Genomic DNA, 144,179 nt, shown 5'->3' with positions numbered 1-144,179 from the left:
TTCTTAGAATGATATGTATAAATACGCAATCGCGAAGAACTGTATCAAAACGAGTGGATGATATTAAAATAAAATTTACATTTAAAATTCTACATTTTAAGTAGATGTAAATAAGAACATAAAACTGTTCATATAACACGGGTCACATTTTGTCCGACCTTGCGCTGGATATACGCCTGTTAAAAGTAAAATCACAAAAAAACTGAACTCCGAGGAAAATTCAAAACGGAAAGTCCCTATTCAAATGGTAAAAACAAACGAATGGACAACGACTGTCATATTCCTGACTCGGTACAGGCATTTTCGTATGTAGATAATGGTTGATTGAACCTGGTTTTATAGCGCTTAAACTCTTACTTGTATGACAGTCGCAGTAAATATTCTTAAATTGACAACGATGCGTGAACAAAACAGACAAATTGTCAAAATATGGGTACAGCAGTTCTGACCTTGTCACAATCTAAATCAGAACAAAATATATTGAATGTAACAACCACGGTCATTGCTTACTAATTTTTGTATTTTTTTTTATATGTATGTTAAATCAGCCCATTATTAAAGGATTGAAATATGTCAAGTCCTGTGACAGAATGGTAAGATTAACATCTACGGTGGTGTAGAATTGCGTATTTGACGACATAATGTAGACGTCACGCAGGTAGAGATATAAATTAATTTTGTCGTTCAAAATATGCAAAACATTAGAATAGAACAATAACAATGGCGGGATGTTTAAAAGTACAGAGCTCCGTCACACGTATAAAAAACACAAAACGTCACACGGTCAAAGCACACTTAAAAAAAAAATGAAAGATAATACAAGCAACACATTAACGGGGTACATAAGTACTGCGCTACTTAAAATGGATATCGCCACAAACAGATACATTTTGTTAATGGAGGCTTGTTATTCAATATTCTTATGACAACATGTTTCATCTCAGTTACGTACACAAAAACAAGCGTGCTTTTTTTTTTGACGTGGTGAAAGATAACCAGGAGCAACTCATGGATCAACTCGATGCGTTTTAACTAATTCGTTGAGGGTGTAGGCATATGTCACGAATGCTTTACAATTGGTAAATATAATACAACAAAATTCGGTTTCAATTGAAAAAAACAGGGACGTCTGTTTGGATGTGTGGGTTGTAATATTACGCAGCATCGTAATGTCAGAATAGGATTTCAAGAGAGTGCATTTATTCGTGTATGGAGGATGTCTATTTCATTTGCTCTATGTCGCCATACATTTTTAGAGGCCTATTGGGTGTGTTATTACAAAAATATCTGTCCCTTTCACAATTTTGTTCAGTTACCATACACATTCGAACCTCTCATGCCGGTCTACCAACTTTGCTGAACCAACATTTTTTAATCAAATGGTAAATGACCTGAATATTTATGAAATATTTCGCCACTATTTGTTAAGCAGAAATGGTAATCAATCAATTTGAGTGTACGTATAAAACAATGACAATTAAAAAACGGGAACAAAAGAATAACTCTCCCAACAAAATACTTGGAAAATACTTTTAAATTACCCTCATGTTAAAAGGGAAGCTGTCGTTACTGAAAACATTGATAATAACCAGATAGTTAGTTTCTTCTGCTCAATGATTAGGAAACGATGCTGTTTTTTTTTTATTGAAATAATATAAATCAACCTTTAATTGCCAATTCTTTCCTTTTCTCGCCTGTCACTGCTCCTTTTTTATGTGCATGCGCGTTGTGACTATAATATACACCGGATGAATTTTAAACGGACTGATCATTTCCATTTATTTTTTTGAAGATCCTCCTTTATCAGACAAGTTTGTTTGTAAAAGTCATTTTTCGGAAAATTGCATAATAAAATTGAGAATGGAAGTTTCCGATTTTGAATGTAGATGGGTCACAAATGAAAATGAACCGTTTTTGTTGCAAATATGGGCATCCTACTCTTACACTATTTCAAGACGACCCTCTCCTAGAAACTATTGTCGTCTTTTATAGATGTGTTATGTAAACCTGCAGAAATTTGTTAATTTGAAGGTCAAGGTGATCTGTTAAACTTAACTACAGCTGCAATTATAAATAAAGTGTAAATAGGAGTAAGGAGTAAGTTGTTTGGAGAGTTATTAGCGAAAGTAATGTACGTCAGAGAAACATCTTCCCCATCAAGACAATTAAATTTAACACATCTTCAGATCAAGATACGATTCTAAAGGAAAGAAACTTGGATTATTAAATGAGAGGTAAAGCTACCAAAAACGGACATTCAAACTCATAAAAAATAACTGAAAAAGCAAAGACAAGAAAAATCATCAATGAAACCATAATTGTTAAAAAAAGAAAATTTGAAAGATAAAATCTGTTTGATTGTTTCTCTTGTTCTCGTTCTTTCTAACCAAACTAGAACACACCCGAAGTTTTGAATCCATTATTTTATCTCGTTTATGGTCATGCAGTATTTTTCGTGTTTCGGTGATCATATGCAATGACAGAATGTATATAGTACATCAATAATATTTAGTGGAATTTTATTTTTTTGATAACCAAATCAATATTTATTACGAATACAACATTATTTAAAGATCTAATTGCATTGTTCAATTTGTAACGTGTAACGAATACGTTTTTTTTAAAGGTCTATAAGTTTATCTGTAACGTATCTTAATTCGTGGGCTCGATACAAAAAAATAAGGACAGCATATCCCGTTTGTAATACGTTTTAAACTGGTAAAGCCATTTCGTATGATATTTAATAGTGTGTCTTTCTATGTTGTGATGTTAGACTATTGTTTTAAGTAAGGGTAAAGGTGGTCACGCATTTTAAAACGTTAAAACCGGATGCATTTGTTTTCACCTATTTGAATGGTGCCGTTTGAATATTTTAAACTAGTCTACCACACTATTTGTGGGGCCCTTTATAGATTGCTGTTCGATGTGAGCTACCGCTCCGTGTTGAAGACACTATTTTGACCTATAATGGTTTACCTAAACAAACTGTGACTGAATGGAGAGTTGTCTCATTCGCGCTCATATCACAACTTCTTATATCTACATATGATTAAAACCGTATCCGCGTTTTCCTTTCTCCCTATTTCAAATATCTATCACATTTTGGACTATCGTAACTAGTCAAAACGCGCGTCAAGTACGTTAGATTTCATTTCGTAATGAGTGTTCTACACTTTATATGTCTGGTTCTTTAGCAACTGTCCTGACTAATTTCTTAGAACAGATTTAATTTTTGATAAGGCACATGCAAACAGTGGAAATAGATGTATTTTTGATGGCAAATGTTGTTCTTTGTTAAGACTTTTCCACACTATACACTAACCTTGCAGCAACTTATCAAACAGAACTTTTCATGTTTTTATTAAACTTATGTTTGATGTATTTGCTGCTACTAATATACAGTTTTCGTCTGAAATAATTTATCTATAAGAATTAATAAATAAAAAAACAAACAAAAACAAAAACGATTGAACTAGAAGCTTTAAAGACCAGGCGGCAACCTAGTTGAAATTTATCAAAAAAAATTGAACTTTTTGTAAGAGAAGGCAAACAAGGCGAAGTTAGTTAATTGAATTGTTTATTTCGTTTCTTTCGGTTATAAAAGTTTGATGAATGTGTCTTATTTCGGATTTTACACATCTTTTATATGCGGTTTTACTTAAATAATTGAATTGAGCTTCGAGATATTTGTAAACTTTAAAATTATAGAATTGTTTGAATGTATGTGAAGTTAGCATGCAGCCGGTTCGTTATTCGATATTCGATATTCAATATCCAACCGGCTGCTAACTGTCGGTAGGATATTCAAAATTTAGTTGAAAATCATAAAAAAATAAATACCTAATAACATAAAAAGCATGATTTTTTTAGTTAAGCTATCGCAAATTCTCGTTTTTCTCGAATATAAACCCTTTTCTAACTTGCATATTTGTCTTTATGTAATATAGATTTTTGTCAATAAAAAAAGCTCCAAAGATGTACTTTTATACATGATATTTCTTAAACAAAAAGAAAAACCGAGAACTTTGAAAACAGTTAGGAATATAAATAGAAATATTTATGGAAAGCCACAAAAAGAAATATATACTAGTGAAAACCTACCTGAGACCTAAATGAAGGTGATACCCCCTGGTCTTTCAATGTCCATAAAATTCAACTAACTCATAGACTCCGTATATTTAAAGGTTGTATTAGAACATGTAGAAGGATTTTCAAGAATAATGTCATATTCGATTTCTACGGAGGGCTTAGATTGTCACTTTGCTCTCACCATTGCCCTATGCCCCTTGTCCTGAAATTTTGACCATGTTTTAGCTGAAAAGTGACAATCTAAGCCCTCAGTAGATATCGAAGATGACAATATTCTCAAAAATCGTTTTGATACAATCTTTATATATATTCAGAGTCTATGAATTCGTCCAATTTATGTACATTGAAGGAACAGGGGGGTCTGACCGTCATTTAAGCGGTCTCAGGTAGGTTTTCGCTAGATATTTTGAATATCCAACAGGCACTTTGGAACCTCCGCAAAGATAGAAGACAGGAAGTGTACGCAAATATCTTTTAGTCTCGTTTTTATCTACATATAAACTTACTGTCTGCTTAATATTAGACAGATTGAGAGATCAGGGGGCTCTCTCCATTGCCCTGTGCCCTTATAAAGTCATTTTAAAACAATCATTATATATACAGAGTCTATGAATTTGTCCAATTGTTTGACCGTCATTTAAGCGGTCTAAGTTAGGTTTACTCTATATATTTCTGTTTTTGGAGCTTTCTATATTTATTTCTATTTCTTTTTCTCAATGTTTCTAAAGTCATCGGTTTTTGTTTTTGTTATGAGAAATATTAGATATAAATCAACATTTTTTAAGTCGTTTAATTGATAAAAACCTATATATCATAAAGACAAATATGTAATTTACATAAACATTTATAAGTGTTTATATTTGTGGACAACGAGAGTGTAAGACTACTTGATGGAGTCATAAAACGATTTCCTACGTATATTTTCGCTCCTTTCAACTATAAAATTATCATGCTTTTAATGTTATGAAATATTACATTTTTTTTATGATTTTCAAATAAATTTGAATATCCAACCGACTGCTAGCAGCCGGTTTTAAATTGAATATCCAATATCGAAAAACGAACCGGCTACTAACTTCACATCCATAAAAGAATTCACATAACAGTTAACTGTGGTAGGTGTAAATTCACGAGGAACTATTATTGTGCTTAAGCATAAATTCTTCCGACTAAAAAATCCAAAGAAAGATAATCGATTGTTCTTCTTCAAGCATCTATAGGGGTAAATTCAGTAAATAATATACGTCATCAGGGACCGCCCATTTAGGGGAGAGCTTTCAGTATAGAATTGAAGACCTGTGCTGCAATGATTGGTAGATAAAGTTTTCAATAATATTTTTTTCATTAGATGGATCAAATCTGAGGTTAAAAAAAAAAATTAAATAATGCTGAATGCATTTATTTTTTTTAAAAACAGGATTGAAAAGTGATGGGGTCATTGTAGGAATTAAGTGCGAAACTACAGTGTTTGTAAACAAAGCCATGTGGAAGGCCCGAAAATGCCGCATGACCCTATGTTTTGATGGTTGCAAAAAATGGGGCTATATTTGTACTTTAATGAATGAAATATGAAAGCTTCTAATTTGTAAAGGTAAAAAAGTTATGAATTTAATTGAACATGTAGGTTTACATTGAAGTTAATGGGAGATTTTTTACTGAATTTACCCCTATAGGGAGAATTTGCACCCTGCCACTGTACTTTTTCAAGGACACCTGAGAACCCCAAAGTTCTTTTCTTGTAAATAATAATGCAATGGAAGTCTTTTGGAATCAAATAGCACTATCTTTAATGCAAAAGTCTATTTTTAATTGCGGTCGGCATGGGTGTACTGAGTGGACTGGTGGTAGAGAGCATGGGGTCTATGGGAAGAAGTCAGTTGTATGGCCTGATGGAAAGAAAAAAATAGAAAGGGTTCACAGGCTCTCCTACATGCATGCACATCATATTTTGAGGGATGAAATGCCAAATAAAAATTCACAGGGAGAGCGGTTAGATGTCTCGCACATATGCCATAACCCCATCTGTCTTAAGCCGGAACATTTAATTCTTGAGCCACACTCTCTCAATATGGATAGAATGGGGTGTAGAATGAAAAATTTATGTACAAAGGATCACCATCCACATTGTTTATTATAGATTAAGGTGAATATTATTTATTTGAAAGCCTAGTAGACTTGCGGAGTCTGCCATATGAGTGGTCTTTTGGGTACATAGGACTGTTTTTAGTGACCGGTAAAAGTTTATTTTTCGTATAATCTTTTTCCTCCTGATGCCGTGCATGTATATCATACAGAGCATGCTTTCTTGCATTTCTGTGATTGATACTGTTTTCTGAGTATTTACAATTTCTCATTTGATCACTATGGTCCTCTAATTTTTTTAGAGATTTTGCCACTTTTGTACCTGGTTGTATTGGACTTCCAGCAGCCTCACACAAGATGACGATAGAATTGCCTGTACCATGATTGACTTTGTGACATGCCGTATGTACCCGGCCGGTAAAGTTTCTAGCATAGGTAACATTAACTGGTACAGTGCTACGTATGGATCTATTTAGGGCTTCAACTTTTTGTGTATTTGCACTTTTAGCTGTTTTAGCAAGCATGCCTGGACCCAGACGGTAATTGACACATTGGCGCAGAATGTTTTCACTGTTTTCATTTAGCTCAATTTCAAAATTATGCCTCTTTAAATATGCACTTTTGTCAATCCATGATTGAGATTTTCTAGATATAGAACAAACAAATGAATATAGGGAACAATCTGTGTGATCTCCACAGTAACAGCCCACTATGGCATCTGAAACATATGAAAGTTTGGATTTCATTACATCAGGGGATTTGTGATATCTAATATTAGCCTGTACGAATTCTGCCTGACAGCGGGCTTCCATGTCAGAAGCAAACAAACTTTGTAGTCGGGTTCTTTGCACCTTTAACCGAGCTGGCATGATGTCACAAACTGTGGATAAATTATTTACAAATTTTCTATGGTTAGATGCTACATGTCTCGTGTCAAGAAAATGGATGGGGGTTGTTGATGTTAGTCCCTCCTGATATAAACACTCTGCCGCCCTGTACGCACTGCTGTCTGGGTCAGTTGTAACTTCATTTATTTCTAATCCATCCTCTTTTAGCTCCTCAAAACACTCTCTTGCCCACCGCTCTTCATTTCCTATACTGTCTTGCATGTTGATATTTGCCGTGCACGGACCAGCATGTTCGCCTACATTTGTACTAACTATATGCTTTCTCTTGGAACAAAGTTTAGACTTTGGTAATGTATTTATAATGCTATGTTTATAAGTTTCATTTTCAGCAACTGTATACGTGCACTGGGTTGCTGGTTGAAAAGGGGTCTTCCCAATTCCAGAATAAATAGCATTATTGTATACACAGTCAGATTGAATGTTAACAACATCAGGATTTTCCCCCCGTATCTTTTTTATCCTTTTAATTTTCTCCCTTTGTCGTTGTAAATCTCTCATGTTTTCTTCTTCTATCTTTTCAGATATTGCATTAGCAGTGTGTTGCATACCAGATACAGATGGAGGAGGAATATTTGACGCCATACAGATTTTACGGTAACTTACTGTACTAATTGGAGTATGGTGTAGACCAACTTGTAATCCAAGATTTATTTTTGCTGCGCGTCGTCCCCTTTTTACACTGGCAACCTCTTCGTACAAGTTAAACATTTTTGATTTGTATGCGCATTGTGTACATTTTGCACACTCTCTCCAAGCTGATCCCCACTTCTCTTCCATTGACAAGTCCCATTCAAGGTTGCCATTACAGTGTGGGGATAGATTCTGATGTTCCCTGAATACCTCATTCCACATTTCTGTATTTTTACTTATTGTTACTGTTCTGTTGGTGTATTTTTCAGATCTGGAGGTAAAAAATTAATGAAAGACATTAACTAACTCCCTATCTTGCATCACTGTGAAGCAAATGTAGCTTATTTGTCTTTTTTATATTATGTAGTATCAAGATTTAAATTAGAATTATCTCCCTTTGAGCCAGTATTTTTCAGAGCAGTGTTATTAAGGCTGTGATGCAGATAATGTTGTAAATAAGCACTTTTCAAGTATTTTTACATTCGAATAATTATTTGGTATGTAGAAATAATATATTTATTTCATCATTCAATGCGTTTCTTCAATTCAAAAATATTCTGTATAACTTTTCAGTATTACATACCCTGCATCTATAAACTGTTGATAAAATGTTTGTTTCTCTAATGTGATGTTTGAAATTTTCTAGTAAATACTGTAAATAGTTGCTTTATCAATTGTAATGCAATATATGATCTTACCCAGTCTTATTTTCATTTTCTGCACATTTTTGTACTTCAGTCTTGGATGCCTGTTTTGGACGCAGAAGCCGCCCTGATGTTGGGTGTATAGGAATTTCAGCATAGTGTTTGATATTAACAGATTTTGTCACAAGATCAAAGTCATCCTTGGATAGTCTTTCAAATTTAATCACAGGGAATACAGGTATTTTAGAATTTTTCAATTTAAGTCCTCTGTTATGTGGAATATTTCCCTTCTTAAATCTGTGGTTTTTTTTAAGTGTACAGCATAACGTCCCATTTTTTAGTTAAAATTTTTATGAAATAATTATTCTTATAACAATATTTGTCGCTCTCTGATTTCATTTAACAAAAGTAAGAAGAAGGAAAGTGCAGAAACAGGACAAATTTTATTGCTAAGATATAATTTTTATGGTTGACAGTTGAAGAAAAGTCTGTTTTTTCTCTGACTCTACCAGTATGATAAGACATTCTCATCTTTGATAGAGAATGACCCTATAGCTTATCTGTGTGCACTTAAATGATCTATACTAGATATGAAAACACAGATTCAGTGTAGGGAAATATTAATGTTGATTTTTTTTTGTATGACACTCATTTAAAAGACTTGGAAACAACTTTTTGTGGTATTTTCATGGTATACTCATTAAAACTTCCATATATGGAGATATTAATCTCAGAATATAATATGACTGATGTTTCTAAGATTAACTGGTACTATTTGTTCAAACAAACACAAAAAACAGTTCATATTTATTAAATAATATATTTTACATCATTTTTTATACAACATTCAATTTACAACATTTTGTACAAAATATACATTGGCCGCAATATGGGCTATAGTACAAATTTTCCTTAAACTTTGACAATTTAGCCACTACAGATCTTGTATTGAATCTGGAACTTTAGAATAGGCTAAATTACATAATTAATATAAAAAAAGTATGATTTGAGGAAGAATTGTCTCTTATAGGGGTAAATTCAGTAAATAATATACGTCATCAGGGACCGCCCATTTAGGGGAGAGCTTTCAGTATAGAATTGAAGACCTGTGCTGCAATGATTGGTAGATAAAGTTTTCAATAATATTTTTTTCATTAGATGGATCAAATCTGAGGTTAAAAAAAATAATTAAATAATGCTGAATGCATTTATTTTTTTTAAAAACAGGATTGAAAAGTGATGGGGTCATTGTAGGAATTTAGTGCGAAACTACAGTGTTTGTAAACAAAGCCATGTGGAAGGCCCGAAAATGCCGCATGACCCTATGTTTTGATGGTTGCAAAAAATGGGGCTATATTTGTACTTTAATGAATGAAATATGAAAGCTTCTAATTTGTAAAGGTAAAAAAGTTATGAATTTAATTGAACATGTAGGTTTACATTGAAGTTAATGGGAGATTTTTTACTGAATTTACCCCTATATGATGTCCCGGTTATAAAAATGGCTAATTAGTTGAAGGTATGCCTGTTTTTTTTTAAAGAACATGGTGCTTTTTTTATATAAAACATTTCTAAGACAAACGTATGAGTTTTATATACTTTAAAATAATCTTCCAAAAAAATTATAAACAGCGTCTACAACAGCTCCTATAGCCTTCCCTGCTGCCATTAGAGCCTGCTCAAAAAAGCCAGAATCAGATCTGTAATCCTCTCGAAACGTCATTTCTTTATCAATCACTTTTCTTTCAGCTTCTTCTCGCAACCTTATTTCAACGTCTCTTTCCGCTTCTATACGACGAATTGTTAATGCCATTTCTCTTTGTTCTATTTCTCTCCGCATTTCTTCAAGGTCCTGCTTATTTTTGTTTTTTATCTTCTCAATATCAGATTCTTGTTCGTTGAATTTAGCATTCAATTTTTTCATATTATTTTCATGTTCAATCTTCTGGTTTTCAAAATCTTTCTCAAGTTCCTTTTGTTTTTCTTCGAACTCGTTTTGAGCAGATTTCTTAGCTGATTGTATTTCCTTTTCAAGTTTTTCTGTTTCTTTCCGTTTTTCTTCTTCCCATCGTTCTTTTAACAATTTCTCATTTCTTTTATACATGTCATTTGTATAATAGCTCCCTTCGTTTTCCTTGACAAGGTTGTCGATCATTTCAAGAAGTTCTATAACTTCTGCCTCACGATCAGCACGACCACCGCCATAGCCAAACGCTGTATATCGGTATTCGGTCCGATTCAACAACCACATAAGAGCCGACTCATCTTTTAAATTGGAAACAAACTGCTTAATTGTAAGTTTTTTATGATCTAGTTTGTCTTTACCAGTGATAACTACAATCATATAATCAATTACTTCTTTTCCAAGATGCGTGAGAAAAAAGTCAAATGTATCTTTTTCTTCTTTGGTGAATCGTCCAGTCGTAGTAACAAAAATGATAGCATGTAAACCCGGAGCTGTTTGGCTGTAACATTGTGCAATTTCTTTCATAGTTTCATTATTAGGTATACTTGTATCAAACAATCCCGGAGTGTCGACAACTAAAAGATTTCTCCCGTAGCGCAGTGAGCGCGCATATTCTGTCTTTCTCGTGACTGCCTCGCCCGAAGTGTCTGTATGAAAAACGTCCCTCCCCAGTATTGTGTTTCCAGTAGTACTTTTACCGACTCCAGTCCGGCCTATTAGCAATATTCTGCGTTCATTTTCGGTTATACCTAAAAACGAAGAATAATATCAAAAATATTACACAGAAGAAACCGGCGAAGGTACTGAACGTCTGTTTACGTTTTATGATATGGCAAGCATGCAACACTTTACTTATGAACCTGCAAGATATATATTCGCCATAATTTTAACTAAAAAATAATGTATACATAAGGCAACTGGGAAATCAGGGTTGTAGAACTATATAAAAATAAAGAGATGTGGTATTATTGCCAAATATACAAGTGCAGGTCATCAAATAGCCTTCACCAATGAACAAATCCTATACTGAATATTGTAGTTACTTAGAATATCCCGGCATTGTAAACAAGAATCAATTAAAAAAAGAAGCTTCTTGGTTTAATGAAATATGATGAGAACATTGAAACCGTATTTTTTTTAAAAGTAGATATATTTGCAATTTATCATTTAAACATATTATTGTAAAATGTAAATCTATTGCACCTTAAATTGTATGCCGTTTTTGTAAGAACCCTAATTTGTGTTATGCTTTTAGTTTTCATATTTTCGTATTGACATATTCAGAATATAATTATACTATTTAGATTGAAGTCTCTAACGCAAAAGTTTGCCTAAGATGTTATGTTTTGTTTTATTATAAGGTTCTGTTTTGTTTTCTGTATTCTGCAAATGTCATAATTATTTGTTTTTGTTTCGAGCGAATCAGAACGAGGTCCTCTATTCCAAATGTGTTTGTTTTGCCTGATATATATTTGAAATTTAAAGGAAATTTAACTTGTATGTTTTCAATACATACCTATATCTTCACTCTCCTTTTGTGAACAGTGACGGATATCTCTATCTGCAACCGTTTCTATAAAAAAGGAATCGTTTGAATTAAATTATGAAAGAGAAACAGTGTGGCATTAAATAGAATTGTCCGGAGTCCACATTCCCGTTTATATTTTTTGGAGGGAAGGTCAATGTAAGTCTGTTTTGAATTAAACTATGGTTCTACTGTTACTGCCTTGACTGAAACGGCTCATTTTGTTTAACCAATAACTGCTACACGGTAAATATCAGAACTCTCGAAAATTAGATTTTCAATATAGAAAATTAAAAATGTCTTACATTATTTGTTGCAGGCTAAAACAACTGATTTTTAATTTGAAAGAGGCTTTTTTTTTCGAACGCTTGTACGATTTTCTTTTGCGAGGTTTTCCAGTGAAAATATACATATTCACTTTTAAACACGATATATTCATAGAACATCTTACCCGGGGTATGTTATCTTTTTCAGTCCTTACAAAGCAATAACATTAATTTCATGGAGTCATTGAATATATATACGGTATATAAAAACATCCTACATTTACAAATCTAAAGATATTTTAATTCGAACATTTCAATTGTTATTGTGAACAAGTATGATTACATTACATGAATTAAACAGTTTTAATTTCATTCATGTGTAAAAGAATTGTAGGACTAAACTATTTGATTTCAATGATTAATATAATCATACAGAACCACGAACCTTTTCTTTCAATTAAACAATTTGGTTTTACTTAATTTTTGTTTTCGCTTTCGATGCAAATAGTTTCAATTATTCATTTTGCTAATACTATTTATAACTGTTACAGACGGAAAATCCCATAATTTAGACTATTTATAACCGGGAAAAACCCACATTAATTTAATACATTTAAATTGTAACATTTAGCGAACGTTGTTGTACATTGGAAAGAGGTCGCCATCACTGATTTTACTAAAATGTATATATTCTTGCCGACCATTTGTTTGTGTCCCATTACTAACACTCACTCGACATTTGACCAATTCATTCAGACAGCTATAAAATAAACACGTAGTGAAAAAAAGGGGGGAGAGCTCTGTTTTTGGTTTTTTTTTTATGTAAAAGAATATTCTGATTCTCAGCTTTGATGAAAACCAAACTGTAATCTAAGAAAAGGAAAACATATTTTTGGTGCATTTCCAATAAACATTAAATTTACTGTTAAGTTTAAAAAAAAACTATACTTGCATGTAACAAATCAGCAATTGGACTTTCAACTAAATTCGTTTTTTCTATTTAATCAAGCCGTTAGTTTTCTCGTTTGAATTCTGTTATATTTGTCTTTTTATGACCTCTTTAAGCTTTCTATGTAGTTTCGACTTTGCTCATAGTTGAAGGAAGTTTGTCGACTAATAGTTGTTAAATGGCCACTGGGGAGAATTGTCACATTGACAACCATTGGCGACCGTATCAAGCTGTGTTAATTATGAATACATCCTGCATAGTCTAAAAATATCTCAATGTAACAAAGGTTTTACTAGCGGACGAGAGAAGCCTTAATATTCTCAAGTCAACCCTTTGGGTGCACTTTTTGTGGATCATGCATATTTCTATATTCGTTTAATGTGTTTTAGCATTTAACTTTGCCATTTGATATAGGACTTTCCGTATTTTGAATTTTCCTTGGAGCTCAGTTATTTTGTATTTACTTTTCTCTCCTATACAGTTGGTCAAGTGCTTTACTATAAATATATACATATATATATGTATATCATATAGACGGAATAATTCAAAAGCGTGTAAAAATGATACATACTATATGTTCTCTTTTTTTAAATTAAATATTTGAATGTCTTACCTGACTGTGAACTACAGCTCTCCTCTGCGGAACATGAAGATAGTAAAATTATAACCCACAAAATAAGTGAGATTTGTAGTACCTTCATGGTTGTGTATAGTGACGAGTTCGTGTTTTGTAATGACGTTTAATTACAATTTGTTGGCTGAAAATACCGAATCAATATATATTTACGGAAAATCGAAATCGAAACTAAAACTGAGAATTTCCACACACTCATGTGAATATAGCGTATGCAATATACATTGATTATAGCTATTATCTGATATATACTAAGGAGGTCTTAGGTTGTTGACTTTTTGCATGGTAGGTCATCGTTTTACATTATAAGTTTGGTTTTTTTTCTCCAAAATTTTAGACTCTCAATGTATCGTTTAAATAGTTGACTTTTGTATTTGGTCACCGCTAAATAGAATAATACAGTTTTTCATGTTTAAAGTCAGAATATTTGTCCGATGAAATTAAAATATAAATAAACGTACGACACCTGTACTCATATCTCATTTTATCTGCAGCCCTATACGACGAGGCCATCATAAGACATATGTAACAGAATGTATACGAGAAAATTAACGGCTTGATTAAGTTATAAACGAAAAAGAAATAATATATTTATCAATAGACGAGGTTAAATCTACCCAAATTACATGTAGGTTGAATGTCCAATTGTCAGATCGATTCATTCTACATATTTTTTTTCAGATTTTACAGTGAATTTAATGATACAAAATCTTAATAAGAAATTCAGAATATTTTTTTTCTCTAAGATGTAATGTTTTCGTCAAAGTTAAGTATCAGAATATGCGTTTTAAAAACACATATTAACATACCGGGCCCTTTTTCGACTATTCAGATTGACTCAGTTCGAATAATTGTACATTTCAGCCAATATGAAAATAAGAAATATTTGTAAAAAAATTTGTGAAAAAATAAAAACAAAATTTATAAACAAAGTTTGTTGTTCTCGCCGTAAAAGAGGGGCGAAAGATTCCAAAGGAACTCATTAATTGAAAATAAACTGACAACGTCATGGCTAAAAAGGAAAAAAGACAAACAGACAAATAATAGTAGACAAGACATAACATAGGAAATAAAAGACCAAAAATGGGGGTGATCACAGGTACTACGGAAGGGTAAACAGATTCTGCTCAAGATGTGTCATCCGTCGTGTTGCTCATGTAACAACAAACTAGGCCATCAATCCAATTCGGTAGATCCCATTCGTGAAAAGGGAAGGTGATTATGATTCCGACATAAAGAACATATCCGATATCATCTGTGTAACTGCTATTCCATAACAATTAATCAAATGTAAAATCTACGAATGTATGATTTCAACTTCATCATTAGGAAATATTGGTTCGGGAGCAGCAACCTTCTATCAAATAAATTATTATAGTAAAAACAAGCATGGGAATAGCATATCGATTGAAAAATATATACTCCTTAAGCCGATGCTCCTGGAATGTAGCAACAAAGTGTGAAAAAGCACAATAGGGAAGCTGAAATCATCTCTTTTGTCGTAAAATGTTGTTGTTACCCCACCCGCATTGCCAATTTCTAGATGTAAGTTAATATATATACTATGTGCAATAACAATATTGTAGAAGATGAATACCATGTTGTTCTAGAATGTAATAGATATAGTGATGTAAGAAAACTATACATTAAGAAATATTATTGGCAATCATCCACTTTTAAACTTATACAGTTGTTATCAGTTCACAATGTGAAAGAACTTAATGATTTAGGTAAATTTTTGTTTAATATTGAAAAAATTCGTAATATGTAGTTGTATTAATTATTTATCATATGAATTTATTTTCATTATCCGCCATACATGTATTGTGTATAATTATTGTATTTATATTTCACTGATACAAAATATTGTAAAATTGTATATTCTATAAGCTGTATTGCTTCTGAATAAAGTATTATTATTATTATATGAGGCAGACTTAACTGTATGAATTGTATCCTTTATCTCTAGTGCAATGAGATATATGACTTCACTATAGTCATAAAATTTGGATTTATTTAGTGATAGAACATCATTTATATAGCTGAAAGTAAAGTTAAGGGATATTGGTTACCTAAGTAATTGACAAAGTTTTTTGATGGATCAAATAAGAGAAAAATAGTTTATGTCCCTCGAACAAAACCACACAGCCCTCCCTAAATATATAATGGTGCCTAATTCTTAAAGGTGATTAATTCATAAAGTTTTATATATTATAAGGTTTTCATGGGGATCATATTAATTTTAATAATACTTATTCTTACCCGTGTTACATAACAATTCTAACAATAATTATAATTAACAATCGACTATATGCACAGTTTTTTTCTTTTGGATTTTAGATGTTTTATATTGGAAAACAAGTATTCCTAGCTGTTTTGTTTACTATGTATTTTTCAGATGGTATGTAGCTGTTATTTAAATTCTTTGATTACAAAGTTTAAGTACAGTATTTGTCGAACAATCTAATATTTATTTGCACGAGCTTTACAAACAGAACGAGAAACGACGCTAGCCAATATTTTCTCATTTTTCTTAATTAACGAGTACAAATATATTTTTTTTTAAAATTACAAATGATTTGTTTTATTCTGCAATTTATCCTACATGTACACTTTAAAAAATCACGGACTGCGAAGCAGACACCAATATGAACTATATATTTTTGTAAAAAAAAACATCTCGTTAGCTAGGCGGTAGCAGAATACTTTTTATATAATAAAAGAAGAGCAAAATGTGTTAGAATAGTAACTTGTTATTTGTACAAAAGATGGCTGATTGCAGGATAAATACAATTTCATTTATGTTGAAAAGTGAGATCGGAAATGATGAATACAAGATAAAACAAGAGATTTTTATCTAATTTGAACAAGAAATTTTTATCTGATTTGCACAAGAGATTTTCATTTACACGAACGACTTAATGCTTACGACTGCCACTATCGTGAGAACTAAATTTACTTTATTTCAAGGTATATACGCTATACGAACAGTGAGATAAAGAATGGCATTTCAACACTTGAGTTTTTAATTCATGTAATCATATTCCTACAACTAAATTAAACACAGCATTTGGAAAGAATTAATATCTAAAATTCGAAGAACAATTTCAAGACTCTAACCATACCTCTATCTGTCCGGGTGTTTTGAATAATAATTATGATTTTTTTATATATACGTACGTGCACAACTTTCATTTAAATCATTCCAGATGTAGCCATTGAAAATGAATTTCGCATTTTATTGATTGGAAAAACAGGAGCAGGAAAAAGTACTACCGGAAATAGTCTTTTAGGAAGAGAAGAATTCACTGCGGATGTATCTGACGAATCCGTTACCAAATATACCAAGTCTGCAAGGGGAACTTGCAATGGTCGCCATATTGTTGTTTTTGACACGCCGGGTTTCTTTGATACGGAAGACGATAATGCAGTTATACTACAGGAAATATCTAAAGCATTGACATTTCCCGGCATGCATTCCATCATATTTATTCTTCAAATAGGACGAATGACTGCAGAAGAACAAAATACGATAGATATTTTCATGAACTACTTCGGAGATGAAGTTAGCGATTTTGTAAGCGTTGTCTTTACAAATAAGGATAGACTCCAAAATGCCAATACAAATATAAAAGATTTTGTCGAAAACAAAGTAAAAAAAGACTCTCCTTTGGGTGCACTTCTACAGAAAATAGACAACCGTTACATTTCACTCGGACTACAAAACACTGAACAAGACGTTCACATGATAATCGAAAATGTATATAATACTGTTAGAAATAATGGAGGGAGGTTTTATACACATGAAATGTACACCGATGCTGGAAACAGACAACACAAAAGAGAACAGATGGACCAGGACAGAAACGAGAAAGAGAGAAACAAAGAAAAGCAAAACATAATTGCTAAGGAATATAGAATCCAAAAACAAAAACTAAAAGAACTTGAGACGAATCAAGAGATTGAGGCACTCGGGTATGTATATTATGTAATATGCATCATGTAGACACCAACCATTCATCTTTTGTGAGAAGGGGGAGGAGCATGTTTTTTTTAATATTGGATAAATTTAAATAGTTTGTTTATACATGTTTGTTTATGATCTATGGCAATAGTACTAAACAAGAATTATCTTTAAATCAGATAATACATCATTCAGTTTCAAGTCACTTTTGGGTCGTTATAATGGTATGTTTTTAAAACATAAAACAAACATGTAAACTAGGGTATACAGAAATAATCCATGCTCTGTTTCTATGCTCGGTTTATTTAATTCGTGTTTTAACATTTAATACGAGTATAAAAAAAGAGTAATCAGCAGACAGTTATACATTTTGCTAATTTAGCTTTTTTTAAGATTGTCATCCTATCTCGACACGTTATTGCGATTCTGATCTGACCAGCCCTAGCCTTTACGACTTATCTACATGCGAGGCATTGAGCAACATACGCCACTGGTGTTAAATTGATCACAGTGATTCTAACATGGCGGCCCCCAAAACAGGTAAAATCGTATTTTTGTAATTTCTCCGTGTACACGCGTTGTTTTAAAGAATTACTAAGCGACTAGGTTGATGTGTATGGTATTGGTGTATGTGTGTGTTCTTAATATCATAGGTTCCCTTATTCCCCCCAAAAAAGCTATTGAAAATTTTCGGAAGATCACCGTAACTCTAAAAGACGATAGCCGTAACTTGTGGACAAATAACTTGAAAGATAATCGTAACTGTTAAAAATATGTCCATGATCATAGTTACTAATTTTGTCAGAACCCTCCGCCTACGAAATATTCAAATAAAAAAAGTTGTTTATAGATAACAACAAACGCGTAAACAACATTCGTGATTGACATATTTTTCAACATACAAACACCATTTGCATAAGTTTACAATATATCTTTTGCATAATTTAGCAGAACAATCAGATATCAAGTCGACACCATGTGTGTCTTTTTAGTTGTATCTAAAAAATGCATAAACTTTGGTTTAAAAAAAAATTGCAACTGACGGAAATCATGTCAATATAGATGTTTCTTAATTTTCGTTTCTAACCTTCAATAAATATAATAAACAAATCAGCAAAAATTGCATCGAGAAAAAAGAGTGCACCTTTTTATGTGAGGGCATGTTTGAGATGAATACTTGCTCTTGAAAACGTAAAAAGTAAAGGTATTTGATACATCATCTCGCTTCAGATTGTATCATTTTTATATATCAAGTTTACAGGTTGACTTTATAACATATATATAAAGTAGGTGTGTTCGATAAGGAAATTTTCACCAACAGTACTTGACGACAAATTATTCATTCGTTCAAGCCACACTACTAAACATTCAAACACGATTTATATATAGTCGCCTATCAGCACACAGAGAAAGTTACGATCACCACTATCAAGTTACTATGATGATGGCCAAGTAAGGACTATCTTATAAACAAGTTACGACTATCATAACATACAAAATTCGTTGGAGGTACGGTGATCTTCCGTAAATTTTTAATGGCTATTATTTCGGTAACAAGGTCACATATGAGATTATGAACACACACATACAACAATACCATACAGATCAACCTAGCGGCGGGGTAATTCTTTACAACATCACGTGTACAAGGAGAAATTAGAAAAAGACGATTTTACCTGTTTTGGGCTCCGCCATATTGGGATTACTGTAACTGCATTTACGGTTATCATGTAGATGCCACTGATACACTTGTATTAACGACTTTGATTTGACCCGGTTGGGAATCAAACCAACGACCAACTAAAACGATCCAGGCAAGTAAGATAGCACAAACCCGCTACAGCAGTTTTATGAAAAAAATCAAGTATTAAAGGTAAAAAAAAAAAACCAAAACAAAACCCTAAATTGTAAGGAAAATTCAAAACGGAAATTTTCTGATCATGCATGTGCCAAAATTAAAAACTCATATACAACAAACAAATTGAAAATAACGGTCATAATCCTTACAAGGTATATTCAAGAATCAAAATTAATTTTGGGAAAAATCTTTTTGAGGAAGACAAGAACGTGAGAGATTGGATGATAAACGCAGACAGTTGGAAGTGAAACGACAAGAAGAAATAGATCGATTCAAAGAAGAGAAAAGGAAATTAAATGAAAAGTTAGACGAGAAAATGTTGGCCCTATTTGAAGGTAAATTAGGAATTTCTATAATTGTTCAATGATTTAAGGCTACAGTTGTTTACGAAACTGTTTATTGTTAAAACTGTTTCGGTATAAAAGTGTATTTTCTTAATCGTCGAAGATTAAATTGATAGTAAGCTCTGATCTGAACGTGCTCGGAATACATTTGAAATAAAGCAGAAAGAATGAAATGAAAATGTTTCCGGTTATATTATCCACTTTTTATGGTGACTATGATTATAGTGTTCAAGTACTATATAACAAAAGTTAATTAACAGTTCAGAACTCAATTCAAAATGGAAGTCCCTAATCAAATACAAAATTTAAAGCTCTAACACATTAAACCAATGGATAACAACTATCATATAAAAGGCATATATATATTCAAAGCACATAAGCAAAGACAAAAGACAAGAATACACAAAATTACCATTGCACAAAAACACAATGACGGGATGTTCAAGAAACGAGACACGTCTCATCCATATTACCAAAGCATACTAAATGGTAAAAGTAATAATTTATAAGGACAATAAAAAGAATACAAAAAGACTTAATTAATATTATAAAAAAACGTTAGTACCTAACGGAATATTTATCAGCAAGATCTTAATATCGTCCGATCATTTTTTTTAGGAAAAGGACGAGAAATATTTTATTCAAAACATAAATAAAAGCAACAGTAGTATACCGCTGTTCAAAATTCATAAAACGATAGAGAAAAAACAAATCCGGGTAACAAACTAAAACTGACTTGGTACAGGGCATTTTATGAAAAAATGGTGAGTTGATCCTGGTTTTGTGGCATGTTTAACCTCCCGCCTTAATGGCAGTGTTAATTATAACATTAGAATGACAATATTACACGACAGGGCTACAATAAAATAAATGTGCGAAAATATAGGATAGAGAAACAAACGAATAATAGCCATCATAAGGTAACAAGTTAAAAAATATTTGTATACGCCAGACGCGTGCTACGTCTTCTCAAAACTAGGTAAAAGACTGGTTTTGATAACAATATATTTTATTTTCGATAGGATACCAGATGGGATGTTTATTTGGAAGTAAATGTGACAGAGCTGATGCAACTATTGGTAATCGCGGTAAAATATGGCACAACGACATACCCAGTGATGTAGTATTTGTTTGTTGTCGAAGAGGTAAAATAATGTCACTTGATGGAAGAAGGTGTATCTGTAACTAAGGGAACGACTTGGACATAGACATAGACTGCGATTTTGTTTTTGGTACATTTAAAGGTCATTATAACTATGTTGATTACTGCATATGGACTGTTGAAGGCCGTACCTTGACATATATTGGTTTACTTTTACACGGGTTTTTACATTCACAAAATCACCAATCACAAAGTCACGTCGAAATTTTACCTTTACAAAACCACCAATCATAAAGTCACGTCGGATTTTTACCTACACAAAACCACCTATCACCAAGTCACGTCGGTTTTTCACATTGACAAAGCCTTTATCACAAAGTCACCTCTGGTTTTCACCTCTACAAAGCCATTATCACAAAGTCACGTCGATTTTCACCTTGACAAAGACATCTTCACAAAGTCACGTATGTTTTTCATCTCTACAAAAATTATCATAAAGTCATGTCGGGTTTTCACCTTGACAAAGCCATCAACACAAAGTCACGTCAGGTTTCCACCATGACACAGCAATCATCACAAAGTCAAGGTTCACAGTTCCAGGTCTGATTAGCAGTTTATGTTAGATGACGAAACAAATATGTGACAGACATACAGGCAGACTTCTAACTGACAATGTGGTACGGGTTTTATTCATTGCTTAACGCACAACAACGCAACACAACTATGCAATGGACAATGCTATGTCTTTAAATTAAATAATGAGGTACATTACACACAAAAAGAAGCAACTCTTTTAGTCTTTTAGTAGATAATTCCCATTCTGCAATGTTGTGGTGTGTGCTAACAACATGTTATCAAGGAAGGTTGGAGCATGTTATCTTATTTTTTATTTCATTGTTTAAACTTTTATCACTGATACTGTAATGACATTCAATACAAATTAAAGTGTTTTGATTTGTTAATATTTGTTCGATTGAAGACTGAAAGAATTGGTGTAGATTAACGACTTTTATGGTGACTGTAAATTAGTCATTTCGATTAAGTTCCGACGCATTTACATCACTTAAATATTTTAAGTAGATATTAAAAAAGATATTATGCAGCAATCACTAAAGCATGAGAATGCAAAAGATAAAATAGCCATTCTGCTTGAACTCATTTGTTTGGAATCAACCTGGTAATTCCAAACATCTTCTTATTTTATAAGATTTGCACATACATTTGTCTTATTCCTCGCCTACACGGCCAGTTTGATACTTCTTTTGTGAAGAAAATCACAGCATTAAAATATTGCAATTGGTTGATGTTTCACGACTTGTTGTTGATAATCCTGTACTTTGTGTTTATGTAAGGCTGACCATGTATTATCATATAGTAAATAAATCAGTCATAACCTTTATTTAGGTTTAGTTAATGGTAGTAAGTCTATTGCAGAAAAATCCAAGAAATATGATGCATTTAATAAAAGTCAAAGTTATTGATAAGTACAACATGTAAAAAGTATAAAGTTATATTAAAACAATTGGCTTTATTTTCCATGGCGTTGTAAAGTTGTTTTTGACGGTGGTGTGTGTTGTAGTTCAAGGTCTTCAATGTTAAACCGCTCATCAAAATCAATCCCAATACTCTCTTCCCTCTTTCTGTAGCCGAGGTGTTGTACTTAGACGATGGCAGGCCTTTTGAGGTTTGTTTGGGCTGGTGGCTATATCCGTATTGATGATAACACCCACTGAATTACCTTTGTACTTGGTGTGAATGTTTTACACTGATTGCATACTTGGTGTGAATGTTTTACACTGATTGCATACTTGGTGTGAATGTTTTACATTCATTGCATACTTGGCTTCCTTCTGACTATTGAAGTAAACTCTAGCCTTGATCTTTTGGTTTTGGGCAGTAGCGGGAACGATGAAATTGAGAATAAAAATGGGGAATGTGTGATAGAGACAACAATCCGACCAAAGAAGAGATAACAGACGAAGGCCACCAATGGGTCTTTAATGCAGCAATAAATTCCCGCACCAGGAGGCGTGCTTCAGCTTGGCCCGAAACAAAAATGTATACTAGTTCAGTGATAATGGACGTCATACTAGATTCCAAAACATATGACAGAAACTAAAATTAAAAATCATACAACATGTACAATACCATTAAAGCCCAGAGGCTTCTGACTTTGGATGCGCAAACCTGCACTGTTTTGATGTTCGTCCATTGGGCAAAACGCTTAGCATTGTGTCGTCTGGTAGATGGTGTCTTTTTCTTGTTTTTTTGGGGCCTGTTTATGTTTTCTGGATGACATGTATGGTTCCTTGCTCTAGGTGAGCTGAACTGAAACGTAGTTAAAACTGTCGAAAAATTTCCATTCCGGTTTCTTTCCATCTATTTTCATGGTTGAGAGACAGGCTTTTAATGTATTAGGACGCTCCATAACGACTGTCCACGTAGTGACCGATTCAAAGTTCAATTCAAAAATGTGTAGAGCCCTTCAAAGATAAGTTATATAAGGGTCTTGGCTGATTGTCAAATTAAAAAAATAAAAAAATAACTATGTAATAATTTTTAGAATAGTTTTAACACCTTTGTTGTTTGACTCATTAATAGATTACCTTTGAGGAAAACATTTGGAATTGTGGAATCCCAATGCTCTTTTAATTTGTACTTTATTTGGTTTTTCAAATTTTTTCATCATTTTTGATTCGAGCGTCAATAATGAGTCTTTATAGAAGAGGGACAAAAGATACCAAAAGGACAGTCAAACTCATAAATCGAAAATAAACTGACAACGCACTGGCTAAAATTGAAAAAGACAAACAGACATTTAAAAGTACACATGAAAAACCATAGAAAACTAAAGACAAAGCAACACGAACCCAACCAAAAATTAGGGGTGATGTCAGGTGCTCCAGAAGGGTAAGCAGATCCTGCTCCACATGTGGCACACGTCGCGTTGCTCATGTTATCACAAATCCGGTAAATAGTCTAATTCGGTAGGTCACATTCATGAAACGAAAGGGATTGTAGTTACGACGTAAGGAAAATATCCGATATCAGCTGTGAAACGGTTATTCCATAACTGTGAACCAACTCGTGATGGCGTCCGTAAAATTTACGAAGGGATGATTTCAACTTCACCATTTGGAACTCTTGGTTTAATAGCTTCCTTGTGAGCAGCAACCCTTTATCAAGAAAATCATGATAGGAAATACAAGCATTGAATACATACGTCTTAAGTATACATTTTTAATCCTGGTATCTATGTTCCGATTATTTATACTTTTAAAACAGGTTTACACTATGTTTTCGTTGGGATATAACTGATCGTTCGACTATCAAGTACATGATATGTGTGATTACATTATCACAGACTAATGTTCTTCAATACACACCCTGTGAATGCAAAACGGAAACACAGTTTCAGTGTTAAAAACTTAGTTTTTTCCATGAAGACAAATTGCTGAAATATATCGCAAAACTGTTGTTTTGCAATTTAGAAAATAATTTTGATATATATGCTGTGCTGAACAAATATGAGCACATTGAAAGTTAACAAATTAGAAAGGTCAAGGCCACATCTGTATTTTCTTTGTAATAAATGGAAGAAAAATCAGAAGATTCATGAAAGGGGGACAAAAGATACCGGAGTGACATTTAAACTCTGTATGCAACCTATATTTGATTCTTTCTAAAGGAATTGATGCCGAAACACTCAATTATAAATATTAAAACAATGAATAATAAACACAAGAGTGCACACGCTAAAATGTCTCGCCTTCTTTACTAATCATTGATATTATGTTGATAGACCTAAATATAAAGCTTTATTACAACTGTCACATAAACTCAACATTAACCAAGAAAACGAAACATTGATCAATGAACCATGAAAATGAGGTCAAGGTCAGATGAACCATGTCAGGCAGACATGTACAGCTAACAATTCTTCAATACAACAAATATAGTTGACTTATTGCTTATAAAATAAGAAAAAGAGACTAAAACACAAACACTTAACACTTAGCAATGGACCGTGAAAATGAGGTCAAGCTCAAATAAAACCTGCGTAACAGACATATAGATCATAAAATATTTCCATACACCAAATATAGTTGACCTAATGCATAAAGTATTAGAAAAATAGACCAAAACTCGAAAACGTAACTTTGACCACTAAACCATGCATGAAAATGAGGTCAAGGTCAGATGACACCTGTCAGCAAGACATGAACACCTTACAATCATTCCATACACCAAATATAATAGACCTATTGCATATAGTATAAGAAAAACAGACCAAAACACAAAAACTTAACTATAACCACTGAACCATGAACATGAAGTCAAGGTCAGATGACACCTGCCAGTTGGACATGTACACCTTACAGTCCTTCCATACACCGAATATACAAGACCTATTGCTTATAGTATCTGAGATATGGACTTGACCACCAAAACTTAACCTTGTTCACTGATCCATGAAATGAGATCGAGGTCAAGTGAAAACTGTCTGACGGGCATGAAGACCTTGAAAGGTACGCACATACCATATATATATATATATAGTCATCCAATTACCTATAATAAGAGAGAATTTAACATAACAAAAAATCTAAACTTTTTTTTTCAAGTAGTCACTGAACCATGAAATGAGGTCAAAGACATTGGACATGTGACTGACGGAAAGTTCGTAACATGAGGCATCTATATATAAAGTATGAAGCATCCAGGTCTTCTACCTTCTAAAATATAAAGCTTTTAAGAAATTAGCTAACGCCGCCGTCGCCGCCGGATCACTATCCCTATGTCGAGCTTTCTGCAACAAAAGTTGCAGACTCGACAAAAAACTACTTTCAAACATTATCTAGTCTATGGATGAGAGTGTAACCTTTGCTGCTATATTGCTGGGTCTTCAAGAGAGGGACGAAAAATACCAAAGGGACAGTCAAACTCATAAATCTAAAACAAACTGACAACGCCATGGCTAAAAATGAAAAAGACAAACAAACAACAGCACACACGACACACCATAGAAAACTAAAGAATAAACAACACGAACCCAACCAAAAAACTAGGGGTGATCTCAGGTGCTCCAGAAGGGTTAGCAGATCCTGCTCCACATGTGGCATCCGTCGTGTTGCTTATGTGATATAAAATCCGGTAAATAGTCTAATTCGGTAGGTCACATACATGAAAGGGAAGGGGATTGTAGTTACGACGTAAGGAACATATCCGATATCATTTGTGAAACGGTTATTCCATAACAGTCAACCAACTCGTGATGGCGTCCGTAAAATTTACGAAGGGATAATTTCAACTTCACCATTTGGAACTCTTGGTTTAATAGCTTCCTTGTGAGCAGCAATCCTCTATCAAGAAAATCATGATAGGAAATACAAGCATTGGAATATCGTATCAATTGGGAGATATATACCCCGTATGCAGGTGCTGCTGGAATGTTGCTACTTAGAAATGGAAAGTTGAAATCATCTCTTTTGTCGTAAAGTTTGGTTTTCAACCGACCCTCATTGTCAATTTCTAGATGTAAGTCAAGATATAAAGCCGACTTAACTGTATCTGTAGTATCCTTTATCTCTAGCTCGATTGGATATATGCGTTCCACATAGTCACCAAATTTTGAATTATTTAGTGAAAGAACATCATCTATATAGCGAAAAGTAGAGTTAAAGGATATTGCTAACTTCTTATCTTTCTTCCTAAGAAGTTCCTGCATGATGTCAGCCTCATAATAATAAAGAAACAAGTCGGCAAGTAGAGGGGCACAGTTTGTTCCCATTGGAATACCGACAGTCTGTTGAAAAACACGTCCTCCAAACGTAACAAATATGTTGTCAATCAAGAAATCAAGCATCTTGATAATATCAGTTTCAGAGAATTTTTGGTTCGAATCAGAGTGATCCTTTACAAAGTAGGATTTATCCCTCCCTAAGACAAGATACTTGTATCTACGTTGGTCATTCTTTTTTACGACGCAAAGCAATACCAACTCTTTCAATTTGTCTTTTAGTTTGAAATGTGGAATACTGGTGTAAAGAGTAGAAAAGTCAAAGTATTCCATGAAACCTCTCTGACGTACTAAATTATAATCCTGGTACCTTTGATAACTAGTGTTAACATCAATTTAATCAGCAATCAAATCCGGGCTTCAACATAATCGTAAAACTACCTATTGTAGTTGTGGGGTGATCAGATTTGGATGATAAAAAATCCCAAATATCTCAACAGTACTTATAATCTAAGACTCTTTCATCTTGCAAAAGTATGAAAACATTTGACTTTATTCACTTTACACAAGTATTAATAATTCTAAAGTAAGTACAAATTGAAATAGTTTGATATGGATATTGTTTCATAAAAAAAAATGTCATACTTCGAAGTTTTTTGTCTTAGAGAGGGGAAAATCATACTGATTCTAACAAAAAATTCTCTGAAACTTACATTAATAAAACAAAACACCAAGGAAACTTAAAACAAGATGAATAATGTCTTGATTGGCAACATATTTGTTATGTTCGGAGGGCGTGTTTTCAACAGCAATCGGCATTCCCATGAGAACTAACAACGCTTCTCTACTTGTCGACTTGTTCATCTTTTTTGTTTTAAATATGCTTACTTCATACGAGAATTTGCATCGAAGAAAGAGGAGCGGAAGGCAGTATCCTTTTAACAAAATTTTGAATTTTTGAAATACTAAGGCTTTTCTACCTCAGGAATAGATTACTTGTATTTGACAAAACGTTACGGAATTTGTGGTCCTCAATTCTGTTCAGCTTCGTACTTCATTTGGTCGTTTAACAATTTTTGACTCAAGCGTCACTGATGAGTCTTTTGAAGCGTAAATATAAATTTTTAATCCTTGTATCTATGAAGAGTTTATTTAATAAATGCTATGTCATGGTAATATTTGAGCACAAACAAGTACCATTTACTAGTAAACTAATGTTCTGTACAATATCAGATACATTGTTTGTCCTAAATATATCTGGAAATGTGTGAAAGTTAAAAGCGCTAGCTCCCCATGTTTCTGTTCCTAAAATGAGTACCAGTATTCCTATGATGTTCATCATAAAACCAACCATCACCTGAAATATAACAATGCAAAAATAATGTTCATTATAAAACCAATCATCACCTGAAATAAAACAATGAAAAAAATACAAGCTTATGAATATTGGTCACTTAAAGATACCAGTTTATAAACTCAGTATCTTTGTTTTTGTATTGCCTTTACTTAAGGAATGACTGTAATATGTGTTCTGTCTATGAAAAAATAACATAAAAAATGTGGTGAACTGAATAACCAGCGTAGCGGGTTGTTTGAAAGTGTGGACCACATTTTTTCCACCATTATAGAACTTGTCTGATATATTGCTGGTACTAACTTATAGTATAAGTTCTATAAAAATATGGCAAAAATTGTACATGGATCGCGCTAACAAGACCGAACAAACAGACAAGCAGACGAACGGACGTGCAGTATTTCAATGTCCTCTTCCACAACGTATTACGCGGGGGACAAAAAAACATTGAAGATTTGCAAAGGCCAGAGGCTCCTCAAATTGGATTTGGCGGGTAAGACATGTTTTGTGAGATCTCAATTTCCCTCCCCTATACCTTTAGCCAATATAAAAGAAACAAACGCACGGTACAACTCAGATTAAAATCAGTCCGAGTCCGAGGTAACAGAAGATCTAAGCAATGATAATGATACATCAATAATCAATGGACTTATTCTGTTGCGCTGTTCCTCAACTTATTTAGTTCGTTTGATTATATTCTTAATCTTTTTATGTGTTCCAGTGTGGGAGGATTATTTATCTTTAACCTTATAAGAACGTTAAAACATCGTATTATCGCTACCTTTCCCTCTCTCACACGTATCCGTTACAGGAAAACGGTAAGGTCATTACGATCACGAGGAACATTTCGTTGAGACGTCCTCTTGGACACAATTCGTGACTAACCACAGAGTGAGTTAATAATATAACATTGTATTTAAAGCCTTCTAATTGCCTATCATATAATTAAACCTCTTCTCCGTGAAATACTAGAAGTGTAACCGTTCTTGAAAGTACAACATTTTCTCGGATTCAACAGGTCAGGATCACTACCTTATATGGATATGCATAAATTAGCATACTTATGTACTCGCACATGTAATTGTTTATTTACGTATGACGCAAATATTTTTTACCTGGGTTTTTGACCAATCAACTAAATGAGTAACAATGCATGATATACGGGGCGCCGAATGGGACTCTTGTGGTTTTGTACAAAATTCAATTCTGTCATAACAAAATACTTTTTGTCTTACAAAACTATGTGCTACAGACTTGTTTTGTGAGAACTTCAATTTTGTGATGACAAAATTCATTTGTGTAGACAAAATTCATTTTTGTCATGACAAAATTCATTTTTGTAGACAAAATTCATATTTGTCATGACAAAAGTCAATTTTGTCTAAAAGGTATGCAAATATAAACATATTTGCATACAAAATTGACTTTTGTTACCTGATATGGAAATTAAATCACAAAAGTCAATTGTGTGAGGTAAGATTCAATTTTGTGAGACAAAATTGACTTTTGTGAGACAAAATTAACTTTTGTCAATTTTGTTGAGACAAAAGTCAATTTTGTTAATTTTGTTGAGACAAAAGTCAATTCTGTCAATTTTGTTGAGACAAAAATCAATTTTGTTGAGACAAAAATCAATTTTGTTGAGACAAAAGTCAATTTTGTTAATTTTGTTGAGACAAAAGTCAATTTTGTTAATTTTGTTGAGACAAAAGTCAATTTTGTTAATTTTGTTGAGACAAAAGTCAATTTTGTCAATTTTGTTGAGACAAAAGTCAATTTTGTGACGACAAAATTCATTTTTGTGACGACAAAATTGTTACAAAATTGACTTTTATGTGACAAAATTGACTTTCGTGAGACAAAAATCAATTTTGTTGAGACAAAATTCAATTTTGTCAATTTTGTTGAGACAAAAGTCAATTTTGTCAATTTTGTCAATTTTGTTGAGACAAAAGTCAATTTTGTCTCACAAAAGTCAATTTTGTCTCACAAAAGTCAATTTTGTCTCACAAAAGTCAATTTTGTCTCACAAAAGTCAATTTTGTTGAGACAAAAGTCAATTTTGTCAATTTTGTTGAGACAAACGTCAATTTTGTCAATTTTGTTGAGACAAAATTCAATATTGTAATTTTGTTGAAACAAAAGTCAATTTTGTCAATTTTGTTGAGACAAAATTCAATTTTGTCAATTTTGTTGAGACAAAAGTCAATTTTGTCAATTTTGTTGAGACAAAATTCATTTTTGTCAATTTTGTGTAACAAAAGTCGATTTTGTATGCAAATTAGTTCACAGAAACCAAACTAAACTAATTTGAATACAAAATTGACTTTTGTCGCCCAATTTTCAAATTAGGTAACAAAATTCAAGTCTGTGTAACAAAAATGAATTTTGTCATGACAAAAGTGACTTTTGTCCGCTGATAGATAATTTTGTATGACAAAATTTTAAATTTGTAGTATGATACAAATTTTGTTAAACTGAACTTATTTTTGTTGAACAAAAGTCACTTTTGTCCGTACAAAATTGAATTTTGAGTACAAAACCACAAGAGTCCCATTCGGCGCCCCGTATGATGGACTACTACGTGTTTACAATCATCCGAGAACACGTGTTATTTACTGAAATGCAACACTTTTTTTCCTGAATTGTGGGATTCACAATTTCGCTTGGATTTTCATTTTGTGTATCCATATTTATAGTCCGTGATATAAAGTACTCGTTCCTTGCTCAGATTAGCGAAGAGTTGTTCCTTTGCGAAGAAACCAGTGTTTGAATTTAGTCGGAATTTAACCTTGATATGATTGATGATTACACGAAGATTTCAGATTCGTCCACAAGATAGCAACGGAACAACACTGAAAAACACTATTGCCCATAAGTTAAACTTTCATTGAGAGAGTTAAATAATAAGGGAGCAATGCATTGTGTGGGTTCGTACAAAAGAGGAACACTTAGAGTGTGTCTATTTTATATCCATTATATTAAAATTTCTAAGCTTTAAACAAAATTCATGCGATATATTTTTTGAATTGGGGTCGGGTATGTATTCATTTGTTTGTCTTTAGATAACTAAACACGTGTAATCACCAATCGGGCCTATTTATGACCGACTATATGGTATGGGTTTTTCTCATTGTTGAATGTCCACTTTATTTGAACTTTAGTTGATAGTTGTCTCATTCGCAATCATACCACACCTCCTTATTTATTTTTTTATATACACACACCTTTCAGAAAGATAAGTTTTCCATTATCTTGAAAAGAGATATCTACTATACATAACACTGTGTGATATTTTTATGATTAGAAATTGACAAAACATGTATTACACCTATATCAGCTCTGAAATTTCATCAAAACTGTTGAGGACATTTCCTAATTCTTGTCTGAGAATGTTAACAAATTCAATTAGTATTGCTTTCTTGGCATATTTCAGTTTTTTGGCCATCACTTGGCGTCCGTCGTCGTCCGTCGTCTGTCGTCTGTCGTCTGTCGTCGTCTGTCGTCGTAAACTATTTCAAGAATCTTCTCCTCTGAAACTACTGTGCCAAATACTTTCAAACTTTAACTGAATGTTCCTTAGGGTATCTAATTTATAAATTGTATCCGAAGTTTTGATCTATCAACAAACATGGTCGCCATTGCTAAAAATAGAACATAGGGGTCAAATGCAGTTTTTGGCTTATAACTCAAAAACCAAAGCATTTAGAGCAAATCTGACAATGGGTAATATTGTTTATCAGGTCAAGATCTGTCTGCCCTGAAATTTTCAGATGAATCAGACAACCTGTTGTTGGGTTGCTGCCCCTGAATTGGTAATTTTAAGGAAATTTTGCTGTTTTTGGTTATTATCTTGAATATTATTATAGATAGAGATAAACTGTAAACAGCAATAATGTTCAGCAAAGTAAGATTTACAAATAAGTCAACATGACGGAAATGGTCAGTTGACCCCTTTAGGAGTTATTGCCCTTTATAGTCAATTTTTAACCATTTTTCGTAAATCTTAGTAATCTTTTACAAAAATCTTCTCCTCTGAAACTACTGGGCCAAATACTTCCAAACTTTAACTGAATGTTCCTTAGGGTATCTAGTTTGTAAATTGTATCCTAAGTTATGATCTATCAACAAACATGGTCGCCATTGCTAAAAAAAGAACATAGGGGTCAAATGCAGTTTTTGACTTATAACTCAAAAACCAAAGCATTTAGAGCAAATCTGACATGGGATAATATTTTTTATCAGGTCAAGATCTATCTGCCCTGAAATTTTCAGATGAATCAGACAACCTGTTGTTGGGTTGCTGCCCCTGAATTGGCAATTTTAAGGAAATTTTGCTGTTTTTGGTTATTATCTTGAATATTATTATAGATAGAGATAAACTGTAAACAGGAATAATGTTCAGCAAAGTAAGATTTACAAATAAGTCAACATGACGGAAATGATCAGTTGACCCCTTTAGGAGTTATTGCCCTTTATAGTCAATTTTTAACCATTTTTCGTAAATCTTAGTAATTTTTTACAAAAATCTTCTCTGAAACTACTGGGCCAAATACTTCCAAACTTTAACTGAATGTTCCTTAGGGTATCTAGTTTGTAAATTGTATCCGAAGTTGTGATCTATCAACAAACATGGTCGCCATTGCTAAAAATAGAACATAGGGGTCAAATGCAGTTTTTGGCTTATAACTCAAAAACCAAAGCATTTAGAGCAAATCTGACAGGGATAATATTGTTTATCAGGTCAAGATCTATCTGCCCTGAAATTTTCAGATGAATCAGACAACCTGTTGTTGGGTTACTGCCCCTGAATTGGTAATTTTAAAGAAATTTTGCTGTTTTTGGTTATTATCTTGAATATTATTATAGATAGAGATAAACTGTAAACAGCAATAATGTTCAGCAAAGTAAGATTTACAAATAAGTCAACATGACGGAAATGGTCAGTTGACCCCTTTAGGAGTTATTGCCCTTTATAGTCAATTTTTAACCATTTTTCGTAAATCTTAGTAATCTTTTACAAAAATCTTCTTCTCTGAAACTACTGGGCCAAATACTTCCAAACTTTAACTGAATGTTCCTTAGGGTATCTAGTTTGTAAATTGTATCCGAAGTTGTGATCTATCAACAAACATGGTCGCCATTACTAAAAATAGAACATAGAGGTCAAATGCAGTTTTTGGCTTATAACTCAAAAACCAAAGCATTTAGAGCAAATCTGACGATGGGTAATATTGTTTATCAGGTCAAGATCTATCTGCCCTGAAATTTTCAGATGAATCAGACAACCTGTTGTTGGGTTGCTGCCCCTGAATTGATAATTTTAAGGAAATTTTGCTGTTTTTGTTTATTATCTTGAATATAATTATAGATAGAAATAAACTGTAAACAGCAATAATGTTCAGCAAAGTAAGATCTTCAATTAAGTCAATATGACCAAAATTGTCAATTGACCCCTTAAGGAGTTATTGCCCTTTAAAGACTTTTTTCACAATTTGTTCATCATGTTGACTTACTTTAAAAAATCTTCTCCTTTGAAACTGCTGTATCAATTTCAGCCAAACTTAGGCTAAATGAGTTTCAGAGTATCTAGTATAAATTTTATATTTTATTTCCTTGCATGTCAAGAAACTTAGCTCCTATGGCTAAAATAGAACATAGGAGAAAATTATTATTTTTTTTTTGGCTTTTGAAGAAAAAAGGACGATCCAAAAAACATTTAAATAAATTGAAAAGCCAAAATAATCATTGATGAGAGATTTAACCAAAAGAATTAAGGTGAGCGATTCCGGCTCTTGAGGGCCTCTTGTTTCTAATTCAAACAGTTCCCTTTGTTCTGGGGGCAATAGAGCAATGTTTTCATCAATCATAGCAAGCAGCTGTGGTTTTGTTTTGTTTTCATCTTTGCTAATTTCGTTTTCTTCTAAAGCAGATATTGGAATTTTTGAAATTTTTAATGGACTTGGATATTTGCCGATCTTTAGAAAACTATTCATGATGTTATCCATATTATTGTACGACAAAGACGTGAAATTTGATATATTTTGTGAACATTGTAGCGTTGGGTCTAAACCTATGATGTTCCTCTCATTTATTGGATATAGGTATTTTGTTTTTCTTAGTTCTGCTCGAAATATGTCCCTTTCGGTTTTAAATTCCTGTATTTGTCTCGGTTGCCTCGTTTGTTCAATTCTTCCAAGTAAAGAGTTAATGTTCCCCGTCAAAATTTCAAGCGTATCGTAATTCTTCGTTACGGTTTCCCATTTGATACTGTTAGCTACACCAGAGATATGGTTTTTAATGTTCCGATTGTATTCCTCTAAAATGAAATCCAAACCCTGATGAGCATCGATCCGACCACTACGGGAAAACGACTCGTGTTTATTCAGACAATTTAGAATTTCTGGTGGCATGAGGAATCTATCGCAAAGTCCAAAACTATCAATTAACATGTATTTTGTGTGGTGTCTCCCATAACAAATTTGACGAAATATCTTTCGAGCCCTTTCTATAAGCACACAGTTGTTCTCTCTCACACCTTTGAGGAACATGAATATGGATTCTAAACATGGTAACATTAGATTACAAATGAAAAGTAAAGTATTGTCATTATTATTCTTTAGCCATTGGACAAAACCATTAAAATTTTCATCAACGCAACTTTTTTTTTGTGTTTCTAAAACTATATACCAATTCCATTCAGACTGATTCCCTAAATTTGAATAAATTGTCGAAGGCAATATGATGATCTGAGCATCTTTTTGCGAAAGCAAGGGCTTTAGGGGTTTTATATCCCTGAGTTTCGAAAAACCGTTTTAATATGAAATCAAAAAATATCTCTGTAAAGGATTTTACCATGTTCATCTCCTCATGACCTAGACCTATAAGTGGGACGACCCAAGAATATTTTTCTGGTTCCTCCATAATAAGTTGCCAAATAAGTGTCATAGGAGAGCCATCGCATACAACATACACAAAATGACGTGATCCTGTACTAACTCCAGAATCTATAGCAATTTTATCTAAAACCACTCTTAGAGAGGATTTTGATGCAGGATTTACAAACACAGGATCTATTAGACTAATTTTTGTAGAAACATCTGTCGGCAGTGGCGCCGATTTTGTAGTGTACAACGGATGCTCAAGTGATGCAGAAGTGCTTTGAATTGAATCTGTCTTGCTTTCTAAAGTTACACTCCCGTCATCCGCGAAGTTTTCTGTGTAGTTAATAAACTTAACCGTTTCTTGTTTTTTTTTCTCTTACAATCCTAGTTGATATCGCTTCCTGAGGTAGTGTCCCATTTCTGAGATTAATTTTACAAACATCACATTTTATCTTGTTTTTACCAAATGTTTTATTGCACTGATGACACTGAATAAACTTAGATTTGAAATTGTCATCCGTGATTTTGCTTTGTATTGTGTCTGTTTCTGTATCTACATTATATTGTTGTAAAACAGTTTCTAGTGTAGTTTGTAAAACGTTAAGCGAGTCTTGTTCAGTCGGTTGTACTTCTTCAAAAGGTCCTAAATTTTCGCCAATGTCGTGGGTCTAAGACTTCATTTTTTTGACAATTAAAACCATTTAATTCTAATTTTATAATGTTTGTCATTACTTCTAATGTCTGTTTATTGGCATTTCTAGATAACCAAACCTTTTGTAATCGCTGATTATTGTCGAAGGCATATACCAAGTCAGAAATTTCATTCATAGGGACACATGGGTTCGGTTTCAATGTCAGCAACCAGTTTTGTAAAAATGTGTAACCACCTGATGGTAAAGTGTGGGAAAAAATATCAACTGCAGTTTTACTTCCTGTTGAATTATACAATAAAATCAAGGGAGCAAGTGACATGGGAGAAATATAACGCAAATGTTTTGCTGAAAACAACAATTCAATTGCCAAAGACTTGCGGAATTGGCGTTTTTTAGAATTTCCATGAGTATCAACATCTAAAACAGATTTGGTTAAACAATTAATTACTTTTCTGACTATAGGCGTTTGTTTTTCGAGTATATCATTTGGAGAAAGTCTCGATAAACCATTTGCATCTTTAGAATAATCGCAACCTTTTAAAGTCTCTTTTTCTTTGAGAAAAATTTGTTCAATAACCTTAATACGATCTTTTTCAGTTTCAATACTGCAAAGGCCTTCGATTTCTTTCCTTAAACTATTAATGACCATATCTTTCTCTGAAATAATACAATGCAAGTTTTGTATTTGAGCGGACAATTCTTGAAATATTGGTGACACAGAATCAACTTGACAACCAAATTCTCCCCGAGCGAGGACAGTCGCACAGGTTTGAACATCTACATCCACATGGTAAACTGTGTCTGTTTGAACCACTCGAGATAGTCTGTTATTCATAGGAACACTGGCGGATGTGCTATCATTATTAACCATCGTGTATTTAGCTATTTTAGAAGGTGGTATTTGAATATCATCTGCATGCTCCTTTTTTCTCTGAAATTTGATAAAGTCAAGTATTAAATTGGTTGCAATATTTCACAAGTCATTGTAAAGACATTATATTTTTTAACTTGTAGGTAAAAATTTGTAGGCAAAATATAAGACAAAAATATCTTTTGTACTATACATTTTCTGTATGATTAACATTGTGTAAGGAAAAACCGCGACACTGACATAAATCGGTTGTATGTTTAGCGACAAATGTTACATTTATGTTGGTAGGATAACTATGAAAATCAACTTGAGAATATTGCGACGCATTAGTCTGATATTAGCGTTTGAGCTGATACCAGTTCTATTTTCATCATACATGTAAATTATGCATTATGTATTAATGGAAATTTCATTAGATTATTTGGGAAGTAAAAATGTGTACATCGAATTAAACGAGAAGACTAAGTCTGTGAATACACATTCGAAACCGCACAGGACAATATATCGGACAGTAGGACTGACATACGGACGGCCGGACGGAGGGTCAGCCGGACTCCGAGACTGACGGTTGGACGAAAGGGCAATCACTATGAAGTTCTACTTTACCATGTAAGCGGGGGAATACATATACATATGTAATCTAGTGATCAAAGAAACCCGTTTGAAAAAAAAAAGTTTCATGTAACAATGTTTTGTTGAATAAATTATGTATAACGGTGGCAGAATGCGGCCATGAAAGAAAAAATAAATATGGTGTCCATTCTTATCGGGGCCTTTTATAGCTGACTATGCGGTATGGGCTTTGCTCATTGTTGAAGGCCTTACGGTGACCTATAGTTGTTAATGTTTGTGTCATTTTGGTCTTTTGTGGATAGTTGTCTCAATGGCAATCATACCACATCTTCTTTTTTATATTCCCTCAAGATACTATATTGTTCCCTCAAGATGCTATGTCGTTCCCACAAGATAGTTATCTCGTTCCCTCAACAATGCAATATCAATACAATTGCAAAACTATGTTGAGGGAACAACATAGTATCTTGAGGGAACGAGATAACTATAATGAGGGAACAACATAGTTCTTGAGGGAACGACATAGCATCTTGAGGGAACAACATAACATCTTGAATGAACGACATAGTATCTTGAGGGAACGTCATAATATCTTGAGGGAACGACATATCGACATATCATCTTGGGGGAACGAGATAACTATCTTGTGGGAACGACATAGTATCTTGAGGGAACGACATAATATCTTGAGGGAACGCCATATCGACATATCATCTTCAGGGAACGAGATAACTATCTTGTGGGAACGACATAGTATCTTGAGGGAACGAGATAACTATCTTGTGGGAACGACATAGTATCTTGAGGGAACAAGATAACTATCGTGTGGGAACGACATAGCATCTTGAGGGAACGACATAGTATCTTGAGGGAACAACATATTTTTTTTCTTTCATGGCCGCATTCTGCCACCGTACTTATGGCTTGTAATTTATGTTTCATATTTATTTATTTTAAAACTATTTTTGTATTAATTAGCATGTTTAGATAGCCTAAATAGGCAAAACGGTACCCACTATGATCCGGAGAATTCAAAAGATATATCACACAAGTCAGAAGGACAGCAACCAAACGATAAAAATACCTATCGGGTATTTTGGGTATAAAATTTTGCAACAAGCGGATTTGCTCGATTTACAAAAATGTATACACAATAGATTTTACTGTCCCCGCTTTTAGTCGAACATTGACAGCGAGATATATATATATAGCGATCCTACATTCCGTTTTATCGGCGTCGTCCAAAAATATTAGGTTCGTTTTTAAATTTTTTGAAACTTTGATAACTTTTTAAACTATCCTTGATTTCTACCAAACTTGGACAAAAGTTTGTTTATGATCATTAGATAGTATCCAGATATATAAATTTGTTTAAAAAATCCTGTTTGTCCGTATTTAACTTATAAATGGATTAAGTTAATTTTTCTGCCAGTTAACATTACATTCACTCTTTGGTTAAAAATTTTTAAATTTCAATAACTTTCATAAACTAGCATAGATTTCTCCCAAACTTGGACAGAAGCTTGTTTATGATCAAACTCAGCTAGTATTAAAAAAGAAATTATTAAACAGGAAATCATATATATTTCCACATTTTCCGTATATAAATTATCTATGGACTTCCAGTTAACATAACATATACAGTCTGAAGTTAAGGTTCTTATAAAACATTTTTTAAATTCATAAAAAAAAAAAGCTGAGATACTGGGTTCCGCGGAACCTTTACACATTTTTATAACATATATTTTTAGAATCATAAATATGATGTACTTACTTTTAGATCAGGTCCTGACAAAAAGTTTACACATCCAGTGCAGATTAGTCTGCGTCTGTCGTAACATCCATATTGCTGGACAGCCTGTAACGCTACCGCGGGGACATGCTTGAAATTACGTAGTATTTCAGTGCCATGTTCTTTGTGTTTTTCGAAGCAGCATTGTTTTTGAAATGGCATTATACTTATACAAGATACGAAAAGTACAATAGCATAACTCGATATATAGATAAACGTGTATCCCATTCCTTCAAACCGTAATGACAGGTTTAAAAGAACTCAAATGATTTTTATACTGGACAGTGGTCACTCGATTTGAAATTTCACTGTTTCACGTGCAATTAATTTACAGGTACAATGCATAACAATGGCCATAACCTGTTCAACTACATTTTACAAGGCAAAAAAGAAAGTTGACCCGTGAAGTCAAAAAACAATATTTTTTTAATCTGAGCATGCAAATTGAAGATTATGTTATATATTTTACATTAAATATATTCGGAAAACAAAAACATGTATTTTGAGAGTCCCAGACACTATATAAATTGACAGTTTTCCCATTTATTCCACGTGTTTTAGAGTGATAGTAAACACGTAGTAACCCACAATGCATTGTAGTTCATTGATTCGATTGGTCAGTTTTTCAAGGTCATGTTTACGATCTATTTGGGAAATTAGTATGCAAATATATTCTGACGTCAGGAAATCTAAAGTTCTCGACCTGTTCAACGGACTGTGCAATCAATTATTTTGGACATTTCATACACTAGAAACATTAATTCAACAAATTGTAAAATTGTATTTTATTTGTTTTTCAGCTTTTTAACATTTGTTAGATTGACTCTTGATTAAAGTATCAGCACCTGATAGTCTTTTTTGCCTGAGCCCAATCGTTGGTTATACTTAGTGGTCAGGCCATTACAGGACTACTAGCAGTTACTGTCATGCTCGATCCAGAATTTAATTAAATTGATTAAAATATAATGTCTTCATCATTTGAAAATAAATCATGAATTTATATGCTGATACTAGTTAACATACTTGTTACATGTATGACGGGTGTCATTTTTTGTTCTCACGTCAAATACCCAGAAGTAATTAAAAGTGATGTGCGCATCACACAGATTAAATTGACTATATAAAATGCCCTGATTTTGAAACCGGTAGATTTTATTATATCAAAAGAGTACATTTGATTCCCTGTACTTACCATGTCTATAACTCGTAGATGTCCGTATGAAAAGACAACTGCATTCGGCGGAGTTGCTACTGGTAACATAAATGAAAAGGAGGTTGCAATGGCTGTCGGAAACATGATATACAATGGATTTAGTTGTAACTGTAGAGCCTACAAATGTACGAAAAAAAGCTTATGAAAATAAAAAACATAAACAACTAGTCCAGATGTTAAGATCTGAAAAATTTAATAGAAAAACAAAAAACAACAAAAAAACTACGGAATATACGCAAAATACCATTATACAAATATCCTTTTTTCCAATGATTATAATAATATTATGATATTTTACGAAACAATTTAAGCAAAATTTTCTTATCAATCTAAAACACCGAGTTATTAAAGTTTTGCTTCAAGATTTAACGATGGAATACACGGACACCACAATTATTCTGGATATTCCATAAGTTCCCGCAAGATCAGAATCATACCAATAGACCACTTAAAACTTATAAGTCAAAGGGAATCTAAAGTCGACATGGTAAACAAAAAATAGAAAACAAGATTCATTAAATATTCGCATTGTTGTGTGATAAAACAGAAACCGTAGTATGCACAGTAGTATGCACAGTAGGTCATCATTCTCATTTTTATTATAATTTTGAGACACAAAAAGTGTTTACAGGTTAAAACTTGGGTAAATTCATAATGGGGACAACATACTTTTAAAATTTACTGTTGATCTGGTGTCGTATAAACAAATAGCGTTTATATTAATTAATTATTTTGCTTTTCGAGTAGTAAGCTTAGTAGGTAAATGCTTAGTGAATACAGAGTCATAATCCTAAATAAATTATTTGAATAGTTCCTGACTTAAAACGTGTGGATTACTTACTATTTGAGCCATAATTGGCATCATAAGAGTACATATTGCTGTATTACTGGTGACCTCTGTTGCTGCAGCGACAACAACGCACAACACTAGATTCATAAGCCAAGGTTCAAGGTCGCTAAAGACAGCCAACTCATTACCTAACCATTTAGATAATCCAGACTCCTGAAATTGAAAAAAAATCTTTTCAGAGTATTCAATTCGACTAATATATAAAAAATTCTAATTTTGTGTGTTTAACGCCACTTTATAACATGTTTGTGGACTATTCGTGGTGCCAAGTTTTTATTGGTGGAGGAAGCCGGAGAGCTCGGAGAAAACCTACGAACACTGACAATCCTAGTCAATTAAAATTGGAGTCGGGTGCACCCGCACGAGCGGTTTTCGAACTCACATCCTCAGTGCTGACTGGCTAGTGATAACAGTAGTAACTATAATGTGTACTTAAGACTACATGGCCACCGAGGCCCCTACATAGAAATAAAAAGAAGATGTGGTATGATTGCCTGTGAGACAACTCTCTGCAAGAGACCAAATGATATTACAGAAATAAACATGCATGACTGTGTATATTTAAACTGATGTTTAAATTCAGATGCTCACATAAAGTTCTATGAGTTCATTTTATTTATAATAAGAAAGCAATTGACATATTGTCATCATCCTAGCGGCTCTTTCTCTGTCGCAGTGTGAACATGTACTTATAAAATGCCATCTTTTAGCTACACCAGTTGAAAGCTCAGATTACTAGTATTAGACATTCCATCAGAAGTGCCATAGAACATGAGAAAGTAAATCAAATTCACTCACAACTGTTTAAATATATACCTCTAAATAATTCTCTCCTTTACCGGGAAATCTCAAGCACCATTGTTTTATATATTTCGTTTGCATTTAAGTATTGCATTTTAACAAAACTAAAAGTAGTATATATAACAATTTGATTTGACTATTTATATCAACAAACCTCACTTATATGGGCTAGTGCAAATCATCCACCAAGCAGTATCATAACACCCCAAGGTAAATTCTTCTCTGCAATTTTCCAGGGTACTAACGGAGGTATTGGTTCATTTTCCCCTGTTATTAGAAAATTAATCATCATACAAGTCATCAAAACATTTAACACTTAAAGTAGAGATGACGTGAGGTCTTTTACAGGAGACCTTTTAAATCGTCTTGTACTTTTTTTATTTCTGTGATACTATAATTTATATACTGAAATATTAACCAAGTACAATTTGTATCATCTTAAAACTTACCATTTTATATTTTGAAATACACGTGTAAATATTAAATTAAAATGACAACTAGTATGAGGATATTTTCTGTACATATTGTACATAACATGAAGCAGTACGAATACGTTTGACCACTATATACATTTAACTGTGAAACATAAAAGCATCGTGTTTAAACAACAGCAATATTAAAATTAAATATGAGGACTGCAAAGTTTCTTTCGACCGACACTAAACCCTTTGGGATTGTGGGATGTACAAATATAAACCACGTCCGATCAATGTGGGGACGTTAAATTCGATGCCTCGTGTAGAGAAAGTACCCCGATATGTGCAAGTTAAGAACCCTTGTTACTAATCTTTGATGGGTCCTATAGGTGGTATGTTGCAAAGCTAATTTTCTGTCCACATCCAATTTATCCTCATTTTTTCAATGGAAGTCTAGTACATTTCCTCGACCTTCATCATCGAAGGGTTTTATTACAGGACCTTCCTACTATACTTATTATATAAAAAAGAAGATGCGGTATGATTGCCAATGAGACAACTCCCCCATAAGAGACCAAAATGACACAGAAATTAACAACTATACAGTGTATATAAAGTGCGAATCCAGTCATTTCATTTTCACTGTTGTATGCGAGTATGTTCATTGTAGAAAAAAGGATCATGGGAAAACTTTATTTGTTTACGTTTTGAAAATACCAAAATAATTGATTTGAAACTAAATTTTAACATATTTTCATTATGATGTGTCTTTTTAATGTAAAATAACAGTATTAAAGTTCAAATATGTGTAATAAAAGCAACATAACATAGAATATCAGTTATTAAAAGCGATCCATTTTCACTATAGATGCGATGAATTATCACTGTATGGCACTCATTTCTGATGTAAAATTTTCGAAAATGCGATGAATTTTTATTGTAGATTAATGTAATAATTAGACTTGCAACAAATGAAAACTTATTTGATTACTTTAATATTTATATCTATTTATAACTTGTTTATGTCTATAGAAACTGGATGGCCATTTATACATTTTCCCACAGTATTGACATGTGTGAACTGTAAACTGAAATGTTTCCCCGCAATGTTTTTTTTCCGGTTCGTATATTGCTATGATGTCGTTATCGTCTGCGTCGTCCAAAGACCCATTTGGTTTACGATCAACTTTAATTTAAGTGAATAGATCTATATAAATTTTAAAGAAAGTTCAATACCACAAAAGGAAGGTTGAACCCTGAACAGTTTGGAGTAATGATGTACACAACATTCAAGCTGTACTTCATTTTAGATGAAATAAAAAAAAAATGTTGAATTTCGGACCCTTTGGGCCTCAATGTGGACCATTTCGATAACTTGGCCCAAAATACCAAAATCCCAAATTTAAAAACACGTTAAGATTCAGCATTCCAAAGTACCCCAAATATTCAACTGTTGTTGAAATCCGAAAGAATTTATTTCTTGACAGTTTGTACCCCACAAACTTGTTAAATGTTCCAAAAATTAAAAAAATAATAATAAACACAATCATGTATGAATTCAGCCTACCAAAGAACCTCAAATTTTATTTTGGACCCTGTGGGCCAATTTGAAACCGGACCCAAAATCAAAAATCTTACTTCAAAACCTCATTGAAATTGGTCAAGAAGTGATTTATAAAAAAAAACATTAGAAAGTATTGTTGTTTTTATCCCCTTTTATTCCATTCTATTTCGATAGACATGCGAGATGTACGTATTCAGTGATGAAGTTTCAATGCATTGGATAAATATAACTACACTTTAAATAAAGATTCTGATGAATTATAAAAAATTCTATGACATACTTCTTCTGATTGGTAAATAGACCCATACTCGAAATCCAATGATAAAATTTGTTTGCACATGCGTATAATGACTACTGCAGAAACATGAATTTTATCAAATTGGGATGCATTTGAAAATATTTTTCATTAATCTAAAAACACTTTCAACTCTGAAATGATCCACATATTGTTATATTATGACAACGATGTGTTTTATTTGAAATAAATATTAATTCTATTGAATTTATTGGAGTGTTCAATCAAACTTTTCATCTCAAAGTCAGCACTATCAATTTGCAAATCCTTTTCTTACTTTAATTATTGTTTGTGCAAGTCGGCTGAATTTGGAATTTAATGCATACAAATTAATAAAATTCATACAGCGAAAATGCGCCGCATATACATTACTAATGAATCGCTCTACAGTGAAAATGAAAGTAAAGTATCATTATTCAACAGTAAACATGACTCGCATAAAGATAGCATCATAGTGGAATTCAATACAATATAGGCAAACTGAATAACAAAAGCTATTCTACGTTATACAACATTAATAATTGTGTTGTAATGAATATTGTTTTGCAACTACATCTTTCCTGCTGGTTTTTAATCACCTGCACGATTTGTTCGTAAAACGTCCTAAATATTCACCTATTTCGGTATATATTTCACGTATGGATGGCTCTTGGCGCGTTAAAAACCCGTTCCCATCTCTTATTTTGTATAACTTGTATCATTTATTACTAAATATAGTACATGTGAACAATTTTCGTCATTTTCTTCAAAAATCATAATTTTTTCGTCTGTTCATTTACCATTCAACATCAGAAATGTATGGCATATACAGTGAAAATGGTATTTTAGGATCCGCACTTTACATACACTGACTATAGGTAACCGTACGGTCTTCAACAATGAGCAAAGCCCATACCGCATAGTCAGCTATAAAAGGCACCGAAATGACAAACGAGAAAACTAACGGCCTTATTTATATAAAAAATGAACGAAAATAAATATGTAACACACATTCAAACGACAACCACTGAATTACAGGCTCCTGACTTGGGACAGGCACATTCTTACACAATGTGGCGGGGTTAAACATGTTAGCGGGATCTACACCCTCCACCTAACCTGGGACAGTGGTATAACAGTAAAACATAAGAACGAACTATAAAAATCAGTTGAGAAATTGTTAATTTGTTTCCGTCATGAATATGCGTTAAACATGCATGAAGTATTCGCCACTAGACGTTAAGCAATTAATAACCAATCAATAAATACACACCTTTATTCAAACAAAATACATCTGGTACTCTTGATGGGAATATAAATAAACTACACGATATCAATATAGATGGTGTAGAATCTGTAACTGTCCTAAAAATATAAAATAAATTGCATTTAAATGTGATTATTAAAATGCAAATTATACGTGTATATATTTCGTGTGTCCGAAGTTAATTATATATAAATATATTATTTGAAAAGAAGGAGATGTGGTATGATTAACCAATAAGACGATTTTCCATTCAAGTTAAGACACCGCAAGTTAAACATTCACGAAACAGTTTAATGGCCTGATTTAAAACTAAAGAGTTTACGAAAAACAAATATGACAGTTATGACCCACTGAAGTACGGGTTCTTGACTAGGGACATGCACTTACAAAATTGGACGCCAACCGTAAGACAGATATGTAGCAATAAAACATATGAACAAACTATAAAAATCAGTTGAAAAAGGCTCTTTATTTATCGGATAGATACGAAACATCTAACAAAAATACTGACCGGGCGTGGCATGGTATTTATACATCCCTCACAACAACAACAAAACACAAAGTACTGATCTGAGACTACTCGCAGTAAATGACGGCTAGTTCACAGCAAGTAAAATCTTGTATATAAGACTTAATATGATTTGTTTTTTATCTGCCTTTATGCTTCGTATTGAATAACCTATAGACCAACTTTGTGCAGCATGTATAGGCGGAACATGTACTTGTTGCGTGTGTAATTTATTTGGATAAACTGACAATCCTGCTTTTATAAGAAGCGGGAACAATAAGGACTTTATATGACAAGATTTATTAGTGAGTATATTAAAGTTACCATGCATATTGTCCTACCAATATCAAGTACGTAGTGTTTAGAAAAAAAATAGATATAAGAATATGTGGTATGAGTTCAAATATGACAACTCTCCATCCAAGTCCCGATTTGAAAAGTAAATCATTATAGGTGAAGATCCAGTTGCACATAAAACAAGACACTTGTGACAACACATGTCTAAATTTAAATAATTTGTGAAATTTCTTCCTTCCTTGATTTTTCTTGTTTTGCACCAACTTTATGTATATTTTGGATTGAAAAAAATTCGTATAGTAAGTAGTTTCTTGCCTGCGCAATTCTACATAAATGAACCATGGACATAAAGCTGCAAAAAACGCATTTTATGACTAAATTTGGACTGTAATACAAATCTTGTGTCATTCATCTATGTGTTTTGATCCTACACGTATGTTATTACAATTATCAGGTATACATTTGAGTTATTTCTATAAAACATATTTTTCTTCTGCCTTTCATCTTGGATTGTACAATCACAGTAAAAAATCGGTCTAGTTATTTGCCTAAATCTGCAAATTTGCAGACAAATTTGCAATTTAAAGGTTAGACTGTTTAGTTCTATAAAGAAAACTTGGTAATTAATTGTATAATTCAAAATATTTAAACAAATATCATTTTTATTTGGTTTTTAGAGTCATTTTTTTTCAAATGAGTCATTTAAGGGAAGATAACTCTTTTAGTAAAAAAATTATACTGGACTGATAGGGAAATTTTTTCTTTTTACTTGTACAATGTAGCAAGAAAACAAGTTCGGTGACACCATTTTTTAATTTTTTTTTTCTTAAAATATATTACAAAACCTATCTTTTCACAATTTGTTTAAAAATTCTATCTCATAGATTTTTGTTTATGCACACAAATGTGTTTTTCCATGAACAATCTAACCATAATTTGGGCAATTTTCAACGACTCATAGCTTGAAAAATAGCACGGTGACCCATACTTTTTATTATATTTTTGAAAGAACATAGTAAAATCTTCATTTTGGCTAAGTGTAAGAAAATTCTGTCTCAAAAAATATTTACTTATGATCTACCTTAATAGTTGTATTACTCTTCTATTACAGATTTGTACCTGCATTTGCAATAAAATAAAGAATAATATATTTGGAAAAGAATAAACATAATGACATATATAAGCAATGAATCTGAAGCTCAATATATACACACCGTAGTACACTTACTTTGGCGGAAATATATCTCCCCATCCACCGGCTCCACCGAGGTCACGTGTTATCCATAATACTGCTAGAATAAAAAAGTGACCAATCACAGCAGCTTGGGCAAAGCTGTAAAAAAACAACCAAACATGTTCCACTATCATCATACACAGACCGAACAATATACTGCGACAGAGGACACATAAGACAAATCAAGTAGAGATATTATCAAAGAATTTAAAAAAATAAATAATCCTACATGTTTAAAATTCATATTCTATATCAATATGTACATATTGCAGTTTTTCATAACTTTAATTTTTTCGAAAAACTAAGGATTTTTTATCCCAGGCATAGATTACCTTAGTCGTACTTGGCACAACTTTTGGGAATTTTAGATCCTCAATGCTCTTCAACTTTGTACTTGTTTGGCTTTATAAACTGAGCGTCACTGATGAGTCTTATGTAGACGAAACGCGCGTCGGCGTACTAAAGTATAATCCTGGTACCTTTGTTAACTATTTACACCACTGGGTCGATGCCACTGCTGGTGGACGTTTCGTCCCCGAGGGTATCACCAGCCCAGTACTCAACACTTCGGTGTTGACATGAATATCAATAATGTGGCCATTTTTATAAATTTCTTTACAAAACTTTAAATTATTGGAAAAACTAAGGATTTTTTTTATCCCAGGCATAGATTACCTTAGTCGTATTTGGCACAACATTTTGGAATTTTGGATCCTCAATGCTCTTCAATTTTGTACTTGTTTGGCCTTATAAATATTTTGATATGAGCGTCACTGATGAGTCTTACGTAGACGAAACGCGCGTCTGGCGTACTAAAATATAATCCTGGTACCTTTGATAACTATTTCATAAGTGTGATTAGGAAATAAACATATGGTCATAATTGGTCTTCTTCCGACCAGCAGTAAAACCCTATGTCAATGAGACAATTCTCGACGATAAACCAAATGACATAGAAGTTAACAAACTATCGGTCAACGTATCGGTCAACGTACGGTCTCCAGCCATAAGCAAAGACAATACCGCATAGTTGGCTATAAAAGGCCTCAAAACGACAAAAACAAATTAATTGAAACAAGAAAACTAACGAACTGATTTATGTATAAAAACAAAAACATGTACGATTCACAGCAACGAACGACAACCATTGAATTTTAGGCACCTGACTCGAAATAAGCCCAGTAAACATGAAAAATAGCAAATCCCATAATTATGAATGCATGCCAAGTAGTATAAGAACTTGTATTTAGATAAAGGAAGGTGTGGTATGAGTGCCAATAAGACAACTCTCCATCCAAGTCACAATTTATAAAAGTAAACAGTTATGAGTCAAGGTACGGTCTTCAAAACGGAAGCTTGGCTCACACCGAACAGCAAGCTATAAAGGGCCTCAAACATAACAAGTATACACCGTTCCAACGGGAAAACGAACGGTGTAATCTATATAATATGTATATAAAAAAAAACGAGAAACGAGAAACACTTATGAACGACATCAACAAACGACAACTACTGAACATCATAATCCTGACTTAATACAGGTGCAAAAAATTGCAGCGGGAGTAAACGTTTTAATGGTACCAAACCTTCTCCCTTATCTGTATTTACTTACTTAACTGGTCCTAGACTTTCATATTCCTTCCTCAGAACTGATTTTATTTTTACACCTGCTGATTTAGTTCCTCCACAGCATTTAAAAAGTGACCTGAAAAAAAGACATAAAAACTAACAGAAAACTATCATGCCTATGTGCATAATCACATAAGGTTACATCATTCTGATTTCCATGACGTGCACTCTACGATTTTAACTTTAGAAGCAAAAATAAAATACGAGTGACGAGGTTACTTATAATGTATCATTAATTTGTAGTTGATATACTACATATATTTTAGATATAGATTTCCTCCTTGAGACATAGACCAGAACAAAAGTACATGTATGTTTCTTAGCTTTGGGCTAGTGAGGTTGCGTATATGTTTATGTTAGCAATTGATATATACTATTCATTATGTTGCTGTTATATACTAGTCAACAAAAGAAACGATACACAAGTTTGAACTAAAATTTATCATAAAATATAATTAAAAGGAAAAACTGTTAAATTATCCAATGAAAAACATTCATTTACAAAGCAAAAAGAATCTGACAAAAGTTGGAAATTAGACCAATAGGGCAATTATTTACCTCGGTATAGTGTATCCAATTTCATTATATATGGAAACTACATTAGCCTTGTATCGTTTATTTTGTTGACTAGTATATGATACAATAAAGACAAATAATTAACAGTCACAGCTATATAGAGAGACTATTTACAATTAAACTCAGCAATATTTTTTTTTTATATAAATTGCATAGTGGACGACGACTAGATGTACAAATTGCAGACACAAACAAATATAAGATCTTACCCACGAAGGAAAAATATCTGTAACCAAATCCAGGCAAGTACAAGCATAATAGCTGATATTGGTAATCCGTACATGAACCATGTTGCAAAGGTCAAAGGAGAAGTTCCGTTGTACCTATCATAGATACTGCAATTGAATTGGAAAAAAAATACACGACATTATTCAGAAAATATCGACTAACTTATTTTATCTTTATAGCACTTTGGAGACAAATATAAACAAAATTTCATATTCTGACATCAGACTCGGGCTTCTCTTAAACTGAGGTTTATTGTACGTTTGTTTTTTCTCCATTGGCTAGATGTATAGGGGGAGGGTTGCTATTAAAAAAAACATGTTTAACCCCGTCGCAATTTTGCGCCTGTCCCAAGTCAGGAGACTCTGGCCTTTATTAGACTTGTTTGATTTTTAATTTTAGTTTAAAATTGTTGTGTATAATACTGAGTTTAGTATGACGTCTATTATCACTGAACTAGTATACAACTGTATTCAATTTTGTTTAGGGGCCACCTAAAAGGACGCCTCCGGGTGCTGGAGATTTTCGCTGCATTGAAGACCTGGACTTCGGCTGTTGTCGGCTCTATTGTCGGGTTGTTGTCTCTTTGACACATTCCCCATTTCCGTTCTCAAGTTGAGAATGAACACAAAGCTAGTGTAAACAATGTATGTTTCATAAGAATCTGTACTTTATAACATTTGAGGTTGCCTTGTAATGTCGACGGATTACTTTTCTGGTATATCTTTTGTCCTTTGGGGCACGAAGAAGGAGTAGATGATGAAAATGAAAAAAAGATGTAATTGTGTGTCTATTTATAAACAATAATTTTTGGATATTATTGCCATAGGTATTTTAGATTGAGTACCATTGACATCACAAAGCTTACTTATGCATGTTATATACTAGTTACTCCAAACACTCACATATCACTTTGTCCTTTCAGTATAACATTAGGATTGGTTCCTGTAAGGCTAGCTATACCACCCACATTAGCTGTATGTGCTATACAGATAGACAACATCTTACATATCCTTTTATATTCTTGACTCTCTTTCTTTGATGTTTCGGGTATGTAATTCTTTCTAAAATAAAATGAACATTTAAAAAAGACGGTCGAAAAATACCAGAGGGACATTCAAACTTATAAGTCGAAAATAAACTGATAACGCCATGGGTAAAAAGGAAAAAAGACAAAAGACAAACAATAGCACACAAGACACAACATAAAAAACTAAAGACTTAGCAACACGAACCCCACCAAAAACTGGGGGGGGGGGGGATCTCAGGTGCTCCGGAAGGGTGAGCAGATCCTGCCCCACATGTGGCATCCATCGTGTTGCTCATGCTATTACAAACCCCGATATATAGTCTAATTCGGTAATCACAAACTTGAAAAGGGAACGGGATAGTAGCATTCTAGTACTACTAGCAAGGTAATGCATTTTTCATTAAGCGTATTTAGATCTCGGTGAGTCAACAGCGAGACTAACATTTTGACTGATCCAATTATACAAATATTTTAAATTGCAGTAATGTTTTACTTTTTGTTTTGCTTCACATTTAATTTCCATCTCCTGTTTATTGTTTCATGTTAACACATGGTATGGGTAAAATCTCTTTGTTCTTACTGTGCTATAATCTGGATAATGCACAGCAAAGGTGTGCATTAACTACCTCTACTGATCTGATATACTGCACAGTTCAAATCTATTTTTACCTTTAGGGGCGGTTCCTAGATTTTAAAAGGGGTGTTATTCTATCAAATTAAAAAAATATATTACCGAGCGTAGCGAGACTAAAAACAATATTGACGATTTTAAGGCAAAACACGATAATTTGTCCAATCCTAGGCCAGGGTGAACGACATGTGCGTCCCCACCCCCGAATCCACCATCTGCCTTGAAATTACGACAACACTGACTGACTTTGTACAAACATCGTAGTTTCAGAATAGAAAAAAAGAAAAAGTTTCTCATTCCTTTTTTTCATCTTAGCTTGAACATAAAATGTTTCAGTATTATATTTTGAGTACAACACCAATCTTAAATCAGTGTTTTAAAGTCGGAAAGAAAATTAAAACAATTGTTGGTAACTTCCGCCAAAAAAAGAAATGTATCTAAGAATATCCGAATAAAAGAAATCTGATTTGGACTAGTTTTAGATTCAATAGAATTTATAACGACTTCTTGAATATCTATTCCCCATATTTTTGGATCGAATTTAAACGGGGTCATATTTAAGTTTGTTTTTAAACAGGGAGATTAGCTAGAGATCAATCAGACTTCATTTAGATAGACGTGTCAGTAGATACAATGAAATTTGGGGGAGGGGGAGTAAAAGATTGGAAAGAAAAATGTATTTTCTGTTTATTCAACATTTAAAATTTAAAATATAACATCTAATTCTTCCTCGGTTTATTTTTCTCTATTAAAAAAAATGGGAATAGATTTATATTAAAGAAATTTATCCTGTTGAACTTACTTTAATAAATAAAGCTAATACTAACAATGACCACTGCCCTTTCCTCGATCTTGATATCTATATCACTAACGGAAAGCTGAATACTAAAATTTATGATAAAAGAGATGATTTTTCATTTCCTATCGTTAATTATCCATTTTTAGATGGTGACGTTCCCTTGTCACCATCTTACGGTGTTTATATATCTCAACTTGTACGATTCGCTCGTGTATGTAACAATGTTTTAGATTTTAACGAGAGAAATTTATGTATTACTGAAAAATTATAACACCAGGGTTTTCGATATCACAAACTAGTTAAAACATTTACTAAATTTTATCATCGGTATAAGGACATCATTCGTAAATATAGCTCAACATGCAGACTTCTTATACGTTCAGGTATTTCACATCCATTTTTTTATGGAAATATTCTTTATAAAGCACAAAGGTGTCAGTATTCACCTCAAAAACTAACAAAACCTTTGAATAGACTTATTAAAAAGGGATATAGTTACGATACTGTTGTCAGGTCATTAAAGATTGCATATTTTGGCGTTAATATTGATTCACTTATAGGGTCTTTGCATCGGAACTAAACACATTTATTCAAAAACCAGTTGTTGGCATGACACGGGTTATGTTCTTCTCATATATGTTATGATGGTATGATACTAAACCCCTAACGGGAAGGATTGTGCCTGATGTTCATATGATGAAATCATAATCTTTCAGTCAGTTTAATTGAAGTCTGGAGCTGGCATGTCAGTTAACTGCTAGTAGTCTGTTGTTATTTATGTATTATTGTCATTTTGTTTATTTTCTTTGGTTACATCTTCTGACATCAGACTCGGACTTCTCTTGAACTGAATTTTAATGTGCGTATTGTTATGCGTTTACTTTTCTACATTGGCTAGAGGTATAGGAGGAGGGTTGAGATCTCACAAACATGTTTAACCCCGCCGCATTTTTGCGCCTGTCCCAAGTCTCTCTCTCTCTCCTCTGGCCTTTGTTAGTCTTGTATTATTTTAATTTTAGTTTCTTGTGTACAATTTGGAAATTAGTATGGCGTTCATTATCACTGAACTAGTATATATTTGTTTAGGGGCCAGTTGAAGGACGCCTCCGGGTGCGGGAATTTCTCGCTACATTGAAGACCAGTTGGTGACCTTCTGCTGTTGTTTTTTTTTTCTATGGTCGGGTTGTTGTCTCTTTGGCATTTTCCCCATTTCCATTCTCAATTTTATTAATAGAAACATTAAAAAAAAAATCTACCATTAAATTGCAATTTTACAATAAATCTAAACCTAAAATAAAAGTTATCAATTTAAAACTTACCAATGAAAGTCGTATTTCCCCCTTTCTTTACCCTACAATAAACTTTCCTAGGATCCGTGAATAGCGGAATATCGTCCACATCTAAAACGTTCACGTAAATTAATGACGCCATGTGTTAAAACAGTTATTAGCCAATCAAATCGGTATATAGAATTTAATCTGCACGCGCTCAGGATGACCCTTTAACCCGAACTCCTACGTCGTTCGGGTTAATAAGGGTCACCTGAGTTGTGCAGATTAAATTCTATATACCGATTTGCTTGCTCAATAACTATGGCTTAATCGCCTCGATTATATATATATACTTAGTACTAAGCGTACATTGAAACGCAAAAATAAATTAAAAAAAAAAACGAAAAAAAAACATCAACTGACTTTTCGTATTCTTCTTTATTTACTTCACCATTATTCTGTTGTTCCATTATTTTCTCATTATCTTTTACTGTAAGGGTAACATCGTCTAATCTAACCTCGTCATGATCTAAAAAATATATATATATATATAATCAAATTCTTGAGGGTAACATCACTTAATCTTACCCTATCATGATCTGAAATATATATAGTTAAATTCTTAAGGGTAACATCACCTAATCTTATCCTATCATGATCTGAAATATATATAGTCAAATTCTTAAGGGTAACATCACCTATTCTTACCCTATCAGGATCTGAAATATATATAGTCAAATTCTTGAGGGTAATATCACCTACTCTTATCCTATTATGATCTGACATATATATAGTCATGTTCTTGAGGGTAATATCACCTAATCTTATCCTATCATGATCTGACATATATATAGTTAAATTCTTGAGAGTATTATTAACTTATCTTACCCTATCATGATCTGACATATATATAGTCAAATTCTTGAGGGTTATATCACCTAATCTTACCCTATCATGATCTGACATATATATATAGTCAAATTATTGAGGGTAATATCACCCCTAATCTTATCCTATCATGATCTGACATATATATAGTCAAATTATTGAGGGTAATATCACCTAATCTTACCCTACCATGATCTTACATATATATATAGTCAAATTCTTGAGGGTAATATCACCTAATCTTATCCTGTCATGATCTGACATATATATAGTCAAATTCTTGAGGGTAATATCACCTAATCTTACCTTAGTATCATGATCTGACATATATATAGTCAAATTCTTGAGGGTAATATCACCTAATCTTATCCTATCATGATCTGACATATATATAGTCAAATTGTTGAGGGTGATATCACCTAATCTTACCCTATCATGATCTAACATATATATAGTCAAATTCTTGAGGGTAATATCACCTAATCTTATCCTGTCATGATCTGACATATATATAGTCAAATTCTTGAGGGTAATATCACCTAATCTTACCTTAGTATCATGATCTGACATATATATAGTCAAATTCTTGAGGGTAATATCACCTAATCTTACCCTATCATGATCTGACATATATATATAGTCAAATTATTGAGGGTAATATCACCCCTAATCTTATCCTATCATGATCTGACATATATATAGTCAAATTATTGAGGGTAATATCACCTAATCTTACCCTACCATGATCTTACATATATATAGTCAAATTCTTGAGGGTAATATCACCTAATCTTATCCTGTCATGATCTGACATATATATAGTCAAATTCTTGAGGGTAATATCACCTAATCTTACCTTAGTATCATGATCTGACATATATATAGTCAAATTCTTGAGGGTAATATCACCTAATCTTACCCTATCATGATATGACATATATATAGTCATGTTCTTGAGGGTGATATCACCTAATCTTATCCTATCATGATCTGACATATATATAGTTAAATTCTTGAGAGTATTATTAACTTATCTTACCCTATCCTGATCTGACATATATATAGTCAAATTCTTGAGGGTTATATCACCTAATCTTACCCTATCATGATCTGACATATATATATAGTCAAATTATTGAGGGTAATATCACCTAATCTTATCCTATCATGATCTGACATATATATAGTCAAATTATTGAGGGTAATATCACCTAATCTTACCCTATCATGATCTTACATATATATAGTCAAATTCTTGAGGGTAATATCACCTAATCTTATCCTATCATGATCTGACATATATATAGTCAAATTTGTTAGAGTAATATCACCTACTCTTACCCTATCATGATCTGACATATATATAGTCATGTTCTTGAGGGTGATATCACCTAATCTAACCCTATCATGATCTGAAATACATATAGTCAAATTCTTCAGGTTAATATCACAAAATATAAGGGTAACATTTTTTCATAAATATATAGAGCAAGCAAATAAGGAAACAGATACCAAAGAAACAGTCCATAAATAACAAACTACAACTAATACACTGTAAAATCTTTTTACCAATTAAATCAATCATACATTGTAGAACATGACTTTTCGATCATTAGAACAGTTATTCATTTATTGGTTGATTGGTTGCTGTTTATTAAATGTTCATGGGTATATGTTCATGACAAGAAAACAAATGCCCAAAACTCCAATAATAAGTACATTGGGAAGAATGACAAGAGAGGCGAACCGCTATACACAATAGGGTATGTTAAATAAGGACACATATTAAACCTTATAATTGGCAATCTATGGACACAGATATGCAGTTGGTGCAAGAATGATAAAAGCTTGGCGCATACCATTCAGGATCATTGGATTTAACATAGTATGGTTCAAGATGTGTATTTGTACTGCAGAAGAACTGCTTAAGATAAAAGACTTTTTACTGGGTCATATCCCTATTTCAGATAAAAAGCAATCCATAAATCTCCCCAACGGTGCCCTTTAATTGTCCATAATGTTGTCCATTCGTATATGATCTAATTATAAATCATACCATTTTTCCTCATCTTTACCTCGTTCTGCTTTTTCATATAAATTTTAAACCTGTATTTGTCTAAAGGCTCTGAAAATTCTCTTTGCAATATGCAATGGTCAATAAATAACACAGGCGATGGCACAGAAAAATGATTATGCATTGTAAAAGTTATTAGCTCACTTGTCTTAAAATCAACGGTGTTCGTCGAAAAAAGAGAAGCATTCAAACTGGATTTTTTTTTTGTTGCATTTTTTAACGTTTTTCGTCATCGTGTAATATGAAACTTGCCAGTTTCAATAGCGAGATGTCCGTTTGTTTCTGCTTCTTCTTTTGCCTCCTTTAGCTGTACCAGTATGGCGTTTGCTATAGGAATCATCATGGCCGTTGTTGCTGTATTACTGATCCACATTGAAAGGAACCATGTTGGTAACATAAGTCCTAACATTAGCCTGAAATATGATACATTAGCTTGAAATATGTAACATTAGCCTGAATTATGTAACATCAGCCTGAAATATGTAACATTAGCCTGAATTATGTAACATTAGCCTAATATAGGTAACATTAGCCTGAAATATGTAACATTAGCCTAATATATGTAACATTAGCCTAATATATGTAACATTAGCCTGAAAAGGATAAAATTAGCTTGACATATGTAACATTAGCCTGAAATATGTAACATTAGCTTGACATATGTAACATAAGCCGGACATATGTAACATTAGCCGGAAATATGTAACATTAGTCTGCAATATGTAACATAAGCCTGAAATATGTACATTTTTTTTAATTTTAAAACATCACAAGTTCTACCATTAGCATTTATTTAAAATTGTGATTTTTTGTAAAATTGAGAATGGAAATGGGGAATGTGTCAAAGAGACAATAACCCAACCGTAGAGCAGGCAACAGCCGAAGGCCACCAATGTGTCTTCAATGCAGCGAGAAACTCCCGCATCCGGAGGCATCCTTAAGCTGGCCCCTAAACAAATATGTATACTAGTTCAGTGATAGTGGACATCATACTTAACTCCGAATTATACACAAGTAACTAAAATTAAAAATCATACAAAACTAACAAAGGTCAGAGGCTCCTGACTTGGGACAGGCTCAATCAAAACTGCGGTGGAGTTAAACATGTTTTTGAGATCTCAACCCTCCCCCTATACCTCTAGCCGATGTAGAAAAACTAACGCACAAATATGTAAGTATTGATTAATTTTTATTTTTCTTCAATTGTCACGTTTGAACAGCTTTCAGTAACCATGGAACTTGCAAGTACTCTTAGATCTACTTCGAGGATTTTGTGCGAGTAGACCCCGACAGATCCTGTACGTGCCTGTCTCAAGTCTGGAAACTTTTTTTTCTCTTTTCTAATAATTTTGTATTCCTTTTTCTTTATGTTTTTGTGATAGCCTGCTATTTTATGTATTTTTATATTCTTAGTAATTGATATTAATACATATTTGAATAAAGTTATGTTGTCAGCTTATTAATTACATTCTGTAATTAAGGATTAGTATTTCGTGTTATTCTATTTTAACTTATTGACACGGACCATGGACGGACGAATTCTATTCTTATGTTTTGGTTAAGTCTGATTTCACTGTAGTTATTACTTTATTTTCACGGTTGATTTGAGCGCTTTCGGACATTTCTACTATAATTGGTCAGTCCTTTTGGCGGTTTAATTCTTTTGTTTTATATCTTATGGGAAGACATCTTGTGGTCAACACCTATATTTACCTGCCTGCAAATTAACAACTTTATAAATTAATCTATACAATAACAATTCTGTGATTGGAGTTTCTTATATGAGGTCAGTCCTATATCTTTCTTTATTAACTTTGCAATAACTGTCCCACTGTGTATCATCGCCACCGGAAATTGGGTACTAACGAAGCGGAGAGAAATAGAAAGAAAAGTAAACAAGTTAAGAATTCATTCAATTTAAAACTTTTCCACTCATTTGATGAGGGTGCCGCTTCAGAATTGATTTTCTGATATATAATTCTTTAGATTATTAGGCCGATAAGTACAAAATTAATACAAGATTTTGTGTTATACTCCAAAACTAGCCACTTAGTACCGGAAAATTTTGAGGTCGATCGTCCTCTGTCGCCCCATTCTCACGATATTGAACTGATTTTCATTATTTTTCCAGACACGTTTTTAGATTATTAGAGTGTGGCATCATATTTACTGAAATTTGTTGTCAAAAAGATGTTTTTTAAAGAATACGGACACAAACATTGTTTGTTTATTGTACGGCGAATTGCAGGTCGTTGTACGGCGAATTGCAAAATAACAACTTTTGTCTGTACGGCGTCTTGCAATATATTATAATTTTAAGAGGAAATTAATCACTGTTTAGATAATATCGGGTGACGATATTTTGTTGATATCAAAGCTTTACAGGCTTACAAATATACAAAATGACTTACTTTTTAAATATATGCCGTTAATTCCGTTCATAAGTCGTCGTTGCGTCCCGCTATTCGACTTTGTACAAAAAGTTTTTTTTTCAACCATATTATCCTAAATACATTCATATATCGTTATACTATAACGACTGTTGTCTTATTTGTTGTTAGAGTGAAATTTTGTAAGTTCAATAAAATAAACCGCCCATTCATCTTTTGTTGGTGCTAGTTTTTTTGGAATCCGGGTCCGTTCGCGCCCATTCACGTTCGCACCCACTCACATTCGCCCCCTTTCACTTTCGCACCCTACATGTTCGCACCAAAAGTCCGTTATCACCCTACATGTTCGCGCCCAATTTTAATTGGTTTTGAGTTTAATAACTGTGTAATCATGTTTTGGCAAGTAGTATTCTTATCAGTATAATTGTTTTCGTTGTCTCAAAATAAAGTGAGACAGCATTTTTTTTTTTGTGTTGAATAAATCTTAATCATGTTTTGGATAGTGTATTGTTAAAAAAAAATTATTCCTTTCTAAATAAAGTGGGATTCTGTCAACGTTTTATTTTGTGTTGAATAACTCTTAATCATTTTTTGGTTAGTGTATTAATTGCTATAAATTTGTTTCATTGACTTGTTTCAAAATGAAGTGAGATTCTGACTACGTTTTTTTCTTTTGTGTGTTGAATACATTTTATCATGTTTTGGTTATAATAGTGTATTGCTATATTTTATTGTTTCATTGTTTCAGATCAAAGGGACCAAGCTGCTAAAAACAATTATCTTTTGTGTTTTTCATTTAGAATTATCTAAAATATTCAATCTTTTACTTATACCAAGCTATAAATACATTCAGTATTTACACGAAAGCAATTAAAAACAGCAATCATGATTTCCCAATTATTCAACTGGTATTTGAATTAAAATTGGGCGCGAACGTGTAGAGTGCGAACGGACCTTGGGTGTGAACGTGCGAGGTGCGAACGTGTAGGGTGCGAAAGTATATTGGGCGCGAACGGACCTGATACCGTTTTTTTGTTTTATTTTTTTTTTAGATAAAACCAGGCAGTGGAGATGTGGTATGATAGCAAATAAGATAACTATCCATCAGGATCAAATAAAGTGTATGTAAGCAATTATATGCTATCGTACGACCTTCAACAACGAAAACTCATACCTTATAGTCGGCTTTAAAAAGCACCGACCGAAAAATGTGGAAGGATTCAACAAGAAAACTAACGGCATAACAAAACAATTTATGAAAAACAACAAAGGAGTAGGTCCGGTAAGGGCCGATTTTGGCCCCAAATTTCAGTTTCATCTAACGAGATATTTAGGACACTTTTTAAACACTTAAGTGTCTATTTCAATTTATTCGATTAGTGTGTGTAAAAGATTTTAACTGATTCAGTCATTAAAAACGCTCCGATTGAAGCTTAAATATGAAGAATCTAACAAATATGCCAAAAAACGTCTTTTTTTCAGATGGTTTTCGTCAAAAATGAAAGTGGCCGCATCCGTGTTCATCCTCAACCTTTATATATGTTATGTATTATCATCAAATACAACTTACATTTCAATATTATGAATGAACACGAATGCGGCCACTTTCATTTAAGACGGAATCCGTCTAAAATTTAACTAAAATGCTATAATTGTGAAGATTTCAGTAATTTAGCATGACTTTATGATGCTAGTACACGATATATGTACATTGTATTGTCAAAAACAGCACATATTTATGTAGCAGAAGCATTCTACTTTCCAAAAAATAACTAAAAGATTACATTTTCACAATTTTGCAAAACTGCTTAATTTTGGGGCCAAAAAGAGGTCTTACTGAACCTACTCCTTTGATAAAGATGAACCAACGACAACGTGCACCGAACCACAGGATCGATAATTTGGACAGACACATAAAGTATGTGCTGGGTTAAATACACTGTTTGATTATTTAATTTCTGAAATGATTCATTTGTAAAAGTAAGGATCGAGAAATAAATCGTGAATTGCATTCAAATTAATTTTCTTGTCCGTTTCTTTTTGAAAATATATAATGTGTATACATCTTAAATGCTGTCAAGCGAATGGTATTTCTATCTTATGCATTTTGTCTAAAGCATAATTATATTGGGGTGGGGGGGTGGGGGGGGGGGCGCAATAGGGGGTCCGTTAACATGTTAACAACACCTCGATTTTGGTAAAAATAGTTAACAACAAATTTTAAATACTGATAACAGTTAACAGCAACTTTAATTTACCCTTTTTTCCAAACGAACCCAAAAGCAATGAAAAGGGGAAGTACACTGGCGGATCCAGAAATTTTCATAAGTGAGGGCCCACTGACTGATTAAGAGAGGGCCCGCTCCAGTCACGCTTCAGTGATTCGCTATATAAGCAAACCGGGCCACCTGCCCCCCTCCCCCCCCCCCCCCCAAATCCGCCTCTGAAGTGCATATCTTCAATGTATTCAAAAGTTTGAATACCACTGTACAAAGTCGCAGAAATGCCAAGTTTTATAAGGAATCTTTTATAAAGCTGACTAATTTTCAGAATACACACGCAAGTACCATATTTTTTTATTGACACATGGACAGACAATTGAACGGATGGAAAAGCAGACGGAGTGATTGACTCCAAGAAAAATGACTTTATCAGGAATAATCGAAAATGCTTCAAACAGCAAAAGGGACGCTTCTTCTGGTTATGTGTATTGTTGAGTAAATGTTTTATGTCAATCAGTCGTAGCAAACTTGGGTTATCGTCATGACGTAGGAAAGTGTAACAAACAAAAAGAATGAGTGAATACTATAGAGCGCGAACATTATTTCTTTTATGGCGGGGGCTCTCATAAATTATGGTAACATCTCAGAGTATTCATACGACTCTAATATGCTTACATGATTTTATTAAAAGGAATTACGAAAGTTTACTGATTTTTATTTTAAATCATCAAAACCAGTGTATAAATCAGAAAGTAACATGTAAGGTGTCACAAGTTGAAGCACTCTTTCATCTCTAAGTCTCAATTATGAACTCTGAGGTGATATAAAAAAAAGCCTTGGTCCATCTTTACATTTCCGAAGTCTTAGACTAGCAAATTTGACATCAATTTGAGAACCAAGTCCTCATTTTTCGGCCTCTTCTACCAGGCCACACTGTTCAGTTATTTTACGGATTGCAAATTGAAAAGGTACTTCATTTTTCACCATTCCATTCAGGTACTCTGGGTCAATGAAACTTATCAAACATTCCATATACATCTGAATTATTTTCATCATAGGACTGACCAGGGTTTTAGCTGGGTAAGAAGTGACCCTTCCTTTTAAAGTTTTGGATACATTACAAATAGAAGCCAGAAATAACTACATTGGTTAGACGTAAAAGGGGGCCTTGAGATATCCCAAAACATGTTTAACACTGCCGCATTTGTTGCACCTGTCCCAACTTGAGTCCGTAACCTCTGCTATATAGTCTTGTTTTTATTTAATTTTTAAATTTTGGTTCATTTATATGTTTCAGGAAAGAAACATTGAACTTCTACCCCCTTTTTGTAGTTAAATGATTGCTCACTTAGGAGACAGCTTCATGTATACCAATACATAGTTACAAGTTTAGTTTCGTATTATGGCCATGGTGAATTTTCTAAATATGAAAGTTTTTGTACAATTAAATTGATTTTTAGATAGTTGAAGTATATTATAGACTTCCTAGTGGGTTTATATGAACATTTGGTATGTTTGTAGCATGTTTTATAAGCCATTTTTCAGTTTGACTGACCATATTTTCCAACCCGTACAGACATATATTTAGAAATTTTGTATTGTTTTTCAACAAAGATTTGACGCTCGATCTTTTTAATTAAATTTTATCGAAAAACCAGCGGAAAAGCATATGATTTTTTTTTACCTCTTGATAGATATATATGTCTATGGTTTCAGGAAAGGTATCACTCTTATTGATTGAAATGTTTCTTTGGACCAAATTTTTGAGACCTTTGTGTGACATGTTCAACTCCCTATTTGGTATTAAATAAATGCTGATTGTTGCCATGGTTACACAAAAACAAAGAGATTATATTTTACCATTATAACTATTGAAAATCAATCTATGGACGATTCTCTTTCCATAAATATACACATGCATAACTCAAATATTAAGCATTATTTGTTAGGAAGGAAGGGAAAGAGGGTGTTCAAAATTATGAGTTTCAATTTTAAGTTTTTTTCCTATGTGTATTGCCACCCCACCCTAGTGCACAATTTTCTCTCTGCGTTGGGTTGTTTTCTTCTATTTGGTCGGGCTTCTGATTCTTTAACATTTTCCTCATTTCCATTCTCAATTTTATCAAGGATTTACTATACTCAAAGACTTTTAAAGACAGTTACATATATGCTGTTTATGTCTTTCCTTTGCGGAAGCAACGTAAAGAAAGAGATGAACAGCAAATTTTAATGTGATTCTTGTAAATAACAGTTAAGATCAGTTTACAGAGAAAATGATGTCAAAAACAGTGAACACTTTAAGTATTAAGTAACAGATAACAGGAATCCCAATTTCAAATAAACAGTTAACAACATTGCAAATTTTAACAGAACAGATTACAGACAGTGGGTCGAAAACAGTTAACAGTTTAAATTTATCTCAAATAACAGTTTTAAACAAAACCTTGAAAAGGACAAAAACAGTTTAACATAAAAAGGTACATCCCCTCACCTTAGACATTTGAACTTAATACTTTATTTTCTTTGAAAGGACGGTAAATGAATATTCTAAAATTAGCAAGTTGCCATACAGTTGAAAACAAGTTGCCATACAGTAAATTTGTCAACACGAGCAAGTTGCCGTACCCTAGACTTTATTTTTTATGGTCTATATTCTTTAAAATACATCTTTTTGATAACAAATTTAAGTAAATATGATGCCACACTATAATAATGTAAAAACGTGTCTAGAAAAATAATGAAAAACAGTTCAATATCTTGAGAATGGGGCGATAGAGGACGATCGAACTCGAAATTTTCCGGTACTAAGTGGCAAGTTTTGGAGTATTACACAAAATCTTGTATTAATTTTGTACTTATCGGCCTAATAATTTAAAGAACTATATATTCGAAAACCATTTCTTAAGCGGCACCCTCATCAAATGAGTGGAAATGCTTTAAATTGAATGAATTCTTAACTTATTTACTTTTTTTTCTATTTCTCTACGCTTCGTTAGTACCCAATTTCCGGTGGCGATGATACACAGTGTGTCCTATAGTTCATATTTTACACGTATGCATGTTGAGATTGAATGTCGAGAACGAGAGCTAAATTTCATAACAAAAGAGATCGTAAATGTTAATTAAAACATAAGAAGAGTTGAATTTTACGATCATATAAAATAATACATCAATAACCTATTAAATCTGGTAAAATGATTTGAAGATAAAGTTGACATATAAATTGAATGAATGCGAGTGTCGAGTGGACCGAAAGAATGTTGTAATGTTTAAAGGTTAATCGAATTAAAGTAAATCGATATAAGAACTAAAAATAGATATCAAGGTTTAATATTTATTTTTACTATAAATAATAAACATTGCTTAACAAATATTTATAATAATCATTTTGTTATACAGGTATATTTAAACCTTAGTTACCAAAGATGTAGTGTTTGTGATATATATTGGTTTATATGGAAATGTGCCACTTGCACGATATGTGAGGTAAGCTAAGTGTATGTGTATTCTTGTTTCGCTTAGCTTTAGTTTTAATATTTGCTTTGCTTTTATTGTTATTTTTTGTGATTAGTTGCTTTTTGATTTAACAAGCATGCAGCTTACGTTTTGTGTCGTTTATATTATCAACACAAGTATTGCTCAATAGACTTTGGTATGAGACAGCATATGAGAAAATGTACTATAATAACTTTAAGTCGAATTGGTATAACTGTAATTGAGACAAGTAATTGCTATGGTATCCACATTATATATTTTTGTGATCAGATACATATGTATGCAGCTAAATAAGTTTGCATGATAATGAATTACGAACATTAGTTTTAATTATTATTACTTAGTAAACAGATTTATCTATCTGTATCTGATAAGTACATTTATAATTTACAGGGCTTTATTTACATTACCATATAGTATTAAACTTCGTTAGTCTGAAATAAAAGTTACAGAACCCTAGTCAGAAGTTTTAGTTCTTTATTACTAAAAGCCTCAAGAAACCGGCTTTTACATTTTCTTTATTCTCTATTCTGTAAATTCCCATCTATGGCCTCGTGTGTGTCTGATGGGAATTCGGACTTTTGAGTGGCTGATAAAAATTGTCAGCCATTTAAAAAATTCATGTAATTTCTCCTTAACCTGCAACATTCATGACTGTACGTGGTTCCAATGACAATGCATAGCAAAACAACACAAAAGATTGGTATGATCTCGTTAGTTCATAGTTGATACAAATGTAGGACTCAGAACCGCGTTGGTGCTTTTAAACTCGATAATCACGCTGATGTGGGATGGTTTTTCGCTGGAGTTCGTTTTTGATAACACTGAAGTTCAATGTTGGCATTCTGCCGCTATCTTAAATAGTTGGTAGCCATATCGGAGTGTGATGGTGGTACACTGAAGTGTAATGGTCTGAATAAATAATTATATTTTGAATAATTATAATGTCAATGTAGAAGTAAATTTGTTTGTTAGAAGCAAATTTTCGGGTTTTCTAGTTTACAAGGGTCGCATTAAATTGTAATACTATTGAAAACGGGGAGGATTGCCATACAGGAGAACGATAAGTAAACCTTTTACTTTAGCGGATTTTTTTCAAAATTTTCAAAGAAAATTTGTTACGTATGATGGAGCGTGGCATTTTTGAAATACACACGGGTCCCCATAAGAATCTTCGTTTTACTATACGGTATACAAAGAACTCATGAAAAGAACAGAATAAAGATAAAAAGTAAACGCAGAATAATGTAGAAAATATAAAAGACGATAATTTCTCATTTACAACTAAGACTAAGGACTTACATTGACAATAATCATGATAATGAATGCACATTTATAAACTTGATAATAATTACATATCTGTATATTTTGAAATAGCCATCACGCGTCTTGTAGATCATCGCAATGTAGCGTATGGAACATCGCACTTAGCGTGACTGACCATCGCAATTCAGCTCTATTGCATCTACGAGTCCTATAAATTTTATCATAATGATTAAAGGTTTCCTCAATGTATTCGTGTAGGATTACAAAAGCGCTTCATACAAAATGTGCTCCAGTCAACGCTTTTAACATACCATTAAAACAAATGACCAACTCTACAAACAGAGGCTTTTACTTTTATAAACAAACTACATGTTTGCACTATAGACAAACATTGCACACTAAACTATTGAAATAAGAATTTTTACTTATAACACTAGAAGCAATGTTTAAGCTGACATACCATCTTGGTTCGGATCCAACAAGTAACAGAATTCTGAGTGCCAATCGTTTGTGGATGTTCCAATGTTCTATAGCCACAGCCATCATTAGTCCACCAAGAAATAACATAGAAACGTCCTAAAGAAAAATGTACTGGTTTTAAATAGCCTCTTTTTCAATTATTTCCATAAAAATGTCATCAAATGTTGTAATAAGTTAGCTGTTTGAATTAAATACTCAGTAACCTCTAGAAACAACAGATTTATGAGTTATTTGTTTTCCGTGGTTCTTTTTTCTAAATATCTTTTGAAAGAGTAACGTTTTTAGTAGTCAAATTTTAGACCGTTTGAAAAGTTTTGTTTCTGCTGTTTTGCGATTTTAAACTTCAGAAACGCATGCGTGTATCAAAAGTTAAAACGAGTAACTTAAAGTTTGAGCAATATGAATATGAAATACGTAACGGCGATAGTGCACAAAAGAGTTTTGTTGTGATTACATTTGATCACTAGACGTTGTTCAAACTAAATATTACATATGAACTTATTGTGAACTCACATTAAGATACTTGCTTGACACAGTTTTTGCACTGCCCAATCCTGTCAATGGCGTGAGAATGATGGGTAGCAGTGACGTCACAGCTATAGGTAAGGCCTCCGTTATCCAATACACAGCCATAAGTATAACTATATAAGCACATTTTGCCTCCTTTGGTGTAAAAAGAAAAACAAATAATCATAATGTTCCCTCTTATCTTTATTTGTCATGTCTCCGCGACAAAATGTTCGGGGAGGGTGAGGTGTACTTATTTTTAATTTTTCAAGATAGGGAGAACTTGCATAACTCGCAAGTGTAGGAAGTTACAAATGTAGCTCTCACACTTTTAGATCATCTTGAGGATTTTTATTGTCTTCGCTATTGGATTTATTTAAAATATTACGTTTGATTCAGAATTCTGGGTCCCCCCCTAAACAAAGATTTGTAAGATTTATAAATAGAGAGTTTCGGGTTGTTGTCCTATGACACATTCCCCATGTCCATTCTCAATTTTATAGAAAATTGAACCAACAATTTATAGGAGAGGAGATAAACGGACGATCGAACGGACGGACGGGCGTAAACTTGATATCCTTCTTCTTTTAATGTGTTTAAGGTAGTATGGGTGTCTTCGCCATCTTGGATTGTAAAAAACAGAGAATCTTAGGTCCGTATTTTCTATTAAGTTAGCAAAATTTGATGCGGGAATGCAGATATTTAATGTGAATTTTCATGTATTAGAACCAATTTATAAGAACATAACTTATAAATATTAATATTGTTACAAGTGTTGATTATTTTTGGTTGTTTTTAAATATTTTCAAATTGGCATTTTAAGGGGAGATAACTCTGAAACAGTGCATTTTCTGAAGGACTATACATGGAATTGTCCTATTTTGTCTTTTAGCCGGAAAAAACGTACGGTGACCCTATCTATCTTTTCTTTTGATATTCTCAAAGCATTGTCTGAAAGCTATCTTTTTCTAAAGTATTTAACAATTCTATCATTTTGTTTAGTTTCTATTCACAAAATTGTGTTTTTTCCTGTATAATCCATACAAAATCTGTAATTTTGTCACAACCTGTAGCTTGAGAAAATGCACGGTGACCTATCATTTTTATTATATTTTTGAACATGTATCAATAGATACTACATTTTGGCAAAGTATGAACAAATTCTATCATCTTTATTTTAGACTCCCATACCACCTTAAAAGGGTATATAATATCCAATCCAGTAGGCCACACCTTCCAAGTATTATATAATATGAATATATTCGGTGAAAAAAAATGTTAGCGTTACAACATCAACATGTCTATTGAATATACATACATTAAAGTTGAAAGAAAGTTTAAACATTTAAAACATGAAATTACTGGTTACAGGTAGATAGATACACGACATAATGTATAAATTAACTGACTTTTGAGTGTGATTCGGTCAAAATGAAGAATATTTAACTTATAAAGTACACTCTTGTTAACTTATGAAAGAACATATAAACTGATTTATTTTCGACAATACCTTTGAATTAATCAATCAAAGATACTAGGATTAAAATATAAGTGCACGAATTCAAGACCAAAGCCAACATATCGTCTAAAACACGGTAACGCTCGAATCAAATTAGACAAAAAGGCAAAAATAAAATGTGTCTAAATAAAAATATATAATTTTTTTCCAGAACTATCCAAAAAATGTTTCATGAAATGATTCGCATATTTTATTGTAATGATGGTTAAGGTTTTTGTATTCTCGTATCATAGCATGGTCTGCTTATTGTACTTTTCCCTCAGACTCTCAACAGACGAACTACATCTGTGAGAGCTGATGTTGAGTCTTTACATGTTGGGGGAAACTAGTCGTGTACAATGCCTTGATGGTTTAAAGGCATTGCTGTCGCTGTAGAGACAGGCCGGAATCGACAACCAGGAAATCTAGAATACAATAAGTGTTCGAATTTGAACAGAAATTGTAAACCTAGGCTTTTATAGACTTTATTGTAATTACTGATTATCAAATTATCTTTGATGTCTTGTGACCACTACTGATAGAATTTCGAAGTATTGCCAAAACAACCAGATGTTTACGATAATTGTTTAATTATTATTAATCTTATGTGTGTACAATACTTGACCATCAAGTAACCAGAAACTAATTAACCTTATGTCGCATCTGCTATTTGTCCCAGAATACATTATTAGATTTTCATTATGATATAAATTGTTATAAATTTGTTTATCTTTAACTTGTACTGACTAATAAATTATATAACAGTCTTTATGGAATTGAGAAACTCAATTTCCATTCTTAATAACATAATATTGATACCAATAATCTATTATAATATCAGGAATAGTTAGATGGATAGTTTACAACATAGTTTGTCCAAAAGTCATTTCAAAACTTATTATATAATTTAGAGCATCAATAAACTATACCATATATTTATAAATTAAACAAAAACAATATAAAGCACAATTTTACGTCACAATATTTTGCATGTATTAATATGAGTGTATTCTTAATCATTAGCTCGATAAGTCAATGTAATTTTGTCAATGTATAAATAAATGTGCGTATCTATTTGCTGAAGGAAAGTTTGTTTGAGTGATCGATCAAGTTGTTTGTTAAACGTCCAGTGACAAACATTATATACATATTCAGGACAAATACACATAATAAAACACTCAAGTGATACAGGTACGAACTGTAAAACGGTCAGATCCAGTTAATGTAAAAAATGGGATGTAAGGGTGAATTTGACTTACAAAAAAAAAAACGGCGAAGTGTTTCGAAGAAGGCATTTTATTTATATTTATGCTACAATTTTAATTAAAGTTGCAGTATAAAAACAATATAAGGTCAATGTCAGAAAAATATAAACTATTTTTGTATTCGGTGCAAAACTTCGGAAGGGCTCGGTAGAACCTCGCCCTTACCCAGTGTCTAAGTCTCATACAAAAAAGTTTATATTTTTCTGACATTGACCTACTACATGTATATCATAAGACAGCTTATAAGTAGTCCTAAAGTTAGGGCCAAATTAGGACATATCCTAAATAAGATCTTTTCGATAACACGACTTAGAGTAACAATTCACCTAAGAGGATCATTTATTAGTCCTCAGACACCTTCGACGACCCTTTTATATCTTAAAGTGTGATTTTTCAAAATGTAAAAAGGGCAAACAGAACTTATAAAAAAAATCTTAAAAAAGTCACGGAATAGAAAAAAAGCCATCGATCCAAACAGTTAATTTCTTTTTATAGAAATAAAGTCTTTGCTAGACCATGTAAAATATTCCAATACAACATAATTCATTGACTGCGCCTACTCTTAAAAAATTTAAAAAATGCGTAAGGATATCTTAAATAAAGGAAACAGAAAGTTTGATTTACGACATGATTGTCCGATTCAGTTTTGAAATGTAATAAAGAAAAATGAAAGATTCTTTGTTTTATTTGTTTTAATATCATTATCCTATGAATAATAGTAGTGGGGGAAGTGGGGGTTCTGGGCCACTTTGTCTAATGTTAACCCTATGGGGAAAAGGTAGCCTCCTGAGAGGTAGCCTCCCGATGTGAGGCTTATTTCTATGACGTCATGTTTAGGTATTATGACATTAATTAATTAAATTAATTAATTTCTGTGGAGATTAGGTCTTTATAAAGTGTTACTAATTACGTTTGTTTTTATTATGGATAAGTATATATATTTTTTTCTTTAAATTTGATGAAAATTCCCAGTCTATTAATAGGTACACAGGAAAACCCCACCTTAGTGTGTATTTACAGATCATTATTAGATGTCTCTGGTATTACATTCACCTACGGCTATTAATCTGTGATTATTAAATCAATATTGAAAGCGTGTTTAAACTTGTCCAGTAGTGTACGTAGTGACCTTTAACATGTTGATACGTGTCAATAAATCCGCCATATTGAATTCTTATACAAATCATTAAATCGTTATATTATTGACACTATTTAGTATAATGTATCTTCATATTTTTGGTGTGATTTTTTTTTTTAAGTATTTGAATTTTTAATATAATTGCTAAATCACTGAAAGCGTTCGTTAACTTGTCTGTGTCGTACTATATAATCAAGTTTAGACTTGTCAATAATCCGATTTAAATGTAATCGCCATGTTGAAAATATTATAAACATATAGTTATGCAGTCTTTCGAAAGAAGTAAATCATAATATTAATTAAATTATATAGTATTATTCTTACAAAGATGAGATTTATCAAGTAGTTAATTTTAATGTGTTCGATGATACATACTGTTATTTATTGTTTTAATATCCAACTATCATCCCTCCGTTAATCATATAATATACTGTATGAATTGAAAACTTATTTTATTATTTCCTCGATCATATTCACTTTTAAACTGAAATCCTTTTACTATAAAATGCCAAACTGATAACCAAGACATTTCAACAGTTTCTGTTGACCTCAATAACCTGGTGTGGTTTGATACATGGGTGAATGACCATTGATGTAAACATGTCAAGTAATTCTTATCAAATAATGATTATTTCAACCTTTTTTTTATTAGGCTGTACTTAAACTTTTAAGTGATATTCATTTTTGATAAATTTATTCATTTTCGATAAACTTATTCATTAATAAATGCTTTTATTTTAAATTAGGATCAGACTGCCAAAAAAAAATAAAAATTCTTTGCTAGCAAAGAAAACCACGTCTGATTGCTCCAACAGGTAAATTAGACTGAACTGATTATCGATCGAAAATATTTGCCGGATTTGAAATTAACCAATCAGATTACGTTAATTACGGAATTTCCAAAATTTATGAAAATTCTGCTATATAAACGCTGTGAATTGCGGGGCTCGTACAGTCTTATCGGTGACACTCTAAAGGTGAAATCAAGTTTACATTAACAGTATCTTAAGGATTTAAAGGTTTGGTATGGCTAATAATTTGTTGATTTTAAACAATTATTTAACGTTTAATAGTAAAGGATTGTATGATATGAATTACAGTTTTCTTGATAAATTTTGTTTTTAAATTACCAATTAATTTTACGAATAACAATTAAATGGAATTGACAGATGCTTATCTTATGAATGAACAAATAAAAGGGGGAGGTTGTATTTTAATTTTGAGTTCTCGAAAGTTTGAAGTAGTCTCCTGCACTGGTAAGGTGTACTGACTTAGAGCAGTGTCATGTAGCTAACAATGGAGAGGAAGTGTCATGTGGCATGCCCCGCTATAGTCAGGAAGACCTCTCCGACCAAAACCTTTGCAGTCTTGCTTAACAGCGAGAGCAGCTCTGTTTCCAGTGATGGAAATGTTGACGGGCGGTGACTACTTTGGCGAAAGCCTTAGTCAAACATTCTTGAATATCAATCAGTTCGTTATTCATATCAGTATCAAGACTGGGAACCCATACGGTCGGTAGACTGAGGAGTCGTTTTTCCGACCCGTGGACGAGTACCAGTGGCGATAGGCTCCTTTGATATGAATAATGGCTGGTTGTCTGTATCATATTATGAAAACTAATAATAATAAAAAATAAAAATGCTTTAACAATATTAAGCACACTTTCACTTTTCAGAAAGAAAAAAAAAAGATGGAACCAGCGTCGAAAAAAGTCAAGATTGCAAAATCTCCAATCAAATGTGGTGTATGCGGAAAATCGTTTTCCCATAAAGAGAGTTTAATGCGCCATAAGAGATCGGTTCATACTGGAACGAAATGGCATTGCACCACCTGCGATGTGGTATTTTCAAGAAAGGACAACTTCCAACGTCATAAGCGAAACCATGATAAACAATCAGTCCAAAAGGGTGGTGGTGTTACTATGACAAGTACAGAAACAAATGAACAGACGGATCCATGCAACTTCAAAGCGCTCAATGGAACCGTTGAAACACATTCGATCGATGCTAAAGGATTGAATAAATTTGATCCAATGTCATTCCTGAAAAGCCAGTATGATGATGTTAAAGATATCATTAAGAGTAAAATTAAAGAAAGAGGTGGATTGAAGTGGTATCTATCCATGAAAGTTAAAATGAGCAGACGAAAAGAAGATGCCATAGAAACTGCAGAGCCGTATTTCCGGGGGAAATGCCAGACCAGTTTAAAATTGGAGGATATCGATGCCGGATTGAAGGAATCTATCAAAAAGATGTATACATCTTTCATTGAATACCAGAGACAAGGGAGCAATTGGACGGTGGATAAAGTGGTAGATCTTACCATACATATGGCAAGGTACAGACCCTTAAAAGGCTCAAGTTATATTCCTCTTCCAATTAAACTCAGATCAAAACATGCCATTATCAATGTGAAAAATAAAGACAGCAAATGTTTCATGTGGTCGATTTTGGCAGCTATTCACCCAGCGAAATGTCACAGAGAGCGAGTTTGGAAATACAAGGAACACACTTCAAGCTTAAACTTTGATACCATCATGTTTCCTGTGAAATTAGCCGACATACCAAAGTTTGAAAAGCAGAATGAAATATCGATCAACGTGTTTGGGTTTAACAAAGGCGAAGTATTCCCTATACACATTTCAAAACATCGATTTGAACAACATGTTAATCTACTCATGATATCGGACAACAAAAAATCACATTATTGCTGGATAAAAGATCTTAATCGTTTGTTAGGTGACCAGCACACACATCGCGCACGACATTTTCACTGTCCATACTGCTTACACGGATTTACCAAAGAAAAAAATTTAAACAGTCATTTACCAAACTGCCAGACCCACGGGCCCCAAAAAATTGAACTACCCACTGAAGACAATAAGTGGTTACATTATAAAGACATTCGTAAACAGCTTAAGGTTCCATACGTTATTTATGCAGATTTTGAATGTCTTCAAGAACCAATTTTGTATAACAACGAGTGTGATCAAAAGACGAAAAAGACTACCAAACACATACCATGTGGCTTTGCTTACAAAGTGGTAGGTCTGACACCTGAAGCATCAAATGAACCAGTAGTTTATCGGGGTGCTGATGCTGCTGATAAATTTGTGGAGTGTATGGTACAAGAACAGGAAGAAATAGAACAGAAATTTAAGCATTGCGAACCCATGATCATGACTGGGAGTGATTGGCAATCCTTTAAGAAGGCAACCATGTGTCACATATGTAAAAAAGAACTAGCAGACATTAAAGTACGAGATCATTGTCACGTGACTGGAAAATTTCGAGGGGCGGCTCATAACGACTGTAATATTAATTACAAGTTTACAGGTCGAATTCCAGTGGTATTTCATAACCTTCGGGGATATGAAAGTCATTTGTTTATGCAAGCTATTGGAAAAGTTGAAGGAAAGCAACTGAATTGTATCGCTAATAATATGGAAAAGTATATTTCTTTTTCATTGGGATGTATGGATTTTATAGACTCGCTCCAATTTATGTCTTCCTCATTACAAAAACTCGTGGAAAACCTGGCAAAAGAAGGTTCGAGTAAATTTAGACACATGACAAGCCACTTTGAAGAAGAACAGATAAGCCTACTTCTGCGAAAACAAGTATACCCGTACGAGTATTTCGATTCCGAGGCAAAATTTTTAGAATCTCAACTACCACCGATTGAAAAATTTTACAGTACACTATCGGGAGAAGGTATAACCACACTGGACTATGCACATGCACAACACGTATGGCAATTGTTTAACATACAGAATCTCGGACAGTATCACGATCTATACGTTCTATCAGATGTCCTTGCATTAGCCGACGTCTTTGAAAATTTCAGGGAGATCTGTCTCAACTACTATGGACTGGATGCTGCACATTTTTATACATCACCCGGTTTAGCCTGGCAAGCTGCCTTGAAAATGACAGGAGTCAAGTTGGAATTACTCACTGACATAGACATGCATTTGTTTATAGAGAAAGGTTTAAGAGGTGGAATATCAATGATATCCCATCGCCATGCCAAAGCTAACAATAAACATGTACCAAACTACGATCCAAATCAACCCATTAATCACGTGATGTACCTAGATGCCAACAACTTATACGGATGGGCAATGTCACAGGCACTTCCAGTTGAAGGTTTTAGATGGCTCAACGATTCTGAAATTGTGAATCTACACATAGGTGACATTGCAGATGACAGTGCAAATGGTTATATATTAGAAGTGGACCTAGAATATCCAAGGGAACTACACGACGACCACAACGAATATCCACTCGCTCCCGAAAAATTAAAGGTTACAAATGATATGTTATCGCCCTATGCAGAGAAGCTATTGGACGATCTAAACTTAAAAGGAACATCGACAGAAAAATTGATACCAAATTTACATCCAAAGGAAAAATACGTGGTACATTACAGAAATTTAAAACTCTACTTATCACTAGGAATGAGACTTACAAAGATCCATAGAGTCATGACATTTGAACAACGACCATGGTTAAAGACATATATTGATTTCAATACAGAGAAGAGAAAGCTTGCAAAAAACGATTTCGAGAAGGATTTTTTTAAGCTCATGAATAATGCAGTCTTTGGAAAAACGATGGAAAATTTAAGGAAGAGAACAGATATAAAACTTTTGAATGACCAATCAAAGGCCAGAAAATTAATCAGCAAACCAACATTTCACGCCTTCAAAATATTCAACGACGACTTGGTGGCTGTACACATGTTGAAACAACGATTATACTTAAACAGACCCATCTACGTGGGATTCACTATACTCGATTTGTCAAAGACACTTATGTACGATTTCCATTATAATTACATGAAGGATAAATATGGATCTAAAGCAACACTTTTGTTTACGGACACCGATTCGCTATGCTACAGTATCAACACTGATGATATATATCAAGATATGATGGAGGACAAACACTTGTTTGATACGTCAGAGTATAACCTTGAACATCGGCTTTATAGCACTTTAAATAAAAAGGTGTTAGGAAAGATGAAGGACGAAACACATGGTATTCCCATACAAGAATTTGTTGGTCTTAAGTCAAAGATGTACTCATTGATATACGAGGAGAATAAAACACTCTGCGAAAAGAAGACAGCGAAGGGTATAAAGAAGAGTGTGATCAAACATGACACAAGACACGAACATTATAAACGATGTTTATTCAATAAAGAGATCCACATGTCTACCATGACACAGATCCGGTCATACGACCATACGTTATACAATATATCTATCAACAAACTGGGCTTATCCCCTTATGATGACAAAAGATACTTACTAGATGATGGGATACAAAGTTTAGCTTATGGACATTGGAGAATATAATTATGTTATATGTAAATATTTTAATCACTTTACGTCTGTCATTCGAAGGAAGTGGACGTGTTTTAAGAACTCTCAAAGATGTCGAATACTTGTCCAGATTGTGGTTCAGAATTTTCGAGAAAAGACGTCATGTTGCGACACCAAAGAAACAAACACAGAATCAGTCAACCATATCCGCAGACCAATGATGCATATCCGCCACCACCACCACCACCGCCGCCGCCGCCTCCGCCGCCTCCACAGAATGTGGTACTACAACATCCATTCACTATGATGTTTGCTGGACCTACTGGTTCAGGTAAGACGTTTTGGATGAAAACATTATTGAAGCGAGCACGGACTATGATTACACCATCACCTGAGAGGATTATCTGGTGTTATAAACGGTGGCAGCCATTATTTAGTGAACTGCAACAAACCATTAAAAACATTTTATTTGTTCAAGGTTTACCTGAAAATTTGAATGATGACTCATTCATTGACTCTAGATATCCAAGTTTAATCATCCTAGACGATTTAATGAGAGACGTCACCAATAGTAAGGATGTTTGTGAACTCTTTGTGGAGGGCAGCCATCACAGAAACCTAAGTGTAGCTTGTATACTGCAAAATGCGTTCTCGAAGGGAAAGGAGAGTAGAACCATGAGCATCAATAGCCAATATATAGTCCTATTCAAAAACCCACGTGATCAAGTTGGGCCAGCCATATTTGCTAGACAGATGTATCCTAATAATCCGAAGAAATTCATGGATAAGTACAAAGAGGGGACACAACGACCATATGGGAGTCTATTCATTGATTTGAAACAGAATACACCGGAAGACGACAGACTAAAACTTAATATATTTGAAAACAAGAATATGATTGGTGGAGGTGTTTCTGAAGAGTATATCAGCAGAAAAGAACTAGAACCACCTCAGTTTAAAGAATCATTTCAAAGTGAACAGACGTATTTACCGGACGAGAAAGAAATCATGCCTTCATGTGATGATTGTGGTGTAGTCTTTGAAAGCGTTCCGGATTTAGCTAGACATATGAATAAGTGGTGCCCGGAAAATAATGAATTAAAAAGAAAAAGGGAATTTGAGGATGAAGATATACCCTCAAAGAAGTCTCGTGTAAACGAAATTGATATAGAAGATGGAGAAGATATGGCTTTTATAAAATTAGCTGAACTTGCCAGAGAGGCAAATGCAGATATATGGGAAGAAAAAGTTGATAAATACATGAATGGTGACATGAAAGAAGGCCACGCCATGAGTAAGGCTAATCGCAAACTAAAAGACGAGGATATGGATCAGTTTTTGTCCAGATATAGTAGTTTAATTGAGTATTTACTACAGTTGCAAAATGGTAAACTGCATGGCAAAGTCATGAAAATGATTACAGAATTAGTTAACGATGGCATGGACTACGAGAAAGCTATTAAAGTAGCCATCAGGAAATATAAACCTATGTTGGAAAGTTTTCTAGATGAAGCTATTGATAACGAAACAAATATTGATGGTTCTGAAAGTGAAAATAGCATTGATTACGATGAAGAGGAAGAGGAGGAGGAGGAGGATGAAGACGATGAAAGCTCAACTATATAAATATGAGAACGTTGTACTCTGTATATTATTCTATAGTCATCATTCCATGTGTAAAGATGGTCTCTTGGGAAAAGTACTTGAGGAATATTTATTACAATCCAGCTAACCCAGCGAGTTTTGCAGGGCCTGATAAACTGTACAGATTTGTTCGAACAGATGGAAAATTCGTTCTCAGTAAATATAAAATAAGAAAATGGCTACAACGACAGGAACCATACAGTTTACAAAGACCATTAAAAAGGTCGTTTAAACGGAACAGAGTTATCGTTATTGGAATAGACGACCAATGGGATGTCGATTTGATGGACATGTCTAAATTTTCGAAATTTAACAGTGGATATAATTTCATATTGATGGTGATTGACATATTCTCTAAATATGTATGGCTAAGACCTCTAAAGAATAAGAAAGGCGAATCCGTGGCGAATGCTTTGAAACATGTTTTATCAGAAGGAAGATCACCAAACAGAATAAGAACAGATAAAGGACAAGAATTCAGAACAAGATTAGTAGAATCTCTCCTAAAACAGAGAAATATCCAACATTTATTTGCACAAAATACAGAAATCAAAGCTAATTACGTTGAAAGAGTTATCAAAACTATTAAATCAAAAATCATGAGATATATCACCAGTAAGCAGTCATATGACTATGTGGATAACTTACAGAATTTTGCTAACAGCTACAATAAGACCTTCCATAGAACGATTGGCATGGCACCAGATAAAGTCAACATATCTAAAGAGACCAACCTGTGGTGGAAAATGTATTGGCCGAAAAGATTACAACCTAAGACGAAGAAAGCACGAAAACCTTTCCGTTTCAAAATCGGTGATAAAGTTCGGATTACATACATGAGAAATCCTTTTACCAGGGAATACGATGAGAAATGGAGCGGAGAGATATTTAAAATATCTCAAAGAATATTACGTGGTGGGCTTCCAGTTTATCGACTTATTGATTTTCAAGACGAAGAAATTTCAGGAACCTTCTACCAATCAGAAGTGCAGAAAGTGGATGTTCGGGAAGACGATATGTGGAAAGTTGAAAAAATCCTCAAAACGAAAGGCAAAGGACCCAACAAACAATATTATGTGAAATGGTTACACTGGCCAAAGAAATTCAACTCTTGGATTAAAGCTCGCGATTTATCTGATATTTGAGAGAGTTAATTCTATCCCGGAAAGACTAACTTCAAGTCCCGACAGTTTACACCCCTGCACGAAAGATAGCATACTGTTGGCCCTTTCGTGAGGTTAGAGATACTGTTGAGTGGTAGACGATTCTCTAATCCTTTTATCTCGATGTATAAAATAGTTATAATATATAATTTTGTTATTATGTAAAGGCACCATGTGGATGGCTCTCCGACCCATGGTTGTCTGAATTGACGGGGATATTAAATATTGTACATACTATTGTTATTATTATTACAAGTGTGGTACCAAGAAGCCGGAAAAAAAAAAAAAAAAAAAAAAAAAGGAATACAATCACACAAAAGGAGAATCAATTTGGATAATTCCTACATAAATAAAACTTTGAATCGATACCTACAAACACACACACACACACACACACATGTACATACACATACACACATACACATCTGTACATTAATCAATAAAAAAAAAAAAAAAAAAAAAAAAAAATACAATTAATAAATGTCATAATATCTAAAAATGACGTCATAGAAATAAGCCTCCCATCGGGAGGCTACCTCTCAGGAGGCTACCTTTTCCCCATAGGGTTAACATTAGACAAAGTGGCCCAGAACCCCCACTTCCCCCACTACTAATAATAAAAAAAAACAAAGATTCATACAGAACTTGCACTAGACAACATTGTTTATCTCAGAAATCTACTAAATAAAAGTACAATTCTTAAAATGTATTCGACTTTTTTTGTTGTTAAAAAATTATATCGGACGTTTTATTTTATGATGGATGTTTTAGCGCGGTTCATTTTTTTTTTATCCTGCACAACAACAATATAAAGTGCAAATCTACTTTAGTATTCCATGTAGTAAATATATTTATATAAGGTAATATGATACCTCCTTAATCAAATCCTTGTTAAATAAGGGACTGATCGTCGTTTCACATCTCTTATTACTATAATATACATCAACATAAGTTTGAAATTGGCTATTTTAAAATATTTGTTTACCTACATTTTAAGTGTACCAGGAAAAACGGGATTGTTTACGATGTTTCTATTTAAGTTAGTAAATGAGAAATTTCAATGTAAGTTTTCCTTGCTGTTATTGGTGGCGAATTGCCAGATTGTTTAGTTTGTACTGATACATGTATACGCATATATCTGTTTGTTTACATTTTATCAAGTACTACAGGATTGTTTTTTTTTATTTGCTGTAAACAATGAGAATATTTTAGTTTTTCTGCACATCAGATTCCAAATACTAATACAATATTGACGTCATTAGTTCTGAACGATCATGAAATATTTACCACTGGACGTTAAGTAACCAACAGTCAATCAATATATATTTACATATTCTCATAATACATTTTTTTCAAATACATGTAAGAGTTAGTTATGCATAATGCAATGCTCTCGTACAGTAATATTCTGTGGAGTGGCTAAATATCAAATTTCCTTTTAACATGTTGACTACTAGTACTTTTCTTCATGGATTTTTTTTGCTACTAAAATCACAAGTATTTTTTGTTGCAGAAACACTTTTTACTTATATATTTACACTCGTGAACTTTATAATGCTGTATGATTGTCAGACAATGATATACACAAGTTAGAAAAGATAATTCTCGTCCTTACTAACATGAATCAATTAACACTGGACTTAATAATTAACAACCAATTATTATAAATCAATCAAAGAACAAAACGGACGAAAAACTACGAACGAAACTCTTGGTCATATACATTTTCTATCAGAATTTAGCAAAACGGAATGTGTATACGCCTTGTAAATATACAAAACATTAATTTCTGAAAAGTGTTTATATATCACAACTGTCAAAATAATATACAAATTGGAAAGATGTGTCGACACTAATTTTATAAATTGTATATAGTACATGTATGTTATTATAAAAGATAAACAGAAAACCACACATGCTCCTGCATAAATTTTACACAAACACGGGTATTTATCATGTTTATCTCGTAGGATAATTCATCAATTTGGTCCTTTTTGTGATCTAGCAATGTAAATAAAATTAAGAGTGGAATATGTCAAAAAGACAACAACCCGATCAAAGAGAAGACGACAGCAGTAGGCAACCAATGGGTACTCAGCATAGCGAGAAAATCCCGCACCCGGAGGTTGTCCTCATCTGGCCCCTAAATACAATTGTGTACTAGTAAGTTGCATTAAATAAGAAAAGACGAAAACAAATCTTACCTTTGTTTCAATGCTACAAATAATCGGCAATAGTATTATAGGTGTCAGAATTATGATAAAAATGTTCCTCAATCGAAATAAATCTCGTAATACACCCATCTCTCGGTTATAAATTGTGATGGTTTAAATCATATATATAACCAATCCCTTTCTCACTATATTTGTTATTTTAATAATTTTACAAATATAGCATGTATGTTATTATAAAAGATAAACAGAAAACCACACATGCTCCTGCATAAATTTTACACAAACACGGGTATTTATCATGTTTATCTCGTAGGATAATTCATCATAAATAAAGGTATACATATCTAAAATATAAAGTATTCAACTTACTAGTACACAAAATATATATATTTGGTATATATACAAACTGTCAACTTCTCTTCAAATGTGACATGCAGGTATCGCTATATACATACATTGTTGTAGATAGGTGTGACTTTACCTTTCTTTAATAGTTTACGAAAGTACCTCAAATGAGATTAACGTACCGACAATAAACCGTTTGAAGTAAATCAGGAAATAAACTGTATAACATTATCTATAATCAAAGAGATAGAACAGAAAGGGATTAGTTTTCAGATACAAGCTTTAAGGGTTTTTGAAGGAAATTACCGCTTAAGATAACCCGATTCAAAATTTTAGTAACACTCCATTATAGATTTAATGCTGTAGAGGGTGTAGAGGGTGTGTACTTCTCGTTTGATTAGAAAATGTATAATGGGGGGGGGGTATCATGTTTCATCATAAAATCGTTCAAAATATTTTTCGGTTCGGTTGGATTGCACTCCCTCGGGGTCCACTTCCTATATTCAATTAAGATGATAGGACGTGCCGCTGGAATAGGTCACACATTTAATTCTGGTATCTATGATGAGTTTATTTTCCTAGCTTGAAAATATATGAATAGTTTGGGAAAACTATAAGTTTAAGATATTGTCAACAAACTTCTCATTATTTGTTATATGAACAGCCATGTAATAATGTCACAGCCGAAAATCTCGCCGGAAGTCAACATTATTCTCGGAATCTGAGCCTTTGGTATTCCACTTTTTCCAAAAAATAAACCTTACCAAGATGGTAAAAATGTCCAGTTTCAACGCAATATATAAAAAGGTATACATATCTAAAATCTAATGTTCTATAAACGGTCGGATTGACAAAATCATAACGAGACCCCCTGTCAATTGGGTGTTGCTAAACGGCGGAAACGGAAAACGGAACGGACATGGAAACGTAAAGAAATTTTTATAAAGACGGAATTTAGGGGGGGGGGGGGGGGAAATAAAGAAATATGAAAATCAATAGATCTTTATTGCTGGTATTTTTTCTATTAAAAGTGTCTATCTATTCATCATATAATTCAATATAACAGGCGAACATGCAAGTGAGAAAACTCGTCATATACAATGTAACTAAGGTCGATAACTCCTATAAGAAGTCATTTGACCGCTTTGACGCGAATGGACATAACTAAAGGCAGAGCTCAACATTCTAAAACAATTGAGATGATGAAAACGGGAAATATGTCATAGAGGCAACAACCCGACTAAAGAGCAGATAACGTTCGAAGGCCATCAATGGGTCTTTAACGCATCGAGAAAATCCCGCACCCGTAGGTGGTATCAGCTGGCCTCTAAATAAAAGTGTGTACTAGTTCAGTGAAAATGGGCTTCTCACTGAACTTCAACACATATAAATGAGATTAAATTAAAAAGATAAAAGACTAACAAAGGCCAGGTTCCTGACATGGGACAGGCGCAAAAATTCGGCTGGGTAAAACATGTTTTGTGAGACCCGCCCCCCCTCCCCTATACCTCTTGCCAACGTAGAATAAAGAAACACATATGAAGCAATACACGCAGTAAAACTAATTTTAAAAGAAGTCCGAGTCCGATGTCGGATTAGACATGTTTTTCACACCAGGTTTTCGTTATTCATTACGTTTTTTACTGAAGAGACAGCACTTGAATTTTGTCCCTATGTTTTAATTTTAACCTTGTCGGCTATCTTGGCTGATAGACAGGGTTATTAAACACAGTTTTTAAACTAGATACACCAATGGTAATTGTTGAAAAATTTAACCAAAACTAGCAGGCGATCCTTAAATTTCGTAACAGTTAACAAAGACGAAATCGGAAGACGAACGCCAAGTGACGAGCAAAAATCACTTATCAGGGTCAGGTCAGATATTTTAATTAATAATAATTTAATGGAATAGTTAGCTAACGTGATTTTGAAGAGAACAATAACAAGCTTTCTTTATTGAAAACAATATTGCACATTTTTGGACAATGTTAACAGGATGAGTACAGAATTCGGGTTAACATGTCAATACCTTGTGATATGACCACGTCATGCATTTATGACCGCCTGACACCTCCGTCGCATGAAATTAATAAGACGTCGAGTGCTCGGTGCGTTCCTGGTAGGTAATTTCGCCCCATACCATGATTCCGCCACCACCAAACCGATCTGTTTCCTGCACGCACGTATCAGAAAATCGTTCATTGCTTCTCCGGTAGACCCCGGCTCTGGCGTCGCTAAATTTCAAGTTGAATTTAGATTCATCGGTAAAAAGAAACTGTCTCAATGTTAGCCTATTCCATCGAATCCGTACCCGTGTCCATTGAAGTCGCGCCATCCTGTGACGCTGCGTAAGGATAGGTCCTTTCAATGGACGACGAGCTCTTAGACCAACTTGACGCAATCGGTTACGAACTGTTTGAGCAAATATTCTGTTGTTATGTCTTCCGTGGGTTTGTCGTGCAGTTTGTGACGCGTTTACAAATCGATTCCGGAGATGAATGATGCGGATGTGTCTGTCTTGACGTAACGTCGTTTCACGTGACCTGTCACTACAGGGCGATCATTTGTTGTACCAGTATCTTTAAGACGAGTCTTAAGCCTTGCAATAGTAATTCAAGAGACATTAAAATGATTTGCAACCTGCACTTGAGTCATTCCTGCTGCCAACATCCCAATAGCTCGTTCTCTCTCATTTTGGCGTAGAAGTGGCATTCTTTTACGTGTTACTTTTTTCAATTTATTAAAGCGACATTTGTTTAAAAATCGTGTTCGATACAAAAAATGACAAAAAGGACAACTCGATTCCAGCTCTATACAGGTAAATTTTTGAAAAAAATGGATATTTGTTTGAAATCAGAAAATGACGTCACGTCATTTCCGATAGTTTTGTAAATGAGTATTTGATAGATAAATCATTCAGGTTACTAGTTGTAATCATGAAAGTATTTGAAATTTATATAAGCGAAATTTTCAAATTAAAAACCAATGTAACGTTTCTTTTTTTGCCTAATATAGTATGCTACAACATAATGCTTTAACGTCTAGATTATTATAATATTACCAATGCTTTACGTCTTAGATGCATGATTTTTTTTTATTAGTTGTTAGTGGCTTTAAACTAACTGTCAGTTAACTCCGAGTACTCTCAGATCTGTACCTACTAGTGACTTTTTGTTGTTGGGATGTACAAGTACCCGGCCACGTCCACTTGCCGTATTTGTGTCCATCTGATGAGTTGAGCCTTTTCAACTGATTTGTTTTTTGTTCGTTCTTATGTTGTTATGTTATACCACTGTCCAGGTTAGGGGAGGGTTGGTCTCCTGCTAGAATGTTAAACCCCGCCAAATTCTGTATGTATGTTAAACATCAAACAGGTCCAACAGGCCGTTGTTTCTTGGGTATATAAAAGAACTATTCTGGGTCAGGTGTTATTTAGTAAATGATATCTTGGCAAATCGTGTGTTTGGCCAGTAGAAACATCCAAACGATCAGATGCATAGTGTTAAATAAAGTATCGTTTCCGTCATTCAAAAAGAACAGAGCACGGAATGAATTTTCAGTTGTCTTGACATAGCACCCAAATCCTTAAAGACGATCAAAATAAAAAAAGTAACTTTCAAATTTCAATATTCCTTTTGTGTGAATGAATAATAATGCATGTGTATGTTAACGGATCCAAGTGTCCTATGTACATGTTGGATCTATTTACCCTTCCTGAGCAGGTTTTTCGTGGGGTTCGTGTTGCTCATGCAGTCTTTAGTTGATATGTTGTGTTTTATGTACAATTTTTGTCTGTTTGTCTTTTGGTCTTTTTGGTCTTTTTTCTTTATATATAATGCTTTTCCTATGTAAATACCAAACAGCATACTCTAGTATTACAAGGATATACTAAACAAATCCCTGAGTATTGTAATAGGTGAGAAAGGCTTTGTATAGTGAAAGATTTTGTCCTTTTTTTCATAAAAATAAAGTATATACAAGTTTCTATTCCAGTTCCTTGGTTTCGGATTTTGTCCATACACCATCGTCCTATTTGGTTTCTTTTATGTTTTCTTTCCATTATACAAGAAATGATGCAACGAAAAATCACCAATGCAGAGCAAAGCAACAAGATACACCACATCACTAATTTTGATTCAAGGCAATTAAAAAAGAAACAAAAACTAGAGGCTCACCTTGGTCTATGTGAATATTAAACAAAGGACACAGATGGATTCAAGACAAAATTGTGGTTTGGTGATGGTGATGTGTTTGTAGATGTTACTTTACTGAACATTCTTGCAATTATCTCTATCTATAATGAACTTGGCCCAGTGGTTTCAGTGGAAAATGTGAAAATTGTTAAAAAATGCATATGACTATATAAAGGGCAATAACTCCTTAGGGAGTCAATTGACCATTTTGGTCATGTTGACTTCTTTTGAGGTCTTACTTTGCTGTACATTATTGCTGTTTACAGTTTATCTTTATCTATAAAAATATTCAAGATAATAACCAAAAACAGCAAAATGTCCTTAAAATTACCAATTCACCGGCAGCAACCCAACAAAGGGTTGTCCGATTGGTCTGTAAATTTCAGGGCAGATAGATCTTGACCTGATTAACAATTTTACACCATGTCAGATTTGCTCTAAATGCTTTGGTTTTTGAGTTATAACCCAAAAACTGCATTTTACCCCTATGTTCTATTTTAGCCGTGGCAGCCATCTTGGTTGGTAGACCAAGTCACCGGACACATTTTTTGAACTAGATACCCCAAAGATGATTGTGGCCAAGTTTGGATTAATTTGGCCCAGTAGTTTCAGAGAAGAAGATTTTTAGTAAAAGATTACTAAGATTTACGAAACATGGTTAAACATTGACTATAAAGGGCTATAACTCCTAAAAGGGTCAACTGACCATTTCGGTCATGTTGACTTATTTGTAAATCTTACTTTGCTGAACATTATTGCTGTTTACAGTTTATCTCTATCTATAATAATAATGTTCAAGATAATAACCAAAAACAGCAAAATTTCCTTAAAATTACCAATTCAGGGGCAGCAACCCAACAACAGGTTGTCCGATTCATCTGAAAATTTCAGGGCAGATAGATATTGACCTGATAAACAATTTTACCACATGTTAGATTTGCTCTAAATGCTTTGGTTTTTGAGTTACAAGCCAAAAACTGTATTTTACCCCTATGTTCTATTTCTAGACGTGGCGGCCATCTTGGTTAGTTGGCCGGATCACCGGACACATTTTTTAAACTAGATACCCTAATGATGATTGTGGCCAAGTTTGGTTTAATTTGGCCCTTTAGTTTCAGAAGAGAAGATTTTTGTAAAAGTTAACGACGCAGGACGACGACGGACGACGGACGCAAAGTGATGAGAAATTTCACTTGGCCCTTTGGGCCAGATGAGCTAAAAAGGCTATTTATAGAATCGAGGTCGATGGCAATCGTTTTTTAGGACTATAGAGAATTTGTTTGTGTTGTTGGGTTGCTATCTTTTTGACATTGATCAAACTTTTTTTTTAAGGAAAGTCGAAAAGAGTATCCTGAATCGCAGGAAAGATGTACGCATGGACTTATCAAATGTTTTAAAAACAAAGTTTCATCATCTCCTTTTCTTTTTGGTTATTTTATCTATACCGGCACGCCTGTCCCAAGTCAGGAGCCTCTGGCCTTTGTTAGTCTTGTATTATTTTAACTTTTAGTTTTTTGTGTACAATTTGCGGTTTAGTATGGCGTTCATTAACACTGAACTAGTATATATTTGTTAAGGGGCCAGCTGAAGGACACCTCCTGGTGCGGGAATTTCTCGTTGCATTGAAGACCTGTTGGTGACCTCCTGGTGAGGGAATTTCTCGTTGCATTGAAGACCTGTTGGTGACCTCCTGCTGTTGTCTGCTCTATGGTCGGGTTGTTGTCTCTTTGGCACATTCCCCATTTCCATTCTCAATTTTATGTTTTATATAGTATTACACATGTTCCTAAGACAAAAACAGAGGAATGAATTTAAAATAAAAGATTTTAAAGCATACGGAGTATTGAAATAATTACCAGATGTTAATTCTCTTTGTTTCCGTTTCCGTTCTGTATTTTGTCCGTTTTCCGTTTCCGCCGTTTAGCAACACCCCTTTCAATTGAGTATTAAATCACATGCACATCCCCGGAGACACCACCCCCGCTCCTTAAAAATCCGAAATCCGCCCTTGCATCCACAGCTAAACAAAAATCATAGCACGTGTTTATATATAAGCGTGTATGTAAAGTGCGGATCCTAAAATATCATTTTCACTGTATATGCCATGCATTTCTGATGTGGAATGGTAAATGAACAGACGAAAACATTATAATTTTTTAAGAAAATGAAGAAATATAGTTTAAATGTATATGTTTAGTAATAAATAATACAAGTTAGACAAATTTAGAGATGGGAACGGGTTTTTATCGCGCCGAGAGCCATCTGTATGTGAAATATATACCGAAATAGGTGAATATTTAGGACGTTTTACGAACAAATCGTGCAGGTGATTAAAAATTAGCAGGAAAGATGTAGTTGCAAAAGAACATTAATTTTAACACAATTATTACATTGTAATGTTGTATAACGTAGAATAGCTTTTGTTATTCAGTTTGTACATATTGTATTGAATTCCACTATGGTGCTATTTTTATGCGAGTCATGTTTACTGTTGAATAAATGATACTTTACCTTCATTTTTACTGTAGAGCGATTCATTAGTATTGTATATGCGGTGCATTTTCACTGTATGAATTTTATTCATATTTATGCATTAAGTTCCTAATTCAGCCGACTTGCTCAAACCATAATTAAAGTAAGAAAAGGATTTGATAGTGCTGACTTTGAGATGGAAAGTTTGATTGAACACTCCAATAAATTCAATAGAGTTAATATTTATTTAAAATATAACACATCATAGTCATAATATAACAACATGTGGATCATTTAAGAGCTGAAAGTGTTTTAAATTAATGAATTTGATAAAACTCATGTTTGTGCAGTAGTCATTATACGCATGTGCAAACAAATTTTATCATTGGATTTCGAGTATGGGTCTATTTACAGAGCAGAAGAATCATATAATAGAGTTTTTTTATAATTCATCAGCATCTTTATTTAAAGTGTAGTTATATTTATCCAATGTAATGACACTTCATCACTGAATACGTACATCTATCATGTCTATCGAAATAGAATGGGATAAAAAACAACAATACTTTTCTAATATTTTTTTATAAATCACTTCTGGACCAATTTCAATGATTTCAATGGTTTTGAAGTAAGATTTTTGATTTTGGGTCCGGTTTTAAATTGGCCCAAAAGGCCCAAAATAAAACTTGAGGTTGTTTGGTAGGCTAAATCCATACATGATTGTGTATACATTTTTTTTTTTTTTTTTTAATTTTTGGCCCATTTAACAAGTTTGTGGGGTCCAAACTGTCAATAAATAAATTCTTTTGGATTTTAACAACAATTGAATATTTGGGGTACTTTGACATGCTGAATCTCATCGTGTTTTTAAATTTGGGATTTCGGTATTTTGGGCCAAGTTATCGAAATGGTCCACATTGATATTCAAAGGGTCCGACATTCAACATTTTTTTTTTATTTCATAAAAAAAAGAGTCTAGCTTGAATGTTGTGTACATACTTAACCCAAACTGTTCAGGGTTTGACCTCTGTAGTATCAAGGGTGCTCTACAACACGTTCATCATGTACGGTACCAATGCAACTTTATCAGTTTACATTTTTGACAGAAAAAGTTTGCCCTACACAACTTGACTTGCTTTGGATAATTTATATGTCACATGTCGTTTCATTTTTTTACAGTAAAGAACATGCAAGCAACAGTCCAGCTAAAAACTATCTTTCCTTTAGAATATGGATATTGAAGCATTTGGGGTTAACGATAGGGGAGGCAAGTGAAAATGAATCACAGAAAAAGTTAAGAAGTAGGAGTCTTCGTACCAATGCACTTATTGCCCTTTCAAGACAAAATGCTAGTTTGCACAGGCATAAGAAGATCAACAAAAATGAGTTACGCAAATGTGACCACTGTGAATTAAAATTTTGAGACTTCTCAATGAACATAAAAACTGATAGCATGGAGAAGGCCTAATTTGTACCCATTGTTCCCAACACTTCAAAAGCAGAACTGGGCAGTGGTCGATCAGACCTTTTTGTAAGGCGGACCTAAAGGGGGCGCTCCATCTCACGCTTCAGTGATTCCCTATATATTCAACCAAATTATTCTAGTTCCCCGGATACGCCTATGCTGGCCTGGCTTACCATATGAAGAAAGCAATAGGAACTTTTAATCACATCTGCTCTTTTTGTAGTAAAACTTAAAAATGCTTCGCTGACCGCAGAGGTTTTTCTGTGTCATATACAGTCACTGACCCGATATCACTTTTCCTCATGAATATTTAAATAGAAGTTGCCGAAATAATAGTTAATTATTCATACGACCTCTTCAACCTGTTCTTGTTTCCAATGCATACAACGATGCGTGGAACGACTCAATTTGTTTTTTTTTTGCAATTGTTGGAAAAACATATTTCATTTGTTAATATTTTTTGTTTGCAACTTATAAATCATTATGTTTTATGCTTATGGTTGATATTTAAGTCCATACTCAAACGATTTCGTTCACCATCGAGTGTAGGTTTCAACAGGTAAATGTACATTTCATTGTGTTGTATATTTCTCCGCGAGTATAATATGAGGCCCTTTTAAAAGGAACTTCCCCAAATATTTAAATCAAATAAATAACCTCGATGCATTAAACAACAATTGAGAATGGTTTTTTTTAGATTGCAGTATAAAGACAATAATAGTGCATTGACTTGATATATCAACGATATAAGGATTCGGCCCGAAACGAGGAAATAGCTCGGCACAGCCTCGCATTTCCCCGTTTCTAAGCCTCATCCTTATATCGTTGATATGTCAAGTCAATGCACTATTATTGTCTTTATAAATAAACCTTGTAGTACACTTTTAGAGAGATTCATACACTTAAACACAAGATATTGTCTGGAAACTAGAAACATGATTTTTTTTACCATTTCTTTTGTCCCTAATTTCTGCATGTTTGGGGCAATTGTTCCCGAACCTAATCCCAGTCTTCCCTTCGTGATATTGTTCCTTGTGGTACAATGCCAGAAAGATCCAAAAACTAACACACAAGTAATTTTCCGGAAACTACAAAGTTAACTCCTTTTTGTTCCTTCATTCCTAAACTATTAGTACCATAACCCCCAAAACAAATCCTAACCTTCTACTTGTGGTATTGAATACTGTGGTACAATATCAGAGCAATCGAAATTCCTATACACAAGTAATTATCCTGAATATAAAAACAAATGCTTCTTTTATGCCCCTTTTTCGTAAACAGTTGGAACCATCATTCCCAAAATTATCCCAACATTCCTTTTGTGGTATTGAACCTTCTTTAAAATTTATATAGATCCATTCACTTAAATTGAAGTTGTCCGGAAACCAAATGTGTCATCGGACGACGCAGACGATGACGACATCATAGCAATATACGAACCGAAAAAAATTGCGGTCGTATAAAAACAACACTTTGATGGCCATGTCAACAGGCACCTAAACAACAAGCCCTATAAATTTAAGAAATGCGAGAGGTCATTTTTTTTACAGATATAATTTGAAACAACATGCACCCAAGAAAACAACAAAAAGTATCAGTGTGATTTGTGTAATCAGGAATTTGCAACTTCCAAAGACCTAGCGAATCACAAAGCAGGGAAACATGGCAATCATAAATACATAAATACAGTTCACACATGTCAATACTGTGAGAAAACGTATAAATGGCCAGCCAGTTTTTGTAGACATAACATACAAGTTATAAATAGATATAAATATTAAAGTAATCAAATAAGTTCTTCATTTGTTACAAGTCTAATTATCACATTAATCTAAAATAAAAATTCATCGCATCTTCGAAAATTCTACATCAGAAATGAATGCCATACAGTGATAATTTATCGCATCTATAGTAAAAATGGATCGCTTTTAATAATTTGTATTCTATATCATGTTACTTACATTTATAACACATATTTGAACTTTAATACTGTTATTTTACAATAAAAAGACACATCATAATGAAAATATGTTAAAATTTAGTTTCAAATCAATTATTTTGGTAATTTCAAAACGTAAACAAATACAGTTTTCCCATGATCCTTTATTCTACAATGAACATACTCGCATACAACAGTGAAAATGAACTGACTGGATTCGTATTTTCTATACACTGAGCGTTGCTACGGGGTAAATGGGTCAAACTTTGTTTCGTCTATTAGGAGGGTATGAGAAAGCTTCTGTAACAAGTGGTTAAACTGTGATATTTTTATCGAGGTGATCTTGAATGTATGACAATGAAAATTACAAGAACAAATAGACTCTGCCAACCGATCAGTCTAAGAACAATCCCACCAACCCCGCTCCCTTCCAGATTTAAAATGTCTGATTTTTTTATTGTTTTTTATCGTTATGGGAGGAAGGTTCTTCTTATCCCTTACGTACAATGTATTTCTCCATATAAAGACCCTTATGATGTTTACAATATTAAATATTCCAATACATATCTACCCTCTTTCGTGTGCAGCATCTTCTAACTAAGAATCGTTGAGTTGATAAATAATTATTATATATACATGTATCTGTAGTACTGAATATGTTTGTAACAAGAATAGCGGTCTTTTTTTTGTATTGTCATTTGTTTTATACAACTTTTTTTATTATGTTCTAGTAAGCTGGAAAAAATGTACACTCACTTATAGACCAAAGTATTTCATGAAGTGTGACTTAAGGATGTTGTAAAACTACTTAAATGTACTACTCCACGTGAATATGTCATCCGTATAGAAAACGTGCGAATCGAGATGATTCATTTTCACTGTTATATACGAGTATTACCATTGTAGAATAAAGAATGACGAAACAAGAATGTGTCCATAGTACACGGATGCCCCACTCGCACTATCATTTTCTATGTTCAGTGGACCGTGAAATCGGGTAAAAACTTTAATTTGGAATAAAAATTAGAAATATCATATCATAGGGAACATGTGTACTAAGTTTCAAGTTGATGTAACTTTAACTTCATCAAAAACTACCTTTACCGAAAACTTTAACCTGAATTTCGCACTATCATTTTCTATGTTCAGTGGACCATGAAATTGGGGTCAAAACTATAATTTGGCATTACAATTAGAAAGATCATATCATGGGGAACATGTGTACTAAGTTTGAAGTTGATTGGACTTCAACTTCATTAAAAACTACCTTGACCAAAACTTTAACCTGAAGCGAACGGACGCACAGACGTACGCACAGACGGACGAACGAACGAACGGAGGCACAGACCAGAAAACATAATGCCCCTCTACTATCGTAAGTGGGGCATAAAAAAACGTTTCGACTTGAAAATGCAAAATAATTTCTTTTAATGAACACGCATTTGTGTAATGAATTAACAATATGAACATGCTTGCATCAATTTACTATATCACAGGGTTTTCAAAACAATCCATTTAATATTATTCCAAAATCATGAATTGTTTTTCTGTCATTTATAATTCTACATTAGAAAAATATAGTATATTCAGTGAAAATGGTGATTTAGGATCGGCACTTTATTATGCCCCACCTACAATAGTAGAGGAGCATTATGTTTTCTGGTCTGTGCGTCCGTCTGTTCGTCCGTCCGTTCGTCCGTTCGTCCCACTTCAGGTTAAAGTTTTTGGTCAAGGTAGTTTTGTATGAAGGTGAAGTCCAATCAACTTCAAACTAAGTATAAATGTTCCCTATGATAATTTTTTTATGATCTTTCTAATTTTAATGCCAAATAAGAGTTTTTACCCCAATTTCATAGTCCACTAAACATAGAAAATGAAAGTGCAAGTTTCAGGTTAAAGTTTTTGGTCAAGGTAGTTTTGGATGAAGTTGAATTCCAATCAACTTGAAATTTAGTATACATGTTCCCTAATATGATAATTCTAATTTTAATGCCAATTTAGACTTTTTACCCTAATTTCATAGCCCACTAAGCATAGAAATTGATAGTGCAAGTTTCAGGTTAAAGTTTTTGGTCAAGGTAGTTTTGAATTAAGTTGAAGTCCAATCAACTTGAAACTTAGTATCAAGTTCCCTATGATATGATCCTTCTAATTTAATGCCAATTTAGACTTTTTACCCTAATTCTATGGTCCACTAAACATAGAAAATCTTAGTGCGAGTGGGACATTCGTGTACTATGGACACATTCTTGTTTTTTTATTTGTCATAACTTCAGTTTCTCTTCGTTTAAGTAATCAGTTCAAATACACTCTGTAGTTATCTACTCGATTTTAAAGTGCTTGGTCGATGTACACATACAGAATGTGGCCGGGTTAAACCTGTAAGCGGGATCACAAACCCTCTCCTAACCTGTTATATCTGTTTTACAGATGACGACATATAGTTTTCAGTATAATAAGAGAATACGGTCGTTACACATGCAACAGGAGAAGAGTACATTGTACCACTAGACGTAAAGTACAACAAGACAAAACGACAATTACACGTAAAGCAAGAAAATACGACCATTACATATATAACAGGTGAAAACGATCATTGCACATACAACAAAAGAAAACGAAAATTACACATAAAACAAGAGGAAACGGCCAAAACACACAAATGTAGAAAACGGATACTCATACAAAACGAGAAAACTACAATTATACAATAAAAGAGAATATGGTCATTACGTGTACAAGAAGACAAACTGCAATTACACATGCAACATGAGACAACGGTCATTAGACATACAAAAGGAGAAAAAACAGCCGTTGTACATATAACAGAAGACATAAAACATGATAACGCGGCTATTACACAAACAAAAGGAGAAAACATTCATTTTAAAAGAGAATACGGTCATGACACGTAAAACCGGAGAAATCGGCCATTTACACATTAAACAAGAGAATACGGCTATTAAACATACGGTAGGAGAAGACGACAATAACATACGCAACCGACAAAAAAAAAAAAAAAAAAAAAACGAATTTGCAATGCAATTGGAAAGAAAGGCCATTTTACATACATCAGGAGAAAATGGCCATCAAACATCAGGGGTATTTCAAACATAACAAATGAAAACGGCAATATCACACATAAGACCAGAGAAAACGGCCATTTCACATAAGAATACGGTCATTTCACATAAGAATACGGCCATTTCACATATAATAGGAGAAAAAGTTTATAGCTCATGCAACAGAAAACAAGACTTTCAAAAGTAAAAAACGGACATTTCATATAAAACTAAAGAATACGGCCAGTGCATATACAATAGGTGAAAACGGTCACTAGACATATAACAGGGAAAAAAACCGGCCATCACACATTAAAAAGGTGAAAATGGCCATCACAAATTAAAAAGGTGAAAATGGCCATTACACATAAGACTAGAGGACAAGAACAGTAAACCAACAAAAAGAGATAACAACCGTCATTTATAAAACGAGAGAACGGTCATTACCCATCCAAACAGACAAAAAACTATCACCAGCCGAATACAATGTTCTATTGCAAGTCAGGAATATGACAGTTCTTGTCCATTCGTTTTTGTTGTGTTTTGTCATTTGATTTTGCCATGTGATTATGGACTTTCCGATTAGATTTTCCTCTGAGTTCAGTATTTTTGTGATTTTACTTTTTGCAAATACTTAATAAAACTAAGATGAATTGACTTCGGTCTAAAAATAGGATTTTTATTTTTACAAAAGTAGACTTCCGTTACAGATGCAAGTGTTATTTACAATGTCAGTGTTATTTAGTCCATGCTTAAAGATGTCTGGTTGTTTATGGAAACCAAATACAGCTTCTCCCCACGTCTCCGTTCCTATAACCAGTACAACTATTCCAAGTATATTCATCAAAAAACCAACTTTAACCTGAAATAAAACATTGGTATGTTTCATCTTATTTATCAATGTAGTTATTTTTGTTATCATATGTACTTATTGTTCGAGAAATAACCAATTAAATTTGATTTAATTGTGGATTTCTGGTGTTTTAGTGCCACTTTTAAGCATTGCATTTAGGCTATTTCGTGGCGTAGCTTTATTTGGGACATTTTTACCTATTGTGTTTGCTTGCTTTGCTCACTCCTTGTTGTAAATATACTGCAAGTTGATGCGACTGTCTTACAAGTAAGAGGCTAATTAGCTTTAAAAACAGGTTTAATCCACTCATGCTTACACAAGCAAATGCATTTACCAAGTTAGAAATAAGTTGTTATTAATCAGTATGAGCGTTTGATTTGACATTTTTTACACTTTTTTAGGACTAATGAATAAAATACAATTGCTCTGATTGGTAAAGAAGTATTATATCAACCGTATTTGGATAAAAGAAAATCACAATGAATTTCTGTCAGAGAAATAACCAAACAACTGTATTAGAACCAAAAATAAACTCACATTGTGATTGTTGCATTGTTTCATAAATGACTAATGAAGTGTATTTAACAGATTAATTATACCAATTGTGAAATATCTTAAGGTGGCTCGGGACTATTCGACTGCGCATAATTTCACGCATAAATTACAAAAGTATTTGTCGTAATTTTTTTTCATATTTTGATTGATTAGAAATATTAAATCATTGTAGTTATGTGACTAAGATAATATTTTCGTTATAATCGGTATTTTTTAAAGGGTCAAAATGACGTTTCACCCATTTTTACCATTTTCCCGTCAAAATTTGGGTTGTAAGGCAAAATATTTTTTTTTCCTTATCGGTGACCTATGTTTTTTATTGGCTCATTCTTTGAAGCTGTATTCCAGCTTTTCATATTACAGATTTGGAACAATTGTCATAGAACGTTTTTTTGATATTCCGAAAAAAATATGTCAACACCTCTATTTCCCCTATCATTTCATTGAAAAATGGTCCCTTTTACATACCTGTTTAAAAGTAAAATTTTGAGCTTAAATGGTCCGTGACCCCTATTTTTTTTCGACCAATTTGATTCATTTTCTTTAAAGAATAAAATAACCAAAAATACGGCACTTCTGATAGAAACTTTGAATACACCCGAGCCACCTTAAGTTAAAGTACCATTATTTTACATTTCCGGATGAATTATAAACCAAACTTGATGTTAATACACCAATAATTTAATTTTGAATGTAACCCGTCTTCTGTTTGTCTGACTTTGTTTTGCTTATCAGCTCATAGACATATACATAACTTTGTCGTCATCAATATGTTTTTCATTATTTACTCCAGTTTAAAATGGGTTATTCAGTATGCACTTCAATGACAGACAAACTATTACAGTCATTCCTTAAATCAATCTACAATCTAGTACACATATACTAAATCGTATACAACAATTCTTACCATGTCTATAACTTTCAGGTATCCATAGGCAAATACCACAGCATTTGGCGGTGTTGCCACGGGTAACATAAAAGCAAACGATGTCGCAATAGCTGCCGGAAACATGAAGTACAGCGGATTGACTTCCAGTTGTAAAGACTACAAATATATAATAAATGCTTGTAAATATAATTGTTACAGTATACCCCAATTTAACGTTAGACTCGGACGATTCATAGATTGATCTCAATAAAGCACTTGAATTTTGAAAATCTTCACGTCGTCTTTTTTATGTGTATGTGTACATGTTTGTTTTTATTCAGTTTATGTTTTACAATGAGCATAAATGAGTTCTTAAACGTTGTTATTGATTATTACATATGCGTTGCTTAAACATTTCAACTATTTCTGTGTTTGTATGGATATATCATGATCTGTTAATTCAAGACCACAGTAATTATTTTACATTACACGTTCGTCGAAGAAAAGACCACATTCTAGTTTCTAACAAAATATAATGGACTTGCAGGAACTCCAAATGGAACGAGTCCTTGTGTTCCGACAACCATGTTCCATCATCTGTATTCGTCTACTTCCAAAAACATGTCCATGCGTGCTTCTAAAATAACATATACAAATATACTTACTAGTTCAGCCAAAATCGGCATCAAGAGTGTGCACATTGCAACATTGCTTGTGACCTCTGTCGCTGCCGCCACAATAATACACAATATCATATTCACAATCCATGGGTCAAGGGGTTTTAACACAGCCAATTGTGTTCCTAGCCATTTGGATAATCCATATTCCTACAAAAAATAGCATCGTCTATAAAGATATAAGATTTTAACATCATATTCAAAAACAATAAGGAACTCTGTTATTTGAAAGGTTGAAATAATTACAGTCACATTATTAGTTCTTAGATTGTCTGCCGGTTTAAGGTGGTACCTAATACTTTAACTTAAATTAATTTGGCTCGTTTAATTTTCTTAAAATTTTGACAAATTATTTACTTTGACCCTTTGACGAAAATATAAAAATTTCAAAAAATATGAACCAACCGTTTAATCAGAAAAATTCCACTGGTTATATAGCAGTTTGACAAACACTTATTTTGATCATTGAGAAGCTTAATATTCCCTCATGAGGACAACGTCATTAAAACGTTTTGCTGATTTTACAGAGTTATCTGCCTGTAGTGTTAGGTACCACCTTAATACAATATTTCAGAATATAACTTTTACTCTACAGGAAAACTAATGTTTCTTTCATAATGATCGATGGAAATTTAACAAAAATGTTGGAAAGTGAAAATATACCATCATGACCATGATATTGACTTTACTTTAACTATATCGATGGTTATTTCGTTTAATAGAAAAACAAGATAGACCGTGTAAATCGCCAACTGTATGCAACACATTCGCAAACTAAAATTTAACCAGTGAATCGAATCGTGTCATCAATTTAAAGGAAGACAAACGTATATGATCAATAAGCATTATGTTCCTGCTAGGTTAAATTGTCCCTTTTCATATTTTATCAATGAAGTATCCATCGCATCATATTGTAAACTTAAATAATTTTAGATTGTCGTTGATCATCTCAAGGAGATTGATCTTCACGCTTAACCGGCACGGAAATGGTGAGAACAGCAATCGATCTGTGTTGCCTAAAAACAATCTGTTTATAGCTATTTTATTTATGACGACAATATCAATTTCGTTGACAACGAGAACATGCGCCCTTAGTTTCTATCTTTAATTTTTCATATCACTCTACTGTGATGAGAAAGTAAATTATCAGTCAGTAAGATAAACAAATTAGCAACAATACAGAATATTTGTTGTTCTAAAGCCATTAACATAATTGATATGATTAGTGCTGATATTCAGTAGTAAATGATCGATAATATATCGTTATTTTGTAAAGATTGAATTTTCAACATGGTTAAAAAAGTACCTGACTAACGAAAGCAAGGGCAAATCCTCCGCCTAACAATATAACCACGCCCCATGGTAACTTCTTTTCCACTATCTTCCACGTAAGCAAAGGAGGTATTGGTCCTGTTTTGGAAAACAACACAGCAAATTTAAAAATTCATATATATATATTCAAATTATTTCACAACAAGAAATCATGAGATTTTTTAATTGTCCTTTGAATACAGATATTAATTTTATTAAACAGAAATATTGCAAATCTTGTTTTGCTTATGAATACAAACATTTTTGTATCGTCTAATTTTTAACGATATCTTCCTGATTTATCGCACAAAACGTTCTAGGACTATAGAATTTATGCCATTTAAATTCGCATATGAATACAGATTGCAACGACTTCTGGAAAGCATCTTGGCAGAGTTTTCAGTTTCTCCTCTGCTTGTGTGTATCGTTAATTTATTTCTAGAAAATGGACGGCAAAAGCATCAAGTATATGTTAACCCTTAGTGATTCGTGCATAAATAGAATTTCTACATAAGAAAATGCCTGTACCAATGCAAGTCAGGAATATGACAGTTGTTATCCATTCGTTTGATGTGTTTGAGCTTTTGATTTTGCCATTTGATTAGGTTTTATATCTAGAAATTGACTTTCTGGTTGGAAACAAACCTTTACGACAAAAGAGATGATTTCAGATTCCCAATTGTGACTTTGTCATTTTAAACCGAGAGTTCCGAATGGTGAAGTTGAAATCATCACTTCGTAAATTTCACGGACGCCATCAAGAGTTGGTTGATTGTTATGGGATATCCGTAATACTGATGATATCGGATACGCTCAATTATTATGTCGTAATACCGTTTCCTTTTCACGAACTTGACCTAGCGAATAAGACTATTTACCGGCTTTGAAATAACATAAGGATCTCGATGGGTGCCACATGTGGAACAATACATAATTACCCTTCCAGAGCACCTGAAATCACACTAGTTTTTGGTCTAGTTTGTGTTATTGTTGTACCCCTATTTGTGTGACACTTTGATTACGCATCGATGTCAATATACAGGAATTTCATGCGACTGTCGTTCAAATGAGAGGTTTAGCGCTAAACAACTAGGTTCAATCCACCATTTTCTACATTTGAAAATGCCTGTACTTAGTCAGGAATGTGACAGTTGTAGTCCATTCGTTTGATGTGCTTTATCATTTGATTTTGCCATATGATTTGAGACTTTCCGTTTTACATTTTTCTCGGAGTCAGTATTTTTTTAATACAGTCAAACTAGCATCAACAGTGATCATGATCTATCTATCTTTCCAGACTTACCAAGTGTTTAGTAGGGATTGTTCTCCTCAGTATTAAGTTGTATATGTTTTGTTTGTCGACTGTTATTTGTTTGTTTACTCTTTTCTATTTTGGTAATAAATGGGTCTGTCTATCTCTGACGACTGTCTGTAAATACCCTCATTGATTCATTTTCCTTTTGTTAAAATTGTGTACAATTTCGATTCACAACGGAATTTACTGATTTAAAGAGGAATTGGGGTTCTAACTAACAGTTCTGTCATTTGAACCAACAACAACAAACATTGATTTAATTTATAATATTGAACGCATATGTAATTTTACGATCTTATCATTTTATTCTAGTAGACAAAACAAGTCTTCATAATACAGATTTATTAATACTAACCTTTTTCGGAAAATTTTCGAAGTCTTGACGGAAATATAAACAAACTACATGATAATAATATAGCCGGTGTAGAGTTTGAAACTGTTCTGAAAAGTTAAATATAAACAACCTACATGATAATACTATTGCTGGAGTAGAGTTTGAAACTGTTCTGAAAAGTTAAATATAAACAAACTACATGATAATGACATAGCTGGAGTAGAGTTTGAAACTGTTCTGAAAAGTTATGATATCAGCTTTAAATAGATATACGGAAGGGATTGGGCTTTGTATTCATATGATGCAGACATAATCTTTCAATCAGTTTAATTGAGTTCTGGAGCTGGCATGTCAGTAACTGTTAATAGTTCTTTGATAATTTATGTATTATTGTCATTTTGTTTTTGTTTCTTTTGTTACCTATTCTGACATCGGACTCGGACTTCGTGCGTATTGTTATGCGGTTTTTTTACATTGGCTAGAGGTAGACTTAGGAAACTTAATATGGTTTGACGAACACTTATCAGATTTATGAATTGTAGTGTATTTAACCTCCAATATAAAATTTCATATGTTTTCAGTGCAAAGAGTTCACAGTTTGAAACATTAGATTCTGCATATGATCTCCTGTGATAAAGGTCAGAAATTTTAGACCACAACTAGAAAATTGTAAATTTAAATACGGACAAGAATGATGCCTTGCATCATTATCTATGGACTTCCTTCTTTGACATGAGAACTATCACTACTTGTAGAGGTGAAACCCAAGGTATCATATTTCGATACCCTAGTTAGTTAATGGGGTTCGAAGCGAAAGCAAGTACACGAAATTTAAAGATCAAGCTTTTTGTATTGAAAACATATAGCACATTTGTTTTACTTACTTAGGTGGAAATATATTATGCCATCCACCTCCATCGCCAATGTCTATTGTTATCCATAACAATGCCAGGAGAACAAAGTGACCTATAACAGCGGCCTGAGCAAAGCTAAAACAAAATATCTATTGTTATCAATAACAATACCAGGAGAACAAAGTGACCAATTACGGTGGTCTGAGCAAAGCTAAAACAAAATGTCTATTGTTATCCATAACAATGCCAAGAGAACAAAATGTTCAATAAACCACGGCCTGATCAAAGCTAAAACAAAATGTCTATTGTTATCCATAACAATGCCAGGATAACAAAAGGAAAAATTACGGCGGTCATAAATGGTAGGGGTTTGGCTAACTGTCGAAGGTCGTATTGTGATTCCTAAGTCATGTGGTCTCTGATTGATCTTACTTTCAAAGGAAACTTTATTACATTCATTTGTTTTTATTGATGTCCCTAAAACATAAAAAGGAATTGCTGTATTTAGCGTATCACTCAGAGCTCTTGGTTTATTAAAAACCTTACACAACACATCCTGATATATGTTTACCGATCCCGGTATGGATTTGTAATGGATAATTATCACCCCCCCCCCCCCATTAGGGATTCATCGTACACGAAACTAGTCCTTCCGACATATGTATAAAGAAGAATTATAAAATCAAGTCATGATACTGACGATTCATTTATTTAAGTGGGTATGCAATTATTGTGCCAAAGAAGTTATTACGTTGTTTAATGCAAATAGTTTGTGCGGTTCATTTTTATATTTCATAATTCCCGCAATATTTTGGTAATGATTTTACTGGGAGTTCGTAGCACATTTTAGGTTGTCATTCGCGACTCAGATGTTATGCGGAGTAATTTTCATAGGAACTGCATAACAAATCATTTATATATGTTTAAGTTGTATGGAATTACCTTTTACACATTCATTTATAACGATAATCTTTCATAATTGTAGTCTTTTGCTACACAGCGTTCATGTTTACATTGTAACCGTTAAACGGAAGTAGGGAATATCTATTTTTGTGTATTCACTTTGTAAACTAGGTCGACTATAGTCATTTTCAAATTTGGATTGCCAAGGATCAGCTGTTTTTAGAAACGAACTTCAGATATAACTTCACAGATTAGTTATTTTATAGGTAATTGAATACGTAGAGAATATTTAACCATTATTTATTGTAAATTGCAATACATTATTTCTGTTATAATAAACGGAATATATTTTACACCAGTTTTTCATTCATTGCTTTGAAATTGGTAAACTTAAAAAACGGTCGGCGCTACAGCAATTTTTGTGGATTGCAGAAAATTTGCATATTCGTTGATATTTGATTTCGTGGTTTTGCCAATCATTGTATACAAAGCCCATTGAAAATATGTTATTTGTTGAGCATTTGAATTCGTGGTTCACCTGTATTCACAAAACCCACGAAAATTGATATCCAACTAATGTAATGAATTCACAGTAGCTGTATTAAATCTAGGACCTCTACGAGTATATACGTGGTCACCAATTGACGGCCCTATCCAAATCACCTTATTAAAATTCACTTCTTCGAAGTCAGGAATATAACGCTTGTGTGTTCTAGTAAGTATCATACAAATCCAAAATTAACTTTGGAAGTTTCAATACCGCCTCTTATTTCGAAACCAACAAAAACAACCATATTAAAGGCAAGAGAAAAACAACAAAATTGAGAGTTTATCAATCTACATATAAATATTTCAGCTAACAAATAATCTTACTCAATTGGGCCTAGGCTGGCATATTCTTTTCTCAAAAGCGACTTGATTCTTGACCTAGACTCAGCATTTCCGGAACAGAACTGCAAACAACCTCTTCAAGTACAATACAAAACAAAAATATGTGATAACATTGCTGGAGTTCTAACTAACAATCCAAAAACATGGTCTTTCGGAAATAAGTTTAATATCTGTACTACTTAAGGAACAGAAACCATACCAAGTCGGAAATATTTGTTATTTGATGTATACTTGTAGTGTTTGTACTCTCAAGATTTATCTTTGAAACTCTTTTTTAAAAGATAACGCCATTTTTTGAAAAACTAAATTAATTCAGAGACCGTTATCGATTCTTGTCTTATACGTTTTTCCGCAAGCTCAGTTGACTTACTGTCCGCGAAATTAAACAAAAAAAACTTATTTGCTTTAACACTTGCCTAACTGTACCGCGATTTTGCTGGTTTCTTCTTGCAATAGAAATTTCAAAGAATAGAATTACAGTAAATATGTTTTTGAAATTGGATTTCATGTGCTACACCTTGTCGACAACGATAAATACTAGACCGTTCGTGAACATATGAGGTTTCTATGTTTCAGTTGACGTTGAAACATTAAAAGAATTAGAATTACAAAGATTGTTTTCGTATGATTTATCTTTCTAAATAAGACAATGTCACTTATCTATATTGAAAACAATATAAACATAAATATAACATTAGATATTGTATATTCCTTACTTTCCTAAGAAGTACAACTGAAGCCATATCCAGGATAATAATAACATTATAGCAGATATTGGTAAACCGAATGCAAACCACGACGAAAAGGTAACCGGCGATTCTCCTCCGTACTTCTCGAATATGCTGAAAAGAATAAAACATAGTGTTATCTTAAGTATTTCGTATGTGTATCAAGTGATAAAGTTTATGTTGTTGGTCCGGTTGCATATCTTGTTATGTCTAATGTTCGTTGTTAGAAATGATGTGGGTTTTCATTAATATCCTTATTTAGGGAATGTGTTGTTACTTTTTTATTTATATATCCCGATTAGGGGAATTTGTTGTTACTTTTTTATTTATATATCCCGATTTGGGGATTTTTTTGTCACTTTATACGTGTATGTCCGATGGGCCAATTTTTATTTATATATCCCGATTTGTGGAATTTGTTGTCACTTCATAAGTGTATGTCCGATGGGCCAATTTTTATTGATATATCTCGATTTGTGGAATTTGTTGTCACTTTATACGTGTATGTCAGATGGGCCTGTTTTTATTTATAGATTCCGATTTGTGGAATTTGTTGTTACTTTTTACGTGTGGATCCGATAGGCCATTTTGTGCTGAGCTATTGTCTGTTTATTTCGTTTGTGGTTTGAATTCTCTTTATTTTTTATACAATTTACGTTGTTCTTATTTGTCAGTATAAAAGTCAAAATACTCGAGGTTCTTCTACAGAGTTTTATGGTGTTTGTCTTTGCGTGTGTTTACTTTTAGGTCTATCATGATCTGGTTAATCTAATCTTATTTTTATTTTCAAAACGTAAAAAAGTCAAATCACAAAAATACTGAAATCCAAGATAAGATAGAGAAATCCGCTACATAATTAATTTACATGATTCAAAACAACTGTATGCACAAGATTTTTTTTTATACAAAATATTGGTTTAGATAAAAACAAATAATAACACCATTATAAACACAATTCAATTGTCGGTACTTATACGTCTTCGGATTTCAAATGTTTGACTTAATGCGTTCCTGATGAAGGTAAATCCAGAAAAGCTCTTCGGACGCAAGAAATTCTTAAACGCGTTGTTTTCATTTTTTTTTTTAATATTCCTGCCATCGCAAAAAATATATAAAATAGGATCATTACAAACTCCATTACAATTTATATTCTTGTAAGTGTCTATAAATTGAACGAATATATTTTATATTTGATAAAAATACTTGTGATAATATAAACGTCACATAAATACGTAACTTTGTGTTTATCATCACTTTGTTCAAGGGTAAAACGGGAACACTAACTTACAGTTCAGAGTCTACATACGAGCATTGGTCTGTTGAAATAACGTTGAATTAGAGATAACAGTGACTATTGCATGTTCAAATCTAATATGTTAGTCTGTTTAAACAACTAGAGTAAAAACTAAGATCCTTAATAACGTATATTTTAACAATAAAGTATGGGACTAGAAATTACAAGTCACTTTTAAACTTATTGCCAATAACATGAACCTACATTTGAAATTACTAATGTAAATGGTAAACTAACATATCACTTTGTCCTTTGAAAACAACATTAGGACCAGTTCCGGTCAAGCTCCCAAGGCCACCACAGTTTGCGGCATGTGCTATACAGATCGACATCATTTTACATATTTCGAGATGTTCTTTGCTTTCAGTTTGATTCATGTTGTCTTCAGGTTCAGCCTTGTAATTTGAAGTTCTGAAAATATATAGAAAAATAATGATGAACAAGTATTCAGCACATGAAGTATTATCAAGTAATTGTAATTGGAACACTTTTAAACAAAAAGCAAAAACAAAAAGTAATTCAGAATCTTTAAAAAAAAGGGGGGGGGGGGGTAATAAAGAGATTGCGATCACCAGTCACAAAGCGTTTGGCAGACATTTAATCATTACTACGAGTTTGTGTTAGTGGGTAACGACTATTCGGAATATGTTTCATACGAAAAAAAGAGGCAGGTATTATGATGATAAGTATGAGGACAATAATGCTGATTGCAAAGCGGCCAACGTTAATTTTTTTTTAAATCATACTAACTTTTCATGAAAATAATTCATCAAATATGGAAAGAAAGTAGTACAATCTGCATACATTTTTTTCTTAAGCCACCTATAAGATTAGGATACACAAAAGAGCAATTCGTATCAGTAACATATACCTTGAGGGTTGTCGGACCTGTTTTTGGCTTGGAATATACATATAGCACACATTTGTATCAGTGACATGTACCTTAAGAGTTGTCGGACCTGATTTTGGTTTTGAATATACATATAGCACACATTTGTATCAGTGACATGTACCTTTAGAGTTGTCGGACCTGTTTTTGGCTTTGAATATACATGTAGCACACATTTGTATCAGTGACATGTAGCTTTAAAGTTTTCGGACCTGTTTTTGGCTTCGAATATACATGTAGCACACATTTGTATCAGTGGCATGTACCTTTAAAGTTTTCGGACCTGTTTTTGGCTTTGAATAAACATGTAGCACACATTTTTTAACGTTTAATAAGAACTAGTTCCAATGTATACTTGAATAAATATACAAGATTTTCCATACTTATCTGTTTTCTCTATATCGGTACTTGTAGGTTGACCATTTTCTTTGATGACACCATTAACTTCTATATCTTCTAACTTAAGTGCATCGTTATCATAAACTATGAAGAGATATTATTTGATTAGTAATCTATCAATTTAGAATTATAATATTATTATTCTTTACTTTTCTATGTTGTGTCATGTGTACTATTGTTTGTCTGTTTGTCTTTTTTATTTTTAGCCATGGCGTTGTCAGTTTATTTTAGACTTATGAGTTTGACTGTCCCTTTGGTATCTTTCGTCCCTCTCCTCTATCAATTTAGAATTATAATATCTTACGATGAACGTATACATAGCTTCATCTATCAGTCAAATGCATAATTCGTTCGATTAAATGTAGCAACACGAATTAGTATTGATGTTAAAATGAAACGGATGATGCAAGGGAGTCATGTAAAAAGTAAAATCGGAAACATACTAAACTCTGAGAAAAATTCAAAACGAAAAGTCCTTGATCAAATGGCAAAATTTAAAGCTTAAACACATCAAATGAATGGTGAACTACTGTCATATTCCTGACTTGGAATAGGCATTTTCTGACGTAGAAAACTTATCAGTCGAAGAATAAGCGAAAATGTCAGGTCAAAATCACAAACACTTCAGACAGATAAAAAACACAACACACTGCATGGAATCTAACTGAGCAACTAATACTATAAACACATGCATATGGTGATCGTAGGTTCCCTTTGAAGGGTAGGCTGATCCTGTCAATCTAGCGATGAATGATTATGTTATGTTCAATAAATGATCATAACGACTCTATATTCATGCCTTTCATACCAATTTGTATGGGATTACAAATGTTCGTATTACGCTAGTTTGAAATTCAGAAAAATAGTTTTGAGTGCATTTTCAACCTAGAATCTTTAAGAGAGGCAAAAGCAAACGAAAAGGTGTAGAGGAAATTTCAAAGTCGAAAATAAACTGTCGATTTTAACTTTAACCAAATGACCATTAATTTCAAAAGAAATCCCTTGGATATAGAATGAGCTTCAAGTTTAACTCGCCTGATAATTAAGCATACTGTTAGCTGTTAAAGTTATAAAAACTACTCGGTAACACAAAGCATGAAACATTCTTCACGAAAAAACACAGCCCTTTAATTTTTTTCACACATAATGTACATTCAAAGTTCTACCTTCTGTTACAATCACTTCGTTGGGGACGTTTGCTTCCTTTAGCTGTACCAGTATGGCGTTTGTTATAGGAATCATCATGGCCGTTGTTGCTGTATTACTGATCCACATGGATAGTAACCAAGTGGGTAACATCAGACCAAGCATCAACCTTCAAATATTGTCGCATGTTTAGTATGTAATCATCAGGGATGAATAATTAACCATTAAGTGCATTAATGTTGCCCTTATTACGTATGTTATGTATGTGTTTACGTGCTGAATGCATTTCTTTACAGTTAGTGTTGTATTAGATAAACTCATCATAGATACCAAAATTAAATTTTGCACTTACGGCAGTCGCGCGCCTCGTCTACAAAGACCCATCAGCGACGCTCGAATCCAAAATAAAAATAAAAAAGGCCTAACTAAGTACGCAGTTGAAGAGCACTGAGGACCAAAATTCACAAATCTTTCTTCGTTAAGTATAAGAGAGTTATCAATTCTTCAATTAGACAAAGATCATAGATATTAATTGTAGAAAGAAAAACAAAATACTGTTTTCGAGTGCAAACTATACATATGGTTAGAAGTGTGCAATTAGGACAAACGCTAATCGAACACAGAATTTATTTTAAACATTTTAAAGGAATTGAATAAATGTATTCTTGTATATTCTTTTAGACGTATTCTGGGAAACAAAATACCGTGCAAAAAAATGAAATGACTAGTAATTTTTAAACCGACTTAAATAAGACCGTTAGTTTTTTCGTTTGAATTGTTTTCCATCGCCATGTCGGGCTCTTAATAGCGTACTATGCGATATAGGCTTTGCGCATTGTTGAAGGCCGTACAGTTACCTATAGTTGTTAATTTCTGTGTCATTTTTATCTCTTGTGGAGAGTTGTCTCATACGAAATCATACCTTATCTTCTTTTTTATTTCAATACTAACAACTTAAATGTCGCATCAACTGCAAATAACCAACTACCAGTACACATTACATTATTTTTTTTCATACCATCGAGTCTCAGTTCCAACGTACATTAGAATAGCCAAGGCCAATCGTTTGTGTATATTCCAATGTTCAATAGCTACGGCAATGATGAGTCCACCAAGAAATAACATGGATGTATCCTAAAACAGAACTCACACTACATGTTAATGAAGTCAATACACATGTTACACATATTAACCAGTCCAAGGAACACGTCTTAGTATTTGTTCTTCTATCAAAATGTTCAAATATAAATAAATATAAGGTAGAGACATGAGTTTTTAATCTATGTTTAAAACTCTTATTTGTTTAAGTGTAACTGCGAAGAGAAATTATAACTTACAGAATAGCAAAAACTAAAACAGAGAAGGGCGTGCAGACAGTGTGAGTGTCATGGAAACCGCGACTAATAAGAAATGGCATTATGGGGAAGACTTATCTTGTTTCTCCAGATCTTAATCTACGAAATCAATATTCACAAATTTAAACGTTTAACTCAACGGTATCCCTTCAATCGTTTTTCTTCGATAATCCGGTTTCTTAAATGTGTGTAAATTTTCAAAGCATCAGAATAAGCGAAATTCGTATTAAGTCAGTTAAGTTACCGATGCAAGTACATGTAACAACATAATAAAGGAAAACATAATGTACTAGACTTAGTGTTATATCATTATATGATACGAGGACGCCCGCAAAGCTTCAAATACAATACTTTTATCTTTTAAGCAATCAGTTCATGATGCTGGTTTGTTGTTGCATTTGATTGCTTCGTTTGAATTGTAATGTTCAAATAAGTATGTGTTCCCTCTCAAAATATAGACTTGTCATACATAAAATAATATCTGTACAAAAAACTTACACTCAAATAATGTGAAGAAACTTCTTTTGCACTCCCAAGTCCAACTAATGGTGTCAGAATAATAGGCAATAGTGACGTCACTGCGATAGGCAAAGCTTCGGTGATCCAGTATATTGCCATTATAAACACTATGTAAGCACATTTTGATTCCTAGAATGACAAATAAATATAAAACCTGAATTTAATACAAGAAACAGGATTAGGACTATATTTGGCAAATAAATCGATAATTTTTCGGAAAACGTGTAACATTGAATACAGACTTAAGTCGAATGACGACGCTTTCTACAAGACCTGTCTGAAAATAACTTGACTTATATCACAGTATAAATAATAGAAGTTCAAATGTCTTGTATTAAACGAGGAAATTGCTAGTTGTAATCAAATAGGCCGATTGAATGTATGTTGACGTTTGCTTTTGATGAATCGAATTATGACTATTGAAAAGCGGTATACTATTGTTGCCTTTATTGCACCTCATGTCTTATTTAGTTGTTTTGTGTTACAATGCAAAAAGAAAGATTGATTTTAGCATTACAATTGTACCATGCAGAAATTAAATACCATCAATGATAAACTCGTTTATGAACAATCTACATCCAAATCGACAAAAGTATGTAAATCTTAAAGACATATGAAAAGGAGAAATAAAAGTAATCCAATTCTTGAACCAATGCATAGATCATTAAATTAGTCTTATGTACACGATTTTATCATATTTTACTACTAATATCGTATAATCGTCAACAAGTTGTCATTTTATATTAAGGAAGTTCTCATGCAAACATTTAACATAATTTCACCTTTCTAATTAATTTATAACTCTATGTGTCATTTTTGTGTTTGCGGTTGTTGAAATGCAAGCGCTCTAAACAAACGCATCATAGATACTTTCGCAAAGCAGCAGGGATGCTTGCACTGACATGGTAAGCGTTACGTGTATTTATATATTTGTCGGTTAAGTTTTCCATAGAAGCTATCTCATTCAATCTTAGAACTGGTTCTTATTATTTGAGATTACGAGCAGCATATATAAGATTTAACGGCGATCATTTTGTATAAATGAATGATAATGCATCCCTTATCATTATTATGTCCTGTATAATGATACCAAAACATACTCAGGTTATCTTGATTTAATATTATACATGTTATAATCTAGATTACATTTTTGAAGAAATAAGTGTTGCTATCCATTCAGTTGTCTTTACTTGTTGACATATTCATCCCTCGATTTGTAATGTAGAATTTACACACATAAAGAATGAGGTATATATATTATGTAAATGTAACACCAGTATTTGACCTGTGTGTTTTTTGATAAATGTAAAGTGTCTGATCATAAGTGATAGCATTTATTATTCCTCTTATCCTCAATTTTGTAAGATTTTGTCAAAAATAGGAAAATGTATAATATCCTTTTGGTAAGCTTAAAAAATTGAAATACAATTGATAACATTAGTAAATTAAAATGTCTTTAAAACATCTTCTGCTGTGCAAACGCATATATTTGGCGTAATTATATTTACATATAGCTGAAAAATTGCGAAATCAATTCAACAGAACTTTTGTTTGCACGTATGATAACGAAAACGCTTCTCCTTTCGTCGGTACCAGATGCGTATTTCGACAATCCATGTCTCTTCAGTGATGCTAGAGACCCTATTATTTGAAAATACAAAATTCATTTAAAAGATGAAGAGCTGTAACTCAAATGGACAAACAAAATATAGCCAAAGCCGGGTAAGAAATCAGAGCTTTGCATGAGAGTGATATCTTCCTTAATTTAACATGATTCCCAAATTTTGTAACATCAATTTTAAAAAAAAAATCCGAATTTACATGCAAATACTGGAGTACTGGCCACTGGGGAAGTGATACCCTCGGGAACGATTATGTTCTTTTTGTTATTTGAAGATGGGTTGTTAAAAATAAAGGTGTCATAAATTTATCCGTGTCATTTAGGATTTATCTTTCAAATCAAAACTATATAAATTACGAAAATACTAAATGACTGTGAAACAAAGTCTAACGATAATGTGTCTTGTTATTTACATTCACGTATCGTATATGTATCAACAAACTTTAGTACAATTAAGTTCAAACGGTTAATTTATAAAAAAAATGTGTCATATAATTGATATCCATGTCAACACCGACGTGATGACTGCCGGGCTGGTGATATATCGGGGAGGAAACGTCCACCGGCAGTGACATCGACCAAGTGGTGTCAATAGTTATCAAAGGTACCATGCTTATAATTTGATATGCCAGACGCGCGTTTTGTCTACACAAGACTAATCAGTGACGCTGAGATCAAATAGTGCGGACTTACAACAAACCCATGGGTAAATAAAAATCCTTTCCATATATTGAATGAATTTTGACAATCATTAACAATTTAACAAACAACGAGTTATCAAAGATGTGAATTATGTCATAAAAATAAAGTTTGAATTTTTACATTGTTAATATTTCTCTTAAAACAACGAAAATATTAAACTATGCATCAATAAAAAAAAAACATTACCTGTGTTCCGACAACAAATGGTAAAGGCAACAAAAGGACTGGCGTCAAAACAACAACAAGTATATTAAATACACGTGCAATATCCTCAGTAATCTTCATTGTATATGATAGTGCATCAAGTCGTTCATGAAAAGAGACAGTATATATTGCAAGATCAACATACACGTAAATTATGGCAGTTCTTTTATGTATTTAAAAGATAACACCACACTATGGATACGTTAAAGTAGATTCCTCGGGTTATAAATTGAAAAGTTTTTATCACGTAAATGAAGTAACATAAATAGAAAGAAGAACAAAGCCCTAACATAAATACATCTGAAAAAAGGACAAAAATACCTTCACAAGCAATCTAAATTAAATAGCCATAATATCCCAAATATGTATCGGAGATTTTATAAAGATATAAATAGTAAAAACGGTATACATGGTATTCGTAAGTTTTTATTACTGTTTATCCAGTGTTTAGTTGTTTTAAAAAAAAAATTATACAACTTTTATCAACAAATAGGTAAAAAATGACTAGTCCCCGATCACATGTAGTAAAACATTACCTAAGGTGTGTGATATGAAACGCTAGTTTTTTTTCACATAATACACGTCAGTGACTCTCAAGTCAAAATAAAACAATATGAATGCAAAATCAAATACGTGGACGAAGAGCATTTAATATCGAAATTATCGAAAATGTTGTGTCACATACAGTTGATATGCTATTTAATAGCTTGTATTTTCTACCATGATTTCCTTGATAAAGGGTTGATGCTCACAAGGAAACTAATGAGAGTTCAAACTTGTAAAGTTGAAATTTTCCCTCCGTTACGTTTACGAAGTCTTCACGAGTGTTTGACCGTTATTGAATATCAATTTCTCAGATTACAATGGATATGTTCCAATTATTGTAAACCTAGCCCATGTTCCTGACTAAGTACAGGCATTTTCTAATGAGGAAAATGGTGGATTGAACCTGGTTTTTCAAGTGAACACAACAATTATTGTTGTTGATACTTTTCACGTGAACAATACGTCCACAGGATAGGCAGCGGCCCACTAGTTATTATCGAAGGAAATATTATGAATTTTTGAATAAGGAATTGTATTGAATATACACTTTAAGATTTTACCTTTTCAAGTCGATGTTTACAAACCTTTTTCTATTACTGATAATGGCATTATGCATACGACAGAAAATGGATTTATAAAAAGAGTTGTGAATAATTATCAAATAAATAATTTTGTTAACTTGGAAATAGTATGGAGTTTGATATTACATTTTGAAAGAATATGGTCGTTGGTATACAAATATGTCAAACAGAGATTAATAATGTTTGCTGTGTACTTAATAATGATTATATTATATAATTTCTTGTTTAGCCTTGTATACAAGTGTTTTATCTTACCCGTGTCATATATGATTTAAGACACCACTTTATGTTATATTCATATAATGTTATATTATTTTTTTTCTGTTTTATACCCTCTTTTTTTACGACAGTAAAACTACCGATGGACGTCATCAAAGCTTCAAATTCAATAATGTTATCTCTTTTCTAATGCAAAACAAATTCATATTTAGATTTCAAACATTATTTCAATGTACAATTTTCATTTAAGAAAATTCCGCGAAAAGATGTTATCATCTTTGGTTCCTTAACTAAGTGACGTCATCAGTGTGCTCTTTTTAAAGTTATCATTTTCGATCGGTTCAGCTATATATCAGTTACGAGATTAAGTTGAATTTTTAAATTAGACTTAGAGTTAAATATCCAAATACAAGTTAAGTTAAGTTTTGTTTTGTTGTATTCACTAATAACCTACAACATTTTAAAGTATAGTTTTTTTTTCGGTTTACATTAGGTAAAAATGAACATGTAGGGAGAAGAACAGTATACTTCGCGTTTTAAATAGTTTACACGCTAATGTATTTGTATAACCTGGTATTACTTTGTTGAAGGCCAATATAGTTAATACAAAAGTAAAATGTGGTACAATTGTCAATGAGACACCTCCACACAGGAGATCAAAATGACATCTGTATTGGAAGTTAAAATGTAAAAACTACAATAGACAAGGTAAAGCAACCTTGCATGCCATGAGTTCGCGTTGCTTAGTCTTTACCGCTATAAGTTTTGTGTTTTTGTCCAGGTAAGACTTAAGCCAACGTGATTATTGAAATGTAATAACACGATGTACTTTGGTTTAAAGGATACCATTCTGTAGACACTGTCTCAAATTTCTATAATGAAGGACGTAATTATCACGTGATTATTGAAATGTAATAACACGATGTACTTTGGTTTAAAGGATACCATTCTGAAGACACTGTCTCAAAATTCTATAATGAAGGACATAATTATCACGTTTGTTAAAAGGCGATACTAGTTTATGAACTCCATTGATGTCTATGTTTTCTGGTAGGAAGAGGTATTCGTTATGACTATCGTGAAGTTTTAATGGATACTCTAATCGCATCAATCATACATCCCATATCATTATCATCTTTCCATTGTAAAAATTTTCCACATCTTCTGGTTCTCTCCATTTTAATTTATGGGTAGGTAAAAGTTCAGACATAGCCCTCCAATATAAATTATTGGCATCTAAATACGTTAAGTATTTAGTAGGTTGTGTAGTGTCGTAATGACTCATGTGTTTATGGTTTGCCTTACCATGTCGATGACTTATTTGAGACACACCTCCTCGAGTCGCCTTTACAAACATCAGTAACATATCTCGATCGTGTAATAATTCTAGTTTTACTTTACTAATTTTTAAAGCTGCATCCTACGCTAATCCTGGTGATATATAATGATGTAAAGGGTCAAGTCCATAATGTTGTAAACACATATCTCTAAAGTCTTCAAAAATGTCCTCTAATTATATTACATGTCACAACGTGTACTCGCTTTAAAACATGCATTATCTTCTTTTGTCATGACCATATCTTTTTCATCTTAATGCAGACAATAATGTCACTCATTTCCTCTTCCATACATTTCACAAACGTTTTAGCTATATCTTCCCCACAGTATACTAGTCCTTCTTTAGCTTCATTATGTGTATACACAACTCGGTAATAAAAACCTAAAGGTATATGTCGTTTAGATGCATTCGTGTAAGGTTTCGATGCATTAGGTTGACAAGTATCTATATTGTTTAAATAACATTCAAAATCAGCATAAATAACAGCAGAATCACGCATTTTACGGTTATGATTTTTAAAATTTTTAAAAGTATCTTTATTTGGCATTACAGCTCTATCTGGATCCTTTTCAATATAATACTTCATGTGTGTATCTAAAAGGTTTCGTCTTGAAAAATCCCCTAAACATCTTTGACAAAAATAAACCGATTCTTTATGATGTGTTACTTGTGATGTTAAAAGACGTGAAATACTTCTAATACAACAGTAATATTGTTTCGTAGCATTCATTAAAAACATAAGATCAACATGTGTTGTGCCAGTATTTTTGGAAATTCTTAAAGGGTACACTTCTAATGTTTCTTAATTATTTTTTTCTAGTTCTACACCATCATAACCGAACACATTAATGTTAAGGTGTGTATTGTGTCTTTTAAATTGATCAATCGATTTTAATGATACTGGGATACTGTCAAAATTAAGGTCGTTTTCCCATTTCTTGTATTGACTTATCTGATTAGTGTTTGTTTTTATCCACATTTTCGTAATGTAATGCTGCTAACACCTCCCATTGAAAACACTTATTGTCATTATTTCGTTATTTCGCACATTAATCATAGCCTTCTTTTTAGCTAGTTTGTTTGGAAAAGGTATGTATGAACCTCACTTAATTGGTATACATTCAATTATATGAATTTCAATTTTGTTCAATATGACCAAACGTCCAACCACTACCTTCTCGGATGTATCTTACCATGCTTCATTTTACCTTTTCAATTATGTGTGTCAATTTTAAATCAAGATGAGTTGCTTTGGTGATAGTCACTTTGATTGATTTAAAAAAAAAAAAAAAAAGGAGTCACATAAGTTTTGTCACCTGTTGCAGGGTTTGTTCTTACTAACTCACAGTCATATACTTATCATTACATTCATCTTTAAACTTACCAATGATTTTTTCGTTCACACCTATAAGAATTGATTGATCTAAAAACAAGGGCCTCGTTAATTTCGTAAAAAAGAGTGCTTTGACTCCACTTCAATAAATGTATCTACATTAAACTGTCGTAAAGGTTCAATCATCACAATGCGAAATACTTTAAGTGTTTCTTCTGCCGGATGGATCAGTAATACGTATAGGTTCTTCACTTTGATGTAAAGGACCTGGTATTACACCATCATCAATACTTGATGGTTTTTCATTATTAACAATAGGTAATTCTTCATTATTCCACCATCTTCTAACGGGATTAGATAAAGCAATTACAAATTTTATAAAGCGATTCATCTTTATTTATTTTTACTATAATTTTTAAGTCTTTATTGTTATTTTTTTTTCAATTACCAATATTTTCTTTTTAATCTAGTGGTTAGCTAGATTAAAAATTGATTGGTATTCCTTTCAGGGAAAAAAACTTTAGGGTAATCATGTTACATTCTAACCAAGTCGTAAGAAAAATACTCTTGTTTAGATTTCTTACTGATTTTCAATTCTGTACTTTTTACATGAACCCCTTCGAAATTGTCCTTCTCTCTGTTTAACCCACTCCATACCCTCTTAGTATATCTCCTTCCCTTGTTTTCATAGTAAATATTTTACTCTTACCAAATTTACCATTCACTTCTAACACTTTCATAATTTTATACCATACGCCAGTTGAAAGGTTATTCCATTTCAAAGTTTCTTCATTTTGTTCTTCTACTTTCTATTATACAAAGCACTAATACTCATAAAATCATTATCACAAGAAGCCATCATATAATACTATACTATCCATGTCTTAATTGTTAAATTTTTCAATTTTAGCTCTTCCTCCTAATCGGACGTTTTTTTTTTTTTTAATTATGTGACGTCATCATATAAACGTCATACACTTCATATTGTTAACCATTTCCCGGTTATAAACTACATCCCGTTTAAACCCACTCTCCTTTTTTTCTCTCTAAGATTTAACCAAGCTCCTTGACTCATGACAAATCTCGCGAGAGTTTAAAATTAAAACGAGATTTAGGCAGAATCCCCCTTTCTATACTACTTTTATGCCGTTGATTTTCACGTTTAGAATAGTCTATGAGATGTAGACTTTTGTTCCATGTTGAAGGACGTATGGTGTCATGCAGTTGCTAGCAAAACTAGACATTTGGTCTCTTGTAGAGAGTTTCCTCATTGGCAATCTTAACAATTTGTTTTATAGTTAACCTATTTTGAATCGAGCGTCACTGGTGAGTCTTTTGTTCATGGTGAAAACGCGAGTTTGTAGAATACAGTTATAAGACTGTATTGTATCTTTTATAAATGTTTTTATTATCTGAGAAACAGATTTACGACAAATGACCAATGAACTATCAAACTGAGCTCAAGGTCGGATTGACACTTCTTTTCGGATATGTCAATTAAATCTAGCCTATGTCTTATAGTTTCTTAGAAACCAACATAAATGAGAATTCAAGATTGATCGAAGAAAAACGGAAGTAAAGGTAATGTCAGTTTACATTGCCAATCCGACATCTGCATATTACATGCAGTCATCCAATTCAACCAACATTAACCACCCATTCTATTTAGTATCTTAGATACGAACCTTCAAACATTTTAAGAAAAAAAAAAGTGAACCATAGAAAATGAAGTAAATTTCAAATGAACCATTCGCGACTAGCATGTACTTCTTATACATTCAGCTATTTCACATCCAATTTTTTATGGAAATATTCTTTATAAAGCACAAATGTGTCAGTATTCACCTCAAAAACTAACAAAACCTTTGAATAGACTTATTAAGAAGGGATATAGTTACGATACTGTTGTCAGGTCATGAAAGATTGCATATTTTGGCGTTAATATTGATTCACTTATAGGGTCTTTGCATCGGAACTAAACACATTTATTCAAAAACCAGTTGTTGGCATGACACGGGTTATGTTCTTCTCATATATGTTATGATGGTATGATACTAAACCCCTAACGGGAAAGATTGTGCCTGATGTTCATATGATGAAATCATAATCTTTCAGTCAGTTTAAGTGAAGTCTGGAGCTGGCATGTCAGTTAACTGCTAGTAGTCTGTTGTTATTTATGTATTATTGTCATTTTGTTTATTTTCTTTGGTTACATCTTCTGACATCAGACTCGGACTTCTCTTGAACTGAATTTTAATGTGCGTATTGTTATGCGTTTACTTTTCTACATTGGCTAGAGGTATAGGGGGAGGGTTGAGATCTCACAAACATGTTTAACCCCGCCGCATTTTTGCGCCTGTCCCAAGTCAGCAGCCTCTGGCCTTTGTTAGTCTTGTATTATTTTAATTTTAGTTTATTGTGTACAATTTGGAAATTAGTATGGCGTTCATTATCACTGAACTAGTATATATTTGTTTAGGGGCCAGTTGAAGGACGCCTCCGGGTGCGGGAATTTCTCGCTACATTGAAGACCTGTTGGTGACCTTCTGCTGTTGTTTTTTTTTTCTATGGTCGGGTTGTTGTCTCTTTGGCACATTCCCCATTTCCATTCTCAATTTTATACACCTTACAATTATTTCACATGGAAAATAAGAATTGACCAATGAAACATGAAAATGAGATCAAGGTTAAATGAACCCCGTTCAATATTTCAGTAGAAATAACAAGCATTGCATACGCTAATTGTCGTTGACCCATTGCTGAAAAAGTATATGACAAAAAAAAAAACGAACCCTGAAAACATAACATAGACCAATGAATCAAGGTCCGATGAAACCTTCCGGTCGGACATGTACACCCTGCAATCAGCCTTTACACGAACGAAACCACGAAAAATGAAATCAATGACAATAGGAAATGATGTTATTTAAACATATAAATAAGGCATTTGTATACAAAATTCGAATCATTCAGATCTTCTTTCAAAATGATTTAAAAATAAACTGTTTGACATAAAAAAAAAATTAAAACAAAAACAATCTGATGGACAGCAACATTGCTTATTAATTCAGTCGCTGAACCATAATCTAGTGGGCAATACCTGAAAATGGTCGACGAACTGAGATTTATAGACATTAATGTAACGTTATAGAAAACATCCTTGTTTATTGTAAGTAGTTCCTATCAATCTAAGTTAAGCAGAAAACTTAACATTGAACATTGCGAATTAATTCAAAATCATCGTATCATGACCTAGGAGGCACTATGTACTGATAGTAATGTAACTTTATAGAAAATACCAAGACTTTTAATATTGCTTATCAATTGAAAGTGGCTCGATCATGACATATGAGGCAAGGCCTCAAATAGTCGTCAAACTGATAAGTACTGATGGTAATTCTTTGTATCAAATAACAATCATCTATCTCAAGTAGTGAACACTGTGCGGGACAAATTTGCCATTCCAGAATTGGCAAATCTGACTTTGTTGTTTTACAAGATATAACAAAAATATTGTTTGGCCAAGTGATACATGTGATAGATAATTAAATTAAATTTATGAACTCTCAGGTAAATACCAAAGAGAATCCAGAGTTTTGCATTTACAAGGACGGATGAGGATTAAATACTTTATAGTATCATATACACTTGTATTTTACCCGTAGGCTGTCTTCATGTAATTTATAGTTTAAAGGAATACGAATACTTTATTTCTGATAAAACTTCAATTACTTGTTATAGAGTACATACATAAAAATAACTATAATGTACAATTAGTACATGCATGTGTGAACCATACAATTAAATTGATTTGGAGGAATGACTGACTGACTTTTATATTTATCTAATATTACAATATTTGATGAGCTAAACAGTTGATAACATTTATAGATATTAGGGTTTGACCAACGGTAGTTCGGTAAAAATTTCTTTCTTTCTAGTTTGAATGTTCCACATTTAATAATGTAATGGTACTCGTCACCAATCTCGTTTTAGTCACAGAGACGGCATATTCTGTTTTCTCTCTGTAAAACCTGCCACCTTCGATACTCAATCGACAAGTGGTGACTACCACATCTATATTTGCATTATATATATTGGAATTTGTAAGGTAAAAATGAAAAGTTGTTTTTAAATTTTAAATTATTTTTAAAAGTCGATAACATAAAGTTTTATGCGATTCTGCAACAAAAGCAAATCATTTTTGTTGAAACTAGTCGTTGGGTTTTTGCTCAATACATTTGACACCCATTTATCAGCAAACTGCATTCCATATATGTGTCCGGGCGAGGACATCTCTATGTTCATTTGTGTGCCTGTCCCAAGTCCGGAGTCTCTGGCATTTGTTAGTCTTGTATGTTTTTTTTTAATTTTAGTTCATTTATATGTTTTGGAGTTTAGTGTTACGTCCATTTTCACTAAACTATAATGTAGTACACAATTGTATTTAGGGGCCAGCTGTGGACCACCTCCGGGTGCGGGATTTTCTCGATGCGTTGAAGACCCATTGGTGACCTTCGGCTGTTGTCTGCTCCATGGTCGGATTGTTGTCTCTTTGACATATTCCCCATTTCCATTCTCAATTTTATGATAACAATTTTACATTTTTTCTGCCGAGTTTCCCTCTTACTTTTTATTCTGAATTTTTTTGTTTAATTTTGCTATCATGACACTATATCAAAATTCATTTTTATACAACGAATGAATTATGTATTCTCTCATATGGAATTAACTATTTCTTTTTTCGGTAAATGAACTGTTTTTTGCTAAATGTCCTATCTATGCGCTAAAATCAGAGCTCTAAGATAAATTATTCTCCGCCATTGATAATTTTGGTGAATGAATTGAATATGAATACACAACTTAAAATTAATCAGTGTAAAATAAGTAAAAATCATCACACGGTATTTTTTTAACACATGAAACTCCGAGACGGAATATGTACAGAATGTATTAACAAGGAAAATACATACACATATAGAAAACATAATGAATTGTGCAAACACAGTAAAAGATTAAATGTTCTTGAAAAATTGAAATATGCATTATATAGAAATAATCTTCCTCGTATAAACTTTACATCTATTATATTAATTATGGAAAAAAGAGGGACGAAAGATACCAAAGGGACAGTCAAAGTCATAAATCTAAAATAAACTGACAACGCCATGGCTAAAAAAGAAAAAGAAAAACAGACAAACAATAGTACACATGACACAACATAGAAAACTAAAGAATAAACAACACGAACCCCACCAAAAACTAGGGGTGATCTCAGGTGCTCCGGAAGGGTAAGCAGATCCTGCTCAACATGTGGCACCCGTCGTGTTGCTTATGTGATAACAAATCCGGTAAATGGTCACATTCATTAATTTGAAGGGGATTGTAGTTACGACGTAAGGAACATATCCGATATCCTTTGTGAAACGGTTATTCCATAACAGTCAACCAACTCGTGATTGCGTCCTTAAAATCTATGTAGTACCCCGCGTCATAGATTAGAATATGCCTATGTGTTTCGGGATAGTTGTACTCAACAAGATTCTAATAATTTAAGAACATGTTAACATCTCTGTAATAATAGACCAAATATGAAAAATTTTGGCAAGACTATTTTTTTTTTCGATAATTTTTTTTAAGTTGAAATGGTCCAAACTAACAGTCAAATTAAAAAAAAATCAATAAAAAAAATCTGGTTAGTCTGGTTGCCATGGAAACCACGTGACATCATATGCATATATTAGTATAGCAAGGAGAAATGGCTAACATTGTATTTTATGGTAAAAATGAGATAAAGCATATCATTTTTTGTTATTTTCATGAGAAGATTTCGATCATTTAAACTGCTAACTGACAAATTTTTCGAATAAAAACAGTTTTTTGGTACATAACGTGGTCCACTAAACACAAAAATCGGCATGATTTTTGCCGTTTTTTTTTGTCATTTTATACATCTGATTTTACCGAAAACGCAGAAATCCTCACATAAAAGACTATAAAATATAAAATGGATGTTTTGTCAACAAAATGCTGCAAAAAAATATTGGGTAAATGTTGCAGAAAGTTGTCAATAGAGGAATATTAGTCATTGTAATTTACCCTGAAATTCCCCCTTTTTTAGGTTCTATTTGTAAATAAATATTTCATATGAATATTTTCATGATAGAATAGTCCTTTCTTATGAAAACAACTATTTTTAGATGTATTGAGGGTAAATATATCATATTACATATTCCAGCAAATACAAATTTCATGCTCAAACTAATCTGGATGTAATTTCGAAAAATGAGTTATTTTCCTTTTTTGAAAGGAGTAGGTCCAGTAAGACCCCTTTTTGACCCCAAAATATAGCAGTTTTATCAGATTGTAAAAACTTTTAGTTATTTATTTGACAGAAGAATGCTTCTGCTCCATAAATATGGACTGTTTTTGACAATACAATGCACATATATCGGGTACTAGCACCATTAAGTCATGCTAAATTACTGAAATCTTACCAATTCTATCATTTTAGTTAAATTTTAGACGGTTTTCGTGTAAAACGAAAGTGGCCTCATTTGTGTCCATTCTTAATATTGAAATGTAAGTTGTATTTTATGATAATACATAACATATATAAAGGTTGAGAATGAACACGGATGCGTCCACTTTCATTTTTGACAAAAACCATCCGAAAAGTGACTTTTTTTTTGGCATATTTGGTAGATTTTTCATATTTGAGCTTGAATTGGATCGTTTTTAAAGACTAAATCAGTTAAAATGTTTCACATAAACTAATTGATTCAAATGAAATAGACACTTAAGTGTTAAAAAGTGGTCAAAATCTTTCGTCAGATGAGCCTCAAATTTGAGGCCAAAATCGGTCTTTACCGGACCTACTCCTTTTCGTTCAAGAGATAGAGAAAAAAACTTTAGCAGCAATAACATTTAGGAGACAACTTGATTATACTTTTTCTGGATCACTATTCCCCACTAGAGCGCTGTCATAAGTATTGGCGGAAAAGAAAATAGCAAATGAAAAAATTAATATATTTTATAAAATTTAACCAACAACTTTAAAAAAAAATTATTAGAAAATAATTATTAGTTTTAAATTAAAGGGTAATAAATAATGTTGATATTATAACTGCTTTGCAACAAAACATAAGTAAAATAATACTACGTTTTATGTATAAAATATATAACCGGTAAAATCATTATTTGCTTTGAGGGAGCTGATTCGAAGTTTCACGGTTTCATACTAAACAAGTTCAAAAGCAAATCTCGTGAATCTTTCATATAAATACGGAGTACTTCAGTTTTTTTATTTTAATACTGCAATTACATACGTTTGAATATGAGCAAAAGAAAAAAATCGAATTTTACCAATGCAAAACTACAGTGCCCAGTTTCATCCTAAATCTAATAAAGAAGATGTGGTATGATTGCCAATGAGACAACTGTCCATAAGAGACCAGAAATAAAATCACTAATAAGTTATGTTATCTATATTAAAACGCATCAAATAATAGTTTAAATTTGTGTTAAAATCATTTTGTTATCACAAGTTATGGAACTGTTAACAAAGAAAATTTACTTATTTGATAAAAAAAAAAACAGATGCTCCGCAGGGCGCAGCTTTACACGACCGCATAGGTTGAACCCTGAACGGTTGGGGCAAGTATGGACACAACATTCAAGCTGGATTCAGCTCTTAATTTGGATTGTGATTAAATAGTTGACACAGCATAGGTTTCTGACACAGAATAAATGTGGTCTAATGAACTTAAGATATTTGTTTTTGCCTTTGAGCAATTCACTATGCTGTTGAATATTCATCCGCCCAAAAAAATGTTTGAAGAAATTTTCTTTTTATTTATGAAATCTGAAATGAGAAAATTTAACAATTTTTTTTCACATCCCCCTTTCCCTTATTCCAAAACTGATCTCAATTCAAATTTCTAATGGAGTTTGCAACAATAACTACTAATTTAAATACATCATAAAATATTAAAATGTAAAAAAAAGTGCTTGTTATCACTGAATGGGTAAGATTGTTTTAATTTATCAGTTGGTAGTAAAAGTGAATATACATTGTATATTGTATAAAACAATGATTTAAGTTGATTCAACTACTATTCTGGACAAAGAGAGATAACTCCAATTGAAAATGTCTTGCTATTGCGCAACATTGAGAAATTAGATATTTCTTGCTATTGCGCAATACTGTGCAATTGAAAATACTTGCTATTGCACAACAATGTGCAATTGAAGATTTTTGCTATTGCGCAATACTGTGCAATTGAAAATTTCTTGCTATTGCTGAATACTATGCAATTGAAAATGTCTTGCTATTGCACAATACTTAATATAATAATTTTGGATCCTGATTTGGACCAACTTGATAACTGGGCCCATAATCAAAAATCTAAGTACATGTTTAGATTCAGCATATCAAAGAAGCCCAACAATTCATTTTTTGTTAAAATCAAACTTAGTTTAATTTGGACCCTTTGGACCTTAATATAGACCAATTTGAAAACGGGACCAAAAATTAAGAATCTACATATACAGTTAGATTTGGCATATCAAAAAACCCCAATTATTCAATTATTGATGAAATCAAACAAAGTTTAATTTTGGACCCCGATTTAGACCAACTTGAAAACTGGGCCCATAATCAAAAATCTAAGTAAATTTTTAGATGTAGCATATCAAAGAACCCCAAGGATTCAATTTTTGTTAAAAATCAAATTTAGTTTAATTTTGGACCCTTTGAACCTTAATGTAGACCAATTTGAAAACGGGACCAAAAATTAAGAATCTACATACACAGTTAGATTTGGCATATCAAAGAATCCCAATTATTCAATTTTTGATGAAATCAAACAAAGTTTAATTTTGGACCCCGATTTAGATCAACTTGAAAACTGGGCCAATAATCAACAAGAATGTGTCCCACTCGCACTATCATTTTCTATGTTCAGTGGACCGTGAAATTGGGGTCAAAACTTTAATTTGGAATTAAAATTAGAAAGATCATATCATAGGGAACATGTGTACTAAGTTTCAAGTTGATTAGACTTCAACTTCTTCAAAAACTACCTTGACCAAAAACTTTAACCTGAAGCGAACGGACGGACGCACAGACGAACGGAGGCACAGACCAGAAAACTTAATGCCCCTCTAATATCGTAGGTGGGGCGTAAAAATCTAAGTACATTTTTAGATTCAGCATATCAAAGAACCCCAAGGATTCAATTTTTGATGAAATCAAACAAAGTTTAATTTTTGACCCTTTGGGCCCCTTATTCCTTAACTGCTGGTACCAAAACTCCCAAAATTAATCCCAACCTTCCTTTTATGATTATAAACCTTGTGTTTAAATTTCATAGATTTATATTTACTTATACTAAATTATTGTGCGAAAAAACAAGAATAATACTTATTTGGGCCCTTTTTTTAGCCCCTAATTCCTAAACTGTTGGGACCAAAACTCCCAAAATCCATCCCAACCTTCCTTTTGTGGTCATAAACCTTGTGTCAAAATTTCATAGATTTCTATTTACTTAAACTAAAGTTATAGTGCGAAAACCAAGAAAATGCTTATTTTGGCCCATTTTGGCCCCTAATTCATAAACTGTTGGGACCAAAACTCCCAATTTCAATCCCAACCTTTCTTTTGTGGTCATAAACCTAAAGTTATAGTGCGAAAATCAAATGTCTTCGGACGACAACGATGACGACGCAGACGACGACGCCAACGTGATACCAATATACGACCAAATTTTTTTCAATTTTTGTGGTCGTATAAAAATGGAAAATGGTGTGAGCAAAAAATTAATTCTTAATTTTGTCTACTTTTGACTAGTGAAGTGTACAAATTTTCAAAGAATTATTTTAATTATTCTATAGAATCTCCCCCTTTTTTAAATTGAATATGTTTTTATATTTTGTAATACCACAAAAACAAGTATGAATAAATTCTGTTTTTTAACTGCTAACTTACTTAATAAACTTACTTTATTTGAAAATCTATCAAAAGAATGTATATTTATACATGTAATATTAGAAATGTAATTAAGAAATGACTTTACATCCAGATTAAATCACCAAATATGCATAAATTCCAGAGTTTTGTTATTGTCTAAAAATATGTTCGGCAATAGGGTGAATAATCATCATCAGATTTCAGGAAATAGCTGAAGCTTAATGCCTGAAAATTTCAGGCAATAAATTAATGCCTAGGCGTTAGCTTATTGCCTAGGATTTAAGCTTAATGCCTAATTTCACTTTTTGCCGCTAACATATATAACAACAACAAAAAAACACTCAAAAGAAAATACCAAAACCTTTTTTCTTTTAAAACTAATTAAATAAAATTGAGAATGGAAATGGGGAATGTGTCAAAGAGACAACAAACCGACCAAATAAAAAAACAACAGCAGAGGGTCACCAACAGGTCTTCAATGTAGCGAGAAATTCCCGCACCCGGAGGCGTATGAATACTGTACGAAAGAACAACAGGAGCATCGCCACTGATACTTATTAAAATTAGCATCTGCCTAAAGTACACTTCATTCCAAAATTACGGTTTTTCAACAAAGATGTAGTATTTTGTTCTCTAACCTTTATTTTAATTGAATTGAAGAAAACAAATAACCAAGTTATATGTTCAGTTTTGATTCAAACGAGTTTTTACTTAATTACTTGAAGAATACGCTGTAAAATAAATTGATTCTCTAAATCCCCAATTTTAAAACATAAACCCAAATTTTCCATAAATATAATGAACCTAGTAATGAACCCATTTTGTTTATCTCTGTATCTAAAGAAAATCATTTGAAGCATCCATCCCAAAATTGTTTGATTTTAGTGCCTCTCTATTTCTAAATTTTTTGTGCAAAAAAAAAAAAAAAATAAAAAAAAAATATGTCACTACCCCCACCCCCTCTTTTGTTAAGGCTTGCATTAAGGTTTTTTATTGTCAACCATAGGTCAGTTATTTGAACAAACATATTCAACAAACACCAACATCAATATAACATGTTAGTTAGTTTATATGGTGGAAATTGTCTGGTATGATAGCAAACATATGAAAAATTGGTCTACATGAACAGTTTACACCCCTAATATGGCCCAATTTGAATTATCTGCCATCGATTTAAAATATGTTTACCCGGAGATATTTTTTCATTAATGATTAGCTGAATACCTAATCTTTAAGTGTAGGTAGTCATATATTGGCTATATTTCTGCGAAAAAAATATTTTAGGGACCAAATTTGGTCGAATTTTAATCTTTTTGCTTAAGATCCACAGTACCTGAAATAGCTATTAGCTCTGATATTCTATACTGTATTTCACCGTATAAGATTTACTTTAATAAATATATTTTTATAAACTTAAGCACATTTTGTTGTTCATTTAATGATAAACTTTTTAAAGCTATCTGCCATAATAAATGAGCTGTTCATAATTGAAATTTGGTCATTTTGAGGTAAATTTTTCCTTGGTTGCTAAGGAAATTTATGTTCCTTGGCAACCGACAAGAAGGACTGGGATGATTAAGATTTTAAACTGATTTTTATGAATAATGCAACTAACTTTGATGTTAAAGTTATTTTTTCTATCACAATATTTTTTTTTATGTGGCCAGCTGTTGGTTGATGCATACAGAGAATCGATGTTAAGTTGGAAGCAGGAGGAATAGTAACTCGGTTGCCCGTGTTTGCCAGTCGTAAAGCTACATATTTCGAAACAGGCCGGGAATTGCTAGTAGACAGAAGAAAGTCAAGAAAACTCAATGTGTTATATTCTTTACATTACGAGACTGCATGATTTAATGCTCCAACTTATTGGTCAAATTCAATTTATGATTTACGAAATAGTAACAACTATGTAGTACCCTGCGTCATAGATTAGATATGACCAGAACATCTTTTATTCCCATCTAATAACAGGAGTTCAAACGCTGAACTGTCTCGCCTTCTTCACTAATCATTGATATCACATTGATAGTCCTTAATATAAAGCTTTACTACAACTATCACATCAACTTTAATTAACATGATCAAAGAAAATGAGGTCAAGGTCATATAAACAAAACAAGAAATACATGTTCACCTTACAATCATTCAAAACACTAAATATAGTTGACCTATTGCTTATAGTTTCTAAGAAACAGACTCAACCGAGGAAAACTAAATACTGACCAATGAACCATGAAAATGAGGTCAAGGTCAGATGAACCATGCCAGGCAGACATGTACAGCTTATAATCAGTATATACAACAAATATAGTGGACCTATTGCTTATAGTTTAAGAAAAAAAGACCAAAACACAAAAACTTAACACTCAGCAATGAACCGTGAAAATGAGGTCAAGGTAAAACAAAAACCTGCGAGACTAACATGTACATCATAAAATATTTCCAAACACCAAATATAGTTGACCTATTGCATATATAGTATTAGAAAAAAAGACCAAAACTCAAAAACTTAACTTTGACCAATGAACCGTGAACATGAGGTTAAGGTCAGATGACACCTGTCAGCTAGACATGTTCACCTTATAATTTCATACACTACATATATAGTAGACCTATTGCATACAGTACATGTATAAGAAAAACAGACCAAAACACAAAAACCTAACTACAACCACTGAACCATGAAAATGAGGTCAAGGTCAGATGACACCTGCCAGTTGGATATGTACACCTTACAGTCCTTACATACACCGAATATACTAGACATATTGCTTATAGTATCTGATATATGGACTTGACAACCAAAACTTAACCTTGTTCACTGATCCACTCGATGAGGTCGAGGTCAAGTGAAAACTGTCTGACGGGCATATGGACTTTGCAAGGTACGCACATACCAAATATAGCTATCCTATTACTCATAATAAGAGAGAAATTAACATTACAAAAAATCTTTTTTTTCAAGTAGTCACTGAACCATGAAAATGAAGTCAATGACAATTGACATGTGACAGACGGAAACTTCGTAACATTAGGCATCTATATACAAAGTATGAAGCATCCAGGTCTTTCACCTTCTAAAATATAAAGCTTTTAAGAAGTTAGCTAACGCCGCCGCCGTTGCCGCCGCCACCGCGTCCCCCGGATCACTATCCCTTTGTCAAGCTTTTTACGGCAAAAGCCGCAGGCTCGACAAAAATTAATGGAAGTCTATACACAGGCATATGGACTTCCCGTAATATAAAAACAGCCACCCTTCTACTTTCAAAGTTGTGGTGTTAGAAAACTTAATACCATTAAGGGTTCAGAAATATGCGAAGCTCTTTAAATGCAGATCTGTACCGTGTTAATATTAAGCTAAATCCCGCATGCAGCTGTAGCCAGGTTGTTGAGGATTGTATTCACATTGTTTGAGTGCCCTATTCAAAATGAAGCAAGATAAAAAACAAAAAATTTAAAAAGATATGCTATACCAATTGAGATTATATTGGCTTTTCACGGTGACCTTTATACATTTCAATAAAGTAAAGCAATTTTTTGGTCTGTTCAATCTTATATATCAGAATTACCAAAAAATTAAGAACCTCTCATACAATTAAAATTATATGAATTCCTACTTACTCACACTTCATGCCAGTTCATATTACAACAACATTATATTTCATTTTCATTTTTGTTTATAGTTTGTATTACATGCATTTCTATTTTGTTTTTCGTCATTGTCTTATGTATTTTATGTTTGTATAAGGAGATGTGCTCAATCCCATTTGCTCCTTTTTGAAATAAAATGTGATTAAACAAAAACAAAACAAAAATGAGGTAAACGGAAATTAGTCACACACAAAAATATACGTGAAAAGTAACAAACTTGTACATTTGATACATGTACGTGTATATGTAAGAAAAACAATCAAGGCAATCACTAATCAATGTTAAGTTTTAAAAACAATACAACAGAGACTAATAATATGACTTCAATTTGCTATTTTCTGTTCTTATAATTCATCTACTGACCGACTGCTGATGCTCCATGCACGACTTATTTATAGAGAGAAATTAGGTTTGTATTAAATTTCAAAGATGTCATGGAGTTTCGAAGTTCAAATGGAAAAAAAACATGCACGTTTTAAAATGGACATACAGCAGAATCATCGGACGAACAGCAAATCGGAGGAAAAAGCAAAAGTATTTGATAAAAAGCAAAAGTGTCGGACAAAAAACAAAATAATCGGTCAAAAAACAAAACGAACCGAAAGCAACGGACAAAAACAAAATTGTCGGACGAAAAACAAAATTATCGGATAAAAACAACGGACAAAAAGCAAAAAATGTCTGACAAGAAGCAAAATCGGACTAAAAGCAAATCGCGGACCGAAAGCACCGTATCACATGTGAAATGATCATATTCTCTTGTTTAAAGTGTAATGGCCGTATTCCCTTGTTTTATTTGTTATGGCCTTTTCTCTTGCTGTATGTGTAATGGTCGTTTTCTCCTGTTATATGTTTAATGGCCGTATTCTCTTTGTATGTGTAATGGTCGTTTCGTATATTGTTTTTTGTGTAATTGCCGTTTTCACCTTTTGCATGTGTAATGGCCGTATTCTCCTGTTTTATGTATAATGGCCGTTTCCTCTTGTCTTATGTATAATAGCGGTTTCCTCCTGTTTTACGCGGAATGGCTTTATCTTTTTTATGTGTAATGGCCTCATTTTCTTGTTTTATGTGTGATGGCCGTTTTCACTTGTTGCATATGTTATGGCCGTATTCTCTTGTTTTATATGTAATGGTCTTTTCCTCTTGTGTTATGTGTAATTGCCGTTTCTTCTTGTTTGTATGCGAACTGCCGTTTTCTCCAGTTATATGTGTAATAGCCGTTTTCTCTTGTTATATGTGTAATGGCCGTTTTCTTTTTTATGTGTAATGGCCGTTGTCTCCTGGTTTATATGTAATGATCATTTTCTCTTGTTTATGTGTAATGGCCATTTTCTCCTGTTACATGTGTAATGGCCGTAATCACTTGTTTTATGTGTAATGGCCGTTTTCTCCCGTTGTATACCTAATGGCCGTTGATTCCTGTTCCATGTGTAATGTTTTCTCCTGTTGTATGTGTAAGACTCTAAAGTGCGATGGTCACGATAAAGTGCGATGGTCTACGCTAAAGTACGATGGTGTATCACGCTAAAGTACGATGGTGTATCACGCTAAAGTGCGATGTTTTTTTGTTTGCTAAAGTACGATGGTACGTTTTCTCCTGTTGTTTACCTAATGGCCGTTGATTCCTGTTGCATGTGTAATGTTTTCTTCTGTTATATGTGTAGGACTCTAAAGTGCGATGGTACTCTACGATCACGTTTAAGTGCGATGGTCTACGCTTAAGTACGATGGTGTTTTGTTTGCTAAAGTACGATGGTACATCACGCTATCACTAATGTGAACACCTCCTATACAGTCGTCATTGTAAATTGCAAATACAAAATTCGTTCAATGTCGGAATATGTAACATTTATTTGTAAAAGCTTTAATTTAAATGCCGATGTTCGTCGAGCTTTCTCCTTTTTCGTAGCGAGTACAAATACACATATTATATTTTTATGTGTAATTGCCGTTTTCTCTTGTTTTATGAGTAATGGCCGTTTTCTCCTGTTGCATATCTGATGGCCGTATTCTCTATTTTATGTGTAATTGCCCTTTTTTCCTGTTGTAATTCTATTGGCAGTTCTCTCTTATTGCATGTGAAATGACCGTTTCCCCTTGTTTTATGTGTAATGGCCGTATTCTCTTTTTTACGTGTAATGGCCGTTTCCTCTTGTTTATGTGTAATGGTCGTTTTCACCTGTTGCATGTGTAATGATCATATTCTCTTGTTTTATGTGTAATGGCCGTATTCTCCTGTTGTATGTGCGATGGCCGTTTTCGCCCTTTGATGTAAGGGGGAGGGGGTGGCCGTTTTCTCATGTTTGATGTGTAATGACCATTTTTACCTTTTGCATGTGTTATTGCCGATAGTCTTGTTTTATGTATAATGGCCGTGTCCTCTTGTTTGTATGTGTAATGGCTGTTGTCACCTGTTTTATGTGTAATTATAAAAACGAAGATGTGGTATGATTGTCAATATGACATCTCACCACAAGAGACCAAATGACACAGAAATTAACAACTATAGGTCACCTTTCGGCCCTCAACAATAAGCAAAAGCCCATACCGCACAGTCAGCTTCAAAAGGCACCGAAATGAAAATGTAAAACAAACGAAAAAACTAACGGCCTAATCTATGTACAAAAAATTAACGAAAAACAAATATGTAACACATAAACAAACGACAACCACTGAATTACAGGCTCCTGACTTGGGACAGGTACATGTACATACATACAGAATTTGACGGGGTTTAACATGTTTGCGGGATCCCAACCCTCTCCTAACCTGGGACAGTGGTGTAATAGAACAACAAAAGAACGAACTATAAAAATCAGTTGAAAGAGGCTTAACTCATCAGATGGATAAAAATACATATACTACCAATACAAGTAGACGTGGCCGGGTACTTGTACATCCAAACAACAAAAAGACACTAAGTACATATCTGAGAGTACTCGCAGTTACTGACAGCTAGTTCAAAGCCACTAGCAACTAATACAAAAAAAAATCATGCATCTAAGACTAACTGACCGTTTTCTCTTGTTTTATACCTACTGGCCGTTGATTCCTGTTGCATGTGTAATGATAATTTTCTCCTGTTATATGTATAATGTCCATATTCTCTTTTTATGTGTAATTGCCGTTTCCTCCTGAATTATGTGTAATGGCGTTTTCTCCTATTGCATGTGTAATGGCCGTATTCTCTTTTTATGTGTAATGGCCGTTTCCTCTTGTTTTATGTGGAATGACTGTATTTTCTTGGTTTATGTCTAATGGCCATTTTCACCTGTTGCATGTGTAATGGCCGTATAGTCTTATTTTATGTATATTTGCCGTTTTCTCTTGCTTTATGTATAGTTGCCGTTTCCTCTTGTTTTATGTGTAGTTGCCGTTTCCTCTTGTTTAATGTTGCGGTTTATGTGTAATACCCATGTTCACCTGTTTCATGTGTTAAGGCCGTATTCTTTTGTTTTATATGTAATGGTTGTTTCTTCTTGTGTTATGTGTAATTGCCGTTTCTTCTTGTTTTCATGTGTACTGGCCGTTTTCTCCTGTTATATGTGTAATGGTCATAATTTCTTTTTAGTGTGAAAGGCCGTATTTTCATGGTTGATGTCTAATCGCCGTTTTCATCCGTTGCATGTGTAAGGCCTGTATTCTGTTGTTTTATGTGTAATGGCCGTATTTTTTGTTCTATGTGTAATGGCCGTTATCACTTGTTTTATGTGTAATGGCTGATTCTCTTGTTTGATGTGTTATTGGTATTTCTCTATTTTTATATGAACTGGCCGTTTTCTCCAGTCGTATGTCTAATGGCCGTTCTCTCCTATTGCATGTGTAATGACCGTTTCCCCCTGTTTTATGTGTAATGGCCGTATTCTCTTTTTTACGGTTGATGGCCGTTTCCTTTTGTTTATGTGTAATGGCCGTTTTCATCTGTTGCATGTGCAATGATCAAATTCTCTTGTTTTATGTGTAATGGTTGTATTCTTTTGTTTTGTGTGTTATGGCCGTTTTCTCTTGTTTTATGAGGAGTGACCGTTTTTTACTCTTGCAAGTGTAATGGCCATATTCTCTTTTTTATTTGTAATGGCTGTTTTCTCCTGTTGCATGAGTAGTGACCGTTTTGTCCTGTTGCATGTGTTATGGCCGTTTTCTCTTGATTATGTATAAAGGCCGTTTTCTCCTTTTGTATGTTTAATGGCCGTTTTCTCCTATTGCATGTGTAATGACCGTTTCCCCCTGTTTTACGTGAAATAACCGTATTCACTTATTTACGTGTAATAGTCGTTTTCTCTTGTTTATGTGTAATGGCCATGTTCACCTGTTGCCTGTGTAATGGCCGTGTTCTCTTGTTTTATGTGTTATGGCAGTTGCCTCGTGTTTTATGTGTAACGGCTGTTTTTCCTGTCATACATGTAATGGCCGTTTCCTTTTGTTTTATGTGTAATGGCCGTTTTTACCTGTTGCATGTGTCATGGCCGTATTCCCTTGTTTGATGAGTAATGGTCGTACTCTCCCGTTTTCTATTTGTGTATGTTTAATGGCCATTCTCTCCTGTTGATGTGTTATGTTTTTCTCCTGTTCTTTGTAAAATTATCGTTCTCTGTCGTTGCAAGTGTAATGGCCGTTTTCTCCTGTTTTATGTGTAATGGCCGTTTCCTCTTGTTATATGTGTAATGGCCGTTTCCTTTTGTTTATGTGTAATGGCCGTTTCCTTTTGTTATATGTGTAATGGCCGTTTCCTTTTGTTATATGTGTAATGGCCGTTGCCACCTGTTTTAGCGTAATGGCCGTTTTTTTCTTGTTTTATACCAAATGGCCGTTTATTACTCTTTCATGTGTAATGACTGTTTTCTCTTGTTATATGTATAATTTCCATATTCTCTATTTTTATGAAATGGCTGTTCTCCTAATTTATGTGTAATGGCCGTTTTTTCCTATTGCATGTGTAATGGACGTATTCTCTTTTTTATGTGTAATGGCCATTTGATTGTATTTTCTTGGTTTACGTGTAATGGCCATTTTCTATTTGTGTATGTTTAATGGCCATTCTCTCCTGTTGATGTGTTATGTTTTTCTCCTGTTCTTTGTAAAATTATCGTTCTCTGTCGTTGCAAGTGTAATGGCCGTTTTCTCCTGTTTTATGTGTAATGGCCGTTTCCTCTTGTTATATGTGTAATGGCCGTTTCCTTTTGTTTATGTGTAATGGCCGTTTCCTTTTGTTATATGTGTAATGGCCGTTTCCTTTTGTTATATGTGTAATGGCCGTTGCCACCTGTTTTAGCGTAATGGCCGTTTTTTTCTTGTTTTATACCAAATGGCCGTTTATTACTCTTTCATGTGTAATGATTGTTTTCTCTTGTTATATGTATAATTTCCATATTCTCTATTTTTATGAAATGGCTGTTCTCCTAATTTATGTGTAATGGCCGTTTTTTCCTATTGCATGTGTAATGGACGTATTCTCTTTTTTATGTGTAATGGCCATTTGATTGTATTTTCTTGGTTTACGTGTAATGGCCATTTTCTATTTGTGTATGTTTAATGGCCATTCTCTCCTGTTGATGTGTTATGTTTTTCTCCTGTTCTTTGTAAAATTATCGTTCTCTCTCGTTGCAAGTGTAATGGCCGTTTTCTCCTGTTTTATGTGTAATGGCCGTTTCCTCTTGTTATATGTGTAATGGCCGTTTCCTTTTGTTTATGTGTAATGGCCGTTTCCTTTTGTTATATGTGTAATGGCCGTTTCCTTTTGTTATATGTGTAATGGCCGTTGCCACCTGTTTTAGCGTAATGGCCGTTTTTTTCTTGTTTTATACCAAATGGCCGTTTATTACTCTTTCATGTGTAATGACTGTTTTCTCTTGTTATATGTATAATTTCCATATTCTCTATTTTTATGAAATGGCTGTTCTCCTAATTTATGTGTAATGGCCGTTTTTTTCCTATTGCATGTGTAATGGACGTATTCTCTTTTTTATGTGTAATGGCCATTTCCTCTTGTTTTATATGTAATTGCCGTTTCCTCTTGTTTTCTTTGGATTGAATGTATTTTCTTGGTTTACGTGTAATGGCCATTTTCACCTGTTGATCGTGTTATTGCCGTATAGTATTGTTTTATGTATTATTGCCGTTTCCTCTTGTTTTATGTGTAATTGACGTTTCCTCTTGTTTTATGTGGAATGACTGTATTTTTTTGGTTTACGTGTAATGGCCATTTTCACATGTTGCATGTGTTATGGCCGTATTCTCTTGTTTTATATGTAATGGTTGTGTCTTCTTGTGTTATGTATAATTGCCGTGTCTTCTTGTTTTTATGCGTACTGGCCGTAATCTCCTGTTATATGTGTAATGTCCGTATTTTCTTGTTTTATGTGTAATTGTCGTTTTCATCTGTTGCATTGTAAGGACAGTATTCTGTTGTTTAAAGTGTAATGGCCGTATTCTCTTGTTCTATGTGCAATGGCCGTTATCACCTGTTTTAAGTCTAATGGCCATTCTCTCCTGATGCACGTGTAATGGTCACATTTTTTATGAGTAATTGCCGTTTTCTCCTGTTGCATGTGTAATGGCCGTTTTCTAATGTTTTATGTATGATGACCGTTTTCACCTTTTGCATGTGTAACTGCCGTATAGTCTTGTTTTATGTATTATTGCCGTTTCCTCTTATTGTATGTGTAATTGCCATTTCCTCTCGTTTTATGTGCAATCGTTGATTACTGTTGCATGAGTAATGACAGCTTTCTCCTGTGTATGTATAATGTTCATTTTCTCTTTTTCATGTGTAATGGCAGTTTCCTCCTGTTTTATGAGTAATGACCGTTTTCTCTTCTTGCATATGTAATGGTCATATTCTCTTTTTTGGTGTAATATCCGCTTTCTCCTGCTGTAAGTCTAATGGCCGTTCTCTCCTATTGTATGTGTAATGACCGTATTCTCCTGTTTACGTGTAAGTCGTTTCCTTTTGTTCATGTGTAATGGGGTCCTACTAAAATGCGCCCGGGAGCGCCCGGGTGAAGAAAAAGCGCCCGGGGAAAAGAAATAGCGCCCGGAGAAGAAAATATAGCGCCCGGGGAACAGAAAAAGCGCCCGGGGAAAATATATAAATATTTTATTGGCATGAGACAAATTTGTTAAGATATGAAAATTGATTTTTTTTTTTTTATTATTTTAGACAATTAGTTTGCAAATTCAGATAATAGACATTTGTAATAAAGCACAAAAACAAATATGAATATTTCAATTTTAACAATAATATATGAATACTTTTCGAAAGATTGATAACAATGGATCACAGTTTATGCGGAAGATTTATAAAATGTAAGACATCAAAAGACATGTTTTTCAAAAACGATATCAAAATGAAAAATGTATAAGACAACCCAAATTTCACAGATAAATATTAATTTAATCAAAAAGTTTAGTTTTATAAAATGATATAATAAATCTATCTCAGCATCTGTATAAAAAAGTGTTCATGTAGTTGCGAAAATATTAGACCTCAGGCACCGATTATTTTTAAATAACAAAATATATATTTTGATCGAGGACAATGTCTTTCATGATTCTTCTTTATACTCTTATTTATATTTATTTACTTACTTATATACAATTTTGAAATCTAAAATGTAAAAGTGCAACAACACTTTAGATGTAGCATCGTACATATCCCCATTTATAGGACAAAACAAGCAATGATTAGTTATTTTCTAAAGAAAAAAATATGTTATAAAATATTGTTATTTTCTTCTCCCGGGCGCTAATTTTCTTCTCCGGGCGCTAATTTTCCTTCTCCGGGCGCTTTTTCTTTTCCCCGGGCGCTTTTTCTTTTCCCGGGCGCTTCCGGGCGCTCCCGGGCGCTCCCGGGCGCTTTTTAGTAGGACCGTGTGTAATGGCCATTTTCACCTGTTGCCTGTGTAATGACCTTTTTCTCCTGTTATATGTATAATGGCCATATTTGTTTTATGTAATGGCTGTTTTTTCTTTTTTTTAGGAGTAATGGCCGTTTTCTCCTGTTGCGTGTGTAATGGCCGTGTTCTCTTTTTTATGTCTAATGGCCGCTCTCTCCTTTTGCATGTGTAATGACCATTTCCCCCTGTTTTATGTATAATGACGTATTCTCTTTTTTACGTGTAATAGTCGTTTCCTCTTGTTTATGTGTAATTGCCATGTTCTCTTGTGTTATATGTACTGACTGTGTCCTCTTGTTTCTATGTGTAATGACTGTTTTTCCTATTGTACATGTAAAGGCCATTTCCTTTTGTTTTATGTGTAATGACCATTTTTTCTTGTTTTAAGTGTAATGGCCGTTTTCTTCTATTGTATGTCTAATGGTGGTTCTCTCCTGTTGCAGTACTTATAATCATGGAGATATGATTTGATTTGATTGGTGTTTAACGCCACTTTCAGCACTATTGATCCTAGTACTTATAATCATGGAGATATGATTTGATTTGATGGGTGTTTAACGCCACTTTCAGCACTATAGATCCTAGTACTTATAATCATGGAGATATAAACTCAAAAGTAAAAAAGACATTGTAAACCATCTGCTTTTTTATGTACAAGATATTAAGACAAGATATGATATCTTTATTCCAATTAAATAGCTAATGAAGATTAGAGTAGTTTAATACGATAATTTTTCATAATTCAGGGCCGTAACTACCTATGAGGCAGGGGAGGCAACTGCCCTGAATTTTCTACACCAAATTTTTTTTTTGAAGTAATAAAATGTTTTATTGACAATATGTCCACAAAGAATTTGAAATCATAGCATAAGGGACGACATCAAAAGTTCAATGTAGGATAAACAAACTTAATTCACATAGTTTTTTCACTGACACCCGCTCCCCGCTCCACACACAACTTTTAACTTAATTTGGGAAAAATTGATTTACCAATAGGGTTTCGTGTGGCGGTCCGTCTGTTAGTCAGGATTTGTACGAGAACACATATTCAACTTTGCTTTTCGATAATTTTGAATAAAACATAACTGTTCACATTTATTTAGGGACTCAATTAAGCATAGGAAGTTCCCTTTGTATATTGTGAATCTTTAATAAATTCAAATTCAAATTCAAATATTTATTGCCATGTAAACTTTAAACATTAAGTTTGTGACATACAAAATAATAAACAATATAACTATATTTCACATATATATATATATATATATACACAATCATTCATTTACAGTAAATATTCCCCTGTGCTCAGTTCTAATGACCTTTTGATGTAGGACCCCAATTTATTTACTTGTGATGGTGTTGATGGATTGAGTATAAAAATCAACTTTTCTTCATCAGATAATATCGGAAATTCGTTACCAGCTGAATCAGCAGTTGGATTATTTTTTTAACGTTTCCCGATCGTAGGAGAACATTATGGTCAATGCCTTAGTAGTTTAACACTCCCATTCGTTGTAGCAGGGACTTTCTTTACTAAGTATATATACTAGCATAGAAAGTCACTGGTTGTAGTTATATACATGTTTGTTCAGCTTTTAAAAATATTAAAATTCAAGGTCCGCGATAAAAAAATATATATCTTGCGTTCTATGATCTTGCTTTATATGTTTTTTAACTTACCAGTTTGATTTCTAACAAAAAGGTTTTTAAATACGAATAATAATCATTGATAATTGTTTGCATAAAAATTGTTTCCAGGATCCAGCAATACCGATGTTTCTTAAAGTAGGAAATTGAATGAAAAAGGGTCCTGATGAAGGTAAATCCAGAAAAGCGTGTCGGACGCAATAACTTATTAAACGTGTTGTTTTCCATTATTTTAGCCATTTTAATGAGATTAAAAAATTGGCGGGGGCTGCGCCCCAACCCCTTTTTTTAGGGGCCTCATTCGGAGGCCCCCAAACCCCTGCCTCCCCTGAATTCGAACCCTAGTTACGGCCCTGTAATTGACGAACATGTTGTTGACACTCATATACAAATATCAATATAATCAACTAAATGTCATGATCTTAAGTCACAGCCAATCCAGAGCCATAAGCATGTGTGCAAACATGCAGTAATAAAACAGATAATATCATGAATATATAATATTAACAGGCACATATTCTTAATGGGTTACATATAAACATATCTGTACAAAATTGAGTTTTCTGATTTCAAGACATTCATTAATATATACATCATGTACATTCCAATAATGTTTAATACCTCTAGGTTTTCTTGAATAAAAAGACAAAATGAAATTGGCATTTGAGTTTAACATTTTGACAATTTTACAAATGATATTATAGAACTATTTTTTCAAGAGATTATAACGAGGACATTCACATATACGATGTTCGTCATCTTCAACTTTATCCAACGCAACCTTTGTGATTTATCTATATAATTGTTTTTTGCATATCCATCCGGCTCTGTTTTTAGAGGGTGTGCAACTATCTTGCATACTGATGGTCTTTCTTTAAATGATTTCAATTCCAAATAATTTGCTCTATTTTTTTAATCATGTTAATTGAAAACAAGCCAAGTGTTAGCATGGTTAGTAACCTTATCTGATTTAACAATATTTTCAGTAAAATCTTACCAATTATTCAGAAAAACAAGATTTGCATATATGCTTAAAAAGAGATTTGTTAATATAGACAGCAACCTAACAATACAATAAAGATTAAAACAAAACAGCTGAAGGTTAATGGAAGTATTGACTAGTGACGATACTTCAAACAATAAACTTATTTCAGCTTTAGGAGGTTTTGAATAAATGAATTATAATGTATGAATGTGACCAAATACAAACAATAAGAAAATATCACTAGCATTGATCAGTTTGACATCAATGTTGATTTGCTCCTTTTTCTTTCAACAATGATTCTATTTCTATATGTCCTTTCTCCTGTGCTACATTTAGAGGATTTTTACCTTTAAAGTTACACTTATTGAGATCAGCTGAATGTTGTAACAGTTCTTTAACAACATCAACATGTCCATTATAACTTGCAAAATGCAGAGGTGATACACCATTATTGTCACACTTATTGACATCAGCTGAATGTTGTAACAGTTCTTTAACAACATCAACATGTCCATTCTCACTTGCTATATAAAGTGAAGAACATCCATCATCATCACAAAGTTCAATATCAACATCATCACACTGAAGAAGAACACGTACAACCTCTATCATGTTGGTGTAACAAGCAATCTGTAATGGTGGGGTGCCATCATTCCTACACTTATTGACATCAGCTGAATGTTGTAACAGTTCTATAACAACATTAACATGTCCTTCCTGACTTGCTATATACAGAGGTGATACACCATTATTGTTACATTTATTGACATCAGCTGAATGTTGTAACAGTTCTTTAACAACATTAACATGTCCATTATAACTTGCTATATTTAGAGGTGATACATCATTTTTGTTACACTTATTGACATCAGCTGAATGTTGTAACAGTTCTTTAACAACATCAACATGTCCTTTCTGACTTGCTATATACAGAGGTGATACATCATTATTGTTACACTTATTGACATCAGCTGAATGTTGTAACAGTTCTTTAACAACATCAATATGTCCCCTCCGACTTGCTTTATACAGAGGTGATACACCATTATGTTTACACTTATTGACATCAGCTGAATGTTGTAACAGTTCTTTAACAACATTAACATGACCATAGTGACTTGCTATATACAGAGGTGATACACCATTATTGTCACACTTATTGACATCAGCTGAATGTTGTAATAGTTCTTTAACAACATCAACATGTCCTTCCTGACTTGCGTATAATAAAGGAGAGCAACCATCCTCTCTACAATAATTAACATCACTATTCCTACTGATCAACCATTTGACAAGTTCAATAGTACCCATATAACAACTTCCACCAAGTGCTATATCTTTTGAGTAAACATCTTTAGTACAAACAAGTTCTTCCTGTTTTGATCGATCAAGTTGGTTTAAATGAGTTATAAAGTTTTCTGTAAATGTAGTAGAATTCATGTTTCTGTTGAGACATACACTGTATACATAACCGTTCTCCCAGTCTGTCAGTAACCTATCTATATATCTATTTATATAACTATCAGGTATTCTTATTACAAACTCTATTTCTGTGCCCATGTTATCTGTTATCTTCCAAAGAAATCTCTCCTCAATGAAACCAGTATGAGCATGATCAATGAAAATCTGTAACATCTTCTCCCCAAAGTACTTGGCAAGGAAATCAAACAACTTATCATGGATTATTTTGTATGTACATGTACTATCCTCCTTGACTACATAGGTACCTTCAAGTGTTTCAAGGGATTTCTTTAAACGTTTGATAGATGTTCCTTTACTCAGTTCACATTCTTCTAGTAAATCGTCTATGATTGCTCCTATCTTCTTATCTTTTGGTGACAAGTTTTCTTCTGTTAATGTGTTGTTAAACATCACACAAAGGACTAAGCTACAATACTGCATCTTACCAGCATCTCTTTCTCCATACATTTGTTCAAGTTGATCTTTGAAAACTTCAAAAGGATTGCTAAAAAAAGAGGTAACGCTTACATTTTTCTTGAGGTTCTGTTTATGATATAAGCTACATAACAGTGGGAAAAAGTCATATTTTTCTGACAATTCCTTTACTTCATCAGTATTTTCTTTAAAGTACACTTCAGCTAAAGCATATTTTTCAGCAGCACTAAGTTTGAATTCTTGTGAACCTAAATCGATGTTACACATTTTGAAAATAGAGAGATTGCTAAATAGTTCATCTTTGTAAACCTCTAATCTACATGTAGATATGATTTTACAACATTTGTCTTCGAGAAGAGATATTATGTGATCAAGTCTTTGTTTCCAGTCAGTGTAAATTTGTTGATTAAGAGTATATCGACCACAGACGTCATCAAAGACAAACAAAGTTTTACTCCCATGTTTAAACCATTTTCCAATATCTTCTGGTTTACTACATGGAATTACAGTATAACCATTTTTCTTCATTATGAGAGCAATGTGTTTAGAAAGAAAACTTTTTCCAGTGCCAGAATTTCCAACCAGGGTAACGGAACTTTGTGTCAAAACTTTTTGCATTACATGTTTCTCTGCTTCAGTGCTTACAAACTGTTGATCATCCTTTTTCCACTGTTCCAAGCGTTTTTCGAACTGCTTTGTAAAAAATAAAATTCAATAAATTAACTATCGATTTTAAGTTCAAATTTCAAGATGTAACACCACAAAAATAAAGTATGTGACATCCAATTTCATCATGTTCATGTATCTCGGGTGTTTTTAAGCACCATATTTTATTTATTGAGTTTTCTAATAAAATATTTTTAAAACTTAAGATGATGTTTTTTTTCTTTTATGCAAGGAAATGTGGTTTGAAATTTTCACTGATGAACTAATTTAAGGTTAAATGGTAAAATTGCTTTACTTAAATAAAAGGCACATACTGTTAAATGTCAGTTAAACAAAGACTAAAAGGAGAATATCAATGGTGGTATAACCCCTTAAGAAAAATACTCTATCCTGACAAGTATGTTATTAATTATCATTGTTGTGACATTTTTCGTGTTTAGTAGTAATTTCTATCAGAAATTCTATGTGTTCATGCTACATGTACTATGTTTGTTTAGGCCAGGATTTTTTAATTTATTGGTTTACGGATCCGCCGACCCGATTTTGCTGATTTCCAGAATAAAAATAAAATTCACTTTTCACGCTTTTTTATTCCCGCCGACCTTAACAAATGCATTATCCCTGAAAAATAATTAAAATATTTTTTTTCCTGAAATGAAATGCATTAATCACTAACAAAATTGACAACACTTTCTGGTGTGAAAAAAAAACCCTTCCAGTTTACGTTTCTAAATATAGACAAATCAATTATAACTGACCTTGAAATGTCGTTTGCGCAAATAATTTTGCGGAACGAAACTTGTGTTTAAAACCAATTACACAATAAGTTCGATTACCTTATTTGTCATCAGTCTGTAAGATGCATCATCTCATAGAAATAGACTTGTCCAAATGTGGACAGGGTGAAGGCATCAAATTAAAGAACTGAATATTAACAAATCATTAGGAATTTTCTTGTTTTTATAGGTAATAAAAAAAATGTTGTTCATTTGGATATAAAAAACGGGAATGCAAGACAACAGATTAACCCGATATCGTTTTTCCAGTGGACGATTCTATTAGGTTTTTGACACGTGTGTTGAAACTTATTTTCGTACGACGTTTATGCATTTTTTCTTTATCAGTTTTCGTGCTTGAAGATCATTATTTACCAAGTTTTCTGGAATTGATTAAGAGCTACGCGAATCTATTTTTCTTGTTTCTGAAATGATGATTTAATTTCGTCTTTGTCCGTGCATCCCCTTTTTTTTACTGTAAATTACTAGACAATGTCATGCGTAGTTTATAACAGCTGAGCAATAATATTTCATCGAACTAAAATTTTAGAAATGATGATAAAATAGCATAACAAACATATTGCTAGAAAGGTGAAATATATATTGATTTTGCATATTTTTTTGTCTTCAAAGATGATTTTTTTTCTTTTTTTTTTCCCGACCGACCGACCCGACTTTTTCATGGGGAAAATCCGTAAACCAACAAATTAAAAAACCGTGGCCTTATAGTTTTCTTCATAAAATTAATAAGTGCCTAGTTTATTATTCCAAAGCACTTATTTTCTGCATGTTTTTAAGTCGGTGTCACAGATTTCTGAAATGACCATAAATG

At 33.0% G+C, this 144,179-nt stretch overlaps 7 protein-coding genes across 9 annotated transcripts; 2 read left to right on the top strand and 5 right to left on the bottom strand.

The window, feature by feature from the left end:
* Positions 1-9,921: 9,921 nt before the first annotated feature.
* On the bottom strand, positions 9,922-13,842 carry LOC139527434 (GTPase IMAP family member 7-like). Its single transcript, XM_071322897.1, has 3 exons — positions 13,673-13,842; positions 11,836-11,892; positions 9,922-11,068 (listed from the first exon to the last, which is right to left on the bottom strand). The coding sequence occupies exons 1-3, from the start codon at positions 13,758-13,760 to the stop codon at positions 9,954-9,956; spliced, it is 1,260 nt and encodes a 419-aa protein (XP_071178998.1). The 5' UTR covers positions 13,761-13,842; the 3' UTR covers positions 9,922-9,953.
* A 45-nt stretch (positions 13,843-13,887) lies between these two features.
* LOC139527436 (GTPase IMAP family member 9-like) lies at positions 13,888-22,499 on the top strand. The gene is made up of 5 exons (XM_071322898.1): positions 13,888-13,978; positions 16,034-16,094; positions 16,903-17,668; positions 19,717-19,850; positions 20,882-22,499. The coding sequence occupies exons 1-5, from the start codon at positions 13,976-13,978 to the stop codon at positions 21,046-21,048; spliced, it is 1,131 nt and encodes a 376-aa protein (XP_071178999.1). The 5' UTR covers positions 13,888-13,975; the 3' UTR covers positions 21,049-22,499.
* A 5,335-nt stretch (positions 22,500-27,834) lies between these two features.
* LOC139527432 (Na(+)/citrate cotransporter-like) lies at positions 27,835-81,114 on the bottom strand. The gene is made up of 14 exons (XM_071322894.1): positions 80,977-81,114; positions 66,742-66,891; positions 66,209-66,324; positions 56,628-56,788; positions 53,837-53,942; positions 50,588-50,746; positions 49,667-49,792; positions 48,865-48,957; positions 47,247-47,351; positions 45,220-45,311; positions 41,847-41,959; positions 40,883-41,044; positions 40,021-40,158; positions 27,835-28,058 (listed from the first exon to the last, which is right to left on the bottom strand). Exons 1-11 carry the CDS (start codon positions 81,073-81,075, stop codon positions 41,871-41,873), a joined length of 1,296 nt encoding a protein of 431 aa, XP_071178995.1. The 5' UTR covers positions 81,076-81,114; the 3' UTR covers positions 27,835-28,058; positions 40,021-40,158; positions 40,883-41,044; positions 41,847-41,870.
* LOC139526319 (uncharacterized) lies at positions 35,573-39,522 on the bottom strand. Its single transcript, XM_071321450.1, has 2 exons — positions 38,811-39,522; positions 35,573-36,523 (listed from the first exon to the last, which is right to left on the bottom strand). The coding sequence occupies exons 1-2, from the start codon at positions 39,054-39,056 to the stop codon at positions 35,573-35,575; spliced, it is 1,197 nt and encodes a 398-aa protein (XP_071177551.1). The 5' UTR covers positions 39,057-39,522.
* Positions 71,589-79,007, top strand: LOC139527424 (uncharacterized). 2 transcript variants are annotated; one of them, XM_071322883.1, is made up of 2 exons: positions 71,589-71,655; positions 72,312-79,007. In XM_071322883.1, exon 2 carries the CDS (start codon positions 76,077-76,079, stop codon positions 77,589-77,591), a length of 1,515 nt encoding a protein of 504 aa, XP_071178984.1. In that variant the 5' UTR covers positions 71,589-71,655; positions 72,312-76,076; the 3' UTR covers positions 77,592-79,007. The 2 variants fall into 2 exon arrangements, with proteins under 2 accessions (XP_071178984.1, XP_071178983.1); XM_071322882.1 differs by having other exon boundaries at positions 71,590-71,655.
* A 13,966-nt stretch (positions 81,115-95,080) lies between the features above and the next one.
* Positions 95,081-111,954, bottom strand: LOC139527423 (Na(+)/citrate cotransporter-like). Of its 2 annotated transcripts, XM_071322878.1 has the most exons (14): positions 111,823-111,954; positions 109,293-109,442; positions 108,458-108,573; positions 107,460-107,608; positions 106,278-106,377; positions 105,243-105,416; positions 103,700-103,825; positions 102,966-103,058; positions 101,220-101,324; positions 100,357-100,442; positions 98,682-98,785; positions 97,364-97,525; positions 96,738-96,875; positions 95,081-95,284 (listed from the first exon to the last, which is right to left on the bottom strand). In XM_071322878.1, exons 1-14 carry the CDS (start codon positions 111,919-111,921, stop codon positions 95,108-95,110), a joined length of 1,779 nt encoding a protein of 592 aa, XP_071178979.1. In that variant the 5' UTR covers positions 111,922-111,954; the 3' UTR covers positions 95,081-95,107. The 2 variants fall into 2 exon arrangements, with proteins under 2 accessions (XP_071178979.1, XP_071178980.1); XM_071322879.1 differs by lacking the exon at positions 101,220-101,324.
* Positions 111,955-138,044: 26,090 nt separating this feature from the next.
* Positions 138,045-142,605, bottom strand: LOC139527422 (ankyrin-3-like). The gene has a single exon (XM_071322877.1). The coding sequence runs from the start codon at positions 142,521-142,523 to the stop codon at positions 140,271-140,273; it is 2,253 nt and encodes a 750-aa protein (XP_071178978.1). The 5' UTR covers positions 142,524-142,605; the 3' UTR covers positions 138,045-140,270.
* Positions 142,606-144,179: the final 1,574 nt, after the last annotated feature.

Source organism: Mytilus edulis, chromosome 6 (genome assembly GCF_963676685.1).
Source record: "Mytilus edulis chromosome 6, xbMytEdul2.2, whole genome shotgun sequence".
Lineage (NCBI taxonomy): Eukaryota > Metazoa > Mollusca > Bivalvia > Mytilida > Mytilidae > Mytilus > Mytilus edulis.
Note: the sequence above shows the minus strand (reverse complement) of the source record. Positions and strands in the feature narration are given on the sequence as shown.

Coding starts and splice junctions, on each gene's coding strand:
- LOC139527434 (XM_071322897.1), bottom strand. CDS start 13,760: ATGAAGGTACTACAAATCTCACTTATTTTGTGGGTTATAATTTTACTA. Junction 11,893..13,672: donor GAGCTGTAGTTCACAGTCAG/GTAAGACATTCA, acceptor CCTTTTTTATAG/AAACGGTTGCAGATAGAGAT. Junction 11,069..11,835: donor AAAGGAGAGTGAAGATATAG/GTATGTATTGAA, acceptor CTTCGTTTTTAG/GTATAACCGAAAATGAACGC.
- LOC139527436 (XM_071322898.1), top strand. Junction 17,669..19,716: donor CAAGAGATTGAGGCACTCGG/GTATGTATATTA, acceptor TTTTTGAGGAAG/ACAAGAACGTGAGAGATTGG. Junction 19,851..20,881: donor AATGTTGGCCCTATTTGAAG/GTAAATTAGGAA, acceptor TATTTTCGATAG/GATACCAGATGGGATGTTTA.
- LOC139526319 (XM_071321450.1), bottom strand. CDS start 39,056: ATGGGATACACGTTTATCTATATATCGAGTTATGCTATTGTACTTTTC. Junction 36,524..38,810: donor TGTCAGGACCTGATCTAAAA/GTAAGTACATCA, acceptor ATCAAATTTCAG/AGAAAAAAGGAGCATGCAGA.
- LOC139527424 (XM_071322882.1), top strand. CDS start 72,327: ATGGAACCAGCGTCGAAAAAAGTCAAGATTGCAAAATCTCCAATCAAA.
- LOC139527432 (XM_071322894.1), bottom strand. CDS start 81,075: ATGGGTGTATTACGAGATTTATTTCGATTGAGGAACATTTTTATCATA. Junction 48,958..49,666: donor CAGATATTTTTCCTTCGTGG/GTAAGATCTTAT, acceptor TCTTTTTTTCAG/GTCACTTTTTAAATGCTGTG. Junction 45,312..47,246: donor GGAGATATATTTCCGCCAAA/GTAAGTGTACTA, acceptor TTATATTTTTAG/GACAGTTACAGATTCTACAC.
- LOC139527423 (XM_071322878.1), bottom strand. CDS start 111,921: ATGAAGATTACTGAGGATATTGCACGTGTATTTAATATACTTGTTGTT. Junction 109,443..111,822: donor CATTTGTTGTCGGAACACAG/GTAATGTTTTTT, acceptor TTGTCATTCTAG/GAATCAAAATGTGCTTACAT. Junction 95,285..96,737: donor ACCTGAAAGTTATAGACATG/GTAAGAATTGTT, acceptor GTTTTATTTCAG/GTTAAAGTTGGTTTTTTGAT.
- LOC139527422 (XM_071322877.1), bottom strand. CDS start 142,523: ATGCAAAAAGTTTTGACACAAAGTTCCGTTACCCTGGTTGGAAATTCT.